This window comes from Sinohyriopsis cumingii, chromosome 15 (assembly GCF_028554795.1).
Source record: "Sinohyriopsis cumingii isolate HCF-2022 chromosome 15, ASM2855479v2, whole genome shotgun sequence".
NCBI classification, from domain to species: Eukaryota; Metazoa; Mollusca; class Bivalvia; order Unionida; family Unionidae; genus Sinohyriopsis; species Sinohyriopsis cumingii.
In genome coordinates, this window is record NC_142975.1 from 77,248,318 (window position 1) to 77,381,129 (window position 132,812).

The window sequence follows — 132,812 nt, forward strand, 5'->3', positions numbered from 1 at the left end:
GAAGTACTTGGTGATAAATGTGTGATATACGGCAGCGATTGCACAATACCTGGTCGCAAATGCATAGTGTCTGGCGACAAATGCATAATATCTGGCAATGGATGTGTAATTTACGGTCATGAGTGTGAAATATTCGGAAATAAATGCATAGTGTTTGGTAACAAATGCAAAATATTTGGTGATAAATGCAAAATATCTGGCCGTGAATGTGTAGTGTCGGGGAGTGAATGCACAATATCTGGACGCGAATGCACAATACATGGAGACAAATGCGCAATATTTGGCAGTAAATGCATAGTGTCTAGGAGTGAATGTACCGTGCATGGCAGTGAATGCAATGTATACGGGGAAAAATGTACAATATCTGGAAATTTCTGCGCAATATCTGGCAATAAATGCATAGTGTCCGGCAACAGTTGCTCAGTATCTGGTGACGGATGCAAAATATCTGGAAATTTCTGCACAATATCCGGTAATGAAGGTGAAATATCCGCAGATAACTGCACAATAACCGATAATAACTGTATTGTGTCCGGAAATAACTGTGCAATAACCGGCAATAACTGCTTTGTGTCTGGTGATCATTGCGTAATATCTGGAAATTCCTGCAAAGTAAACGGTAGAAAATGCACAATAACTGGTCATCTCTGCACAAGTTATCGAACTCTAGTGGACGTTCCGTATGAATCGCCTTGAATGATATTTGAACTATTTTTTATTCTAAAATCATGTATGCAAAGATACCAGTGAGATACACCGATGATCATTGCACAATATCCAGTGATTACTGTGTGATATCCGGAAATTTCTGCACGATATCTGGAAATTTCTGCACGATATCTGGAAATTTCTGCACGATATCTGGTAACAAATGTGTAATAACCGGCCATAGATGCAAAATATCCGGCGCGAACTGCATAATATCTGGGAATGAATGCACAATATCTGGAGATGAATGCATGGTATCCGGTGACAACTGCACAATATCTGGAAATAAATGCACAATATCTAGCGACGAATGCACAATATATGGCAATGAATGCACAATATACGGCAACAAATGCTCAGTATCCGGTGATACATGTGTAATACTTGGCGATGAATGCACAATATCTGGACGTGAATGCACACTAACCAGCGATGAATGCACAATAACCGGCGATGAATGCACAATAACCGGCGATAACTGCATAGTATATGGACATGAATGTGTAATATCTGGAGAATTTTGCATAGTCTCTGGAAAAAAATGTACAATATCTGGAAGTGAATGCACAATAACCGGTGACGAATGTAAAATACACAGTCATGGATGCAAAATATACGGCCTCAAATGCATGGTATCCGGCGAGTGCTGCAAAATATACGGCCGCGGATGCACAATATACAGCTTCGGATGCGCAATATATGGCAATGAATGCATAATATACGGCTTCGGATGCATTGTAACTGGAAATTACTGCACAGTATCTGGAGATTCCTGCACAGTATCTGGAAATTCCTGCAAAGTAAACGGTAGAAAATGCACAATAACTGGTCATCTCTGCACAAGTTATGGAACTCTAGTGGACGTTCCGTATGAATCGCCTTGAATGATATTTGAATTATTTTTTATTCTAAAATCATGTACGCAAAGTTACCAGTCAGATACACCAATGATCATTGCACAATATCCAGTGATTACTGTGTGATATCCGGCAACTTCTGCACGATATCTGGAAATTTCTGCATGATATCTGGAGATAAATGCACAATATCTGGTAACAAATGTGTAATAACCGGCCACAGATGCAAAATATCCGGCGCGAACTGCATAATATCTGGGAATGAATGCACAATATCTGGAGATGAATGCATGGTATCCGGTGACAACTGCACAATATCTGGAAATAAATGCACAATATCTAGTGACGAATGCACAATATATGGCAATGAATGCACAATATACGGCAACAAATGCTCAGTATCCGGTGATACATGTGTAATACTTGGCGATGAATGCACAATATCTGGACGTGAATGCACAATAACCGGCGATAACTGCATAGTATATGGACATGAATGTGTAATATCTGGAGAATTTTGCATAGTCTCTGGAAAAAAATGTACAATATCTGGACGTGAATGCACAATAACCGGTGACGAATGTAAAATACACAGTCATGGATGCAAAATATACGGCCTCAAATGCATGGTATCCGGCGAGTGCTGCAAAATATACGGCCGCGGATGCACAATATACGGCTTCGGATGTGCAATATCTGGCAATGAATGCATAATATACGGCTTCGGATGCATTGTAACTGGAAATTACTGCACAGTATCTGGAGATTCCTGCACAGTATCTGGAAATTCCTGCAAAGTAAACGGTAGAAAATGCACAATAACTGGTCATCTCTGCACAAGTTATGGAACTCTAGTGGACGTTCCGTATGAATCGCCTTGAATGATATTTGAATTATTTTTTATTCTAAAATCATGTATGCAAAGTTACCAGTGAGATACACCAATGATCATTGCACAATATCCAGTGATTACTGTGTGATATCCGGCAACTTCTGCACAATATCTGGAAATTTCTGCACGATATCTGGAGATCAATGCACAATATCTGGTAACAAATGTGTAATAACAGGCCATAGATGCAAAATATCCGGCGCGAACTGCATAATATCTGGGAATGAATGCACAATATCTGGAGATGAATGCATGGTATCCGGTGACAACTGCACAATATCTGGAAATAAATGCACAATATCTAGCGACGAATGCACAATATATGGCAATGAATGCACAATATACGACAACAAATGCTCAGTATCCGGTGATACATGTGTAATACTTGGCGATCAATGCACAATAACCGGCGATGAATGCACAATAACCGGCGATAACTGCATAGTATATGGTCATGAATGTGTAATATCTGGAGAATTTTGCATAGTGTCTGGAAAAAAATGTACAATATCTGGACGTGAATGCACAATAACCGGTGACGAATGTAAAATACAGTCATGGATGCAAAATATACGGCCTCAAATGCATGGTATCCGGCGAGTGCTGCAAAATATACGGCCGCGGATGCACAATATACGGCTTCGGATGCGCAATATATGGCAATGAATGCATAATATACGGCTTCGGATGCATTGTAACTGGAAATTACTGCACAGTATCTGGAGATTCCTGCACAGTATCTGGAAATTTCTGCAAAGTAAACGGTAGAAAATGCACAATAACTGGTCATCTCTGCACAAGTTATGGAACTCTAGTGGACGTTCCGTATGAATCGCCTTGAATGATATTTGAATTATTTTTTATTCTAAAATCATGTACGCAAAGTTACCAGTGAGATACACCAATGAGCATTGCACAATATCCAGTGATTACTGTGTGATATCCGGCAACTTCTGCACGATATCTGGAAATTTCTGCACGATATCTGGAGATAAATGCACAATATCTGGTAACAAATGTGTAATAACCGGCCATAGATGCAAAATATCCGGCACGAACTGCATAATATCTGGGAATGAATGCACAATATCTGGAGATGAATGCATGGTATCCGGTGACAACTGCACAATATCTGGAAATAAATGCACAATATCTAGTGACGAATGCACAATATATGGCAATGAACGCACAATATACGGCAACAAATGCTCAGTATCCGGTGATACATGTGTAATACTTGGCGATGAATGCACAATATCTGGACGTGAATGCACAATAACCGGCGATGAATGCACAATAACCGGCGATAACTGCATAGTATATGGACATGAATGTGTAATATCTGGAGAATTTTGCATAGTCTCTGGAAAAAAATGTACAATATCTGGACGTGAATGCACAATAACCGGTGACGAATGTAAAATACACAGTCATGGATGCAAAATATACGGCCTCAAATGCATGGTATCCGGCGAGTGCTGCAAAATATACGGCCGCGGATGCACAATATACGGCTTCGGATGCGCAATATATGGCAATGAATGCATAATATACGGCTTCGGATACATTGTAACTGGAAATTACTGCACAGTATCTGGAGATTCCTGCACAGTATCTGGAAATTCCTGCAAAGTAAACGGTAGAAAATGCACAATAACTGGTCATCTCTGCACAAGTTATGGAACTCTAGTGGACGTTCCGTATGAATCGCCTTGAATGATATTTGAATTATTTTTTATTCTAAAATCATGTACGCAAAGTTACCAGTGAGATACACCAATGACAGTTGCACAATATCCAGTGATTACTGTGTGATATCCGGCAACTTCTGCACGATATCTGGAAATTTCTGCACGATATCTGGAGATAAATGCACAATATCTGGTAACAAATGTGTAATAACCGGCCATAGATGCAAAATATCCAGCGCGAACTGCATAATATCTGGGAATAAATGCACAATATCTGGAGATGAATGCATGGTATCCGGTGACAACTGCACAATATCTGGAAATAAATGCACAATATCCAGCAACGAATGCACAATATATGGCAATGAATGCACAATATACGGCAACAAATGCTCAGTATCCGGTGATACATGTGTAATACTTGGCGATGAATGCACAATATCTGGACGTGAATGCACAATAACCGGCAATGAATGCACAATAACCGGCGATAACTGCATAGTATATGGACATGAATGTGTAATATCTGGAGAATTTTGCATAGTCTCTGGAAAAAAATGTACAATATCTGGACGTGAATGCACAATAACCGGTGACGAATGTAAAATACACAGTCATGGATGCAAAATATACGGCCTCAAATGCATGGTATCCGGCGAGTGCTGCAAAATATACGGCCGCGGATGCACAATATACGGCTTCGGATGCGCAATATATGGCAATGAATGCATAATATACGGCTTCGGATGCATTGTAACTGGAAATTACTGCACAGTATCTGGAGATTCCTGCACAGTATCTGGAAATTCCTGCAAAGTAAACGGTAGAAAATGCACAATAACTGGTCATCTCTGCACAAGTTATGGACTCTAGTGGACGTTCCGTATGAATCGCCTTGAATGATATTTGAATTATTTTTTATTCTAAAATCATGTACGCAAAGTTACCAGTGAGATACACCAATGATCATTGCACAATATCCAGTGATTACTGTGTGATATCCGGCAACTTCTGCACGATATCTGGAAATTTCTGCACGATATCTGGAGATAAATACACAATATCTGGTAACAAATGTGTAATAACCGGCCATAGATGCAAAATATCCGGCGCGAACTGCATAATATCTGGGAATAAATGCACAATATCTGGAGATGAATGCATGGTATCCGGTGACAACTGCACAATATCTGGAAATAAATGCACAATATCTAGCAACGAATGCACAATATATGGCAATGAATGCACAATATACGGCAACAAATGCTCAGTATCCGGTGATACATGTGTAATACTTGGCGATGAATGCACAATATCTGGACGTGAATGCACAATAACCGGCGATGAATGCACAATAACCGGCGATAACTGCATAGTATATGGACATGAATGTGTAATATCTGGAGAATTTTGCATAGTCTCTGGAAAAAAATGTACAATATCTGGACGTGAATGCACAATAACCGGTGACGAATGTAAAATACACAGTCATGGATGCAAAATATACGGCCTCAAATGCATGGTATCCGGCGAGTGCTGCAAAATATACGGCCGCGGATGCACAATATACAGCTTCGGATGCGCAATATATGGCAATGAATGCATAATATACGGCTTCGGATGCATTGTAACTGGAAATTACTGCACAGTATCTGGAGATTCCTGCACAGTATCTGGAAATTCCTGCAAAGTAAACGGTAGAAAATGCACAATAACTGGTCATCTCTGCACAAGTTATGGACTCTAGTGGACGTTCCGTATGAATCGCCTTGAATGATATTTGAATTATTTTTTATTCTAAAATCATGTACGCAAAGTTACCAGTGAGATACACCAATGAGCATTGCACAATATCCAGTGATTACTGTGTGATATCCGGCAACTTCTGCACGATATCTGGAAATTTCTGCACGATATCTGGAGATAAATGCACAATATCTGGTAACAAATGTGTAATAACCGGCCATAGATGCAAAATATCCGGCGCGAACTGCATAATATCTGGGAATGAATGCACAATATCTGGAGATGAATGCATGGTATCCGGTGACAACTGCACAATATCTGGAAATAAATGCACAATATCTAGTGACGAATGCACAATATATGGCAATGAATGCACAATATACGGCAACAAATGCTCAGTATCCGGTGATACATGTGTAATACTTGGCGATGAATGCACAATATCTGGACGTGAATGCACAATAACCGGCGATGAATGCACAATAACCGGCGATAACTGCATAGTATATGGACATGAATGTGTAATATCTGGAGAATTTTACATAGTGTCTGGAAAAAAATGTACAATATCTGGACGTGAATGCACAATAACCGGTGACGAATGTAAAATACACAGTCATGGATGCAAAATATACGGCCTCAAATGCATGGTATCCGGCGAGTGCTGCAAAATATACGGCCGCGGATGCACAATATACGGCTTCGGATGCGCAATATATGGCAATGAATGCATAATATACGGCTTCGGATGCATTGTAACTGGAAATTACTGCACAGTATCTGGAGATTCCTGCACAGTATCTGGAAATTCCTGCAAAGTAAACGGTAGAAAATGCACAATAACTGGTCATCTCTGCACAAGTTATGGAACTCTAGTGGACGTTCCGTATGAATCGCCTTGAATGATATTTGAATTATTTTTTATTCTAAAATCATGTATGCAAAGTTACCAGTGAGATACACCAATGATCATTGCACAATATCCAGTGATTACTGTGTGATATCCGGCAACTTCTGCACGATATCTGGAAATTTCTGCACGATATCTGGAGATAAATGCACAATATCTGGTAACAAATGTGTAATAACAGGCCATAGATGCAAAATATCCGGCGCGAACTGCATAATATCTGGGAATGAATGCACAATATCTGGAGATGAATGCATGGTATCCGGTGACAACTGCACAATATCTGGAAATAAATGCACAATATCTAGCGACGAATGCACAATATATGGCAATGAATGCACAATATACGACAACAAATGCTCAGTATCCGGTGATACATGTGTAATACTTGGCGATCAATGCACAATAACCGGCGATGAATGCACAATAAACGGCGATAACTGCATAGTATATGGTCATGAATGTGTAATATCTGGAGAATTTTGCATAGTGTCTGGAAAAAAATGTACAATATCTGGACGTGAATGCACAATAACCGGTGACGAATGTAAAATACAGTCATGGATGCAAAATATACGGCCTCAAATGCATGGTATCCGGCGAGTGCTGCAAAATATACGGCCGCGGATGCACAATATACGGCTTCGGATGCGCAATATATGGCAATGAATGCATAATATACGGCTTCGGATGCATTGTAACTGGAAATTACTGCACAGTATCTGGAGATTCCTGCACAGTATCTGGAAATTTCTGCAAAGTAAACGGTAGAAAATGCACAATAACTGGTCATCTCTGCACAAGTTATGGAACTCTAGTGGACGTTCCGTATGAATCGCCTTGAATGATATTTGAATTATTTTTTATTCTAAAATCATGTACGCAAAGTTACCAGTGAGATACACCAATGAGCATTGCACAATATCCAGTGATTACTGTGTGATATCCGGCAACTTCTGCACGATATCTGGAGATAAATGCACAATATCTGGTAACAAATGTGTAATAACCGGCCATAGATGCAAAATATCCGGCACGAACTGCATAATATCTGGGAATGAATGCACAATATCTGGAGATGAATGCATGGTATCCGGTGACAACTGCACAATATCTGGAAATAAATGCACAATATCTAGCGACGAATGCACAATATATGGCAATGAACGCACAATATACGGCAACAAATGCTCAGTATCCGGTGATACATGTGTAATACTTGGCGATGAATGCACAATATCTGGACGTGAATGCACAATAACCGGCGATGAATGCACAATAACCGGCGATAACTGCATAGTATATGGACATGAATGTGTAATATCTGGAGAATTTTGCATAGTCTCTGGAAAAAAATGTACAATATCTGGACGTGAATGCACAATAACCGGTGACGAATGTAAAATACACAGTCATGGATGCAAAATATACGGCCTCAAATGCATGGTATCCGGCGAGTGCTGCAAAATATACGGCCGCGGATGCACAATATACGGCTTCGGATGCGCAATATATGGCAATGAATGCATAATATACGGCTTCGGATGCATTGTAACTGGAAATTACTGCACAGTATCTGGAGATTCCTGCACAGTATCTGGAAATTCCTGCAAAGTAAACGGTAGAAAATGCACAATAACTGGTCATCTCTGCACAAGTTATGGACTCTAGTGGACGTTCCGTATGAATCGCCTTGAATGATATTTGAATTATTTTTTATTCTAAAATCATGTACGCAAAGTTACCAGTGAGATACACCAATGATCATTGCACAATATCCAGTGATTACTGTGTGATATCCGGCAACTTCTGCACGATATCTGGAAATTTCTGCACGATATCTGGAGATAAATACACAATATCTGGTAACAAATGTGTAATAACCGGCCATAGATGCAAAATATCCGGCGCGAACTGCATAATATCTGGGAATAAATGCACAATATCTGGAGATTAATGCATGGTATCCGGTGACAACTGCACAATATCTGGAAATAAATGCACAATATCTAGCAACGAATGCACAATATATGGCAATGAATGCACAATATACGGCAACAAATGCTCAGTATCCGGTGATACATGTGTAATACTTGGCGATGAATGCACAATATCTGGACGTGAATGCACAATAACCGGCGATGAATGCACAATAACCGGCAATAACTGCATAGTATATGGACATGAATGTGTAATATCTGGAGAATTTTGCATAGTCTCTGGAAAAAAATGTACAATATCTGGACGTGAATGCACAATAACCGGTGACGAATGTAAAATACACAGTCATGGATGCAAAATATACGGCCTCAAATGCATGGTATCCGGCGAGTGCTGCAAAATATACGGCCGCGGATGCACAATATACGGCTTCGGATGCGCAATATATGGCAATGAATGCATAATATACGGCTTCGGATGCATTGTAACTGGAAATTACTGCACAGTATCTGGAGATTCCTGCACAGTATCTGGAAATTCCTGCAAAGTAAACGGTAGAAAATGCACAATAACTGGTCATCTCTGCACAAGTTATGGACTCTAGTGGACGTTCCGTATGAATCGCCTTGAATGATATTTGAATTATTTTTTATTCTAAAATCATGTACGCAAAGTTACCAGTGAGATACACCAATGAGCATTGCACAATATCCAGTGATTACTGTGTGATACCCGGCAACTTCTGCACGATATCTGGAAATTTCTGCACGATATCTGGAGATAAATGCACAATATCTGGTAACAAATGTGTAATAACCGGCCATAGATGCAAAATATCCGGCGCGAACTGCATAATATCTGGGAATGAATGCACAATATCTGGAGATGAATGCATGGTATCCGGTGACAACTGCACAATATCTGGAAATAAATGCACAATATCTAGTGATGAATGCACAATATATGGCAATGAATGCACAATATACGGCAACAAATGCTCAGTATCCGGTGATACATGTGTAATACTTGGCGATGAATGCACAATATCTGGACGTGAATGCACAATAACCGGCGATAACTGCATAGTATATGGACATGAATGTGTAATATCTGGAGAATTTTGCATAGTGTCTGGAAAAAAATGTACAATATCTGGACGTGAATGCACAATAACCGGTGACGAATGTAAAATACACAGTCATGGATGCAAAATATACGGCCTCAAATGCATGGTATCCGGCGAGTGCTGCAAAATATACGGCCGCGGATGCACAATATACGGCTTCGGATGCGCAATATATGGCAATGAATGCATAATATACGGCTTCGGATGCATTGTAACTGGAAATTACTGCACAGTATCTGGAGATTCCTGCACAGTATCTGGAAATTCCTGCAAAGTAAACGGTAGAAAATGCACAATAACTGGTCATCTCTGCACAAGTTATGGAACTCTAGTGGACGTTCCGTATGAATCGCCTTGAATGATATTTGAATTATTTTTTATTCTAAAATCATGTACGCAAAGTTACCAGTGAGATACACCAATGATCATTGCACAATATCCAGTGATTACTGTGTGATATCCGGCAACTTCTGCACGATATCTGGAAATTTCTGCACGATATCTGGAGATAAATGCACAATATCTGGTAACAAATGTGTAATAACCGGCCATAGATGCAAAATATCCGGCGCGAACTGCATAATATCTGGGAATGAATGCACAATATCTGGAGATGAATGCATGGTATCCGGTGACAACTGCACAATATCTGGAAATAAATGCACAATATCCAGCAACGAATGCACAATATATGGCAATGAATGCACAATATACGGCAACAAATGCTCAGTATCCGGTGATACATGTGTAATACTTGGCGATGAATGCACAATATCTGGACGTGAATGCACAATAACCGGCGATGAATGCACAATAACCGGCGATAACTGCATAGTATATGGACATGAATGTGTAATATCTGGAGAATTTTGCATAGTCTCTGGAAAAAAATGTACAATATCTGGACGTGAATGCACAATAACCGGTGACGAATGTAAAATACACAGTCATGGATGCAAAATATACGGCCTCAAATGCATGGTATCCGGCTAGTGCTGCAAAATATACGGCCGCGGATGCACAATATACGGCTTCGGATGCGCAATATATGGCAATGAATGCATAATATACGGCTTCGGATGCGTTGTAACTGGAAATTACTGCACAGTATCTGGAGATTCCTGCACAGTATCTGGAAATTCCTGCAAAGTAAACGGTAGAAAATGCACAATAACTGGTCATCTCTGCACAAGTTATGGAACTCTAGTGGACGTTCCGTACGAATAGCCTTGAATGATATTTGAATTATTTTTTATTCTAAAATCATGTACGCAAAGTTACCAGTGAGATACACCGATGATCATTGCACAATATCCAGTGATTACTGTGTGATATCCGGCAACTTCTGCACGATATCTGGAAATTTCTGCACGATATCTGGAGATAAATGCACAATATCTGGTAACAAATGTGTAATAACCGGCCATAGATGCAAAATATCCGGCGCGAACTGCATAATATCTGGGAATGAATGCACAATATCTGGAGATTAATGCATGGTATCCGGTGACAACTGCACAATATCTGGAAAAAAATGCACAATATCTAGCGACGAATGCACAATATATGGCAATGAATGCACAATATACGGCAACAAATGCTCAGTATCCGGTGATACATGTGTAATACTTGGCGATGAATGCACAATATCTGGACGTGAATGCACAATAACCGGCGATGAATGCACAATAACTGGCGATGAATGCACAATAACCGGCGATAACTGCATAGTATATGGACATGAATGTGTAATATCTGGAGAATTTTGCATAGTCTCTGGAAAAAAATGTACAATATCTGGACGTGAATGCACAATAACCGGTGACGAATGTAAAATACACAGTCATGGATGCAAAATATACGGCCTCAAATGCATGGTATCCGGCAAGTGCTGCAAAATATACGGCCGTGGATGCACAATATACGGCTTCGGATGCGCAATATATGGCAATGAATGCATAATATACGGCTTCGGATGCATTGTAACTGGAAATTACTGCACAGTATCTGGAGATTCCTGCACAGTATCTGGAAATTCCTGCAAAGTAAACGGTAGAAAATGCACAATAACTGGCCATCTCTGCACAAGTTATGGAACTCTAGTGGATGTTCCGTATGAATCGCCTTGAATGATATTTGAATTATTTTTTATTCTAAAATCATGTACGCAAAGTTACCAGTGAGATACACCGATGATCATTGCACAATATCCAGTGATTACTGTGTGATATCCGGCAACTTCTGCACGATATCTGGAAATTTCTGCACGATATCTGGAGATAAATGCACAATATCTGGTAACAAATGTGTAATAACCGGCCATAGATGCATAGATATTTTTTTTCATCACGAAGATGTTGAACTCGAAAATATCGCTGGTCGACAAATGTGAAATATTCACCGATGGATCTAAAACATTCGGTGATAAATGCAAAATATACGACAAATATTGTCAGGTATTCGGTGACAAATGCACAGTATTTGGCAAATATTGCAAAGTGTTCGGTGATAAATGTGAAATATTCGGATTTGGGTGCGAAATATTCGGTGACAAATGCACAATACCCGGCAATGTTTGTTCGATATTCGGTGATAAATGCAAAATACTCGGTTATGACTGTGAAATATTCGGCGATAAATGCAAAACATCCGGTAATGAGTGTGTGATATCCGGCGACAAATGCAAAATATCCGGCGATGACTGCACGATATCCGGGGATACATGCATGATATCCGGCGTGAACTGCACAATATCTGGATATGTCTGCACAATATCTGGACATAAATGCACAATATTCGGTGGTAATTGCGCAATATCCGGTGATTTGTGCGAAATATCTGGTAATGAATGCATAGTATCCGGACATGGATGTACAATATCCGGTGATGAATGCACGGTATCCGGTGATAATTGCACAATATCTGGATATAAATGCACAATATCTGGAAATTTCTGCACAATATCCAGTGATGAATGTGAAATATCTGGACATAAATGCACAATACTCGGCGATGAATGCACGGTATCCGGTAACAACTGCATGGTATCTGGATGATAAATGTGAAATATCCGGCGATGAATGCGCAACACTTGGTAATAACTCATAATATTCAGTAATGTCTGGCAATGATGCACCGGTGAATGAAATTTTGAAAATAAACTGTCGCGATGAAATTTTTTAAATAAATTGCCGCGATAAAATGAAATTTTTTAAATAAATTGCCACGATAAAATGAAATTTTTGAAATAAATTGTCGTGATAAAATGAAATTTGAAAATATTAATCGGTATTATAGCGACGGACACATAAATTTGTCGTTTCTGCATCATGGATACAAAAGTATCTTTCGCTGATAACTGTACAATATCTTATAGTGAATACAAGGTATTCGGTGATAAATGCACAATATCCGGTGATAAATGCACAATATACGGTGACAATTGCAAAATACTTGGAAATGAATGCATAATATTCGGTCGTAGATGCGAAGTATCTGGAAGTGCATGCAAAATATCCGGTGATGGATGCGCAGTATCCGGCGATGATTGTGGAATAACCGGTGATAAATGCATAATATCCGGCCACACATGCACAGTATTTGGTGACAAATGCATAGTATCCGGACGTGGATGCACAATATATGGTGACAAATGCATGATATCTGGCGGTGAATGTACAGTGTCTGGCTGTAACTGTCTAATATCCGGCGATACATGCATGATATCCCGGGATACATGCATGATATCCGGTGAAAACTGCACAATATCTGGACATAGATGTGAAATAACCGGCGATAGATGCACAATATATGACAAAGACTGCATAGTATCCGGTAATCACTGTGATATATCCAGTGATGTTTGCACAATATCCAGTGACCACTGTGAAGTAACCTGCAACGGATGTGCAATATCCGGCAATGAATGCAAAGTACATGGTGATGAATGTACAGTATCTGGTAATGCGTGTGTAGTGTATGGTGACAAATGTTCAATATCCAGACATGGATGTGCAATAACCGGCAAAAAATGCACAATATCCGGTCATGAATGCACAATATCTGGTCGTGAATGTGTAATATCTGGCACGGATTGTGAAATAATCGGCAATGCATGCACGATATCCGGTGACAAATGCATAATAATCGGCAACGAATGTGCAGTATCTGGTAGCTTCTGTTCAGTATTTGGCAGCGACTGCACAATATCCGGCAGCGAATGCATAGTTTCTGGTATCAACTGCACAATATCTGGCAATGAATGCGCAATATCCAGTGATAAATGCACAATATTAGGCAAGACATGCGTGGTAACCGGCAGCGAATGCATAATATGCAGTGATACATGCATGTCACGTGGCAATAACTGCTCAATATCTGGCCGTGGATGCAAAGTATTCGGTAGTGAATGCAAAATACTCGGCGAAGGATGCACAATATATGGTGACAATTGCACATTTTCCAGCAATAAATGCACAATATCCGGTGATGATTGTGAAGTATTTGGATCTGAATGCGTGGTATCTGGAAACAACTGTTTGGTGACCGGCCATAGATGCATGGTATCCGGGGATGACTGCACAGTGTCAGGAAATGACTGTGTTGTGTCCGGAGGCAAATGTGTATTATCCGGCAATTGCCCCGGCGCAGATGTTTTTATGTATACACGATATGCAGTGGTCTGAAAAAACACAAAAATACACCTCCGTAGAATTTCTTAAAAGTGAAAATAAAAGCTTCTACGAAATTATTTCTCGTAGAAGGGTTTATTTCGGCGGAAAATTAAGGTCTGTGACTCCTCCCTGCTTGACATAATATTTCTAAAAATGTTGCACATAATTTCGTAAATAGTGTATAAATAAGTTGTGAAAGACTTGGACAAATAGGAAGAAAAAATACATCTCTGTGTAGACAAATTCATTTGGAATAATTGGTGAAAATTTTGTGGATTTTTATTGGATATAGGAAGAGAAATTAAGGTAAGAATGAATGCATGTGCATGATGTTTACAAAATTTTCCAAACAGATAAATGCTCTCTGGGGCACAAGCAGCAGTGATACTGATAATAGTGCTTAGTTAAGACAAGAACAATATGACCAGACTGCTGAAAAAGTGAATGTGGATGTCATCTAACAGTTCTGGAATGGATATGCAAATACCAGACCTGCCAGCATTGAAAATATCAAAATCAGTAATTCGCCCCCAAATCACCATTACAAATCAGGAGGCAGGGAAAAAATCGGGAGGTACAAGAGTAAGGTGTATATATCATGATGTTTAACTCTTTCACTTCGACCGACGTGTATATCCGCTGCATAAATGTGCCTAGCCTCACCAGTGACTGATAAATCTGCTTGTAAACAGAGCACTATTACTACCAGTGACTGACATATCTGCTTGCCTTTTATGCTTCCTATACCCTAGTGATGGATAGATCCGCTCTGTTATGTTCATGTTACAATTGGTCTTATTGGTCAATATATTTAAGTAAAAGGATATTCAACCAATCAAAATAGGGTTAACAAATGATTGTTCTTACTAAATCCGGGTTTTTTTTTCTTCAAATTTGTATAATGTTTTTGTTAATACATGCATTTGTAATTGACAGTGGAAACAATGGCATTTGCTTACGATAATGATTCTGATTCAGAATTTTCAGGTTTTTCTGAGGACGAATTTGACCACACTGAATTAAGGAGCATTGGTAGTGACATTGATCTATCTTCTTTGTCAAGTCTGCCAGAAATTAAGACAGAATCCGATGATGAAGACGGCGATGTGTGGACAAGAGAGCCACGTGCTCCGCAAGTCACTGAGTTTACGGAAAGTGTTGGTCCAACTTTCCTTTTGGATGAGGGAAAAAAATTGATTTTTTTCTTTAAATTTTTTCCCCTGGCATTGATCGAAAGCATTGTTGCACAAATGAATGGATATGCGGCAAGATGTATTGAAGAAAAGCGCGATTCACTCTGGCAACCCACGACAATGGACGAAATGCTAGCCTTTCTTGGAATACATTTTGTCAATCCTGGCAATTCCAGAATATAACCTAGCTTGGTGTTCAACATGGCCCTTCCAGATAATAAGTATTCCCATAATGACCAGAGTATGCTTTGAAAAGTTGTCAAAGTATTTTCATGTAAATGACACCAGGCAGAATCCTCCAAGACGCCAGCCCAGACATGAAAAGTTGTATCATGAAAGACCAGTTTTGGACAAAATTCCCAAAAAGTGTCTAAAAAATTACACTAGTCATAAAGAGCAAAGTGTGGATGAAGGGATGACAGCATATAAAGGTAGATTATCCTTCAAGCAATATTTGCCTGCAAAGCCAACCAAGTTTGGAATAAACTTTTGGGAATGGACAGACCCACACAATGGTTATGTGCACGAGTTTCAGGTGTATACAGGAGGGCCAGGCTGGACGCACAAAAGAAGAGGGCCTTGGTGTACATGTGGTAACTGATCTGACAGCAAAAATACGTGGGAAATCTCATGTAGTATACATGGACAATTTTTCTCCAGTCCAGTACTCTTTGAATCACTCAGGAAAGAAAAAATGAATTACTTCGGTACAGTGCGAGCGAATAGAAAGGGAATGCCAGAGGAAATAAAAAAATAAAATCTGCCAAATTAAAGAACAGAGGCAACAGTGTCCTGATGACAAAAGGAAGCCTATAAGCTATAGCTTGGAAAGACAAAATAAATTGTCCATTATCTCTCAATATGTTGCATCCAAGCCAGAGCAAGATGATGCGGAGACGCACAAAAAAATGGAACCTACCAGAAGTGCCAGCTCCGACTGTCTCAGAACTCTATAACAAATACATGTTTGGGGTTGATCTGGCAGACCAGAAAAGGATACAGTACTCTACCAGCCGCAAAGCTACCAAATGGTGGAAATATCTGTTTTGGTTCTGCTTTGATGTTGCTTTAGTAAATGCATTAATAACTATGCAGGAGTCGCCCAACGACAAACTTGGCACCAAAAAGAATAAAGAAATCCGACGAAGACAATGTGATTTTAGCATTGCACTTGCGCAGCAGATGATAGGGACATTTCGAGGATCAAGAAAGAGAAAGGTTGTATCTGCAATTGGTAACTGGAAATGCACAATGGCCCATACAAGCAGAGAAACCAGGGCGATACAAAATGTGTACCAAAGAAAAAAGGTTGCATGTGGTGTCCATCATGTGCAAACAGTGTGATATCCGTCTATGCATAAAACATTAACTGTTTCTCTAGATACCATGAGGAACTACTTAAGAAATAGTAGAACACAGTGACTAGGCAACATTTTTAGTAATTACATGTATATCTTTGATAAATAACTTTGTATAAAAGACTCACAGATAAATTTTAGTGTTTACAGTGTTTTGTGTTATATTCCTGGATTTTATATCATTCATGTGGATGTCAGCAGGATAAAATAATCAAACAGATATAAGGTAGTTATAGCTTTTATATATGCATGGTTTTAGTCTATAAATCACTTTATTATACAGAAAATAACTAACACAATTAGCCCATATCCCCACATCATCAGCTAAATAGTTATGATTTGGCTGCAGCAGCATTAGGCTCTAGTAGTCAGCCCACAAATCAGCTGCAGTAGTGACCACAGCAGCTAGCCCACAAATCAGCTGCAACAGTGACCACAGCAGCTAGGCATAGCAGTGAGCACTAGAAGTTAAAGAGTTAATTTATTTCAGTCCACTGTATGTTGCAGATTTGAATTTCTGCAACAGTTCACCATTTATTTGTCCTTGGGTGTCAAACTGGCTAACAAGAATAGCATCCAGGGTTGATGCTGACAGGCTGGCTCTTTGGCTGTTCTGTTTGTTCTGACCACTGCGAATGCTCTCTTAGCATTGCTGTTGCTGTGCAGTATTGAATGTACTGATAGCCTTACTCTCCCAAGGATGACTTATTTATGCAAGAGTTGCAGATATGTCTAAACAATCTGTAGTATCATATAAGGACTTGGCCTTTTTGCCTTTTTCTCCAACCGAATGGAAGGAATCAACACTGATGATCTACACAGAGTTTCAGCTTTACCAAATCTACAATTTTAACACATAACTCAATGTGGAAAGAGCCAAACATCAGTGGCAGAATGCATGATAGACCCAGCGAGTCCATGGACAAATGAAAGCAAACGGCTCCTCCCAATCACTCCTATATTTTTTATCCCAATTTTCGTTTTCTTTGCTGGTGAAAAGTCATCAGTTAACTACTTCTTTTTCTTCTATTTTTCCTTCTTGCTGAGAAATTTATCCATTATGATGCTAAGATTTGCAGTCATATACCTCCACAACAGTAATGTTGGCCACGGAATCCAGGTCTGGTATCACTTCAGCTGTCACTGATTTTCTTGATCACGACGTGCCCATCTCTACCCTACCAGATATTGACCCCATCAGCTCACAACTGCGGAAAGAGATTATTGCAGGTAAATACATAAATTCATCTTTACTTCTAATGCCACATGAATCTGAAGATCATACATCCATTCAGTAAGGTTGGTGGGGCATGAAGTTGGTGGGAAAGCTTCTGGGTCAAATTTCAAATGTTACTCAAGTCTGCGATCATAGGCTTTCCAAGAACTTGACTATATGTGAGTTCATACTGGCGTTTAGTTGGTACAAAGCGATTATGTGCGATGCCTTCGCTTCCAGAACACAAGAATTGGATCTATATAAAAAAGAAATGATTAAAATGCATGCCCTAACGAAAGGAAGCCCAGCTTTTTACGAGTACCACAAATCTGCATGAAAAGCAGCCAATGCACTGCAGCTCTATGAACATTAAAGTAGATTGGAGTAGAATCGATCCAAAGCTACAAACGTACACAAGTTTACAAGGTTGTTCATTGCCAGTGTTTTGCTAGGCATGTATTGTTTTTTTGTTTATATCATTTTATTTCCTCAGCTGACCATCTTCCCTGGTACAATGGTATAAGTATACATGTTAATAGTTTGTGAAGATAGGTGGTTTTTGTTTATATCACTTTATTTCTACAGCTGACAATCTCCCCATGTATTGCAATTATGCAAAGATATGGTAATTTACACATTTCAAGACAGGAAGTTACTGTAGAGATGATGCTAGCATGTTATATAAAGTGGGGAGCTCCCCTCTTGACAGAAAAATGAGTAGAACATAAAGGTGGAAGCAGAACAAATGCCCATAGATCAATATTTACCTAACAATTTAATATCCATCTATTTCTTCCTGCTTCACACCATTCGACCCTTATTAATCAAATTTAGTTTAACAACCATTCATGTCAAGCCAAAGAAAGCAATGTGTAAACAGTTACAAAAAATTATATGTTGTGACGAATGCTTCAATAGTTCTACAAGCATGATGTGTCATGACCAACACTTTAATGGTGAACAGCTTAATAAAAATTGTACAACTGCACAGAGTACATTTTCATATGCTCAACTATTCTGCGAGTGTTCCTGCACATTACTGGTCTCTTAAGTGTTTGAATTTTTGCATGATTCACAAAATCACTCATCCGAACAGCATCTCTTTTACTGGCCACACACAAACTGGATTTGATGCCTTTTGGTACAAAGGTTTAGGAGGGGAGTAGTTTCTAGGCTTCTCTGTAAAAGTCCAAAAGAAATTGTGACAGTACATTTGCCCGAGACAAGTATTTTAACAAAGACAAGGACTTGCATGTCATTCAATGGTAATCTTTATGTCCAAGTAAAAAACACCCCAAAATATCACATGCTGGTGCACTGTATCACTTGATGAGAGCCAAGCCATGTTGTAGAACAGGCTATGGTATGTTAGCGCATTGATTGTTTTGATAATGGGAATGTTGACATGATTCAACAGATTTGTAAAGGGAACAAATATGAGTTTCCTTACCAGGAAAATATGATTTACACATCACACCATGCTTACACTGATTGATGTTGAATATAAATTGAGATTAACTACATCCTTCATGTGTCCAACAAAAAAATTGTTTCAATGGAAATTTTGAGGTCAACGAACATGGGGTCCTTTGTCTGCTTTCAATATAGCTTTAAAACATTCTGAAAAAAGACAATTTGCATCGATGTTATACTTGCAAGGAAGGCAAGAATGAGGAGAAAATAATGAAAAAGACTGGACACAGATCCATTTTAGAAATAAAATAAGAAATTATTTTCTGCTATGTTATGCAACATTTGAAATAAATTTACAGTACAGGGTTTGAAACTAACGTACGTCCATTAGTCCACGACTAATAGTTTTCCTCACCGACTAATAAATATTTTCCAATACAAGTTCGCCTGACTAATAAAAAATGAATGCATGTAATTATTTTAAAGTTTGCTTTCCTGATACTTTTAATGAATTTCATAACAGAAATGCGGGCAAATAACTTTTAAATATTATTATTTATTGAATTTGTTGTAACTCCCGTATGTAAATCCACATCACCTAGGTGCTTTATATTAAGCATTACAAATGGTGTACAAAGCGTTATTGTCGCACTGACCAGGATCACAGTTTAACAAAGAAAGCAAAGAGAACAATGTGGCGATTTGTACAAGGTGTGGAAAATCCGGCCAAATGGTTGAAGACTGACAATAACGAGGACAAAAGGGAACACAACAAACAGTATGATAAAGAAAGTAGGAACCGAATATTTCTAAAAAAGTGGAAATGCAGTCGGCCGTGGCTTAACTTTAACCCCGAAGTAAATACCATGTTTTTCAGCGTCTGCAGAGAGCATTCAAAAATGGAGGATGAAGAAAGAAAGCTCATTTGTAGTTGGATGTTCCAATTTACGGTTGGAAACAATAGTGTATAATATCATGAAACCAAATCGCAAATCCGTCAGAAATGCTTGATCATGAGTCGAGAGTTATTGAAACCAAAAGGACAGTCATCTGCAAGTAAAATCATCATGACGCTAAACCAAAAAGTTATTGGAAGAATGTCAGTTTTGTTTTGGGATCTGCATCTCGTTAATTATGCCCACTTCTTGACAGATGTCATAAATTTACTGTCCAAGTTGTCATTGTTTCTTCAAAATGAGTCTTGTTTGGTGTCTGAAGTGTACCTGAGAGTTCTTGCAACTATTGGTATCTTGGAACAGTTGAAATTAAGAGACGTACCTAGGTCAAAAAAGTTTCTGCAAGATATTGGTAATGGACCTATGAAAGAATTTCATGGTTTTGTACTACAAGAACAATGTTCCCCAACATTAGTGCAGTTATAACTTCATGCTAGAGAAGGCATGATCGACAGTTTAGTAGAACACTTGGATGCCCGATTTGACAAACAGCAGTGTGATATATTGAAAGCCACACATTTTGCAGATTTTCTTTCATGGCCAAGAGACTCAAATCATATTGGAGTTGGTGATGAGGATGTTACTACTCTGCTGGAACATTTTTCCCCAGTCATGACAATGGCAGGCTTCTATCCAGACAAGGTTAAAGACGAGTGGCAACTCTTAAAAAGTTTAATTTATGCCTGTGGATGTCAGGTAGAGAACTTACAATGGTGTGATGTTAACATGAGATTTCAAGAAGGTCACAATAACATCCTTGCACTGCTGGATACTGTGTTGACCCTTCCAGCTTCGTATGCAGATGCAGAGCAGGGATTCAGTGAATTGAAAATGACAAAATCTGATTGGAGATGCAGATTGCGCAGCAGTGTATTAAATGACTTGTTAACTATTCACTTCTTAAGTGAAGACATTGCTGATTATGATCCACTGCCATATGATCCACTGTATATGGAGGACTATTCAGAATCGGATGGAGAAGATTTTGATTTGGTACAAACTGATGGCAAATCAATATAAATTATGTGTATAATATAAATCTTTATTGTTGTGTTACGTACATGTATTTTGAGGACTAATGGATTTTGCTGCAGACTAGTATGTCTTTTGTCCTGTTAGTCCGCTTGACTAGTTAATAAAAAAGTTAGTTTCGAACCCTGCAGTACCTTTCCAGGACCCAATGTGCCAATCAAATTTAGTTTAACAACCATTCATGTCAAGCCAAAGAAACCAATGTGTAAACAGTTACAAAAAAGAAGTTGCAACAAGCGCTTTGATAGTTCTACATGCATGACTTGTGTCATGACAAACACTTTAATGGTGAATGGCTTAATAGAAATTATACAACTGTGGGGGGGGGGGCTCACTTATTAATGATCTCTAAGTGTGTGACTTTCTAGAAATCTTCCGCGATTCCCAAAAAATGCATCCTAGCAGCATCTCTTTTACTGACCACACACAAACTGGAGTCAACGCCATTTGGTACATCTTTTAAGGGAGGGAAATTTATGGGATTCTTTGGAAAAGTAACATAGAAATTCTGACAGCATGTTCGCCTGAGACACGTACTTTAATAAAGACAAGGACTTGCATGTCATTCAATGGTAATCTTTATGTCCAAGTAAAAAAAAACACCCCAAAAAATCACATGTTGGTGTATTGTATCACTTGATGACAGGCATGTTGTGTTGTAAAACTGAATGCAACATATTGCTGTGTTGCATCCCTTGATGAAAGCCAAGCCATGTTGCAGAACAGGCTATGGTATGTTAGTGTATTGATTCTCTTGATAACGGGAATGTTGACACGATTCAACAGATTTGTAATGGGAACAAAGATGAGTTTCCTTACCAGGAAAATAAGATTTATATATAATACCATGCTTACATTGATTAATGTTGAATATAAATTACAATTAACTACATCCTTCCTGTGTCCTCCAAAACATTCATTGTTTAAATGGAAATTTTGAGGTCAACAAATGTGGGGGTCTTTTGTCTTTTTTGTTTTCAATGTAACTTTAAAACATTCTGAAAAAAGACATTTGCATCAATGTTATACTTGCAAGCAAGGCAAGAATAAGGAGAAAATAATGAAAAGGACTGGTCACAGATCCATTTTAGAAATAAAGAAAATTAACGTATGCTATATTATGAAACAACTAAATTAAATTTACAGTACTTTTGCTGGTTCCAGGAAAATGTGCCATTCAAATTTTGTTTAACAACCATTCATGACAAGCCGAAGAAACCATATGTGTAAACAGTTACAAAAAGCTGTTGCAACAAGCGCTTTGATAGTTCTACAAGCATGACTTGTGTCATGACAAACACTTTAATGGTGAATGGCTTAATAAAAATTATACAACTGCACAGAGTACATTTTCACACACATAATTAACTTGGGGGTGTTCCGGCACATTACTGGTCTCTAAGTGTGTGAATTTGTAGAAATTTTGCGTGATTAAAACAATCACTCATCCAAGCAGCACCTCTTTTACCGGCCACACACAAACTAGAGTGAATGCCTTTTGGTACAAAGGTTTAAGGGGAGACCTTTGTAGGCTTCTTTGGAAAAGTTCAATAGAAATTGTGACAGTCCGTTCGCCTGAGACATGTTATTTTTAACAAAGACAAGGACATACATGTCCTTCAATGGTAATCATGATTGACGTGTAAAAAACACTCCAAAAAATCACATGGTGGTCCACTGTATCAATTGATGACAGGCATGTTGTTTTATAAAACTAAATGCAACATATTGCTGTGTTGCATCCCCTGATGAAAGCCAAGCCATGTTGTAGAACAGGCTATGGTATGTTAGTGTATTGATTCTCTTGATAACGGGAATGTTGACACGATTCAACAGATTTGTAAAGGGTACAAATATGAGTTTTCTTACCAGGAAAACATGATTTACATATCACACCAAGCATACACTGATTGATGTTGAATATAAATTGAGATTAACTAGATCCTTCATGTGTCCTCCAAAAACATTCAGTTTAAATGGAAATTTTGAGGTCAATGAATATGGGGTCCTTTGTCTTCTTTGCTTTCAATATAGCTTTAAAACACTCTGAAAAAAGACATTTGCATCAATGTTATACTTGCAAGCAAGGCAAGAATGAGGAGAAAATAATGGAAAGGACTGGTCACGGATCCATTTTAGAAATAAAATAAGAAAATTACTGTCTGCTATCTTACGCAATATTTAAAATAAATGCACAGTATCTTTGTTGGTTCCAGGACCCAATGTGCCAATCAAATTTAGTTTAACAACCATTCATGTCAAGCCAAAGAAACCAATGTGTAAACGGTTACAAAAATTGATGTGACAAGCACGTCGATAGTTCTACAAGCATGACAAACACTTTAATGGTAACAGTGAACGGCTTGATAAAATTTGTACAACTGCACAGAGTACATTTTCACATGCATAATTTGGTGGTGTTCCCGCACATTACTGGTCTCTAAGTGTGTGAATTTGTAGAACTTTTGCGTGATTCACAAAACCACTCATCCAAGTAGCACCACTTTTACCAGCCACACACAAACTAGAGTCAATGCCTTTTAGTACAAAGGTTTAAGGAGAGAAATTTCTAGGCTTCTCTGGAAGTTCAATAGAAATTGTGACAGTCCGTTCGCCTGAGACACGTATTTTAACAAAGACAAGGACTTACATGTCCTTCAATGGTAACTGTGATGGACGCATTAAAAACACCCCAAAAATCACATGCTGGTGTACTGTATCACTTGATGACAGGCATGTTGTGTTATAAAACTAAATGCAACATATTGCTGTTTTGCATCCCTTGATGAAAGCCAAGCAATGTTGTAGAACAGGCTATGGTATGTTAGTATATTGATTCTCTTGATAACGGGAATGTTGACACGATTCAACAGATTTGTAAAGGGAACAAATATGAATTTCCTTACCAGGAATATATGATTTACATATTATACCATGCTTACACTGATTGATGTTGAATATAAATTAAGATTAACTACACCCATCCTATGTCCTCCAAAAACACCATCCTTCCTTTGCCCTCCAAAAACATTCCTTGTTAAAATGTAAATTTTCAGGTCAACCATTGTGGAGACATTTGTCTTTTTTATTGTCAATGTAGCTTTAAAACATTCTGAAAAAGACGTTTGCATTGATGTTCTACTTGCAAGCAAGGCAACCCTGAGGAGAAAATAATGAAAAGGATGGGTCACGGATCCATTTTAGAAATTAAATAAGAAAATTACTGTCTGCCATGTTAGGCAATATTTGAAATAAATTTACAGTACCTATGCTGGTTCCAGGACCCAATGTGACAATCAAATTTAGGTTAACAACCATTCATGTCAAGCCGAAGAAACCAGATGTGTAAACAGTTACTAAAAATGAGATATGTTGTGACAAGTGCTTCAATAGTTCTACAAGCATGACTTGTGTCATGACAAAGACATTAAAGGTGAATAGCTTGATAAAATTGTACAACTGCACAGAGTACATTTCCATATGCACAACTAATTTGGGAGTGTTCCTGAACATTACTGACTCGAAGTGTGTGAATTTGCAGAAATTTTGCATGATTCACAAAATCACTCGTCTTCAGCAGCATCTTATTTTTACTGGCCACACACAAGCGAAAGTCAATGCCTTTTGGTACAAAGGTTTAAGGGGGGAGACATTTCTAGGCTTCTTTGGAAAAGTCCCGTAGAAATTGAGACAGTACATTTGTGTGACAAGTATTTTAACAAAGACAAGGACTCTACATGTAACGGAGGTCTGGGTTACCATGATGGAGTGTGTCATTCAATGGAAATCTTTATGTCTGAGTAAAAAAAACACCAAAAGATATCACATGCTGGTGCATTGTATCACTTGATGACAGGCATGTTGTGCTGTAAAACTAAATGCAACATGTTGATGTGTTGCATCACCTGATGAAAGCCAAGCCATGTTGTAAAACAGGCTATGGTATGTTAGTGTATTGATTCTATTGATAACGGGAATGTTGACACAATTCAACAGATTTGTAATGGGAACAAAGATGAGTTTCCTTACCAGGAAAATAAGATTTACATATCATACCATGCTTACATTGATTGATGTTGAATATAAATTACAATTAACTACATCCTTCACGTGTCCTCCAAAAACATTCGAGGTTTAAATGAAAATTTTGAGGTCAATGAATGTGGAGTATTCTGTCTTTTCAATATAGCTTTAAAACATTCTGAAAAAGACATTTGTTTCGATGTTATACTTGCAAGCAAGGCAAGAATAAGGAGAAAATAATGAAAAGGACTGGTCACAGATCCATTTTAGAAATAAAGAAAATTAACGTCTGCTATATTATGCAACAACTAAAATAAATTTACAGTACTTTTGCTGGTTCCAGGAAAATGTGCGAATCAAATTTTGTTTAACAACCATTCATGACAAGCCGAAGAAACCACATGTGTAAACAGTTACAAAAAAGAAGTTGCAACAAGCGCTTTGATAGTTCTACAAGCATGACTTGTGTCATGACAAACACGTTAATGGTGAATGGCTTAATAGAAATTTTACAACTGATGGGGGGGGGTCTCACATATTAATGATCTGTAAGTGTGTGACTTTCTAGAACTCTTCTGCGATTCACAAAATCACGCATCCTAGCAGCATCTCTTTTACTGACCACACACAAACTGGAGTCAACGCCATTTGGTACATCTTTTAAGGGAGGGAAATTTATGGGATTCTTTGGAAAAGTAAAATAGAAATTCTGACAGCATGTTCGCCTGAGACACGTACCTTAATAAAGACAAGGACTTGCATGTCATTCAATGGTAATCTTTATGTCCAAGTAAAAAAAACACCCCAAAAAATCACATACTGGTGTACTGTATCACTTGATGACAGGCATGTTGTGTTACAAAACTAAATGCAACATATTGCTGTGTTGCATCCCTTGATGAAAGCCAAGCCATGTTGTAGAACAGGCTATGGTATGTTAGTGTATTGATTCTCTTGATAACGGGAATGTTGACACGATTCAACAGATTTGTAATGGGAACAAAGATGAGTTTCCTTACCAGGAAAATAAGATTTATATATCATACCAGGCTTACATTGATTAATGTTGAATATAAATTACAATTAACTACATCCTTCCTGTGTCCTCCAAAAACATTGTTTAAATGGAAATTTTGAGGTCAACAAATGTGGGGGTCTTTTGTCTTTTTTGTTCTCAATGTAACTTTAAAACATTCTGAAAAAAGACATTTGCATCGATGTTATACTTGCAAGCAAGGCAAGAATAAGGAGAAAATAATGAAAAGGACTGGTCACAGATCCATTTTAGAAATAAAGAAAATTAACGTATGCTATATTATGAAACAACTAAATTAAATTTACAGTACTTGTTCCAGGAAAATGTGCCAATCAAATTTTGTTTAACAACCAATCATGACAAGCCGAAGAAAACACATGTGTAAACAGTTACAAAAAAGATGTTGCAACAAACGCTTTGATAGTTCTACAAGCATAACTTGTGTCATGACAAACACTTTAATGGTGAATGGCTTAATAGAAATTATACAACTGATGGGGGGGTCTCACTTATTAATGATCTCTAAGTGTGTGACTTTCTAGAAATCTTCCGCGATTCCCAAAATCACGCATCCTAGCAGCATCTCTTTTACTGACCACACACAAACTGGAGTCAACGCCTTTTGGTACATCTTTTAAGGGAGAGAAATTTATGGGATTCTTTGGAAAAGTAAAATAGAAATTCTGACAGCATGTTCGCCTGAGACACGTACCTTAATAAAGACAAGGACTTGCATGTCATTCAATGGTAATCTTTATGTCCAAGTAAAAAAAAAACACCCCAAAAAATCACATACTGGTGTACTGTATCACTTGATGACTGGCATGTTGTGTTGTAAAACTAAATGCAACATATTGCTGTGTTGCATCCACTGATGAAAGCCAAACCATGTTGTAGAACAGGCTAAGATATGTCAGTATATTGATTCTATTGATAACAGGAATGTTGACACGATTCAACAGATTTGTAATGGGAACAAAGATGAGTTTCCTTACCAGGAAAATAATATTTATATACCATACCATGCTTACATTGATTAATGTTGAATATAAATTACAATTAACTACATCCTTCCTGTGTCCTCCAAAAACATTCATTGTTTAAATGGAAATTTTGAGGTCAACAAATGTGGGGGTCTTTTGTCTTTTTTGTTTTCAATGTAACTTTAAAACATTCTGGAAAAAAAGACATTTGCATCGATGTTATATTTGCAAGCAAGGCAAGAATGAGGAGAAAATAATGAAAAGCATGGGTCACAGATCCATTTTAGAAATACAAAAAGAAAATTACTGTCTGCTATGTTACGCAACATTTGAAATAAATTTACAGTACCTGAATCAACTTGCAACTCTAAATGAAGACTGAATGTGGGAAAGACTTTAAAATGTGAAAACAATGATTCATTCTCTGAAAAGAGTAATGTGTGTTTGTAACCAAGGAAAAATTGAGAGATTTTCTCTCTAGCTTATCTGGTAATATTTACTTTTAACAATTTCCTTTGTAGGTTAACTGAGGATTCAAGACTGGATAAAATGTTTTCATTAACCTTTAGTAATTTACTTTTGTTTGACATATACTCTCCTTACCAGCAACAACGTTAGCGATGTGATAGTACACATATCAGCCATACTGACAATCTGCTAATATCAGCCACACTAAATGTAAGCCAATATTTCAGACATCAGCATGTTAGCGGTGCTGTGTCAATAGTTAGCAAACTTGAAACAGCAAATAAAAAGTGCCTCTTACATTGCCAACAACGCAACTATATACCATTCAAAGTTGTTGGCTTGATGATTTAAACAAGTACTAATTTTAGGTAACAAATATGTTCAAAACATTACAAGTAATTAATAATCTCTGCCAGTAAAAAAAAAAAAAAAAACTGAAACAATGTCAACAAACCTAGTCAAAATAATGAATTAAGATCATCCCCATTTCATTATTTTTCCACAAATGATCTAATGCTTGGAACTAGACAAAATGTCACAACCGATTATCCATTTCTCCTAAGCAATCAATGATCAATTGAAAATAATCTGTCTGCATAATTTTTTGAAAAACCTGAACTACCATATTTTTTCAATCAACCTAAGTATATATACAACAGCAGGAATGGAACACGTGTTAATTTTATACATACATTTACCAAAGAAATTATAATAAATCAGGCATTTAATTTAAATTCTTAACCAACCGGATAAACTTTGAGTTGCACTAGGATGCACATGGTCCCAAAGTAATTTGGTTTCATTTATCAGTTTTCTTTTGCTTACAACAGCATAGGTGTTAAAAATACAAGTGTGAAAAACAATCACAACAGATATTCACGCTTGCTAGAATATAATTTATCAGGAGATAAATATTTCCTGCAAAAGATATAATTATCATGGAAAAATTATATCAACAATGAGAGCCAAAATAATATTTAAAAATAAAATTAGCAAAATTACTATTAAAAAAAACTTCTAGTAAGCAATGAATTAGAAAATAGACACTTGTTCCTCTTTAGCCCTGTTACAGATCCTCCCTGTGGTATATGGCTGCTGTGTAAGATTTTGCTGTCAAAAACCATTTAAGGATGGCATGGGCAAAGCTCCTACACGATCCAGTCTCGAGTCTGAAAGAAGTTTAAGCAAATGATCAAAAATAATGCTTTCAACAGCAGTGAATACACATGGAGATATCCAAGCAGAATGCTGTACATTTGTTGGGAATTAAAATCTCTGAGCATGGGCATCTAAGATTTGAAAATTTTCTGCCCTACTATTAATTTCAACAATACAATGAGGTTCAATTAATTAGGAACAATTACCAAACTTACGACTTATGATACCGTAATTGGAGCTGTTAAATACAATGCGCCGAGTATCAGATGGCTTTATTTGATGGAAACACACCTTTTCCAAGCTGAAACTAACACTATCTGCTGATGCTAATATTTTCAAACAGTGTTTACAATAGCCACTGCTTTGATCATGCAGAACATCCGCTGAAGTTAAGTCTTTATTAGGGATAGGCCATTTAATTGTGGGAGGGGGCAAAGACACGTGTTTCTTGCTCTGACTTTCTTATGTAAAGGACACTGTGCCATTCCTTTCCTTGCTTTAATTAATTCGCGTCAGCTATACTATAATATCTAGTCTTTCAAAACAAGGCACAATTCCCTCCTTATAAGACACGTGGCATTTGATAGAAGGTGTTCAGCCACTGGAAAAAAGCAAAAGTTGAATGAGAATGATGAGGAATAATTCTTATAATAGGGAAAAGCACAATGGAAAATTTCAGAAGAAATGGACAAAAGACAGGGAATGGCTGAATTATGACGAAGAAAGGAACGTTATGTGGTGTATGCAATTCGCAAAAAACAGACACACAGAAAACATAGTTTTGTTGCAGGTTCGAACTTTAAAATTGAATTAGTAAACGTACATGAAACCTGTGTGACACTTTTGTGAACAGGACTAGTAAAGATCTGGCAGGACTAGTAAATTTCTCTGTGTTAAATTCAAGCCCTGTAATTGTACAGAACTTGTCAAATAATGAATAAAAAGTTTATGAAGTATAGGTTTTAAGTCTGCAAAATTATATATGCATGAAGGTACAGAGAAACGCATGAGAAAATTTTTGCAGTATGAAATTTGTGCAGACACCGTTCATAGACCCTGGAACGTAATGAACCTGCTTCGTCTTTCTTAACCTACTTTTGCTGTTAATTTTTCCCCATCGAATTCAGACACATAATGATCTGTGACAAAATTACTGAATAGTTTAAATATGTATGCAATTTTTGCAATGGAATTGCATGTATTATTGATTAACTGCATGCCATAATGGTACGATAGCAGATGATAAGTAAACGGTGTTAATACCCTGTTCATGTTATATATTAGACAGTGAATTCAGACACAAAGACCTATGACAAAATTATTGAATATATTAAACCTGTTTGCAATTTTTCAATGGAATTACATGCATTATGGATGAACTGCATGCCATGACAGCATGATAGTAAACGGTGTTGATACCCTATTCATGATACACATTAGACATGAATACATGTAAATGTGCCAAAGCATTGTTCTCTGAAAAAAGGAAAATACTGTAAAACCCTGCATTAAAGCGACTCTGTTAATGTGATCCAATCTTTTGGACCCCTATTATTGCGTTATAGCTAGATTTCACTGTACTGGACAAATTATGTCTTTGATTTTTTAATTAATGCGTTCTTTAATACAAGACAAAAATATATAGTTTCGGAATAACTTTCTTTACAATTTGCGTAATAATGCTACTATGTTCTCAAACATTTCAGAAGAGAAAAAAAAATAACAAGGTCTGTGTAAAAATGAAATGAAAAGAAACTGACAAGGAAAAAATGAAGAATTTCCAACAGGTCTAAAGTTCAGCTATTGAACAGTCTTAATTTTATTCCCAAATCACATACAGTTCACACTGCTGTCATAAGAATGGTTTCATTAACAAGTGGATCTCTCTCTCTTGTCCATTTTCCTTTTCAACTTGATTATTGAGAGAGAGAGAGAGAGAGAAGCAGAGCAAAGGGAACTTTATAGCACAAGAGTTTCATGGTTTTCCTTTATCTTTTCTTCCAAAAATCTTTTGGATAGGCAAGGAAAACAATACACAGGTGTCAACACCTGACAAACCTGAAAATGAATGGCTGGTCCCTTTCAAGCTTTGTACAGATCTCACTCATGAGTTTCAGCTCGATTTAGTGGAACAAGTTGTTACTGAATGAGTTGGCCATGTCATAACACTTGTATAACAACATTTGATAACATCAGAGCACTTTCATATCAACACCTGCAGACAATTATCAAATTTGGATAATTCAGAATATTATTTATACCTCTACACTTCCACATAAAGCCCTAACAATCTTATTTCTAATTAACAGTAACCCATACACACATGCATCTATCTATATATATATATATATATATATATATATATATATATATATATATATATATATATATATATGGTATTCAGCGGGCAACTATATATTAGGTGCAAGACTGCAACTACTTAAAAGTCACCACATTGTTTACATCAACATTCAATGACATTCTGTTACCTGACTATTACATGTGCTAACTGCCTGATTAATAGCACATGATTAATGATTGGCCTAGATTGGACATCCACAGAGGTCACTGTCCCTTGCCATAAAAATATGGAATCTGAACAGAGCTAGGTGACTTTTGACAATAAATACATGGTTCCCACATAGAGAGAGCTAGGTTACTTTTGACCATAAATATATGTACATGGTTCCCACAACTGGAATTAACCAACAGCTGGATAATGCTGTTGAACAATACCACACAATGAATCAAACTTCTGCAAACACCATGCAATATAAAGCTACTCTTAATTACACCCCCAAGTCTGATATTGTTGTAGGGTTTAACACTATTTTTCAGCACAAGATAGGCTATACCCTCCCCCCCAAGTCTGAAGACTATTTTTAACTAAGTTCATTTGTATGATAGTACACATTCAAACAGTTAAAATAACAAAATCAAAATTTATTTTCTTCTTCTAATTGTGTGTGTAATTAAAGAGACAAACATATATCTAAAAAAGAGGTAAATGTTACTTACTATCCATTACCCTCTACAATGGCCATCACTAAGGTTTTCGCTAATGACCACTACTTTAACATCAGTCTGATGCCTTTCCAAATCATCAGACACATCCTGCTGGTCAACAATATTGTCACAGCCGTGAAACAAACTGCTGCTCAAGGGGGGACAATTTAAAGACATATTCATCTGGAGCTCTGCAATAAAAATTGTAATAATTATTTACATGATATGGTAAATCATTCCTAACAAATCCAAATGTTTGATATTACAGTTATGTATATTTGATGTACTTGTATCTGATCTAATATATATTTATTTCAATTTAATTGTCAGTTTAAATTTTTTTATTAGTTTTTATCACATGATATTGTAATGTAAATTTATTCTCTGAAAATGATATTTTTTTCAGAAAATAGTTTGACCGTGACTGTTTGTTTTATAAATACCAGGTGTTGAGCTGGATCCTGACATTGTTTCAAAATTTGTAGCAATCACGTAAACAAGTTCTATCTTTATTTTAAAATGATTGGTTGTTGTTGAGGTCATGATGGGACTGTGTTTAAGATGTACACATTTTTATTTTATTTTTTCTGAGAGTAAAATGATTGGTTTTCGTCAAGGTCACACTGGGTAGACATGATCTTTAACAATTACTTAGTTTCTAACAGTTTCCAGAAAATGATCATGTGACCCCCCCTTGCTTACATTTAGAAGACATATAACCTATGTTTTAGAGAATTATTCTCAGTAGAAGCTGGGCTGTTAAACATTCTGTTGTGCTGTTTGGAGTTATTTCAAATTACTTGGTTTGGAGTTATTTCAAATTACTTGGATTCAAAAAGATTAATCCTGTTATTTTAATGAAAAATACGTGCGCACATGTAAAATTGTTGAACAAGGACAGCTTTTTTTTATAACAATGTATTCAGCTATCAGAAACCAGAGTGATAACTTTTGTTTCTACAAGGAACTGTAGAATTCAACATTACAGATTTCACCATAAATCACTGTCTTCCATCTTGGATTCTTCATCAGGATTTGAACTTGAAATCAGTACATTTTGTTATTAGGACTTCCAAAACTGTATTCTTCGATTATTTTTGTATTTGATTCTATTAAACAGTTCATATTTTTTTATTTTTACAGAATTTTTCCAAGGAAATTGTATTTTTTCAAAGCTTGCTGTTTTGACTCTTTCTTGTTTTTACCGTTTGTTTGAGCCTAAACATGTGACATAGAACAGTAAAATCTCTTAAGTGAAGACAATCCATTCTGAAGGTCAGGAACAACAAAGAGTATACCTGCATGGGTAACAGTTATAATTTCATGTATTTTTAAAAACTTTTTACCCATTCTGCTAATGTGATTACAAGGAGTACATATCAACATCCAAATTTGTAAAAGTAGTTTTCACATTGTGTGCCATGTATTATTTACAACGATCTCTTAATCCTTGCCTAATTTTGCAACCAGAGGTGGCTACAATTAACATGATATTTACCAGTTTAAGCTGTGCAATACATCAAAGCAAATATGGCCAAGTCCACACATGAAGGTTAAACCACTCTCTTAACATGAAAGCTGCACAAATGACAATCATTTAGCACATGACATCGACACATAGATAAGAAATTAACGATATGTCTTATAGAAAAAAAATTCAGGTGAATCCAGCCAAATTGCTAGATCCACGTCCACGAGGTTGTACTAATGTATGTTGGGTCTAGTGGGTGTCTGGGCTGCAGCCATTGGTTCCACCAGGTTGTTCAATTCTCATCTCTGTGATGCTAGATCTTGGAGATAGAAACTCACCCATTTTTTAAGCCCCATTAAACCAATGAATCATACCTTTTCCAACAAGTTCTGCACTTTTTTGATGATGCACAATACATAAATAAGTCTATCTCTTACCACATGCAAATCAGCTAGCATTTTTGCTATCAGGAAACATAAGCTTTGTGTTATTTCTATCTATAAGTTTTCAGTACATCATTTTTTCCCCCAACAAATCCAGCATTACTTTGTATGCCACTGATACTAAGGCTGGCCGGTGGAGGGGTGGGGTTAAATTTACATAGAGCGAATCACGTAAAAGTGCTGCTGTATTTTTCCCATTTTACACTCCCTCGCAGCCATATTTGAACTTACTGTTCCACCAATGAACAATTTCCAAAGATTTATGATTCCAAAGATTTTTTAGTGTTTTGTGCTTCTCATTTCTTGAGTGCAATTTTAGCACTTGCACAGCACCCATTTCCCTAAGATCTACAATCTTACAACAACATGTAAAATATGTCTTGTACCTATCATCCTTTACTTCTCAGACAGCTACTTCTTGCTGAAAACAATTTCCAGGCATGACAAAGCAGAATAATTTTCATTCATGCACACTGGACATTTGTGATGTTAATCTGGAAATAACTTTGCCTTTTCAGAATTTTTAAAAATATTTCCTAAACAAATTGGAATATTTATTGGAAAATCGTTCTGCCTTTTCCATCAAATCACAATGTCCCCCCACCCCACCTAAAGTGCTGCTTAGAAAAAGTAATGGTGGCAGCAATTGGATCCAATTAAGTGTGGATATAATGGTAACCATGAAATGGTAATACTTTGCTGACAACTTGTGTACGTTCTTTTTTCGTTTCAGACCAAAACTGCAAACATTTATAAGAAACAAAACAAACTTCTTCATATATAATTCTTTTTGTGGAAGTCATTATGATCACATGAAATTCATGGGATTTTTAGGACTGTAAGAACCATGCAGATGGATGGTTTAAACGATTATCTTCATCTCCCACTTGCTACTGTCCATAGTTAGGTTTCCCAATCATATAAATTGGCATCAATGCAACAGTCATTTCCAGCTGGTGCTTTTCCACCCATAAGCCAATGTTTGCCTCACAATGATGCATAAAATATCTTGTCTTAGTAGTAATCATAACTGAATTATCAAGTCAACCAGAAAAGGGTGAAATTGGCCAATAATGTCCTCTGCAAAAGGTATATGATAAAGAATCAAGTTGGCTGCTGCAACAAGTAAACTGTAGATTTGTAGAAATGCACCCAGGTGGGAAATTCTGACCCCAAGCTTCTTAATCCACAAAATCAAGGCCTGTGTTGTGAGGAGCATGATCATTCTCTTGTACAGGTATATTCCTTAGATTGCTTACAGGACAGCTACCCATTGTTCTTCCCATGATTATTGTTCAAAACAAAGATTTCCAGATGTTTTCTGAGCAAACTTCTTAATATTTGTCACAGATACTTATATGATGACAGGTTCCTCCATTTTTGTTATAAGACGTAATGTGCTATAAATGATGATATGCCATAAATGATGTCATAAACATCTGAAGAGAATAAATAACTCAACACTACTATGATTCACTGTTTGCTAATGCATTTTACAAAACACAAGCCACGCAAAATGTGCATGAGAAAGAGATGAACAAGGATGATAATAGTGAAAACTTTCAAACTGAGCTGGATATAATGCTGGGAGAGTACAAGATCTGACTTCTCCAGTTGGCTATTAAATACTGCTGAAAGAGATGGATGAGAAGGTTGTTCCTGCCCTTCACCAATGATGAAATCCCTATTTGCTTTTGACCAATGTTTTCCAAATACATTGCAATTGCTATCAAAGAAGCAGTTGTGCTTGTAAATGTACAGGGCTGATATTGTGACTGATATGAAGTACACAGAATTAACATTCAACTCAGTTTGGAGCCAGGTGGAAAGGATAATGAAAATATGATGGTTAGATCTTGAAAGTTATTAAATTTTTCTTGTGCTGGTTGAGATCCAGGACTGGCCTGAGGTTTCACTGGCTTCAGGAACAAGAACAATTTTTTATATAAATAGAACATATCTAGCTTTTAAACTTAATTCACCCTTATTAAGAAGTTTGTCTTTTCGCTTAAAGGTCAAGACAGAGCAGCATACTGTGCTCTAAGCAAGATAACTCACCCAACTTACACTAGGCAAATATTACATGTCTGAACTGAATGCAGACCTCTAATATAGTTCACATGATGTTCATAATTCTTTCCCCTAATTGTTTTTGTTGTAAGCTTTAAAAGGTTCAAATATGTAAATGTTCTATGGTACATGTCCATTGATACACAGCAAAGACTTAAAAATAGGTAAAATTATATAATTCTTACCTCCTGATAGAAATGACCGTGTCTCCACTTCATGTCCAGCAGGTTCACCTTGGCCATTCACTATAGAGTTTAAAGACTGACAAATTGTTTTAACGAAATCATTTGGAATTCACTGTTTAATTACTGATGTTACATTTTATAAATTTAAACCAATTTTATAAATTTCATATATTACAGGCTCAAAAGCTGTAATCTCAAAGGGACTCAATAAACGAGTTCTAATGATTCTTAGAGTAATTGAGTAAAAAGGACTTGGTCCTCTTGCATGTATGCCAACCCCATATGAGGTATAAGCATAAGTATTACTACTAACAAGTGGTAAAAAAGTCTAATTTGGGCATAAAAAGTATAATCTATATATTATATGCCATAATTACAGGACACAATAAGAAAAATGTAATTTAATCTGAACCTGCAGCTGGGTAAAATTCTCATTGATAATTTGCAAAATCCATGTGTATTAGTATTAGAATAAGAACACAAAACACAAATTATTTATATATAAAACTCACTTGAACTAGTCTACATGTCTAGCTTTCGCTGAATGATTAGGGTCTGGATTTAGATTTTTTAAAACAGCTTTAAAAATTTTCAACATAAAGCTCCAATGTATGCAGTATGACAGTTTCAAGTGATGTCTAGCACTTGGGCATCATGCCACAGACATGTAGCATCATGTCCCACACAGACACATTATCCTGACACCAGGCCAACCACTCCTAACACTAATCTCTTAATGCTGAGTGCAGAGCGAGGCAGCTGTTTGTACCATTTTATAAGTCTATGGTATGACTTGGCTGGTGTTCAATCCTCCGACCTCCTACATCCAAGGCGAACACTCTAATCATTTAGGCCATTGCATGTGTCCTGAATGATTTGGGAGTAAATTCCATAAATTCTGCAATGAGCATGAAGATGAGCTAAATCTGAAGGCTGTAGTCACTCTCATTCTTCCATTTAAAAATCCCTCCAATCTAACATTTTCCAGTCATATCGATAAAGCCTATTTTGCTTAGGCCAGTGCATGTGTCCTGAATGATTTGGGAGTAAATTAAATAAATTCTGCAATAAGTAATAAGATGAGCTAAATCTGAAGGCTGTAGTCACTCTCATTCTTCCATTTAAATATCCCTCTAATCTAACATTTTCCAGTCATACAACAGACAAGTCATATCGATAAAGCCTATTTTGCTTGACACCTGGCACCATTTTTTTTGTAAAGTACAGACTGGTCCGCTATGTAAACATTTTATCAAAATATAATGAATCAGCAAGTAAAGAATTTATGAAAACTGTTTGTTTTCTTGGAAATGAGTCATAAGCAACTTCTATAAATAGAAAATCAAAAGTGAGTAGTTATAAACAACAATTACAAAAAACAGGTTTTCCATATGGTTGCTTATGAAACCACTTTTGGTATGGTAGCCACCCAAAGAATTAATTTTAATGTCAGCATGAGTTATAAATTTTTTTTTTTTTTAAAATGTATTATTAAGTTTGATAAAGATAGCTAAGCTGTTCTGGAGAAGAAGCTTACAACAGGTTTTCCAAATGTCTGATAAGGAAGTCACAACATTACCAAAAAAGCCACCCTGTCCATGATTTTGCAAAATCAATTCCTAGGAAACATTTGCACCAAGTTTTGTCAAAATTGGTTCAGCTTTTCATGGGAAAAAATAAAAGGAATCTCCAGCTGGTAAAGAAATTATCACTGCTGAAGGAACCAACCAGGACACAATTGTGACACAGCTTTTGCTAAGAAACTTCTGCAATTTAAACATACCTGGTAACAAGGGAAGGCAGTTTCCAAAATGCCAGGGTACTCTAATAATTCATCAAGTTCATATGAAAATGATCCAAAATTCTATATTGCATACATGGGTGACTACTCCACACTGTTTTTGTGAAGTCCAAAATAGAATTGCCACAATGGATGCAGGACCATACTATAAGCTCACCTGACATTATGCCCAGTTAAGCATAAATTCAATAATAAACAAGCCCTGTTTGATCTTCACTTAGTTTCATTCAAAATTTCATTAATGAGTTGTATATCATAATGAAAAATGTTGTAGGACATCAAAATGTGAAGTACACCATACCTGCCCGATGAAGATGCATACAGGAAAATAAGGTGAAATTGCCATATATTGTAAGTATATGGAACTTAAAACAGGTGTCAGCATATATGAATTGCTTGCTTTCATGCAGCAAGTCAACTTGTCTGCACTGAAATTAACACATGGATATTGCTTTGCTGAAACTTCCCTGACTGTTCTTACTTTTGGGGACTTCACAATTTAGAAAAAAGTACTTCATCTTACCATGCCTTTGCAAAGACTGGGCTTCTTCATCATGGTCTTGTAATGGATTCTGATGAAACGCTGAAATTTTGAAGAAAAAATGAATTAGAACTCAATTTTTTTAAACTACAATATATACTCACAAGTTGGGTCCAGTTGCAAACAAACGGCCTTGATATGCCATTGCATGAGAGCAAGTATGTGTTTCTGCAGTTTCTTAGGAGTAATCAATAGAACAAAGAGACCCTGACCTGCCAGTACATTATGTGATGGGAGATCAGAGTCTATGATGTTTGCAGCTGAACTAGACTTTTAAGCAAGTATAAAAGGTAATAACAATTTCACAGGTAATGTTAATTTATCAGAACAAATGTAGTCATTGTATTACTTTTGATAATAATTATCATCATCAATATAAAATTTGTTAGACAATGTCTTGGCTCTTAGTATACACACACACACAGTGCAAACAGCTTAAAATGGAAGCTGCATTAGCAGGTAGCTTTGTAATATGCAACACCAGGAAGTCAGAGTCCATGCTGTTCAGTTAAAAGTCAATTACAACTGGGTCTATAATAGTCTTACAATTCCCGTTTTCTGGAAAAATACATAAACAAATTTAATAGGATAACTACAATACTGAGAACACAAGTCATCATATGACTTTTTCTGTTGCAGTAAAACCCATCTTGAGAGAATGCAGATTTATTTATCATATAGTGTTAACACCCGTCTTGAGAGGCCATTATTTTCTCACAAAAGGGATATTCTTTCTTTCAATACAGGTTCAACTGTACCAACGTTTGCCGAATCCATTCGGTGCATTAAAATTGGAACACATAAATGAACACTATAAATACACATGCAGAAATGTCTAAAGCTGTACCGATTAATCTGCCATACTCACACTCAGACTGATAATTGGAACAATCAGTATAATCGGTATTGGCAGAAATAATCAGTGCCGATGTAAACAAATTTCCAAAATATAAGTTTAATCATAACATTCATCTTGACGTGGCCTGAATTTTAAATCAGAATTAAATAGTGGAAACTAAGGAATAAACATTCGATTTGGGGGTTAAATGAAAGACAGTATATTCTTAAAAGTAAATACTTTTTAACACGCTTGCTGTAAACTACCGCTGATTGTCTCCACACAACAAATTATCAATACCATGCATGCACTCATCCCAAATCACAGCAGCAAATGAAGCATTGTGTGGCTGTCGAACTTCCAGCATGCACATTACAGGGATAGTCCTGGCTTTTAAAAAGTTATCGCCAAAAAATCACCAATCTCAATATTTTGTTGCCAATTTTCAAAAAATGTCACCAGAATAAGTAGTGAATATTTTTCCAAGACTATTAATGTAATAGGCTATGAAAACTGAAAAAGATGGGATAGTTATTACTTTATTGACAACAAGCAATACAGCCATAATATTACAAAATCATTAAATGACTGTTTTGCACTACTTCATGGTCTTTGCATTGCGCATCACCATTAGTGCATAGGTCTAACTGTTGCCACCTGAAATAAATGCACTATCGAATATAAAATATCTAATTTCCTACAGTCTCTCTTCTTTTAATAGAAACATCATGTATTAAGTAAATCTATATTATGTATATTATTTTCCAAATAATAGTTTTGTAAAAAACTTTATTTAGATACTGACATTTTAATACTAAAACCCTATGATCATACTTTGCAACGTATAATTCAAGCGTCGATTTCACGCATTCAGTCATTAAATCCCCCCACTTTTTTTAATGGCTAGCTTCACAAAGTACATCTCCGTTAACCTGGAGTTCAGAAATTTATTTTTGCTGCACTGTACATGCTTTGCTTGTTTGTGAGTGAATTGCTTTCTAAATCCCAGGAATGATCACTGAATGCTGTAGAGTTGTTCTCGACAAGCAAATTATGATCTACATTCCCACCAACGAAACTTACACAAGTCAACTTGACCAGGCATAAGTGTACCGTATATATAAGCATTGATTACCATCATTAAATTAAAAGAACAGAGCTTATGTGCCCCCCCCCAAAAAAAAAAATTAATTCGGAATAAATATGTTATTTAGTAAAGAGTTTTATTTGCATATATGAGTTAACAATAGTAAATAAGGTGGGATATAAAATGTGGGAAATAGTTATCGCGTGCATGGTAGCTCGAGACCACATTTGAACTGTTACCATAAATCAGCACCCATTTTAGGCATTGTTAGTTATATAAAAAAACAGGGCATGGTTTACTTGTCAACCAAATGCTAGTGCTTTCACTAACTGTACAACAGGCGGTTTCTTGAAATAATCGGTCTCATAATCGGTATCGTCAATTTTAATAATTGCCTACATGCGGTATCAGTATAATCAGCAAAAAGTGACATCGGTACAGCTTTAGAAGTGACTAGGAATTGCTTTAGCAATTAAGGAAACAAACGGGATAAACTGGGACATTGTTAAAGTGATCCCATTTGGCAAATGTTTTAAGCAGAACATAAAAGATCCAGAAATGTTTAAAATCATTATTTTAAAAAACTTCAAGAATAACATGGACAATTTGACCATATGTAAACTGCCATCTCATTTTGCAAGCTGGCTGGAATTAATATACCCACGGATGTTTTTATATTCTGTAATCTTCATATAGGATTCTAGTAAAATTCTGTTAGCAAAATAAAAGGAAACTTACGTTTTACTTTCCCAACTGGCTTCTGCCCTGAAAACAAGCAACAATTCATTTAGAACTAATGTCACAATGTCTATGAAAATATATCAAGTCTTACTCTGCTATTGAAAAAAACAAAGGTTCAATTGGCACGGAGAATGATCACCTGGATGACATGTCAGACAAATGCAAGAGTAGCTGGTTAATAATTCTGGCTTAGATGGATGCCCACTGTCATGTTTTTCACTTAAAATATATTTTAAAGTTTCTTCATATTTTTTGCATCTTCATCCATATCTGACAAATTATCAACATCAATTGTACAAAGGCATTCATTCCATCACTTCTGCCAAACTGGGTTAAATTCTGTTTTAAACCGAGTTTCAATACAAAATCTTTTAAAGGTTTGTAAACTTTAGTTAAGTTAGCCATACCAGAAAAATGACTAGCAATGTTTTAAATGTTTTCATGCTGGAATGCTATCAAATCTGAAGACCAGCATTCTGTTAGTAAAGATGAATATTTTCTTTTCTGTTGGAATTGACTTTTAACTGATCAATTCCAGAAATCTACACCTTCAATTACAATTACAATAAGCTGGTGATGTTCAATTATAATTTACAATTAAAGAATAATTGTAACTGATCAGTAAATTACACCACGTTGTAACTGAACCCAAGTCCAACCATCAGTTATAATGGCCACCATGTATAGCCTATCTTGTGCTGAAAAATGGCGATATAACCCACTACAACAACTTTCAGACATTTGTTTTTCACCGTATAAATTGACCCCATTTTTAAAAAAATTCTGGAATAGCATAAGATAAATAAAATTGCAATCCTTAACCCTTTACCTCATACAAGCGTCTTTGGACGCCTCTACTCCATTCGCATGGAAGCGCCTTTTGACGCCTCTGCAAGATTCGCATAGAAGCGCCTTTTGACGCCTGCTGTAAACATCAGCCATTTTGAGATAGTTTTCGTAGCGCCACCTTCGGGGAAAACCCCCCTATTACATACTACATTCATTTCTGCGAATGACAATTACGTCAGATCACGTGGTCGCTATTCATGCACTGGTCGATATCTGCTATTTAAAGTAACTGGGTCGTAATCTCCACTCTCCAAAATGGCAGCTGCGGATTTCATTCAGTACGTACGAAGTTTTCACGATTAGAATAACAACCACGAAAGAGTCAATACATTAGGTAAAGGCTCTGATATTAATGAATGCAGCAATTAGTTTTTATAAATTATCAAATTCAGATGACTTAGTGATATAGACGCACACGAAAACCTTGTAAATTTCGAGAATCGGAAATGGCAGCTACGGTTAGTCACGCGGCCTCACTGACATGACGGTGAACGAGTTCTCTCAAGATTTCGAAGCACATAAAAAAATTCTTCTGTGGAAAATAATTACACAGCTATAACAATCGGACATTACTCTTAAATTTTTCCACATATAATATATGTGTACCAAAAATGTAAAATGGTTAAAATTGTTGTTAAACGTAACATACACTAAATTGCTTTACAGTTCACAGGCAGGATTTCATTCAGTACTTACGAAGTTTTCACGAGTAGAATCTCAACCACAAAAGATTCAATAACTTTGGTAAAGGCTATGATATTTATGTAAGCAGCAATTAGTTTTTATTGATTATAAAATTCAGATGACTTAGTGATGTAGACGCAGACGAAAAACGTGTAAATTTCGGGTATGGGAAATGGCAGCTACGGTCGGTCACGCGGCCTCACTGACATGACGGTGAATGAGTTCTCTCTCGATTTTAAAGCACATTAAATATTCTTCTGTGAAAAATAATTACACAGCTATAACAATTGGACTTTACTCTTCAATTTTTCCATATATAATAGATGTCTACCTTAAACGTAAAATGGTTAAAACTGCTGTCAAACGTAACACCACTACATTGCTTAACAATTCACAGGCATGCCTATGCGGATGCGGTCTGCTAGGTAACAGGTGTTCTATTTATAGCGTGCTGCACTTTGTCACTATGCTCTATGAGGTAAAGGGTTAAAAAAACAAAACAGAAGCACTTTTGTGTTTGATACAAGTCATATAACCTTTTCAATCCAATATAATATGCGACTTTTGCACCATGGCTGGGTAGTCCTACATGTAAGACCCTGACAATGATATTTATGTTTTGGGTGTAGGGTCTTACTGCCTAACAGCGCTGTGTAGTGTGTTTTGATGTCAACTAACATCGTAACGAAAGTCAAATTTTTAGGAATATCTCACACAATTGGCAACTAAAATAATGGCGCTTTTCTACAACATAAAGTCATAATCTTTTAATCAGACTTTACTTACTCTGATGTGTTTTCTCTAATAAATTCAAAATCTCACAAAAGAAATGGACCTGTGTTCAAGTTTCATTGGCCTACATTTCAGTTGACCGGAAAGCGATGAGAGCCAGGAATGCCAAAATTGGGTTAAGTTGAAACATTATTCTTTAATGAAACAAATAAAAATATTTTATGCCTATTGGAACTGTAAAGCAATGTTTCATTTCGTTCAAGAAACACATCCGCCACATGAACCTACTTAAACATACCTCGACTGCCGTTGCATTGCAACAAATTCAAATGTATGTCAATGGAACATGAAAATGTGTCCATTTGCTAGTGTCATATTTTCATTCTGCCAGGATAAAGACAGCACAGTAAGTATATTTATTACAAATAAATTAGTGGAAGAGTGTCGATATATGCTGCCAAATGTGTGAGATATTCCTGAAACTTTGATATACTCGTTCAGATGTCAATGATATCAGAACACGCTATACAAGGCCGTTATTTGGATAGTAAGACATAGCACTAAAATAAAACCAACATGTGCTATGTCTTGCATTGTAGGACTATATGGCTGAGATTTAAATACAAGAATGCAGCACATACTTTTGGGGTTCTCCGTGTTCTACAATAGAAAAGAACATGGCCCACAATTCAGTTGGCTGGAATGTGATGCAAGTCGGGAATACCGAAATCGGATTAAACTGAAGTATGTTTCTTTAACAACACAAATAAAAATATACTATAGTCTGAGTCTACATCCCTGTTTGTAACCCCCACCAATTTCAAAAACGAGAATTTTTAATGCGATAAAAAGCACAGGTGCTCAATGCGAGCTTGATGTTGAGAAAAAAAAAATCATCTAAAAGAAAAATCACACAGTGACAAAAATACCTTAGATTACCCACATGACCCGTTCTGACATGGGACCCTCTCTATCATAATATGTAAGACACAAGGTACAGAACTTCCAAATACTTCATTCCACCCATGACCCTCGATTTCCTTCTGCTATTTCCTTTTTTTGAGGCACACAACCATACTACAGTATATGGCTTGTTTTACTCCTGAGATATTTTTCTATCCTACAAGCCATACTGACGTTTCTGTGTTGTACCAAACTGAAGTTACGGGCTGTGAAACGTGCGATTTTTGCGTTTTGGACAACTGCGTGCACATGTGAAAACCAATACATGTACCATGTTTTCAACTCTATGGTGCATCCCTTCTTGAATTACAGAACAGTGGTAGATGCAAAAGTAAGTTTTTACTTACCATTAACTCTATTTAACTTCAGGAATCCTGTTCTATGCAAGAATTAGACATTGTCTTCTTCACTGCACATACATTGTATACATGTGACTCTATTTTCAAAAAAGGTAAACTATACGGCACACACGTCAACGCCGAAATATGATTGGCTCAAAAGGTTATACTTATCACATGAGCTCAATCTTGTCTCAGAGTAAAACAACAAACACGTTTCTGAGCCCGTAATTTCAGTTTGGTACATCGCAGAAAGGTCAATGATGGCTTGATGGATAGTAAAATATCTCAGGAGTAAAACAAGCCATATAGTATGGTCATGTACCTTAAAAAACAGAAACAACAGAAGGAAATCGAGGGTCATGGGTGGAATGACATATTTGGAAGTTCTGTACCTTCTATCTTATATATTATGACAGAGAGGGTCCTATGTCAGAACGGGTCATGGGGGTAATCTAAGGTATTTTTGTCACTCTGTATGATTGTTTTCCTTTAGATGATTGTTTTTTTTTAAAGTCAATTAAATCATTGATTTATAATTTCTAACCTGACTGTGGCCAGAATGGCACTAATGCTGGCATCCCTTGCACCATTTCATGCTTAACGGACTTTCCATACTAACACGGCACCAAATTGCGTACACTAAAGGCTAGTTTATTTCCATCAGACAACATAATGATGTAGTTCATCCTGTTCGGCAACTGTTGAATAAATGCGTAAATTACATAACGTTGAGAGTTTGGAATTAAACCCCTCTGCATACATGAACATAGAAATTAAACCACTTATTAAATCCACATGAAAAGTAAATTTGTAGTTGTCATTATTTTCCTTTGCTTGATTCGTCATTGTAAATATCGGAAGCAGATGATTTATGTATGACGGTGTTAGGGCCACTCTACTCATAGTCAGGTTAGAAACTACAAATCAATAAATGAACTGACTAAGTTCCTTGCACTTTTTATCACATTAAAGGTTTCCATTATTTAAATCGGTGGGGTTGGGGGATACAAACAAACGGGTTTGTATTATCAGACTTTAATACGGAATCAAGTGTTTAGATACCTTCGTTTCGTTCAAGATGGTCATCTTTTTAAACGATTTTAGCATTCCCCGCTTCCATAACATTTCAGCTAACTGAATTATAGGTCAGGATTTGAATTTATTAGAAAAAGACATCAAAGAAAGTTAAGTCCGATTAAAGCAATACGACTTTAGTTTGTAGAAAATCGTCGATATGCGCTGCCAGCGTGAAATATTCCTAAAGGTTAGACTTTTCGTTTCGACGTTAGTCGACCTCGAAACACGCTACACAATGCCGTTATTTAGGCAATAAGACGTCGACCTGAAAATAGCAAGTATGAAGGGCGGCGTCTTACATTGTTGGATTACGATTACCATAATTTTTCTCCGCGTACCACCCACCCACCTAAACATGGCTGTGCATTACCAATAACCCTTCAAATAACTGGTTGTGTATCGTGTTGAGTATTGATTTCGCACTAAAAATGTACTTACTGCTACATAATGGAAACGTGAAAAAATGAAGATTCGCTGAACTTCTCGGTACTAGTAATAAAGACCTAAAGCCAACAAACCCCGCCTTTTACGCCGACCTTGATTAAACACGACACGGTAAGTAAGTCATACGGACCATCTCAGTTATTTCTACTAAATACACAGTCACGATCTAGGTGGCGCTCTAAAGTTTCGTATTTTGCATGTTAGAATTTTAAAGAAAATGAATTTCCCCGGGTTTCCTCACTGGTTATACTGGATATTTCCAAAAGACCATGTATATACTAGGTATTGTTCAAAAAATCTTTAATTCCCTTTATTTTGGTGCATGATTGATGGGTGTCATTTGAGTTACAGAGCATACAACTTGGCCTTGTTTCAGATGTGCTCTCTCAAAAAACTGCTAGCTCCGCTTGGTCAATTTCACTTCCTGGACTTAACATTGTAAAAAAAAAAAAAAAAATTGAGCTGATATATATTTGATACATTTGGTAATTCATTCATTGCACTTTCAGAAGCAGGTATTGTCTAGTCCAGTAAAATTCATTTTCCCTATTTTAATAGCCACTAAAGATAGTGTACTTTGGTTAATCAGACTAATTTTTTTAGCACAAAAGTGAGCAGTAATTTTAGTTAGCTTTGTGTCTAGATCAGGTACAATTTCCACAAGTACAATATCTAAGAAAATTTCAGCCACAGTACATGAAAGTAACACAGATGTATACCAACATTCTCTCCAATGTGTCTATTGCAAATGTAAACAACTTCACCTTACACTCTCAGAAGGTCATAATATCTGAAGAGCGCCCCCCACCCCTTGGATTGACCTTGAAAGTAGTCTGGTTCCTGGCCCCTGTAAAGACACACCCCCATGTAAGTATATACATAACTGCCCAACGACCAGTCAAACTTTGAAGTTTTTATGGGGAATAACTCTTGTGAAACTTTTCTTGAAATTCATGAGCCTGATGTACAGGCACTTGGAAAGAAAGGGGGAAACTTATGATAACACTGTCCCCTCTTTCCAATTAACTCAAGGTAACCAACTCCCTAACTCTTGCAGTTCACAATCTGACCCCTTGATGACTGAGTTCTCATTTTACTATAGATGCTTCCAGAGAAGGTCAGTAGTAGAAGATCCTTGCCCATTTTACCTGAATGATGGGCAACCTGGCAGTTTCTCCTGTATGATACCACATTAATAATTAGCACACTGAGGCAAAATCAACTTACAACTTACAAATATAGATACTAACAGAAAGCCCCATTTGCGTTCTGATTATGTGTATGTTTTGTAATGGTTTCTTGAGATTCCATGAATTTATTTCAACTTCCAAACACCATATCAAATCAACAGTAAATCTGCCAGCATACAACAAATATGGCTGCTGATGACATCATTCAGGATCTATCTATACTATATGTATATTTAGCCACTATTGACTTACATCGCAAGTTTTGTCCATTCATCGACATTTGCTTTTTTCAACATCTTCTAAACTCTGCTACACCAATTATCACCAAATTTGGTATGCAGAATCCAGGCATGAAGTTCCTTCAAATGACCTGACTAGCCATCCAGTATGGCCACTATTACTAGGAGTAGAAAAATCTTTGGATGCCATCTCATGAGCCAATGAAAACAAAATTAACAAAGCTTGGCAGAAAGTGTCCTGGCAATAGGCTTTTTCAGATTTGTTTATATAAGTCACCCACTGTGGCCACCATTACTAACATAAAAACCATTTAATGACAGCATATGAAGCAATGAACTGAAGGTGAGTTGTTATAATAATGCACTAATGTAAAGCTAGTACTAATATTAGTACCCTTACTCGTACCTCGTGGACAACAAAATCAAGTTGAGGCTACGACATCGTAGCTAATGTAAAGCATACTATTAATTTTCCTCACATAAGGAAAATGCACAAGAACTAGATTCCACGTGAAGAGTCCAGTCATGAAGTTCAAACCAGTAGTGCATTGTGGTTGAAGAACAGTGTCTTGGAACACATGATGCTCAAGAGTTATCTGACTTGACAAATCAACCTGTGATTCAGCAAAAACAAATCAGTATGATGGTACCAAACTCATGAAAAGAATCTCAGCATTGCTAGTCAACAGGTCAACAACACACATTGCTGCCCTTCCTGAAATCCATTTGAAGTCATGCTTCTAAATACAGTATGATAGCTGATTAATATGCACAGTTACAACCACCTATGGTCCATGTTTATTCTGATAATGAGATAATTGATGCTGCACCTCTGTGATCTGTGTGAAGTATCTGCAAGTGGAGAATATGATCTCAGTTTGTTTAGAGAAATTAAGCACTGTGCTGCCAAGGATGCCAAAAACTGAATAAAGGAAACATCATTGCTGTCATCAATTCCAAACTTTTCTAGCCATGCCTGAAACATACTGGGTGTTTGCTGAAGTGAAAAACAAAGATATGCTTAAGAGAAGTAAAAGCTGAGATCTCCTGAAGTGAAATGAAAAGCCGAGATCTGATTAAGTGAAACCCATGGGAATACTTTTCTCAATACTATATATACCTGATAATAAGGCGAGTCCAACTGCAAACTGCACAGACCCAGTTTGTTTGGAGTAATCAGTAGAACACACAGCAGAGATCCTGATCTGCATGCGCATTATGCTATGGCAGATCAGGATCTTTTGTTTGCAGTTTGACTCAACTTCAAAGCGAGTACATATGGTACATTTGTGTGATTAGTCACCAAATGGAAAATACAGGAACAACTTTTTAACATGTATGATCTCAGTCATGATCAGATTCTTAATGCCATGACAGCTCTTTATCATCAATCTGTGAACCCATACGGCCAGAATAAGATGCCTTCATTTGTTATCATTGGCCTGAACAAGATGCCTTTATCTGTTATTATCTTGATCAATCTTTATGTGCTGAATCCCTCCTATGATTTGAAATGCACGTTAGATTTTCAAAATTACCAAAGCATAACTACCTGACGCAAAGGCATTAGTGTAATGATTTGAGAAATATGGTATTGCTCTTCCAAAGTGTCTGTTCCTGACTTAATTTTCCACCTATAATATCTCAATATATTCAGTTCGTTAAAATCCTGATTTTTGTCAAGGAAAGGTTAAATATTCTTTTTAAGAGACATGGTTACTGTATCTGTCGGAGAAATTTTAGCCATTTCATTAGGAGGAAAAGGAATCAGTTAAATGTGATGAGGACATCATAGCTTTTCATCTAGAATTTGCCAGTTCACTGTAGCGTAAATTAGGAATGCTCTGAACAACTTCTTGTAAAATGTACTCAGGATCAGAACAACAAAGCAGATCTGTTGTCATCCAGCTACCACTCTGAAAGACAATAATGTTAAGGAAAAAACATTTGTTGGGTATTTTAGTTATAAATATTTTTAGACTTTATTTTATTGTTCTAGGTTACATATATATGTATGAAATCAACACTGGTCCATAATTGTACAATTGAAAATATACTGTATTATAATACTGTCAAAAACAGATGCAAGTGCTAAAACATATATATTTATGCCAATATAAGTTTTGATGGTTTGAAGCTGAAACAACGAAAACAATGACTGTTTTATGTACACATGTAGTAAGCATTATGTAAAAATGAGAAATTCTATTTCATCGTAGTCATTTGTGTACCAGTACACTGATAACATAACATGTGGATACAGAGATCTCGGAAATACTTAATTACGCATATTTGGATGCCAATTTTTTTTCTGGGACGCAGAAAATCACTGAGGCGGGAGTCCTTTGTACGCATGTAATTGGTGTGTGGCAAAATTCAAAGACTTGCCAGTCCTGCTTCAGCCACCTGCTTGGTGGGAAAATATATTGATAATTAACTGTGCTGATATTTACAATGACAGAATTCAGTGACTGAAAGACCCCTTGATCCACACATGTTGAAATTTTATAAGAGTACATAAAAAAGAATATGATGCAATAGCTGGGTGGCAAGTTCAAAGACTCTGACTGGTGGCTGGATGGTAAAATGTACTGATATTTACATTGATTGAATTCAGAGGCAGAAAGACCCAGAGATCTACATTTGGTCATTTATAAAAGTACATCAAATAAACAAGTTTAGCTTTCGCTATTGTGTTCATTTCCAAATGTAGCAGAATAAGCTGTGCACGTGACTTCAGAATCAAGATATGTTGAGACATAGACAAAATGCCATTCGTAAGTTGGTGACAAGTTGCCTAAAAATGTAAACTTCGCCGTCTTCTGTTAGGAAAGAGAAAACGACTTTGCCCTGTGATTATTTAAGCGGTACATTGACTGACCATACCATATTTTTTTACATGTCCCTCACCTTAGCCTGGTTAGTTCTAGTGTTGTAGCGAAATGTATTCATCAAAAAAGGCATCAGTAGCTAGGCCTAGTTTTTATATCAATTACGTTGACAAACAAACTGTTGCCCATTCACAAGCATTATGTTTTGATAGCTGATTGACCAGTAACCCTTTTCTGAGTAAGGCAGCGACTATCAATTTCCTGCATGCTACCCTTCGATGATAAAACATACAAACTTGTATTTTAAGATCAGAATTGGTGATCTGGATATATATTAACTGCCTCTTATATACTATTTCATCATAAAATTAGTTTGAAACTATAAGTGAACCAGTAGGCCTAACGGAAAATAATGGCGGACTTTGCTAAGTCTGGGATGTACCAGTTTATTAGACTGTCTGTTTTCTTAAATCATCAGGCAAATATATTCAGAACAAATATACAAATCATTGAAACCAAAGCCTACATATTATTTTATTAAAGATTTAACTTTAAAATGCAAATTATGTATGTCAGAAACGTATGGGACAATGCTATGTTGTGGAATTCGCGAGATGCGCTTTAAGGTCTAAGCTGTTTTCTGACTTGACACGTATTTGCAAAAATATGGGAAAAAGAGCAAATCAGATACTATTTATTTGCCTAAAATTACTACAAGTACGTATACAAATCAATAAACCATAAATTTGCGATCCTGTCAATGGACTGTTGTAATGAAGCTATATTATAGTGAGTGATTACATTACGAAAACCTCTCCATCTAAAAATAGATGCACTCATGTCTGTGTTGATTCTGTAGGAAAGAAGGGACTGCAACTTTTGATGGTGGGACTCTTATTTTTACCAAAATGGGAGTCCTGGACTCCTAGCTTTAAAATCCTAGCGAGACCTCCGGGATAGTCCTTATTTCGTCATGAAAAGGCACAGCTTAGGGAAACAAATTGACATGACCAGGTAAAAATGGACTCTGCAGAGGAAAACTTTGGTACATTCATCGCTGTGCCAAGAAGATGCAGATTCACACCACGAGAATAAATCTCAACATTGCTTAAGACAGCATGTGTCAATAATCAATTGCTTTTACATAATATTGCCTACTTGTTTCAGTGAAAAACATGCTGCAATGGCATCACACATATACTTGACTAATAATTTACACTAAATGGGGTCCATATTGTGAATACTTAATGTTGGCGTGAAGGCATTGTTTTAAAAACCTTTTTAAATAAGCAATACAGTTGTGACAAGTTACGTGCCAGAAAATATCAAAATGTTATCATTTTGCTTCTGTTACACTCACCCCAGGTCAGATGTATTTTCAAACCTTATTAAGACTCTTTCACGCCAAATCAGACACCAGCAGATATTTCTACAGAAATTTACCAGTAATTAATTTCACGAGAAAAAGTCTTTTAGCTGATTCCCATCCCCTATCATTCAATGCAGGCCATTGTAATCTAGGCATCAAACACAGAAATTGCTGAGACACAAGATTGGTCATAGTTTAATTTCACAAGCTGGTAGAGAAATGTATTATCCACTGGGTGTGTTTCATCCAGTGAAAATTAAAGGCCTGTATTGTTTGCAAAGGACTTGTCAAAGACGTATTAGAAACCACAGACAATAATTTGAAATGACAACAGAGGTATTAGTAAAACAAAAGCTAAATGCAAAAATGTTGAAAGAAAACAATTTAGAAAAGAAACAATAACATTAACGTTACTAAATTAAACAAGTACAAACCCATTTAATGCTACAGTTGTGAGTGAAGAAAAATATAAAATTAAAATTGCTTTGCAAAAGTAATGTTGTCACACTCTGAATATCTATATATAATCTTGATCCAACGTTGTCCATTATTTTGACACATTAACTGATATTTGTGGTTTTTATTATTTTTAAGTTCTATTATGGTGGTGGTGGGTGTAATCAAAATTTTGGTTTTTGTAATGGTGCAACAAGATTAATTAAACTGTTGGTGGTACCATCACAAAAGGTTGCTGTTTCTGCCATCCACCCCCACCCCCTGTGTTTTCTGCTGGAATAGCCTAATGCAAAGAACTATCCTATTCAAAATAATTTTTGAAGTTTGATACTAGGTGGAATGATGCGCAGAAAAAAGACGTAGGGATAAACAGAAATTCTAACCCCATCCCCACCAATGCTTTCTCCTGGAATAGCCATAATGCAAACAACTCAACAGAACTTCTATCCCTTACACCCGAAATAATCAGAGTAGATATGAAGAATATATCATACAAAACTTTCAGATGTAAATATGGACAAAAAATGAATCCAAGTTTCCCTGATAAGAAGTAAGTAAGTTTTCATGGCTAAATGTCACTCACAATTTAAAATACATTTCTACATGCACTTCACCATTCACCGCTGGTATATATATTAAACTATACTTAAGGATCAAACACCATATTTTACACGATTCATGAAATCATGAAGATTGACATTCAATTACACACTGAGTGTGTGTGATTAGGATTTTTAAAGTAGCTTTAACAATTTTTCAGTCATATCGCTATGATGTCTGCAGTGTGGCAGTTTACAGTGATGTCCAGCACTGGGGCATCATGCCACAGACATGTAGCATGATTATGCCACCCAGTCACATTATCCAAACACCGGGCCGACCAGTCCTAACACTAACCTCTTAATGCTGAGCTCCAAGCAAGGCTGCTGTTAGTACCATTTTTTTAAAGACTTTGGTATGACTTGGTCGCGGATCGAACCCACACCCTCCCACTTCCGAGACGGACGCTCTAACCAATAGGCCACAGGAGCGATCGATTACACACTGAATGAATGGCCTTAGCAAAATTCACTTCCTATGATTACAGATAATTAAAAAAGTGTAATAAAACTGATGTAAACTTTATCATAGCCACAGTTCACAGATATTGTGAAGCATAGAAGAAGGGTGCATAAACACACATCATTACATCGTCGAGGAATCGAGAAAGTGCACAGTTATAAGTGCACACTAATATATCAGAGGTCTTGAAACATGAATCAGTTTTGGTTGAGACAGTTTTTTTTTACATAAGGACAATAATTTCATGAAAATTTTCACCCTAACAATTAGTTCATTTGCAAACGTTCTTGAGCTAAAAACTTACACTACCTCTGATGAGAGAATGAAGAGATTAAAAATGGCACAAAAATCTCCACAACCATTTTTGTGAGGAGATAATTTAATTTTTGCTTTAGAATATCAGCTTTATTGTCAGAGGATGCATGAAATAAAGGGAGCCTCTACAACAGAGAAGGGTTAAGAAACAAAAACCTGGATACCCACCAAGACAATTTGCAAGGTTATTACTGACGAAACTCTATTATCTTACATGCCAACACCATGAGAGGTATAAGTGTAATTATTGCTAATAAAATGGCAAATAGGCATAATTTGGGCATTAAAAATGTAATCTCTACATTACATGCCTGAATTACAGCACATATGAATAAGAATTTTTGTTACTACTAACCTTTATCTGCAGCTGGTCAATATTCTTGTCACAAATAGCAAAATCCATATGGATTTGAACCAGGATACAAGCACAAAATATACTGAAAAAATATTTTTATTCAGCACTCATTAACTATTCTGCATGTGTAAATTTCGCTGAATGATGATGAATTGGAAATCAGCAATGAGGTCAGGTGTCAGACTGCTGTATTACATTACTCACGTATACTTCTTTTAAAGTTTGTAAACTGGTGTGGATTTGTCGTTTTTTCTGATCTGGCATGTTTTGAAGTTTGAAAAGATCCTTCTGCTCTAACATTTTCTGTCATAAAAATCCACAACTCACACCATAAAGTGTTTCACTTAACATCTGGTGCCCTTTTCTTTAAAAGTACAGACTTGTTTACATCTTACCTAGCTTATCAATAAAATGAATCTGTGAGGCAAAGTTCCCATTTGAAGAGACCCTTCTGTTTTCCTGGAAATGTGTCACATACAGTTGCTACAAACAGCAAATAAGGAAAGCAATTTTATGCAATTGTCGAGTCATCTCCTTAAGATTATTCTCAAATTTATATCAGTGGAATTAAAGAAATGATCATAAAAATGACAAACACGACTTTTTTTTAATAGTTTTTTTTTCTTTAATGTACCAAAAAGGCATAATCCATAAACAGTCTAGCATTATATGTAATATGGTGAAAATAAGCATAATGATTATGCTAAAAGTGTAATGGTTGGCATGTATGTATTGCCATGGTAACGTATTCAAGTGTTCCCCATACATTATGTTGGAAATGAGCAGCAAGAGCCAAACATTTTCTGCTCTGGGAAACTGAGACCTAACCAATGAGAAAGGCTTACAGAAGTGTTCCTCATCTGGTGTGACTTAGAAGTCCTTCCTACATCTCTGGTCTAGACCCTCTAAGGGAACAACGCTTGGCCTGTGAGTTTGTCCTTCTGGTGGACTCTTTTGCTGACCACTGAATAAGGGGGTCAGAATGAAGAGATTGGGATCTGAGGATGGTCTTGTGATGGTCTTTTAGCAGTGTGAATGTTGGTAGAAATGCATATCTTTCAGCAAACAGGTGAATGCTGAGCAGCCCTGTTGAGTACATGCACCTTGTGCAATGCAGGGAAACATTTAATATATGGTGAAAATTAGCCAGAGTTCAGGCTAAGTATGGAGACAATCACTATGATGTTGCAAACCAATGTCAAGAAACGATTACAACCCCATGCATAAAGGCAGAGGTTTAATTACCAAAATAATCCTTGAACTGGGAATAAACGATCATTTACAAGTTATCAGCTACAGCTATAACTGTATTTTAAGATACAAACTATAAGCCACCCCACCTCCCGAGACTGGCTGTTATATCAAAGGACATAACCACTTTACCCTAATTAGGGACACGGCCCAAGAGCATACATGTCACAGGAATTAAGGTATGATGTTATACTGTATACTGAAAATGGAATGTAAATAAAATGTAAAAAAAAGCCTGACTCAATATCCCAATAATACAAGAACAGGAGAATACTGGATAAATTTTTAGAGGGCGTTTATTCAAATATCCAATCCATTCAACAAATGAAACACATCTGGACTAGCCAACAACCTACAGATTGGAATAGAACTACCAGCCACTCATGCCTAAAACTTCGCCAGTGATCTATTGTCAGTATGGAAGAGTTATCAATTTTTATGAGTGCAAGTTAATATTCCAATACTAGCTGAAAATACAATATCCCGTCCCAAATTTGTTGGCAATGGGATACTTGACCAAGGAACTGGGGAAGTAAAATCTATAAGATTCCAAACATGAAATGATATGGTAGTAAAAATATAAGTGAAGAAAACGAACTGAACCAAAATGTGTCTCCCATCTGAATTTTTCACCCCATCACTTTAAACTGGGCCAAAATCCTGGGGAAGTAGTAGCACTGGAAGAGGAGGAGAATTATATCATATTATATGCCAGATATGATGTGAATTGCATAAGGGACTAATGAGCTACAAGTGCTTGAAAAAATCCAAAGCTATCTAAAGCTATGTACCCCACTCACAAATGCACCACTCAAATGCTACACACCCCTGTTCCAGTAATGACATGAATCGTAAGTACTATGAGTCACAGGAAGGTAATGATGGATGGTGCTCATTAGCTTATAATACAACAGCAGGTAATATACGGATGGTGCCAATTACCTAATAATACAAAAACAAGTGCAAAACATTTGTCAATGATGATGACTTAGAAAGATTCAATAAGAAATAGCAGATGAGTATACTTCGTGTGATGATAAAGTTCTGAAGGATTATTAAATGGGTAAAAATGGTAGGTATTTGCAGGACCTTTTTTAAGAGTGTGCTGACCAGGCAGGAGCAGACACAGTAACTGACAAATTTCAGGAATGTCACAGATTCCTATATTACATGGAGCGACTAATCTTGTCCAATTTCCATCTTGGGAAGCAGATACATTTTTAGCAATTTTTATGTTCATGCAACAAGTCAAAAGATGTAGCTAAGATCTTTTTAGCTTGGGACAGCTGGATTCACAAGGTCACTGATAGATGGACAGACTTGGGTGGATCCCATTTCTATAATTGCTGCCAACTTCGCTGAGTGGGAGATCATAATAAGAAATTAAAATATAATGTTGTAGTCACCTGCATCATGGTTAGTTAATCTTTTGTTGCATTTTCCCCTCAGTAACTTCTTGCCCAGGTCCTTGCGAAAAACACATACCAAAATAAACGCAACTGCTCCAACAACAGTCACGACAATGGCAGCACTTACTTTAGCAATGTGACTACCTGATAGACTGCTGGAATAATAAAAACAATTTTATTACAAAATGGTGCAAGATGTTATTCTCATGATAAAAAATTACATCAAATTTATCTGGCTCTTAGGTATTGTTCCAAGAAACCTTTAATTCCATTTATTTTGGTGTATGATTGATGGGTGTAATATGGGTTATAGAGGATAGAGCTTTGCCTTACTTCAGATGGTGCACCTTTCAAAAAACTGCAAGCTCCACTAGGTCATTTTCACTTCCTGGACTTCAGAGGTAAATTGTACAAAAAAGCGCTGATAACTTTTATTTACATTTTATATATTTGGTAATTCATCCATTGCACTTTCAGAAGCTGATATTGTCTAGTTCAGCAAAATTCATCTTCTCTATTTTAATAGCTGCTGTGTATAGTGTACTTTAGACTAATTGAGGGTGATTTTTTTAACACATGGGAGCAGTCATTTCAGTTAGCAGTGTACTTAGATCATGTACAATTTCCATTAAGTACAACATCCAAAGAAATGTCATCCACATTACATGAATGTAGCATAGAGATATGGCAACATTCTCTCCACTGTGCATGTTTCAAATGATAACAACTTCACCTTACATACGTCACTCTCTCAAAAAGACATAATAACTGGTGAGCACCTCCAAAATACGGTCAAAATCTTTGACTAAAACTGATTTCGTATACAATGTTTAACTGCAAATGTGACTAAAATCAAACAAAACAAGAGTACAATGAATGCCCCTTGCCTAATACTCTTCAGTCAATAGCATGGAATGGTTAACTGGCTTGGAATCTCAAAAACCTTGAACTTTGGCTAAAATAAAAGTTATTCTGCAAAACCCATTATTTTTTTAGGTATAATAACCCTGACTTTTCATCACGGACTCCAAAATCAGCAGAACTCTTACATAATTTAAATGCAAGCCCTCCACAAACTTTTATCAAGATATGCAATCTAGAACAAAAGCAATTATGCAAAAACCATTTGTATTCTTTCAAAGATCTTGACCTCTCACCCCAAACAAAAGACTTTATAGTCCAATGTGCAATTCATCTACCATCTTTAGTGAGGGTTCATAGTTAAGAACTTAAATTTCTGTGCATCAGCCATTTTTCTTCCTTCAGTCATATACATATCTGACCTTTGACTTTTTGACACCAAAATCAATAGACTTTCTTTATTCCAAGTGCAAACCATCCACAAAGTTTGGTCCAGGTTTGTAATGCAGCACTATGAGTATTGCACAGAAACTCTTCAATTTTTCCTTTCAGTTACAGTAACCTTGACCTTTGACCTTAAATTGGATTGGCTTCTTCTATACCATAAGTGCAAGCCATCTACAATTTGGTAGCTGCAGAAAGTGGAGAACCCAAGTTTTTTTTTGCAGAAATGATATTTATAAACAGACAAAGTGGATCAATGGACAAAGTGATATTGGCTGAAATCAAACAAACCTATGTCATGCTCAAGTGTTCTCAAACAAATTTAATAGCTATTCAAGTTAACAAAAGGACTTTGCTGTGTAAAAGATCTAAATCTGATTATCATCTCAGATCTTGTGAAGATTAAGCTTTACAGAAAATACGGTTCATACAAAAATAATCAGACTGCCAGAGTGTACATGTGCCATGGTGATGTCCATTTCAAGTCAATCATGAGCCAGAACTTGGCATAATATGATCAATGTCTTCTCTACACCGATCTTACATGAGACCTCATCATGGTTAGCATCAGAGCAAATATAGTTAAAAACAAAAAAAGTGTGAACGCTACAGAGCTTGGATGTGTAAGCTAAATATATCAAGGACAACAACTCATACAATGCTATCATCCATCTCAAACAAACCCTTCTGATGGGAAGCATCAGCAGCAGATATTGTTGAAATAAAGCATATAGAAGGTAAAGTTCACAAGCTTGCATAAATGGATGAACTGATGGAAGCTAACTGCATGTCCCTTCACTCACTTTAGTGGTTAAGGGCAAACCAATTCTTTTTATATATAAAAAAAAGATTTCCACAATCTTGTCATTTGTGGCTAAAATGAAACAATGAGAAAAATTACATCAAAAACACAACATCAATTTTTGTAAATTTTGCAGTAGGATTGCATCTGTCAGCAACCATTATTTTTAAAGAATAAAAAACAACAAAGGAAAGGAATAGCAAAGTACAAGACAAAAGATACAAAATGTGCCCACATTCCTAGATAATACAATTAGGGAAACACTGATGTATATGCAAATATAAAATTCCATAATCAAACAGGGGATATAATTCACTCAAATGTTAATAGAACAACATGAAAATCAATCTTGAATTAGATCTAAACCTTGTAAACAAAATTTGCTTTCAATTCATTAAGTTCTTCAAAAATTGTGAACAAAGACCAAATTTGTGATGGAATGGCAACTTCTAAATTTAAACCAGGACCAGAGCTCAGTCTAGGGACATTCAGCATCACAACAAAGCTTAACAATGTCCCATGCAATAAATAGAAACAAATACCAGTCTGCATACATAAAAGAACATAATTAACAAAGAATGAGTCTTATCTTCTTAAAATAGTGCTGAAAAATTAAATAACAATTTAACCTCATTACCTTAAACTTTCCTCTCCTTCTGCTTCCAATATTGTTGCAGTTTTATTCTGGTTACTTTCACTTTCTTCTTCTTTCATTACCCCACCTGAAAAAACACCAAATATTTAAAAAAAAATATATTTCCTTCACTGAGTCATAGTTCATCATACGGTATATGTAAATTAGAAAGTGTGACACTAACAGAAATATGTCACTTATTCACAAATGCATGAGAATCTTGTCCACTTCAAAACCCAACATCCTTAATGCAAAAAAGGGACCTCAGGTGGGCCCAATATATTTCTCACCTTGGCAAATGACAGCTATTAGGCTGTGAAAGCAAATTTTGTAATTTTGTACACTTTACAAAAGAAAACTTTTCCCAAAGTTTCTGCAGATTAATTTACACAACGTTAACAGCATCACAATAGTTAAAAATTATGATACAAGATCTGTATTATAAATTCCTTCATATCATGATCATTTTCTATGATGACATATTGTCCAAAGGGGACATTTTTGTGTCGATGTTCATTTTCAGAATGATCCCATTCAAATGTATTTCAATACTATGTATGATTTTACTTTGTTGATGTTTGCTGGAGAACTAAAAAACAACAACTCTTCTCTTGTGCAAACTCTGATAATGTGAATGTTGCTTTAATCAAATGGAACAGTAAGAGAACTTACCATCTGGAGTTTGATCACCCTCTATTTTCTTGTGAGTTGTTGAGGGAAGCTTGCTGCCTGATGTATCTGGATTCATCGAATTCAGTACATCAAGGACAGGCTTTCTACTCGTAGATTCTGATCCAGGTAATGGGATCGACCTCCTATAAATCAATTTACCATACAAAATTATTACATTATTTACTAATCACTTAAAATGACTGAATAGCTTTGGAAAATATTTCAATCAAAATAGGATTTACTTTTGTCATTAAGAGCGGTATTTATTTTATGCTGTGTCAACAACTATTTTTTTTGTTGTTGTCATGCAATGTTGTCTTTATGGTGTCCCAGAGTACGGTACACTAAATATACAGATCAAACAAGATAGAGATAAAAGATTCTTCTGGCTGACATTAGACTGAATCAAATGCACCCCAAACTGGCTTACTAAGCTGAGTGTGTTCACTGCCAGAAATGCATAAAATGATCAATTTCATTTAGAGAAATGTTTAACTGTTTCTAATTAGCTTGGGCATAGTTTGAGATTATATGATTGCTGAATATCTGACATGCAGTTGTCATGCGTACATCATAGTGCTATTGTCATAATACATAATTATTGTCATTGTGAGGATATGCAGTTGTAATGCATACATCATAGTGTTATTGTCATAATACATAATTATTGTCATTGTGAGGATATGCAGTTGTAATGCATACATCATAGTGTTATTGTCATAATACATAATTATTGTCATTGTGTGGATATGCAGTTGTAATGTATACATCATAGTGTTTTGTCATAATACATTATCACTGTCATTGTGAGGATATGCAGTTATAATGTGTACATCATAGTGTTATTGTCATAATACATAATTATTGTCATTGTGAGGATATGCAGTTGTAATGCATACATCAATGTGTTATTGTCATAATACATAATTATTGTCATTGTAAGGATATGCAGCTGTAATGCATACATGATAGTGTAATTGCCATAATACATTATCACTGTTATTGTGGAAATATTCAATTGTAATGCATACATCATAGTGTTTTATTATAATACATATCACTGTCATAGCGTGGATATGCATTTGTAATGCATACATCATAGTGTAATTGCCATAATACAAATCACTGTTATTGTGTGGATATCCAATTGTAATGCATACATCATAGTGTTATTGTTATACATATTCACTCTCATTGTATGGATATGCAATTGTAATGCATACATCATAGTGTAATTGCCATAATACAAATCACTCTTATTGTGTGGATATGCAATTGTAATGCATACATCATAGTGTTTTGTCATAATACATTATCACTGTCATTGTGTGGATATGCAGTTGTACTGCATACATCATAGTGTTATTGTTATACATAATCACTGTCATTGTGAGGATATGCAGTTGTAATGCATAGATCATAGTGATTTGTCATAATACATAATTATTGTCATTGTGTCGATATGCAGTTGTAATGTATACATCATAGTGTTTTGTCATAATATTTATCACTCATTGTGTGGATATGCAGTTGTACTGCATACGTCATAGTGTTATTGTTATACATAATCACTGTCATTGTGAGGATATGCAGCTGTAATACATACATCAGTGTTTTGTCATAATACATTATCACTGTCATTGTGTGGATATGCAGTTGTAATGCATACATCATAGTGTTTTGTCATAATACATATCACTGTCATAGTGTGGATATGCAGTTGTAATGCATACATCATAGTGTTATTGTTATACATAATCACTCTCACTGTGTGGATATGCAATTGTAATGCATACATCATAGTGTAATTGCCATAATACATATCACTGTTATTGTGTGGATATGCAACTGAATGCATACATCATAGTGTTTTGTCGTAATACATTATCACTGTCATTGTGTGGATATGCAGTTGTACTGCATACATCATATTGTTTTGTCATAATACATTATCACTGTTATTGTGTGGATATGCAATTGTAATGCATACATCATAGTGTTTTGTCATAATACATTATCACTGTCATTGTGTGGATATGCAGTTGTACTGCATACATCATAGTGTTATTGTTATACATAATCACTGTCATTGTGAGGATATGCAGTTGTAATGCATAGATCATAGTGATTTGTCATAATACATAATTATTGTCATTGTGTCGATATGCAGTTGTAATGTATACATCATAGTGTTTTGTCATAATATTTATCACTCATTGTGTGGATATGCAGTTGTACTGCATACGTCATAGTGTTATTGTTATACATAATCACTGTCATTGTGAGGATATGCAGTTGTAATGCATACATCATAGTGTTTTGTCATAATACATTATCACTGTCATTGTGTGGGTATGCAGTTGTAATGCATACATCATAGTGTTTTGTCATAATACATTATCACTGTCATTGTGTGGATATCCAGTTGTAATGCATACATCAGTGTAACTGTCATAATATTTATCACTCATTTTGAGGATATGCAGTTGTAATGCATACATCATAGTGTAATTGTCATAATATTTATCACTCATTGTGTGGATATGCAATTGTAATGCATACATCATAGTGTAATTGTCATAATTCATTATCACTCATTGTGAGGATATGCAATTGTAATGCATATGTCAAAGGTTATTGTTGTAATACATAATCACTCTTATTTTTAGGATATATGTTTATAATTGTGAAGTATAGTCCATAATGTGTTATGTACCATATATGTGTATGAAAAATCCATGAATCTAAGTATAAATCATGTTATAAAATTCTTGTACCAGTCACATCTCGTTTAAAACACAAATAAGACATATAAAGAATGGTAGTCTTTGTTTGACCTATATCCCATTGTCAACAAACACATCACTGAACAATTCACTACGATATTGCTGCTAGTAGCACATGGCTATAGTTGTTTACATACTACATGCACATGTACTTAAACTGGTGTAGAATTTGGTCAGCTGGAGACGGCTATCATCTGGCTGAGGTTACCCAGGGGTTGAGGAGGATCATAGAGAAGTGGAAACAAGTGAACAAATTAAAAAAGTAATTTGATGGCCAGATATTTACGGTTTCAAAAGACTGTAAATTTAATTTGCATTTTATGTTGCCATTAGTCTTGATTGTAAGCATAAATGTTTTTCCTGCAAAAAGGAAACTTTCATGGCAAAATAAATGTCTTCCAGACACTTTAAAAAATGCAATAATCAATCAGGTTCTATTGCAATTAATTAAGTTAGGTGCTAACTTCCTCTGATAAAAGGTGCTTGTTTTTATTGAAGACTGTAGTCAGCTTGCTTCAATGGAGGGTGCATGTGTTACTGAAGTCACTGCTAAAGAATAAATTTTGTGGACAAAACAAACATAGTTTCTTATTCTGGCAGTAACATCAAATAATTGTAGAACATTGAATGGGACTGGAAATGTTTGTATCATTTGCTTAGAATTTATACAGAAAGATTGGTGCTCAAAGGTAATCAGTTTCAGCAAAAAATCTTTGGGGTGCATACAAAAATTCAGCCGTCGATTGTAGTTCTTTTTGTTCCTGCCTTTAAAGGGTTGGTTGATTGTAGCTAATTCAACAGCATGACAGTTTGAGTGGATTACATCATACAGTACTTAGGCCAGATGTAAACATATGAGGATTGTGACGTAACAATGTACTGTTAAGATGGTTTGTCAACATGAACAAAGGATTTGTTTATGTAACAATATAGATAGATTACAGTGCATTTTATATTCCAGTTAGCGGCTTCCTTTCATGGTGCATTTTGAATCTCTCCACTCCAAACCCAAGTTTGTATAAACAAGTTTAAACAGCTAACAACGTTGTCGCAAACAAAATCACAAGATGGTATTGTAGCATCATCAATTTTCATGGGGGACCAATTTTCATAGTTTTTGTTCTTGCCCCAAACCACGAATTTAAATCATCAATGAAAAATGAGCATTGTGGGATGATGCCCCCCCCCATTTTCTTACAATGTTTCATTCCTAGAGATTAACACAGCTACTAGGATTTGATAAATCAAGGTCAGTAATGTAATCTGGTAATTATTATTGATCACTCCTCCATTAATTCTAACTTTCTTGATCCAATCTTGTATCTCCGCATCAAGGATTGCCCCTGGATGATTTGGGTAAATTATAAAGTTCTTGACCATGTTGCTTTTTTAACTTTATGGATTGGTCCTGCATACTCTGTACAGTGGTCTCACCGATTGTACCACTCAGATTGCTACTGAATTTGTGGGCTTCCTTGGCATCACCATTATCAATAGAGTATCTGGCTATCTTTGCCCAGATTTCCTTGATATAACTGTTATACTCTCCTCGCTTTCTTTTCCAGGACAGTGACTGAAGCAGGGCTTCTAATGCATCATTAGCTGCCTGGTAAGCAAGCGTGCTGCACCGTGTTTGCAGCTTCTGATGGGTTAGGAAGTCCAGGAACCACGGGCGTTCTAAGTTGAATTTTACCACTATTAAGCCACCGTGTTAATGCCATGATCGGCAGAAAGTACTTAAGGTGTAACTTGATGGACAGTGGTTTAAGTAAGAGATCATTCATTTGTACTTAATAACCAACTGGCCTAGTGTTGTTGGCTGTGTCATCTTCCTTTGATGATGAGCACTCAAACAAAAACATGGCGAAAATGATTTATCTTGACAGGTGTTTTAGGATGTACTGTTTTAGTGTTGTTGGCTGTGTCGGCTTCAACTGATGTTATTCACTTGATCAAAAACAGTGTGTAAGTATTGAACTTGCCAGGTCTCTGATTTGTGCTCATGCAGGTGGTAGTATTGTTTTAAACATTCAAGTGAAGGCTTTTTGCATCGGCATAGTTTTATTCTTTTGTATTCTTTATTTTGGGTATTTGTAAAGGTTAAACTATGAAATTAAATACCTACTAATATGCAAACTTTGACAGGAAAAACCATGAATTTAAGTACACAAGAAAATGCCTTTTTTTAAACATGAAAATTGATCCCAACGAAAATAAATAATACTACAATATATTTTGTCAACAATAAGAAAAAATTAGCAATTTTGTGATATTAACAAAGCCCAATACAATCCCTGAACAAAAGTGAGCCACACCACTACTGTATCTGATTTAAAAAGGAACATGCTATAGCTGGGTCAAACTGTATAAAACTATGATCGTTTCCTCCTCCCCATCGGTTTTGTTCTACTCCCCACTTATTGTTGTGATAAGGGGAGAAAATCCTCGCTTATGATAAAATCCTGTAGCATATCTGAATCCTTATTATATTAGGTTTTCACAGAATATTGCATTTATGATGATTACAATGAGCTAAAATAAAAGACTTATTAAATTGGTATTTATTTCTTAATCAAGACATTGCCACAAGCAGACATTACTAATATTTGAAGTGATCGATATTTCACACTATATTGTTATCTACAGAACTGTGACATGCTCTCTGAAGGTCTTTTTTAAAATTACAATTTTAAGTGAAAAAGAACATTTCTGGGCACAAGTCACTTTTCTAGTGATAAAATGAATATTACAGCAAAATTTGATTTACCAATTTTGATTACGATTTTATTCACAGTCGTCAAACAGGGGCCTATTCTGGTGGTATGCTTTATAAGAAAAGAGGAGATCCTCACCAAACCCTGCATTATAAGCAGTTTCCCCCGAGTTATGCTAGTGAAGTGTGTCTACTTGTCATTGATTTATTTATCCAGTATACTGCCAGTCAAACACCTCAAAGGAAAAATAGTAAATGGTCACTAGATCTCATTTACAGCCTGATCTTTGCTAGACAATTTATGAAGATGTTGCTGAACTCAACTCAAAGGTGACTTGGTCTAGTTTACAAAACTGTTTTTTTTGTTGTTGTCAGAAAATCAATAAGGGTGACCAAATAAGCTTTCCTGGTCATTGTATTTTCCCAATGGTTTAAAACATTCTAATCAAAACTTTATAACTGAACAATTGCTACAGAGTTTGTACTATAAACATTACATCAATCCCTCAGACCACATTGTTCATGTCATGGTGTGTAAGCACATAATACTTTTAGAACAAAATATGTGAAACTATAACCTATATTAGGATAAATATTTTATAAGCAACATGAAATAACCTTTATTATCATCCTCCAAGGTTGTTTGGGGACCTGATTAAATAAAACTTCACCATCTGACTTTACTGGAAATGCTTGTTAATTAGATGTTACACATTTTTAAGGTAGTAATCTTGCTACCAATTAGGAATTAATTTTAAAAGCAATAATATGGAATAAAACGTTGTTGCTGTATAAAACTCTATAGCATAGCTTTCTGAAAGAATTTTTTTCATGTAAATTCTGTTCTATACTCTTATTATTTTTTTAATTAGTTTCACAGAAAACCAGTTAATCCTGGAAGATAATAATTACACTAAAGCAGCAGCATATTTGAGACCAAAAATAACACATTATTCGCTATATTTAATATTTAGGTAAATCCATATAATTAGGTAAATTCATATAATCTCTTTTGTTACAATTTATTATATCACCTTTCAATGTTTTTACATTCAACTTAACAAATACATGGCTGCAATATTAACTTTCTGGGGAAAATAAAGGTTTGTCAAGAGTCTTATGAATTTCAGGTTGGTCTGCATGTAGAATTCAAATTACTGTGAACCATTTATCTTCCATCAATCACAGCAGCTTTGGCCATTTGCCATTCTACCCCCTAATTACCTGGGTTCTTTCTTACCCATAACTGCAAACCATCCACAAAAGTTTGGTAACCAGATGGGGAAGTTCTTGAGGTCATGTTATTTTTTGTGCACCCAACACATACAAACCAAACACCCAAGAGATTCTTAATATTTTACATACCAACAAGTTAAGTGGATTTTAAAGATGAGATATTGCAAAAGATAAATAAAGGGTATCAAAATATAAGCAATGCTAAAGGGTAGGCTATCATGTTTTTTGCAAGGATTGAGTAAATGATCTATTGCAAAATGAATCTGATTATTCTGAGGAGTTTGTTTTTTAAAAAAATTACTTCTCTTCAGAAAGCTGAAATCTGTTGTACCCCATTTTTCACAGTTATTCATTTTTTCTGTTTTACTGATACTGAACTTTTAATCATTTTAATTGTTCAAACATTTTGTGACTGTTAACGATGTCTATATGCCATACATAGTCCAAAGCCTGTGACATAAAATTACACAGACAAGTAGTCTTTTATCAAAATGGAAGGAAACAAAAATGGCCAAAAAAAATAATACTTACCGACATGAACAGTCTTTCTGTACATCATCCTTGGGGCAGTCAACTGGAAAGCGATTACAATTGAAATATTCAGTACCACAATATCCCCCTTGAAAATTACAGACACATTCATTGTGGCAGTTCTGTCCAGACTCGTCACATATTTCTATCTTGATATTATCTGAAAAATATTTCAATTCAATGAAAATTAATAAGAAATTTTACATTCTGCTGAAATATATATATTAAGAATTAATTTAAATTTACATCCAGCTGTCAGGACATTCTCTACATGAAAAAGCTTTTTGGATTACTTCCTTCCAATATTCAACCGCAAGAGGGCCATGTGGACCTCCAATTGCTTACGTGGCAGAAATAAACAACAAATCCAAGAGAAGTTGTCAAGAATTTTTTGGCTAGAATGATACTTTCTGACATTTAAAGTTCTGTATTTTTAGTAATGGCGGCCATATCGGATAACAAATTGGCATCATTTGTGCAAACATGAAAGGCTGTCAGACCAGTTTTTATGAAGTATTCAAAATTTTATATTTTCAATCACAATAACCATACTGAACAGCAAACCAATGTTTGTCCATTTGAAAATGCTTCAGGTTACTTTCTGTCTAATTTGGTCAACTTATGTTGAGAAGTTTGTTAGAAGTCATTTTAAGATGATTTTTTTCTTCTATTTTAGTAATAATATTTAATCAACATCATTGCATACATGCCAACCCAGAGAGAGGTATATGTGTAAGTTTTGCTAATGTAAGTGGCAAAAAGTGTAATCTAAGCATAACAAGTGTAATCTTTATAATATAGGCCATAATTACAGCACATAGTATGAAAAATGTACATTTATTTTTGCTACAACCTGGATCTGCGACAGGTCAAAATACTTGGCAATAATGGGCAAAATCCATGTGGATTAGAACCAGGATACAGACATAAAACATACTGCCAATTTAAATATTATGTATATTTAATTAATATTGTTTGTTAGTTGACTTTTTTGTTTATTATTTTATTTATATTTTGTTATATGCTACTAATAATGTGATATTTTATGTTGGACTTGACCTTGTCCAAAACTCAGTTCATCTTCTACCTGGCCTGAATTATTGATTTTGGTTTGTAGTAAACATGTTTATCTAAATATGTGTCTTGAAGCTTGGAAATTTCTGGTGAGTCTACCTGTTGTTTACTACACATTTATTATTGTAATTTTAGTAACAGACTTCTATTAATAACCAAGGTTTTATTTTGTAAACATTATGAACCTTCCAGAAAGTTATTATTCCATTAGGTAAGGGTTTTTTCTTAGAAAATGTTAATTGTTATCTGAAGTCAGGCAGAAGACTATATAATCTTGCAACTGGAAAAATTATTCATTTGTTCTTAAGAGCTAGCAGAATCAATTTGTAATACTGTTCTTTTCAGTAGTTCATTTGGGTTGGAATGTATTTCTTTAAATCGCTGAAGTGCATTTTCTCTAGAAATACAGACTGCTCATTAAAAAGTAATATTTTTGGACTGAGACATTCACTGAGATTTATAGTGAATTCAAACCAGGAATTATATTACTGTTTCAACAAAAGAATTTTGGCAAAACAACACAATACAGGCCACCAAAGGCACATCAACACCTTCATCATTGGACTTAATTTGGATTATTGTTATAGTTTATTCAGAACTTTAAATTATGAGGACAAGGGAAATAAATTATTTGTTAAATTTTTTACAAAGCATGTTGCTTTTCACTCTTTTCTGTTACTTATTCTAAGAGCATAGACTTGTAACATAATATTTTACACTAACTTTAACTAGTCTACATACTTGACTTGAGCCAAATGATTGTGCAGTCCACAAATTCTACCATGAGCATGACAATGTCCTCAATCTCATGTTCTTCTTTTCAAATTTGTAAAGCAGTTTTGATTTGTTCTTTTTCTGATCGAAGATGTTTTCAAGTTTAAAACGACCTATCTGTTCTAAGAATTTTCATCCACAAGTCAAACCGTAAAAAGTCCATTTTGCTTAACATCCGGTGCCATTTTCTTCAAAAGTACAGTCTGGACTGCTAATTGATTTGATTATCAATATAATGAATCTGCACAGAAAGTTTCAAATTCAAGAAACTAATCTGTTTTCTTTGAAATGGGTTACATAAAGCTGCTATCAATGGGAAAATAGAAAATATGCATGTAGATCTATGATGGACAACATTTACTTCATTGTTATGCGGCAGCCTTTCTTTCCAAAATATTCTCACATTTATGTCACGAGTGGGATTAAAGAGATAACAAAAAAAGGACAAAAACAACTTTATATACAGATGAGTGTAAGATTTAATTATGTGAAACAAGCATGATGATTATGCCAAAAGTGAAATGATTGACATGAATGTCATTGTATAAAACTGAAAGGTCTTTTTGTCATATTTGCTTGAATTCTGTAAAGCCTTTTGTCATTTCTTCACTCAAGTTTTTTTTTTTAAATTTATGCAACAGTTGCCATATAAGATGCCAGAATGACATCACTTGTACAAAATGTGCACAAAGTACATCATTTCTAAACATTTTCTGCTAGACTGTATTTAAATCCAATATCTTATTTCATGCCAATACACTCACGCACGCTTGTGAAACACTGTATTTTCTAAAACATTCATATTAGCTGGACATCTTTAGAGGGGTACGTCTCTTTAAGTATCTGAGGTAATGAAAATCTGAGCTCAAATTCTGATTCCCCAGGTCACACATTTATAGTGTAGTAAATTTCAGCCTGATATCTCTATAATAAAAAATTAAAAGTCTGTGAAAACCCTCTGTTGTAAACTGATGACATTGTGAATGAAAAACTATGCAACCACATCCATGCTTCAATCAGCTGCAATTTCATAAGTAATTGGAATTTGTTACTGAAATTTGGAATGCAGCCTTCATTTACAAAGATATACACCTGGAATTTTTTCTCTCATGGCAATCAGAGATGGTCACCCGGGGATCTCTGGTTGGCATAGAATGACACAACTGATAAATCATCAATTATATTTCCTTACCCTCACTTAAGCACTGCATTTCAGGTGAACATGTAGCTTCTGACGATGTACTTGTATCATCCCACTGATATAGCCGCACTGGCTCGGTGCGACATACCTCAATGGTATCATTCTTGCTATCTTCTGTGCAGCTTTTATACCCATAACCTGTAGAGAAATTACAAGACATTACATTATCTCATTCAGCAATTGTTCTTTAATAAATTTTTAATTGGACATGCTCTTTGATAATGATGACACTGATTTAGCAAAATGTATATTTATTTTTTACAACTCGTAAATATCAGACACAATGATCGAGAGACAAGTTACTGACGTATACTGCCTTCATTTCCTGCAGATAATGGTTCCACTCTACAATTTTACACCTTGCTGAGGGTTTGATTTTTTAAAAGAGAGAATTTACCAGGTCTTTCTAACTGGTTTTCCTGGTTCTAAAAAGACCTTGTATGTATCAGGTACATATATTATTAAAATAACTTTTAATTCCCTTTATATTGGTGTATGATTGATGGGTGTAATTTGAGTTATCAAGTATACAACTTGGCTTTACTTCAGATGTGCACATCTCAAAAGATTGCTAGCTCCACTTGGTCATTTTCACTTGCTGGATTACAAAGGTACATCAAGAAAATAAAACAGCAGATAATTTCATTTAGTTACTATGCATGTGGTAAATTAACTTACTGCACTTCTGAAGTGGGTATTGTCTACTCTGGCCAAATTCATTTTCTCTATTTTAATAAATTAGTGTACTCTAGATTAGTCAAGGCTCATTTTTTCACAGTGTAATTTGTCACTATCTGCATCTTTAAATGGTGAGCATAATGTGTCAAGTTTCATAAAAAGTGTAAGACTATTTGTGTACACAAGATTCTGTCATATACTCTATCTGAATCAAAGTGAAAAAAATGAATAATAACTCTAACATAAATCAGTGATTTGTCAATATACTATAACTAAAATATAAATTTACACAGTGATTTGTCAATATGCAATAAATATAACAAACTGCATAGTGATTTGTCAACATGCAATAAATTTAACATAAATTGCATAGTGATTTGTCACTATGCAATAAATTTAACATAAACTACATAGTGATTAGTCCATAAGCACATCTTCAGATGGTTATCCAAACACTTTCCAAGTTTCATGACAATCTAATCTGATTTCTAAACTGAAATCTCTAATATGACTAGTTGCATTCAGAAAATCCCATCATATAATGCTTTCAGCTGCAATTAAAATTTACAATAACTCTTGTAAAAACTGCAGGAACATGATTTCATAATCTGCACATCTTCCGATGCTCATCATAATATTTAAAAGTTTCAAGGCAATCCAACAAAATTTGTGGGACTAGTGGTGCTAATGAGACAGTGTTGTTCACTGCATTAAACTGTGAGATGAAAAGGACAATAACTCTTAAAAAAATTGATGGAGCTGTGACTTGTTGATGTGCACTGATGACCGACATAAGATTGGGGCAATTTTGAAAAATCTTTAAAACTGAAAGGGGAGTGTGTGGGTTCTTCCCCAGCTGGGGGTGTGCAGAAAAAATGCTCCCCTTATGGAGTTGGGGGGGGAGGCACATATCCCTCACTAAAAATTTCATCCATCTAAACTGGTTCTCCTGGTACCTATTACATTTTTCTTACTATTAATTTGTTAATACTTTGTTTGTTATTTTTCTCTAATGCCAACATGGTTAGGAAGAGAAACTTAAAAATAAATGCATTTTAACTAAAGTATTATCAGCATTATTAGCATTTTCTCTTGTTTCCTGCAACTTTATATTCAACCAGTTCAGTTGCTAATCTCAGCCATTTCCTCTTTACCTTGGTCCTTTTGCTTAAAAAATGACAATGTCAAAAATATTGAAAAGTCTCATGTCCATTTTATCAAGTTGTCTGGCAATCATTTAAAAAAAACAGTGGGACTACTGGTGCTAATAAGATTCTGTGTTGGACAGAAGGATTGATAGACAGATGGAATAATACCAAATGCGCCTGCCTCCATACAGGTGGTAGTATGTGTATGTATACACTTCTTCCATAAATTTTTAACGATTCACATAATTTGGTCACTATAATTTTGTCTAAATTTCATTTTACAGGTAATGCTCATAAAACACCAATCTGATCTATGCACTATCACTATAACGCCATTTATAATGATGAATATGCAATTCGTGCGATTGTACAGGTCTTTAAGCTTCCACTGGTGCCATGTGCTGTGACTCATGCTCAGTTCACATCCATATTATATGTATTAATTAGTTTGAAAATTATACATAAATAATCATTACTTGAAAACTGTGAGGTATAATTTGCCTAAGAACTTCTTTAATTTACAAGCATCCAAAGGGAAAATAACTTTTAATTAGAGCCAATTTTTTATTTATGCCATAACCCCAGGAACACATCTATGGCATAAATCGACTGTCACACGTAATTCTAGCTATTATAGCAACTGATATCTTGTATGTTGCATACAATATATATATATATATATATATATATATATATATATATATATATATATATATATATATATATATATATATATATTGTCTATATGCAAGTACTGGTACTGAATTTTTCTAAAAAGGGCAGGAGGCCACATCAGGCTAATACATACTATGCTCATTAGGCAACTCCTGGTCCCACAAATAGCATGAATTTATGATTGCAATCATTGCTGACAAATAGCATGAATTTATGATTGCAATCATTGCTGACAAATAGCATGAATTTATGATTGTAATCATTGCTGACAAATAGCATGAATTTATGATTGCAATCATTGCTGACAAATAGCACGAATTTATGATTGCAATCATTGCTGACACTTAAATTTTCCAGATAGAAGAAGTTTACCAGGATGGAGGAAGGTATGGTTTGAAATCTGTATTGACTAAAGACATTAAAAAATTGTGAGCTAAATTTAAATTGTGCTCTGGGTTCTCAACAGATGTGCAACCTCGGGATTTGATGAATGGAATCTAAATGTGACGTATTTCTTATAATGGACATTAAAACTGGTGTTTTTTTATGATGTACAGTGATATGGGACAGAGCGTCAGCCAAAATTACCCTCGATTCACCAATGGCATAATTTCCTACTGAATGCGTACTATCCATAACAAAATTACCAGTATGCACAAGTGATCAACCTTTGTTAGACCACTGCTTACACTTTACCAGCCAATAAAACTGCACCTACAATATGAAAAATCATTATGAACTGGGTAGAGCTAACAGCTCACTGATGCCATGGTTTGGCATGCTTAACTCAATCAGTGTTACAATATTTTATGATTATGTTTGATGTTTACGATAGTTAGAGGAAGAAGGAATCAATTATGACTTGACTGGATTAACTTTTGATGCAATAGCAGCATTTGATTGCCCCTCAAATTATAATCAATTAGACAAAACTGTAGAAGACATGGTGGCTCAGTTGTCCAAGTGGAAGAATTTTATCTGTGCTTTATTGGCTATTAATTTGCTTCAATCTGCAAAATAATTTAAAGCAGCTATTTTAATTAATGTGTGTGTGTGTGATTTGGATTTTTAACGTAGCTTTAAAAAAAAATTCAGTCATATCGCTACGATGTTTGCAGTGTGGCAGCTTATAGTGATTATCACTGGGGCATCATGCCACAGACATGTAGCATGATGTCCCACCCAGTCATATTATCCTGACACCAGGCCAACCAGTCCTAACACTAACCTCTTAATGCTGAGCACCAAGCGAAGCAGCTGTTTGTACCATTTTTACAAGCCTTTGGTATGACTCGGCAGGGATCGAACCCACGATCTCCCACATCCGAGCTGATGCTCTAACCACTAGGCCACCAAAGCGGTTTTTAATTAATGTATTATTCATGAAGAAATTACCCCCACTGGTTATACTCAGTGATTTATTTTTTGTTTTAGAATTATTCAAGATTAAATAACAAGATGAAATAATTTTCTTATATTAGATGTATTTGTGAACTGTTAAATCACAATAGCTCCAAGAAGTATATGCTCTTTTCTTTCTCAGTCTCAGAAACGACTTGCCGGTGACTATGAATCCAACCCACAGACTCAAAAAGAAACAGCAAATTAGTAACAATTCTTGTTGAGAAGAAGAATAAATCTCCCAGGCCTAAAGCTGTAAGAAAATTTAAGGATGAGTGGAAAAGTGAATTTTCATAGGTCAAAAATGTTGTGAAAGATGGAAATACAGTGTTAGTGTGACTGGTGTAGTGACCCATTAGTCACTGAAGGCAAGTCCAGCCTTCAAAATGAAAGCATTACATTATCCTTTTTCTGTTTAATATATCAAATATATACAGTCATACATAATTTGAAACCTAAACAATTACTCAAATATCACAAATGGCCATGTCTGTCTCACAATCTGCTCGTCTGTTTCTTACAAAATACTGTACAAGTGTTTCTCTGTATTCAACAAGAAACAATACATCTTAAACATCAGTTTGCTCCATGAATAACTAACAATCCTAGCTGGAAGCTCACGACTGCCAAATACTAATGACTACTGAGATTTTATTTTAATTCTTGAGATTTTGGGGTCAAGGGTCAAGGTACTCTTTAGTTTTTAAATCTAATGAAAACTGGGTATTTACTTTCCAAGATAAAAGATAGGGTATGATTCATATCGATAAATAGAAAAAAATTATTATATTCCACATCTGAAATAGGATTTTACAATTTGAATACCCATACATGAAAATGTGTTATGCACTAATAGCATTCAACTCGCATAGCAAATAAAATGCCTGATGCACTTCATAAAACTTGCAGGAATGTTTGTCATGCAATAGTTGATTCACAAATATTACACAAAGAAAGGTAAAAATAGATGAAGTCAATTTTCCCAAACTTTTTGATCTAGCATTGATCTCATAAAGACCTACTATATATTAAGCTTTGTTGAAGATAATGGACACTTTACCCTTTGGTAATGGTTACAGGTTTACCTTAAGCTGTGTTGAAGATAATGGATATTTTACCATTTGATAATGATACAGATATATTACATTAAGCTGTGTTGAATGAATACTTTACTCATTGGTAATGATACACATATATTATACTAAGCTGTGTTGAAGGCAATGAATACTTTACTCGTTTGTAATGATACACATATATTATATTGAGCTGTGTTGAAGATAATGAATACTTCACCATTTGGTAATGACAGAGGTATACCTCAAGCTGTGTTGAAGGCAATGGATACTTTACCCTTTGGTAATGATACAGGTATACATTAAGCTGTGTTGAAGACAGCAGATACTTTACTGTTTGGTAATGATACAGGTATACATTAAGCTGTGTTGAAGACAACGGATACTTTACTGTTTGGTAATGATACAGGCATATATTAAGTTGTTTTGGAGATATTGGATACTTACCCTTTGGCAATGATACAGGTACACAACAAAACTCTTTATCGATTGTGAGATTAAAATGGGGTACTTGTCCAAGTGGACAATTTCCTGCTGCAGATAGATCAAATGAACCAAAATGGGAAAGGACCTGATAAAAGAACAAAAAAAAAGCTTTTAAAGTAATGAATGCATGTCATTCACAGACAAGTACAATTCAACCAATGCAATAGTTAAATATCACCAAATAATGACTATATGCAATAACTACATATCCATAAATAATGACTGAATGTAATAACCAAATATCACCAATAGTGACTTTTTATCCAATAACTAAATATCACCAAATAATGACTGAATGCAATAACCAAATATCACCAAATAATGACTATATGCAATAATTAAATATCACCAAATGACTATATGCAATAATTAAATATCACCAAATAATGACTATATGCAATAACTACATATCAATAAATAATGACTGACTGTAATGAATGTAATAACCAAATATTACCAATAGTGACTTTTTATGCAATAACTAAATATCACCAAATAATGACTGAATGCAATAACCAAATAATGACTATATGCAATAATTAAATATCACCAAATAATGACTATATGCAATAATTAAACATCACCAAATAATGACTATACGCAATAACTAAATATCACCAAATAATGACTATATGCAATAATTAAATATCACCAAATAATGACTGAATGCAATAACTAAATATCACCAAATATGACTATATGCAATAATTAAATATCACCAAATAATGATTATATCCAATAATTAAACATCACCAAATAATGATTATATGCAATAATTAAACATCACCAAATAATGACTGAATGCAATAACTAAATATCACCAAATAATGACTAGATACAGTAACTAAAAATCACCAAAAGTGACTAGATGCAATAAATGAATATCAGTAAATAATGACTAGATACAAGAAGAAATATGTCCTCAGAAGCAAATTCTGTATGACTTGTCAGGTATTTAAATTAACTATGTAAATGTCTTTAAATTTAATTATAGTTTCTGATAAAATTGTCAGGTTTTATTTAGGCAAGACAGTTCACATCATGAGATTGCTATCATGGTTCTTTTCAACCTAATGTGTTTCCAAATGTTGATCTAAGGCTTTTCTTTAATCAATTTAGATTATGGTGATAAACAAGGCTGTCAAACTATTCCAGACAACTACCACTTTTCATTATATATCACGATATTTATTTCTGATTTATTATGTAAACTTAATTTTTTTTAAAATCAAGATGTAGTGAGATACTGCTAAGATGTATATTATTAATATGAAATTAAATTATATTAAAATTATCTCTAAACTTACTAAATTCTACACAAAATTATTTTTAAAAATATCTCTAAACTTACTAAATACAACCCAAACTTTGCATCACTTTCAACCATTTGACAACTTGTCACCTGACTAGAATGGAGCAGGACAACATCACAATATGGACTATTACTGCTTTCACAAAAGAAGAGCTTACAAATGCCATGGCATCCTCTGCTAATCTGAGCCTGTCCTTCCAATAAATGGGTTATAAACATTCTATACATTTATATTCTTTACTTACAAGTAACAGCACCAGTTCTGCCCTGTGTTTCTGCATTATATGTGTCACTGTACAGAATTTTCATCAAAAATCTTAAATTTTCAACATTTTTGTTCTTCTGGCAGCTGTTAATGTCAGGAGATTTGTATTTCCGCTGAAATATACAGTTTTTTTGTAAAAGTATGCATGCATATATATATATATATATATATATATATATATATATATATATATATATATATATATATATATATATTTTTATTTAAGGATTTACAGAATTTCCTAAGTAATCTTTAATTTAAACCTTTAATCACATGTTTGACATGTGTCATGTATTCCAATATGATGGCCAGATGAACCAAAATTTGAAAGAACCTTGACAAAATATGTAGGATTATTTAAAAAAAGCAAGTTCAAAATGTAATTATCAAGTGTATGTTAATGTGTTAAGCATGTGTATTACTTTTTCAGTCTGAGAATCAGCAGCAGATATTAGAACTGCACTTGTTTTCTGTTTAAATTTATAGTTTCTCATTTGTTAGTCAGTGTGTTTTATGTTTACTGGACCTCTCTACTAAATATCTTGCCTGGGTGTTGGCATCCCACTCAAAATTTTCCTGCCTATTACTTTATATCAATAGCACAGCTAGTAAATTATAGACTTCAGTAAAAACACTTCTTATATTTATCAAAAAGCTTTCCATATTCAGCAGTCTTTTAAAGAGTGTCAATTATAGTACTTGTTTAATCATCCTTACTTCTGTTACAGTGTTTAAGTGACAACGTACACAGAATTAACATGCACAAAAACAATCATAAAAACTATGATACTTCAAATTTAATTTATGAAGGGGAGGGGACTGAGATTATCTTTTGAGCTCAGATTTTATTTTCTTCTACCTCAAGAAATTAATTTTGTTTCTTGAAATGATATAATGGATACAATATGGTGCGAACTGGCTATAAATCTGATCAAAAGAGGTACTAAAGCTATCTGAGAGCATAAATTTATCCATAGCAATTCCAGGCTCCTGCCACAGAATATTAAATTGAGGCCCACAATAATAATTGTGTTATGTATTGCTGTATATTCAGTAATATGGTGGTACAAAATATTTTGTGGTGTCAGCTCTATTTTATATATATATATATATATATATATATATATATATATATATATATATATATACATACTGTTACGTGTTTTTTGTTTCAAATAAACAGTAACACAGAAAGAGTGAAAACAACAAACTTTCTCAAATTTAACAAATAATTTATTTTCCTGGAAACTTTCATAAAAATGAAAAAACGAGAAGAACTTGAAGTTTCAAGAATCAAATCCAAAAATAATTGAAGAATAATCCACGAATTAAATTACAAAAGTCCTAGTAATAAATGTTCTAATAATTTCAAATTCAAATCCTGATGTAAAATCCTAGATGGATGATTATGACATATGCTGTAGTCAGTACTGTGCTTATCTACAGCTCCTTGTAGAAATACAAATAATGGCACTCCAGTGTCGGAAGTCCAAATTAAATTTGTAAGCAATGTCTTTCCAAAATTTCTGTGTAAGCAGTCCTCAAAATATTTCCAGAGAAAAAAGAATTAATCCTTTTGAAATCCAACTGATCTGAAGAAAATTATAGCTCAAAATCTGGCTACAACAAATTAACTTGACATCAGTGTGAAAAGCCCAAAAACTGAGAAATCTCTCTCTACACATCTCTATTAAAACTAACAAATGTGTAGTAATGGAAAAAGCAGAACTGTGAAATCGAAGTGGGGGGTCATGTGATCATGTTTATGTCACATACACCAAAATTGACCGTAACGAAAACCAATCATTTTCTCTAAGAAATAAAAAAAAAGTTGTTTACATCTTAAACCCAAAGCCCCATCATGACCTTGACAACAACCAATCATTTTAAAATAAAACAGAACTTTGTTTACTAATTTTGAATCAAGGTCAGCATCCAGGCCAACACCTGGTGTTTATGAAAGAATGATTAAGGTCAACCAATTTTCTGGAAAAACATCATCTACAGTGAATAAATTTATTTTAAAATAGTATGTAAAAATTAATAAAATTTAAACTGACAAACAAACAATTAAATTAAAATAAATATATATTAAATCAGATATACGTAACAATATATAAAATAAACAAATTACATAAACAGAACAAACAATAAACATTAAAGCTAAGACAAATTCTTAATTCCGATATGTCTGAATGACAGGTAAATCTATAAATACAAGGATGAAAATCAGAAGAAAGAAGAAAAATTGAAAAGTGATCTTAAAACAGTCAAACGACATGCCTAATTTGTCCTGTCATCAGCCCAATAAAGTTGTGTGACAAAAATCAAAAAAGGGATTATCATGCCATTCACATAGAGAACCAAAATGCTATGACTTAATTCCAGGCTGGGGGCAACTGAAAATAACCATGCACTGTAATGGGAATATGTCAAGAGATTGATCTAGCGGGTAAATGGATATTTTTCATCAAGATTACCCTTCTTTACTTTATTTCAAGAAAAATCTCAAGATGTATGTAATGACTCCTTCTTCATTTGAACAGTAAATAAAAATACCTTTCTTGTGAAAGGCTTGCATTCATATGTAAAGAAATTTTTGTGTAAAAAGTGAACCTCTTTCAGAATGTGTGTTCCCCCATCAATAAAAACTTTATATCAAAAGGAAACTAACTTCACAAGAATGTTACTTATTTCAAATACAATTTTTATGAAGAAAAACTCTTTCTTCAAAATGTGCATGTAAACACATGAGAAAGGTTCAATCTGCAAGAAGAATGTAACTTTTCTTTTTCACAAAAACATGCCCTTACATACAGATACAAAATTTTCACCTGAAATTCACTGTGAAAGAGGTGCCATCTTGAAAATTTAAATTGTCATTTAATAAAAATAACAATATTGTGAAGACTGGACGGTTGGTTGATTGCGTTTTAACTGTACTTTCAACACATCAATGGCTATATAGTTCCAAGGAAATGGGAACCAAATGCCTTTCCTAATAACATAGCCAAAGCTGCTTACCCTGGTACTGAACCCTCCAAACCTTGGCATACAACAGAGCAACCACGACTCCCATGCAAAAAGGACTAGCGACAGCTGCTTACCTTTAAATCACAGTCAAAGCAACAAAAAAATTGCCATCTTCAAAAATTCCATTCATTAATGACATAAACGGTCATTGATACAACACCTGCTGCTTAAGCCTCACTTATGCCAAAATATCACCAAGAACTGTATGTTATGTTGCCAAATTAAGGTACAACTATTTTCAAGTTGTTTTTCTATACTCAATCATTTAGATAAGAAGAAAAAAAATACAGTCCAATAATGGATCAAACCAACAAGTAGATCTCGGCTCTTAACCCGACACGTCTTGTATCTATCTATCACTAAATACGTTGACGCAGTCACACTTGACTATTAAGCAACGGGTGGTACGTGGTCAAAGACAAAGTAAAGATGGAAGTGATAGGACAGTCAGAAGAGTAATGATAGGAAAGACAGAAATAAGTAAAAGTGTGTCAGTGTACGTTTTCGTCCCTTCATACTCAGACCAATCCGGCTACCGTAGCGGCAATGAGATATGGAACCTCAACCGGCATAGCCCTGAGAATCACTAGGTCTTACCTGTAGCTGACTAGTTCATTAGAATGTGATTTTGGAAAGCTCCTGCTTGTGAGATACCAAAGTCAGGAGCTTCTGCAATTATTGATGATAATTTGTTCCAAGTCCCTATTGTACATGGGAAGAAGCTGAACTTGAAACAATTTGTCGATGCTGACTTTAACTGGAACTTTTTCCTGTGGGTTTGCCCTAGTTTGGCTATATACCAGGGTTGTAGCTACCAGAAATGTCAGGAAAAGATAGAGAGATTTACTTCTTGGTCTAATAAATATCCATACTGTGCTGAAACAAACCGCGATTTTAGTCCTACAACGTAAGCCCTCAACCCTGCTATTTATGTTTTGGGCCCTCGACCCTGATACTTATCTTTTGCAGATTGTTTCGGATATGACACGAGTGTCATTTTTGAAAAATCTGATTACACGTACCTTTACATGACAATTATTCACTTTATTTTCGCTCCTTGTCCATCAAAATTGCTTGGAAGATCAATATACAAATGCCCTAAGAAATATATACGACAAAGACAGTGTTAACTTAGGTCGACATTTTTAAAAGAGGTCAATCATAGCCAGCAAACTGGAATTTCCTTGACCTTTCCGATATTAAGAAATGATTGGACAGCATAGTCTCGGTCTTAGACGGCCACCCGAACTTGGCAGAAATGTTCCGATTCTCGTATTAATCATATAATAGCCTGGTTACCGGTCCGCTGTAGCTGCTGGCCGGTACGAGTAAATCCGCTAAAATGGTGGCGGATATGGTTAATGTTCCTTATTTACTAAATCAATACATAGATATTCCTAAATCGTCCGCCTATTGGCCATTTGGTTTACATTAGATACAATATATGTGTGCCTTTTGTTTTAGGAAAGGTCAAGGTTGGCAAATGCTCACTACTATGGTAGTTTTATTGAAAGTAAGATAGGGAATCTGTCCACTCATACAGGAGCAATTGCATAGGAACAACGCTCGGGCATTTCCGCGAGGTCGTGAAATAAACCTCGGATGTAATTGGTCGCCATTGACAACTACAGTGGCTCACGTGATAAATCATGGGCGGCCAGGGTACCAGGCTATATTCTTAACTATTTTCGTTCACGCGTTAGAGTTCAAGGGACAGTTTTGTCAGGCACAAATTTAATGCCGCTTTCACTGACATAGTAATAAGAAAAATCATAAAAAATAAAATACACTAGTGAGGTCAAAAAGGTCCATAATTTTGTAATGCAATATTTAATATTTAAAAAAAACATAAGAATATTATTCACTAGACCAATGTCAGTTCATAGCAAAAGAAACAAACAGGGGATGATCTTTTCTCATAATTTTAGAATAAATAAAATGGAATGTTTTCTGCATAATTCAAGTGTGCTGAATTCAGAAATGAACTCATCTTCATTATATCTTTTCAGATAAATTTACAGGAAGCATTCAAACACAGACACCGTCCACCATTCTTAATATTGGTCATGGTCACTTTTTGCAAAATCTTGACCTCATGTTATTTCAAGCTGACATTTGCATATTACTTCATATGGTTATACAAAAATGTTGGGTAAACATTTATATAGAAAAATAAATATACTTTTCCTATGTTCCAGGTACTTGTGAGGCCTTTCTTTGCCTTTTTATTAACTACCCCCTCCCAACATGTTTGAATGAAATACTACTTTCTCGAGTCATACACATGTTGAAATTATATGTTGTTCTTACAATTTAATGTTTTGTGCATAATTTGTGTGTGAAGAATTCAAAATTGAACTAATCTTTATAATATTTTTTTAATAAGTTAAAAGCATGCATTCAAACACATTCGCCTTCCAATATTTTAATATTGGTTTTTGGTCACTTTGCAAAATCTTAACCCCATGGTTATTTCATGCTGAAATTTGCATGTTTCTTACACTTGGTAATACGTAAATGTTTTGTGAACATTCAACTCTAATAATAAAGTCACCTTTTCACTGTTTTGTTCTTAAGCGTTTGTTTTGTGCCTTTTTTAAGCGCCTCCTCCCCATAATTTTTTCATAAAATACCACAATGCTGAGTCATACATAAGTTGAAATTATATCTCACTCTTAAAGCTAATAGTGTATAATCAGTATAATGTACATGTATGTGCTGATCTGAAATCACAATTTAGTAAGCAACATCTGCCACTTTACAATTTAATTATAAGATAGTTTGGGTAAATTTTCATCTCTTTAAAATCAATGACAAAAATAAACAAACAGAAAAATAACTTACACTGAATACTCCACAATTCTACAAAGGATGCCAGTCATATGGACACAATTATTGACACAATTATTGACAAAATCCTCATTCACTTTTTCATATTGAACAGGTTTTCCACTAATTTATTATTACAGTAAATATGCATTTCTATGGTACAAATTGTCTATGTTGCAGCATTACATTTTGGATGACAAAATTGTTTGATGTTTTTAAAATATTATGACCAAGTTTGAGTTTATTATACATTTCACGAAGTATTATAAAACTGATATCAGTGAGAGAGAGAGAGAGAGAGAGAGGGAGGGAGAGAGAACTGGCATTGAGTTCTCACGAAATAAGTACATTGTATGATTAATTTATTTTATTAATAACGTGATATTATACAGATCGATTGTTTGTTCTGTATAATGTCAGTATTCAGAATATATTGATTTTCACAACAATTGCAATGAATTTATTTCCTTTCTTCAAAATAATTTAAAATTTACCTCTTTTCGCCTATACTAAACATAAAATTTTTAAATTAAATAGGTCTATCAATGTTTTTTGATATCACCTGTTATGTACGTAAAGACTAAGTCTAACCTCGAAAATTCATTACATAACAAACATTGTTCCCATATTTTAATTCATTTGGTATAATGAATGAAAACAAGTTGTATAATCTGCTTCCTTGGTATAAATGTCCGCTTGATCATAAAATGAAGTTTTTGTGTGTTTTTTTTTATCTCAGTTTATACCGTATTGTTGCCGATGTTTACATTTTTGCTTAACCACGTGGGGGGAAGAGTTCTTGCGAACGTGGGTGCTCTATTAAAAATCGTACTTGGAGTATTCTCCGGAAATATTCTTATACATTGTAGCATTATTTTTTTTAAATGATCTCCAAATTATTTAAAAAGTAATTGTAGGTCATCGTATGTATTCGTTTTGCTGCATTTTGAAAAATGATGTTGTCGTTTATTTCCGCCGAATAAATTGTACAGAATGCCCAATGTCATTTACGCTAAATACAGAAAGTTGACTTTTCAACCATGAACACATTCAGATAAAATAATGTATTTTAGTTTTCTATCTGGAATAAATGTCTAAAATACGTATACAAAGGTTGACTCTGTCGTCATACTTTGATCAGTTTATTGCATTAGGTGCCTTTAATAAATAAAGTGTCAGTAGAGCCTGGGACAGTTGTATGCTTTTTACATACAAAAGCGGAGAAAGTACCAGGGGTTGCCATTTTGAGAAAATCTAAATATTGATCGCAAACGCAATTAGCATAGCCGTCTTTTCCACTGATCACTATTAAAAATCATTCAAATGCAAAACCCCAACTTTTTACACTCCATTGAATGGTCATGAAATTATCAGTGGGTGTTATGCTGTTTGAAAGTTACATCAATATTCACGATACTCGAACCTTATTTTTCGTTCAGGAATGTGATTAAAATTAATTCTTCATTACGTATCAGTGTTGGATAAGAAAACAAAGCCAGTCTGCAAAATACATTGTTTAATTTTCCTTTGCATAATGATAGATCTAGTGAATCTTCTGCGTTATTCTATTTGCTCAGCGCCATCCCACCAATATCTAAAAAGTATGGTTGTATAATATTTTTTTTTGTGTATTTGCAACTTGTTTGATTTCGATTTTCAGGAGGAATACATTACTTACGTGATTCATCGCATATATGATTTGGTTCTAATTGTATGGTTTTGATTATTGATTATTAAATTTGATTTGCATGAGTAACTTTAAACACGTATTCTCTGTATATGAAAATGAGGTTAATTCATCTTTTATAAAATTGGGGGAATAATTCCCTACATCGTGATTAACTCCATTAATGAAATAAAAAGAATGTCTATACTTCCAATAAGACCACAATATGTTCTTACTGGAACGACAACCTGATAATGCAGTCTTTCTTGCAAAATGGTATATCATTGTTGTGTTTTATGCAGAGATGCAATGAATGTTTGAAACAACTTTTATTACAACGGAATATTCGCGTTCGGTCTGAAACGGATGAGAACAGAAACACGCTCGATGGCAACTTTTATCTTTCTTACGGAATATTCAGGTTCCGACTCCGACGACAATTTCCCCGTAACAAACATGTTTATTTCATTATATATTGTGTTTGCAACGACATTGTTGCTGTGTTCATTGTGATTTTACTTTAACATGGAATATGTTGGAGAACAACATATAAACATGTCAGTGTCATTGTTAGTAAATATTTTAATTGAAAATGTGTACAAAATTTAATATATATATATATATATATATATATATATATATATATATATATATATATATATATATATATATATATATATATAGTAATGTATATTCATAATATGTGTGTTAATTTTCATAATTAAGGAATGTAAGGGTCATTTTTAAACACATTATATAGCTTCAAGATGTTATAGTTTTAATTGGAGTAAATATGTTTTTGTGGCTTTTTTACCCTTGCACGGTTTAGAAGAAATTTTATTGACGAATTTTATGGGATTTTAGTTCAGGTCATTAGTTTCCACATAGTAAAACCGGGTGACCTAATTTCTGATTGGTGAGCTCCCGCAGGAACTACCCTTGTTGACAAGTAATCTGGAATGATTATTCAACCCTCGTTCTGGTTCTGAAATTGCGTCTTAGTTTTCTTATATAAGGGATGTTTACCTGAGAATTCCTATCTTAATCATCAGTTTTAGTAGATTCAGCTTTGGTTGTGTTTAGTTGAGAGAATTTAATTGGTTCATTTCATTTATTCATTGCAAGTAGCTTCCATTGGGTCCGTGGTTCTTACTGGGTTTTTTCCCCGGTTCTTCCCGCGCCAGTTATACTGGCCGCTATGTACTATCTTGCGCTTCATACCTCAGCACAACAACAAGAGCAACAACAAGTATTCATTGGAATTACAAGGTTCTCAAACACTTCAGGATTGTTTAACTCTTTTTTAATTACTCTGAATTCATTTAAATACATTTTTGGATTATATGATAGTGATACATCAAGACTGTTAGCACATCATACTATTTGAAACTTTTGGCACATCAGCACAATAAATTGAACTTCATTCGGAACACCACTTGAACTCATTTGGAATACTCGTAACTTTTGGACTTTTGATAAAACTTTTAGGACTATTTAGGATTTCATTCACCATACTGTAAATTATTTTTAATTTTTCACTTTGCATTCTAGGAAAATAAATTATTTGTTGAACTTTACCAAATTTGTTGTTTTTCACTCTTTTTATTGCTTAGTTTAAGACCATAGAGTCGTAAGAATAGATAATAGACTTGTAACGATTTTTGACCGTTTGGTATTTTATTTCTCTTTCACCTTTTAATACAACTGTCCCAGGCTCTACTGACACTTTATTTATTAAAGGCACCTAATGCAATAAACTGATCAAAGTATGACGACAGAGTCAACCTTTGTATACGTATTTTAGACATTTATTCCAGATAGAAAACTAAAATAAAATATACATATCAATAAATTGAATAATCAGCGATACCTATATTCACGGATATACTTGGGGGGGTGGGGTGATGTGCACTTCGACTTCAGGTCTGACATTTGTGTATTTTCTTGTTATAACGACTCCACGTTCTTAAACTAAATAATTGAGAAGAGCGAAAACGAACAATTTTTTTAAAATTCGACAAATAGTTTATTTCCATAGCATACAAAGTGAAAATTTAAAAAGAACTTACAGTTTTACTAATTAACTCACAAATAATCCAAAATGTTGTATCACCAGTCCTAATGAATACAGTTCAAATTAATTCCAATGGTGTTCGAAATAAGATCCAGCGCTGAAGGCGTTGCTGTTCCTCTAATATTGAATGTACTAATGTACCAGTGGCCTAAAGAGCGACGGTGTGCCGAGTCTTTTGGTGATTCACAAAAATAAAATACATTACATCCTTGTTTGAATTCACTATAATTCCAAGTTAATATCTCTGTCCAAGAGTATTATTGAGCATATTTTAATTCCAGAGAATAATAAATTTAATAAATAACTATAGCCCTAAATCAAATACTGAACACAATAATAAGACTGATTGTACCTAAAGTTATTAAAGCAAGAATGAATAATTTTTAGATAAACAAGATTATATATTTAAAAAAATTTAGGGCAAAAGTTCAACCTGTGGCTAAAATTAAACTTACGAATGTGGTAAGCATCGGGTAGGATAAGCATTTGTAGGGGGGAATTCCAATGTCCTAGACCCAGACCCAGGTAAATATGTTTGCCTGTATTGATAATGGCCTGAATATTTAATACACACTCATAGGGATAATATTAGCTATGTATTATTTTTAACAAAATAATGACATCAGTGTCTTTAATCAGGAAGTGATCTTGATTTGGACACGCTCAAGTATTTAATAAAATTAAACATACCACATCATGATGAAACATACCACATCATGTAGTCAGATTTTCCTTTGAACCCTTGCTACCCCATTTTTGATATTTGGACATTGATGTTGGGGTGAGGGTTAGAATCCACTGCTTATCGAAAAGTTGGAATTCGCCGACACCCCAATATAAATGTCCAGATATCAAAAATGGGGTGGCAAAAGTCAGATGAATCTCGGACTACATATCGTGATGAAAAATCCTAACAAACAAATTAAATATACTTAACACTTGTACGGTCGATTTTTATTCTTGCTGGCAGTCTCTGAAGTCCAGTATCAGACTGACTTGAGCTCTACTCAGTTTATCATTCCTTAATGACGTGTGGTGGTAGTGTAGTTACTACTGAGGATATTTTCTTTATTCGTATAGCTGACAATATTGGGCATTATTAGGCAGGAAACGACTTGATAACTTTAAATTCTTGCAGCCAATAGGAGTTAGTAAGACTACTTTAGACCAGGGGAGGCAACTTGTCCGATGACAGTTTCTAATATGTAAAAGAGCCGTGTCCCTTGAACGGCGTGCTAAACATATACAACTTCTGGTTGGGTGTGATATCTAGAGGAAAATTATGTCCGCCCGACTAACGCACGTAAGTTTATCAAATTGATAGTTTTACTCTAAGAAAGTGTGACGCACACGCACACACACGCACACACACACACACACACACACACACACATATAGTTTAAATGGTGTGAAATTGAAGAAAATTAATTTCATCCAATGAACACACAGTCTATACAAGTGAAAGCGTGGTATGTGAAGAGAAAACAGACTCATTTAATGACGACACACAAATTAATTATCACCCAAACGAATGTGTATAACTGCAATATAGCCCGACGTCAAGACGAACTCCTTTACATTCATACACTTGTAAACAAATCTTCTCGGGGGACAGGAACTAAATGTTGAACATATAAATATTTCAAACTCATGAAAATGGATCCTAGATCAAATACAGAAGTAAAGACTTTACTAATGTTAGAATAATTCGAGAAACTGATGTTCTACTTTTCAGTTTTGAAACTATTTTTAGCTATATCTTAAAATTCGTTAACTAGCGAAATTATTAATGCGAGAAGAATAACATTGGTACTCTAGAAAAGCTATTATAGTGGGCGCAAAAGCAGTTGCATGGAAAAATGAAAGAAAGTTAAGAAGGATAAAATGTAATTACAGAAGGGTCAATCAACCATTACGACCATTACCTTGTGAATAACTCCACAAGGAAGACGGTAAGAAATTGACATATGTACACAAACATAAGTAATAATAGAAAGTGAGAATGAAATATAAAATTTAATTAACAATGAAAATTATAACAATATATGAAAGTTAAGTTGTAAATCGTCAGCAAACCTGTGTTGGAAAGAAAAGTTGGTGGTTGAAAAATAACAAAGCTGAAATGTGACAAATTTGTATGTAAGGTGTTCAGGAAACACTAAAACGCAATGTAAGTCTTATAAAGAAAAGTTAAAAACGAAACATTGGTTTAAAAAGTTATAAATATATATATCACCTACAATGAAATATGAAGACGAGGAAAGAATAATAAATACACCAAATGACATAAAAAACTGAAATGATTAGGCAAAATCTAAATATGTTTGCAAAAAATTCAGAAGTATTCAACATCCAACAAATGTGTGAGAAATCAAAGTCATGTAATATTTAGGGTGAAAGCTAGGAAATAATGCAACATTTTGGTAAGCGAAACTGTAATATTATGTTCTGGAACTGGAATTCAGACATCGTTGTTTAACAACGTCATTACAGTCATTTTTGTATCAGGCCAGAAGGCATCAGACGATAAGAAATCTATTCATTTGCAAGAAATGCAACTAGTTATCAGTCACTATTAGACTGAACAGCACTGAGAAAAACCAAAGAAAAATATAATAAAAATAAAAATATAATTCGTGTTGCAATATAAAAATTTCTACATTCTAAGATGAAACATAAACACTGAAAAAAGAAAATACACGACATGTCAGAAAGACGTTGGGCGAAGAACTGTCAAAACGTTAGACAAAATAATATAATTTCTGCAAATATGTCTGCAATACCGTATGAATGAAATATACAACGTAGAATGGTAAAAGTCAAACTATTCTTGAAATGTCACCAAAGAAAGGAAATGTGGCATTTCAATTTGACTTTGGGGTGGGGGTAAATTATGCAACAAATATGAACTGTTTGTGAGGGTCTAACAGCCTCTTCTCTTCATAAGTTTTTGTGAAACTCTAACATCAAGTCTTAACTTTGAATGCCAACGTCTTTGCAATAAAAAGAACACAATCTATATTTTCTGACGTGGATGTTATTTCGGGAAGTCAGCAAATAACAGTTGTAATTCTGATCGATAAAGAAGTACAGTGTTCTCGTTCTTAGTTGCAAGTTCGACTTGAATATTATTAGTAGTAAATGGGGACGATTCAGCGACAATGGGACTTATCATTAAAAACACCCCTGGGACTGTTTAGCGACAAGGGAAATTAACATGGGAAATAGATTTTGGGACTGTTGCGCGACAAGGGGAATTGAACATGGGAATATGGAACTGTATAGCGTCAAGGGAATTTAAACAGGGTGGGACTGTATAGCGTCAAGGGAAATTTAACATGGGATTTTTTTTCAAAAAATAAAAAAATAAAAAAAGGTAGGCAATGGAAAGTCAATCTCTTTTCGAGAAATGTGGGTGGCCCTGAAAAGGACCTTTGGGTTTCTTCTGCTTCTAATTTCTTCTATTTCTCCACCAACTTCTTATTTTCTGTCCTACACTCTTTCTCTTCTTTTCTTCCTTTTTTTCTCTTCTTTCTTCTTCTCCTCCTCTTCTTTCGTCCTCTTCTCATTTTATTCTTCTTTTTCAATTTTTTCATTCCATGCTCTTATCCTTATCCTTTCCTCTTCATCCTCCTTCTCCTCCTTTATTTCCTTCATCACAGCACTTATCATTTCCTTTACTTTTCTTAAGTTGTTAATCTCCATCTTCACTCGATGGGGACTATAAGAATAGTGATCCTCATTTAACCTCACTAACATTTGCTCCATCATACCCAAATTGTCCAGGACGTCTTGCAATGTTTTCATTTTATTAAGCTGGTTCGAAGCCATCTTCTTTTTTATTCTTTGTAGAATGGTTTGAACGACGAATACTGTGGGTTCTTATAGTGAAAGCGCGGACGCGATGGAAAACATCCCCCTAAGACATAAAATTTAGTTAGTTAGTTGGATTATAGTGGTTTTCGTTCTTTTGAACATGTACCACTTTTTTATTCACGCACTGCGTGATTTTTAATTACTCCTGGGGGAAGGAAAAGGAGCCTCATCCCCCAGGCTTTTATGTACTCAAAGAGTACTTTTTAATTTAGCCACTCAGGTGTAGGACTAACTAGTCCTTAACAACCTGACTGAAAGGCTAATAGACATGAGTGGGAATAGTCACACCACACACTCGTGTTTCTTAGTTGGATTGAAATGCCCCAGGTGTCAAACCAAGCAGTATGTGACTCCCGCCACGATTGGTCGGCAGCGATGACGTCACATTAGGACACCCGGTCTTGTGGCATTGACGAAGTGGCCCGCTTTTTTGATATCATCAATTGCCTTTCCCAGTCCGATATTCCGGTAGACAGAGCCTTCCTCTTTTCCACTCTGTTTAGGTGGTGCAGGTTCATCAGCTTCATCGCCGCTGGATGATGATACTTCCAGGGCCGCTGCCAGCGTGGAAGTTTCAAATTCTTCAGTGTCGTCTGCCAACATTGCCTGGATTTGGCTGAGTATGTTAGTAGAAATAGCTGTGGAAGCTTGATTTAAAAGTTCAGCCAGATGTTGTTTAAGAGACAAGGAGACGGTTAGGAGTATTTTTTTTTTTTTATTTCTTTTTATTTTTTTTTTTTTTATTTTTTTTTTTTTTTCGTTTTCTTTTTTTTTTATATTCATCAATACCTTATTTATTTTGATTCCCTATCTTATTGGTTTGGAATGAAAACTTGTTTTTATGGTTGTTTGTATGTTATTATGGAGTCCTGTTTTAATTAATTCCTATTTTCCTATTTTAATTTTTTGTGGCCTTAATTGGTTTTTATTATTCGGGGTATGAACGGCTGTGTCAGTTTGTGAACCTACGAGACCTAGCAGGCCGTCATAATTCCCAAACAGTGATTTTGTAATAAATTGATATTACCTAAATCATAACCAAACAACGCACGGACCTGAAGGAAAACATCCCTACTTTTTTCTCATTTCATATCATCTACTATCCACATACGTGAAGCATCAATAAACTAACCCCTAATCTACTATTTACACATGCAAAGCAATAAAATGAAACCCAAATCTACTATCCTCACAAGCCTACGTCAGCTCTTACAAACACAAACACTATTAAAAAAAAGAGTCAGTGTTTATATTCACACTACTCTACCTACTCACATTGGCAAATCGATTCTTATTTCTTTTCTAGAGATTGGGGTAGCCCTGAAAAGGGCTGTTTGTTTGTTTTTTTGAACTCCATGACACCTGGTTAATGATGGCACCTTCCAGGCCTGGCACCACACACACATCATCTTCCCCAGTCTCTTTTCACTTTTTGGGGGGGAAGAGCAGAGGCGGGATAAGTGGCTTCAGAATCCCAATTTTCTGTCTCTGGGATTCTGAAATTTCCTCTCTCCTCTTCTTTGTTTCTTCTCTCCTCCTCTTCTTTGTTTCTTCTCTCCTCCTCTTTCATCCTTCCCTCTTCTACTAGGGCCTCTGCAGCCAGCTCATTCACTATACGCCTGGCATATTCCAGGTGTACATGAAGTTCAAGCAGTTTTGCTAGTCTGGTGTTCATTCTCTTGATCAATCAACAAGGGTAGCTAGACTGCCGAACGGGTTTCAATTTATACTAAAAGCGCGGACGTGATGGAAAACATCCCCCTAAAACACAATTGATCTTACCTAGATCATAACCGAACAAACGCGCGGACCTAAAAGAAACACTCACTCACTTTTTTTATACTGCCCATCACTATTCTAAAAATATTTATTAAACGAATAATATACTATTCACATACGCAAAGCAAACCAATCAAACCAAAAATCTACTCTCCCCACACCTCAAACAGCAAATAACATGATCTTAATCTACTATCCACACAAACATACGTGAGCACTTACAAACAAACACAATCATATACACAAACACATACCCTCACACTATAAAAAAGAGTCAGTGTTTATATTCACACTACTCTACCTACACACATTGGCAAATCGATTGTTATTTCTTTTCTAGAGTATTGGGTAGCCCTGAAAAGGGCTGTTTTTTGTTTGCTATGGCAATCTTTTAGTTTCTAAGAATGCGACGTCCTTTGAGGATAGACTTTCTGACGATAAGTCTGCTTCTCCGGAAAGAGAAGAAGAACTCTTTGGTGTCGATACGACAATCGACAAAGCCTCTGTCAGGTTCAGGTTGCTGCTGCTGCTGCTGCTGCTGCTGCTGTTGTTGCTGTTGCTGCTGTCTCTGAAGTCTGTACTTCTCTGTCCATTCTTCTTTCTCCCTGTTCACTTCTTCTCTGAAGAGCTCTTCTATCAGGTCTTCAGTGACTTTTAGCATTCTCACATTCTCTATCTCTTCTGGCTTCGGTATCAGACTGTGTCTGACCCTATGCAAATTCACGTAGGCTTCGTTTAGCTTAGCTAGTTTGGAGCACATCTTCGTAGGAGGATGAGTCGACAATGGATGGTTAGACTGGAAACTTCCCCGGTTCTTAAAGTCAAAGCGCGGACGTGAAGGAAAACACCCCTCTACGGTTTTCGAGCCGGAACGTTCAATGAGTGTCATGAGAGGGATAGTAAGAAGTCAAAGAGCATGAATCAACATTCTTATAGCCAAACAAAAGACAAAGGCATTTTTTTCAAAACACAACATTTTTTATTCAAAATCACTTAACACTAACCAACAACTCTAACATTTTTAACAATATTCCAACAATATAACAGCAAACATTTTTTTTCAAATCACAAACATTTTTTTCAATTAACACTCTACTTTAAGCAGGGCTGACAACGTTGTGAATGAAATTGTGATTTCCATTGTTGGAAGTCATTAGGCCATTGATGGACACTACGTTTCCTAGCTTGAGACAAAAGATAAGCATAATGGTCACAAAACCATCGATCTACTTTCACATCGTTTCTTGAAGAAGAACGAGGATCAAAATGAGTCACTAAATGTTCTAAGGAATAGCCCAGGCTGCGATGATGCAGAAAATACACACAGCACTGTCCACACACCAAGGAATCTGTGCCTTGTAATTTCACATTATTGAATCGGGTAGTCTGAGCATTTCTTCTCATAAAGTCAATGATATCGTCTTCCAAAGGGGGCAATCCGTACGAATCAAAATATTCCACACATCCTTCTTGAGGAAAGTAGACGGCTACTCAGTGGGTTCCTGGGAGATGACTGTCGTCCGTGTTGATCACATAAGCTTGATGGTCTTGAGGTTTGCGATGAGGGAGTTCATCTTTAGCACAGACGACAGGATTCCAAGAAGCCGTGTACGAACTGTGGTTCAAAAGGTAATAAAGTTCCCAGGTATCCATTGATTTGTGTGTTTTCTTCTTCACAGGTAATAATAAGTCATCAATTCGATCCTGACTTTTTGCTTGAAAATGTCTGACAAATAACCGTTTCTTCGCTTCGTCTCCTCACTCTGATTCAGGAGAGCTTCGATACGATGGATTTCTTGAGTGGTTAATGGTGGACAAGAATGTTCACGCAAGTCTTTATACCACTGATGCAACACGACTTCGTCCGAGATGAGACTCCAAGCTTCGTCCAGATACTCATCCAATTTTTCTTCTTGACTCAACATCAGGCATTTATCGTGTTGAATTTGACTTGGATGATCGTTTTGACATCCATAGCAACTTTTCTTGATCAATTCCGTCATTTTTTCGACCAAGTGTTTGGCAAAACAGGAGACTAAATGGGCTTCTTGTTCTGGCCATCTTGACTTCATCATAACTTCATCGTCTTTGTCTAGGGATTCTCCTTCCACGGTCTCCTTACATTCCATCTCCAAAGTTTCTCCACTAGGTAAAGAGGGATAACAGTCTTCCATGGCTTCTAATAGTCTAGAATGACTTCTCTCAAACTGTTGTTTTCTATCGTATTATCAAATTCTGCATACAGGATGACGTTCAGTGTGTTCCCTGCATCCAGTGGACTCGCAAACTGAATTTCCACACGAATTTGGCCGGATTTTATAGGGTGGAAATGTCCCTCGTCGCTGCCTTGGTCTGGAGTGAAATCGAAAGCCCACAAAGCATAGCCTAATGCATAATCCTCGTACGTAATACCGTGACTGGTGTTGGTTCCTAACTGTCCGGTGGCTTCGTACAGCGACAAGTACGATCTCAAATAATTCCTGTCACCAAAGTTAGGCTCAAAGGGTCGGGTACACAAGGTCTTGCCATCGCGACTGACTTCAATCCTTGACACATTGTAATGATGAAAGTTGAAAGGATTTTTATGGTAGGCTCCGTTGAAGGCTGAATTCTTGACGATACCAACAATCAAACGCTTGGGTAACTGTCCTTGGAACAGATGATCTTCGATCATGGATCGCTGTCCAGCAGGAATAGTGAAGGTTTTCACTTCCACGCGACGTATCGGATACTTGGCGGTCATTCTGCTCAACGTCTGAATGATGTCGTTTCCCACTTTAGGTAACAATTCCACACGACGCACGTAGAGCCTGGCTTCTTGGATGATGGTTTTGTAAGTGGAACCATCAGCAGCCATCAAATGGAAAGCGGCACTGCTGCGATTCAGTCTCAAGCGGATATCCACCCCGTTCAACAAATACTTTTCTTGTAACCACATGTCCAAATGCAAGCGATCCATCAGTTCTAAACTACGACTTAGATGAATTTTCGTTCGTCGTTCTACAAATCCCGTTGTATTTGAAGCATCCCCGGCAAGTGTAAGGCCGTTGAACTTAGTCGCTTTGTCAGGTTTCCATACCACGCTAGCATCCAGATGAGTGTTCTTGGCTTCTTTTCCGTACGTCAAGAGATTTTCCAGGTACGCTCGATAAGGGTAAGTATCCATGCTGCTGCTGACCAGTTTGTTATTCAAGTACAAGTCCACTTCGCTAAACAAGGAATGCATGAAATTGTTGACGGGAGCTACTGCATCATCATTGTCTAGGTTAGCGTTGGGTGGTTCGATCACTTTCACTTTCAAGTATAGGTAACTGCTATTCAGGTCGATGTAATCTTCGGGCTGTCCTTTGATTTCAAACTCGATGGGAGCGGAATCGGTCAATGAGGAGACGGGATGAAATTCCACCCACTGGGATTCTTGCATCGTCATCATGGTGGGGGGCATGGCAAACAGATCCAGTTCCGACTTGGAACAAGCGCAAGATTCTCGGTGCATCATTTTGTTCTGTGTCTCAATAATCGAAAACGTCTAAGTCTCGAACGGTTCTTCTTTTCTTTGCCTTTCTCGCTTTAGAAGTGTGAAGTCTGGTGAAAGGGTATTTTCTTCGTCGTCTCTTTCTGCCTTGTCCTTGCTGAATGCCTGACTCGGTAGCGTGCAGGGCATTTATAGGTGTTTCTCGGCGGCCCAAAAGGTCTTTACCCGTTTGCAGCAAGACATTTTTGCCTGCCCTCATGAAGGCTTCTTTAGGGTTTTGTTTGTCGATGATGCAATTTGGAGAAATTCTTTGCCTTGCGTCAGTGCTGCATCTTTCAAGGAGTGCAATCCGCGTGTCACCATCGGTTTCAACACAGGGGCCACCGAACGAAAGGCCGATTTTAACATATCTCCTAAACCGTGTCCTCGCTGTCGAGCAACCCCTCGGTACACTGGATACATGACTTACGAGTCGTGAGAGAACCGTTTTCGAAAATGGAGTTTCACCGTGACTTTTCCTTTGGTGAATGGAATATTTTGTCCCAGATCTCCTTTTATAGCAATATTGACCGTGTCCAAATATGACTTGCTGACAGGCAAATAGTGAGGATGTACAAATTCGCGGTGGACGTGATAAATGTTTCCACCTTCCTCGTCAGCGTTCGTGGCATAATCCACTTTGAAAGGAATGACACGCAGTAACGGCACGGAGGTGTGTCCCACCACGTTATACTCCACCACATCGGAATACACGAACATCAAATTCAGTCCTTGGTTCAGTTCTACCGGGGCACGAAATAACTTGCTAAAAGACTCGTTGTCGTAAATGATTGGTAATTCCTTTTTCTTGATCATGGCCATTCTCATGTCCATGTCTCCGCCCAACATGTCAAACAATTCAGGACAAAATAAAATGGACAGGATTTTACTCCCGTCAAATTTCATCAAGAAGGGACGAGCTGCTTTGTGGTATTCCATGGTGACACTTTTTTTGACACTTTCCAAAGCTTTCAGAAACACGACATTAAACCTGGAGGCTATGGTGCTGACCAAATGTTGACCACTAAAATAATAGCCTGGAGGAATGAACAAGTGATAGGTGGTGTACTTTTGATTTTTTGTGCCAGGGGTTTTCTTGTCATATTTGCCATAGGTATCCAAGTACTGTTGCAATGGTTCGTCATGAACTTCCACATCAAAAAAATTTTCATTGGGAAGGACATTGAGGACTTGGGTCGGGTGAATGATTTCTACTAAAGCCACTTCCCAATGGGCTTCGTGATCTAATGGGATGGCCTGAGGTAATTTGGCCGTGTAATAGCACAACGTGTTGTGGGGAAACATCTCCATGGAACTGTCACTGGGTAAGGTTAAGTAAAACTGGTTTTGGTGACTCATAATTCCAGAGTTCTGTGGCTGTCCGAGGGGTTAGTGGACGTCAGAGGCGTGTCTCCGCCTAAAATGGGGTCGTTGTTGTTGTTATTGGAGTGGTGACTGGCACTGGCACTGGACACAAGGTTCCCGTGGTTCCCGTTCGAGGAGAATTTCAGGGAGGGATTGGGAAGCAGGTAACCGATGCAACTGCTCAATAAAATGGTCCACAATTGTTTGTCTCCTTGTTGCAAACTCAAATTGGCAATGGCTGCCCCGATGACACAATACACCACGAAGATTTGGCAGAAAAAGACGATTTGCGTTTTAGGCATACGTTCTCCGCACCACACCCACAAGGGTTGTTTTTGCAAATCTTGTAGAGAAGAACTGGGTGAAGGATTGGTAGCCGTAGTAGCTGCGTCTGTGTGAAACAACATGATGGTCACTTCTTTTTATAGTCGATGACTTGCGAAGCGTCGATCCAAGAATCAAAACTGGGTGGATATCCTTTCCAACGTACTTTGACTTCTTTGACACGTCGTTTGCCTACTTTACGGGTTCTGCGTTCGAGAATGCTTTCGATGTCGTACACGTCGTCTTCTTTTTTGGTGACACGTTGTAACTCGGGCAAATAAAACGTTCCTTTGAGCACTTCTCCGTTCATGTCTTCCAATTTATAGACGGCAGGATGACGGCCATGCACTCGTCCAGTGACACGAAACAATTCGGTCGTCCAGTTAGGTAAGTAACCTTTGTCGAAAGTGCGTTTGGTGTTGCCAATGCGCACCCAATCTCCTACGGCCAACACTCCACTTTTCTTGGGGACAGCCCTCGTCGGGGACGTACCAAACAGGCGCTCAAACACCAGCACTTCGTTGTCGGGAGTCACTTCTTGCGGGGCACGTCCGATGCTTCGATGGTAAGATTGGTTGTACGCTTGCACCAGGTGCGGTAAGATGTCGATGTACTTCAGAGTGTGGTGATGCGTAAAATATTTCCACATGCGTTCTTTCAAAGTGCGTTGAAAACGTTCCACGATGCTGGCTTTGGTTTCGGGATTCTCGGTGGTAAAAAAATGAATGTCACGTTTCTTTCATTCTTTTTGGAAAGCTTGGTTCAGAAATTCGGTGCCTTTGTCCGTTTGCCATCGAAGAGGGTGACGACCGCTTTGTTTCAACACCCGTTGCAGGGCTCGCACTAACTCGCTGCTCGATTTGGAAGTCAAGGGCACGACCCAGGCAAATTTCGAAAAGACGTCGATGACACAAAACAAATATTTGTAGCCACGATTGTAGTTGCCCAAATGAGAGACATCGGCTAAATCGGCTTGCCATTGATGATCGATGAATTCCACTCCGGTGCGACTTCTGGCAAACTTGCGTCGAATGGGTTTGTGTAAAGTGTAGGTAGCTTGTTCTTCTAACCATCGTTGCACTTGAGGTAAACGGAGACTTTTCAGTCGCATTTTGGCAGCACGATACAATTTTTGAACTCCTGCGTAACCTGCAGGATGCGAGGGATCGTAGTAAATGCTGGCTAAGCATTTTTTTGTGCTTGTGTGTTAATAAGACACCCACTCTTGGAGGATGCTGCTCTTTTTCTCTTGGGGTATTTTCTTGGATTGCAATGCTTTGCGTGTGCGACCGGCAATAGGTGTCGCAGAGGAGGATGTCTGAGCGGGGGATATCGGTTCTTGTTTCACTTCTGTCTTCACTTCTGTCTTCACTTTCTTTTTCTCTTGTGATGAAGAAGGGGTGGCCATCATCTTTTTAATCCATCCAATTCTGGAGGTAGGTGGTGTTGTTAACTTGCGTACTTTTTCTGGTGGAGTTTGAAACCCTTCTTCTTCTTCTCCTTTTTCTGTCTTGGTCACTGGTAGTGGTGGTACTGGTACTGGTGATGGTGCTGGACTTTTCATCAAGGTCTTAAAATCTTTCAGAGTGGGTAGAGCTGTTTCGTCTAAAGCTTTCTGGTGAAAGAGTTGCAGTCGTTGCAAGAGTTGACCGTACTTTTGCGATTTTTCTGTTTCGGACAAATCTTGGCGATTCATCAAGGACTGCAATTCGTTTTGTAACTGGGACATCTCGCTCAAATTGGGATTGGGAGGTAAATGCGGGGTGCGTTATTCTTGCCAACGATGGTATTCCATCCATCGTTTGTATGGCACTAAAGCTAGTTTTCGTCCTTCCATGGGGTTGTCAGGGGTCGATTCTGAGATCTTGGAACTTCAGAGGGCCTTTTTATCTTGCTCCCACCAGTCCTTCCAACATGGTTCCCAAGACTCCTTTCAGGAAGGGACCTAACAAGAGGGGTAAAATGCCTCCACGTTGGACCAACATCTTCTTCTTTTGACGAATGGGAATTTTCTTTTGAACCATTTGGCGAAGAACGTGACGATGTTTGCCTAAGCATTGTTTCTGGTGTTTGGACAAAGGGATCGTGCCTTTCAAGACGTTCGAACAGCATTCGCACACGGTATCGATGACCTCTTTGGAGGCTGATTGAATGAGTTTTTTTCGTAGAGGTGGAGAAGCTTTGGACAGGACAGATAACATGTCCCCATGTTTGACTAAACGAGGAGGCAGTCCTTTTCTTTTCTTTCCTTGGGGCTGTTTAGAAGAGGGATGTTTTCTGGAGGGTGACATCTTTGAGTCTTCAGCACCAAAAACACTGATACCCCGACTTGGTCACAGTCCTTTTTTATACTGGAACGCGTCGCCACTGATTGTCTTTACGTCGTATCAATCTGAGGACAGGCATGACACGTCGTGCAGGGGTACGCAACGGACTAAATCGAGCCAGTTCTTGCTTGGACAAATCCAGTAAACTTTGTAACATGCCCGATCTTTCTTGGACTTTGATTTTGGCAGCAGCCACTGCCACTAAATTGGAGGGTCCTGCCACTGGGGAAGTTCTTCTTGGGGTCATCAACGGAGAAGTTCTTGGTGTGATCAACGTCTCCAAGTACTCTTCAGTTCTTGGTGTCATCAACAGAGAAGTGGATGAACGTGAGGCTGCCGGAGACGCAGTCACCGTCGTGGCAGGTCGTGGTTTGCGAGTGTAAGGTTGCGTCCTGGCCGAAGTGCCTCTCTTGCTACTAGTTTTCTTCTGTGGACTTTTCTTTTTCTGGGGACTTTTTCTCTGTTTCTTTTTCTGGGGGCTTCTTTTCTTTTTCCGGGGTGGTGTCTGGTAAGAGGAGGGTCCCGCCACTGGAGAAGTTCTCCTTGGGGACCTGGTCTTTTTCATCTTCTTGGAGCTTCGTTGGACTTTTTTCTTGGGGAGAAGTTTGGGGGCATTAGGATCCCATCTTAAGAGAGAGCGAATGATGATCCCTCCTAGAGTACCGCTCCCTCCAGGTTTCAAAATGATTTGTTTTTTTGGTTTGAGTGTCGATGCGGGGATCGGCCAGTTGGGTCAAAGCGACTTTGTTTCGATCCAAAAAGTGTTTGGTTTGATGAGGAATCTGAATGATCCCTTGGAGTAATTGACGTGCCGTCACCGTGAACCATCGTAAGACTTCTTTGAGACTAGCTTCTAAGACACGAGCTCCTATTTGTGGATTTTTTTCTCGACTGATGCCATACAAGGCACGAATCAATTTGACGGGAAGATGCGACTGAAGGGACGTCATGTTGACTTTGTGTGAGACAGACGAAAAGGGTCTGAGGTTTTTATAGATTTTTTTTTGTGGAGTGAAATTAAGTCGAGAACGGAGACGTGTACAGGACAGGCCCTCCGTCTTGGCACCAGTGGTGAAACAAGTGGGTACGAAATCGCAAATCATCGGGGGTCGTAGGTTTCAAATCGACGAGTAAATAGGCGTGTGGAGTTTGAGTGGCATCGTCGTACGCCTGAGTCAGCCAAGGCGTTCCTAACTGTTTGGCTAAGACTTGCACTTGCGATTTATCTCGACGGCTTTTAAACAAGACCACGTAATGCGCATTGAGACTGATGGTGCGATGGGCTTTACTTTGTTGAAACAAATTTTGGGTGATGTAAACGACACTGGCATTACGGTGATGCCCTTTGCGCGTGAACCACAGTTTAATTTCTTCTTCGTCTTCTCCTAACATGTCGTCAAAAATGACCAAATGGGTTTGACGGAAGTCAGAGACGATGTCGTCGTCTTCTTTAGGAATGCCTTCCACAAACACAATGGAATCGCCTTGACTTTCTCGCAAGAGGCTGTACGCCGATTGCCACTCTTTGTAACACCACACGATTCGTTGAGGTGGCCGATCGATCAAATGATGTTTATGTTCGATCAAACGTTTGACGAATTCGGTTTTGCCTGAACCGCTAGGTCCAGCAATGAGCATGTTAAAGGGATGGCGAAGATACAAAGCCTCCCAACTGGCACGATCTAAGTGTTCGTCGATGACTTTGACAGTAGAGGAAGAGGGAGCAGAGACAGCAGAGGTAGCCATAGTGTTAGGAATGTCACTTGTGACACGAAAACAAACAAGACAAGAGTTTATATACTTTTTTTCAGAAAAAGTTTATTGAATGTTTTAAACATGAATACGAAAGACAAAAATACATAAAAGCCAAAGGCTTAAGTACAAGGATAAAAGGCACATGATAACCATTAACGTGGAATAAAAACAAGTGTCTGTACAACATGTTTTGGGTAAAGTTCTGACCAGTTCTATAGGGGGTAAGGTCACACAAGTGTCCTCCCGAAAGGGTCTTTCAGGCCTGTCCACGACAGTCCTGTTCTGGGTGACGGGTTTTTCTGGCACCGTCACTAACACAGGTTGAAAAGTAACTTTTTTCCTTGAACAACTCTCATGCATACTGGGCTACTTCTTGGGTCCAAACCTCAAAATCCCATTCTTTCCAGGCACGGACATCTGTCCAATGGGGGTGTAAGTCACAAGCTACACACACATCGTCATACACGTCTTGGGTAGCTAAAAGTTGACGAATCTTTCTTTCCCGTAGACGTCGAGAAGTATCCAGATGAAACCGCAATGCTTTGAGCAAAAGGAGTCTTTCGTGACCATTTAAGGCCATGGGGGTGTGGTAAGTACTGATCGTAAGGAGTCCACAAGGAATCGGCTGGTAAACGAAATCCCAGAAAACAAGTCACTAAGACACACACCACTTGTCGACCCAAATTGAAAGGATACAGTTCTTGTAATAATCGATGGTAATGATCCACGGTTTGAATATGGTCATTGAGTTCCTTCCACGGAATCTGTTGGATTACATGCGATGAAAGTCGTGGCATGGCAGCCTGTTTTTATAGTCTCTTTGTTTCCGAAAGAATACACGTACTTTCTAGCCAGAGATCTTCGTTCTCCAGTGGGGAATTTAAATGTTGCATACTGTAACCGAAACGTCAGACTTCGTTTAGAAGTTTCCTCTTCCGCTAAGTAGATTCCACGTAAAATATGTCGGTAATCCTTTACCTTGTCTTCCTCAATGTGTTGTACTAGGTAAATCTCGAAGTAACCAAAATGATCAACACGTGGATCATCGGGGGCTTGGAAGTATTGAACAAGGTCTGACCACTGAAACAATTTCTGACGAATCAGTTCTCTTATACCATTCAGGTACCAGTGGTTAAAGATCTGGTGACGTAACGGATGCAACTGTTCTTTACGTTTGACTTGTATTTTGACCAGCTCTCGGTAAATGCGTTCTCTCAACTCCACAGGCAAGGCACGAATGTTCTCTTGTAAAGTATCCATAAACAGGTCATACTAAATCCTCTTTTGTCTGACAGAAGAAATGTACCGTTTGCACAGACATGGTTTTACTTCAGTGCCAAATTTGAATCGTTTAGTCACTAATTTACACATTACAGTTCGTTCAGAAGTTTCCTCTTTCACTAAGTTGACATTGTGTAAAAGATGTCGGTAATTCGTTAACTCTTCCTCTGGAATTCGATGCAGTACGTTTACATTGTAGTAGATAGAATCGTCAATAACAAACCAATCCTTTTTAAAACCAGGGGGTTGTTGATCAATGTCTGTCCAATGGAACACTTTCAACTGAATCAGTCCTTTTATAGCATTCAGGTACCAGTGATTAAACATCTGGTGACGTAACGGATGCAATTGTTCTTTACGTTTGACTTGTATTTTGACCAGCTCTCGGTAAATGCGTTCTCTCAACTCCACAGGCAAAGCACGAATGTTCTCGTGTAAAGTATCCATGAACAGATTATGGTAAGTTACTTCAATGTCTCGGTCCCACTAAGGGTAAGTAATGACAATTCGGTGACCATCGAGCATGTTCTACGTAGGCCGAATCTTGCGGTTCCCAGTGGTGAAGTGACACACCGCAACTGAAGCACTTGACTTTATCTCCTTCGCCCAAGTAGAAAAATCCGGCTCTGGCTAATTCTTCGGGGGTCGGGCCTCCCAGATACTTAGGCCATTTTCCTTTGAACGATTGAAGACGATTTTCAAAGTCGCAGTATTCCGACAAACGCACAGGAAACGTATATTCGTCTTTCACAGGTTCGTTTCGATGAGGGTTGAGTGACATGGGCAGGAGTTTGCTCAGGGCTGGATGACATCCGTAGGGGGGTAGACGTGAAGGTGAACATTCCCCTTTAAAACGAAACCCAGTAAAATGTCCAAGAGGACGAGTGGCATCGCTTTCGCATCCCTCAGGTTTGACACGCACAGCATCACTTTCCATAATAGGGGTAGTGAGAACAAAGTTCCCATGATGCTTTACGGCATCGCTAAGGTCACAACGTACAGCATCGTACCCATCGCAAGGCTCACAATCGCATTCCACTTCCGAAGCCCCACACTTGAATTGTGCCTGTCTAAACTTGTTTTGTGTTTCTCTGAAAGTATTCATCTTGTTCGCTCGGTCTTGGTAGTCCCAATGAACTATTGATCTTGACCATAGCCCCTTTTTATACTAGTCGCAATGCAGTCTCAAGCTTGTACATCGTTCCTTTTTTATGTTTTTTATGTCTTGTTTTGGAAGGTACCGTCTCTAAGGTACCGTCATCATTGTACCATAATGTCATGGGTGGAAAGGCCATAGAAAGGTAAGGGCAGTGCGGAGACCATCGAGTATGTTCCAGAATAGCTGAATCTTTATAGATACATAGATCCATTCGTAACTTCAGGCCACAAGCGAAACACTGTACTTCATATCCCAATCCTGACTCAGGTCACAAGTAGACAAATCCTGTTCTAGCTAAAATATGCGAAGAAGGTAATCCTTTCCTATCCGTAGGCCATGCTTGAAACGTGTCCAATCGACGGGCACAATCACAATAGTCAGGCAAGAAAACCGGAAAATGGTAGGGTTTGAACTTGGAGTTCTCATCGGGTTTCTCACTCGATTCTTGCTGTGGCGAAGTCATCCTTCTGGTGGGTGGCTATCCGCTTACAACCAATGTTTTATACCAACATGTCCATACGGCAAAGTAAAGTGGTTGGGTAGTCGCACTCGCTTCTGGTACACGATTTGATAGACTTTTTCCAAGGGTCGACTGACGATGTGGTGAGTGGGTAAACGTACAATTTTGTTGGGTTGATAGGTGGTCACTTTAAAGTGTTCATCCTCTCCAGATTGCAAGGCTTCTTTCAATACCCCAAAGTTGACCACTCGACTGGTACGATAATTCAGAGTCAATCCTTTCACTTTGCACGTCGTGTGCACTTCTCCTTGTGGGTCCCGGTATTCGTAGCCGTAAGTTTTGGGACCGCCACTGACGAAACTTGTCGTCCGGATGCTCGTCTGTCCAGTCTCCTAAACGGTCTCCTTCGATGTCAGGGTGTTGTTGACTCGGGTGATGGATGTAAATGCAACTGTCCGTGTCAAAGTACAGGACGCGTTCCCCTAACAGTTCTAAAGCTTCGTACAATTTTAAGCGAGCATGGGCTGTCACGTAAGCCGCAATGATGACATTTCCAAAAGGGTCGTCTTGTACAAAGTCCAGATCTTCTTCGTAATTGACCAAGATTAAATCCTCGCGAACGACGTCCACGTGTTTCATGTATTTGGTTTTGTCGTGAATCATCTGGAAGTAGCGGGAAGGTTCGGTCAAATATTCCGTCTTGGGTAAACACGGACGTTGTGCCATTTTTCTCCACAAGCAATTTAACATCACTTTGGCAAACGATCGCCTGCCTTCGTTTTTCTCGATGTGGTCTAAAGGAATGCCTTCTTGTTCATTGTACTTCTCTTTGAATGTCTTTTCGTCTTCGGGAGTGTGACACCAGGAAGGATAGCCGCTGGCTTCTTGTTTCAGTTTCAAAAAGGCATCCACGTAGTCGGCGAAAATGCCTTTCTGACTGGGGTCACCCTTGTGGTATTGTTCTGTCTTGGGAAAGTGACAAATTTCGTACACTTCTAACAGTTGGTATCCCATGTCCAGAGCTTTGAACAATTCTACGCTAACCCAGGTTCCCGTCAAAGCCCGTTCTTCCTGGGTGTGCTGACAAGGCTGGTCTTGGTTGCACGTCTCGGCACAAGTACGGCACAATGGAAACATCAGTTTGCCTTGGCAATGGTGAGGTAAGACGGGATGGTACAAGTCCGTGGGAGGCAAAACTTTACACTTGATCAAGCCTTCGTATTGTCGAATGTTTTTCAGGTCGATGTGTTCCGTTAGCAATTGCGGGTGTCCTGCAGGAAAGCGACAATATTTGCACACGTAGGGATACAGCGAACACACGTCCAAGTATTTGATTTCTTCTCCTTTCTCTTCGTCGGCTTGGTACAGCAAACAGGTGGCATTGGTCCTTCCTCCGTACAAACTATCCCTCGGGTTCAGGGGGTCCATGAACTGATAACTTTCCACGAGGCGTTTAAACTCGGGATCGGTTTTCAAACGGTGATCGTACTCGTGTTCCCACATTTCCACCACTTGGTATCCTTCCTGTTCTAACTTCAAGCGTCGCTGACAAGTGTCCTGGTACAAGTCTTCCATGGTTCGTTGTAAAAACTGATTTTTAGTGTCGCGGTCAGGGTAACAGACGGGACATCCGTGAAATAAGCAACCGTTAAACTCGTACACGATCTTGGGGTTTTCTAAGTCCCAGCCATCCACCGAATGCGTTCCGATGGTCTTTTCGCCTCCTCCGTTGCGGGCATGCTGAATCCATTTGTCTTCCTTGTCGCACAAGTAATGTAACCAGCGTAGGGCTTTGACCGAGTATTGACGTTTGACATAGTTGGTCGTTTGAGGACTGATGACAGCCACGGTGTTTTCAGGCATGAATCGTTGCCGGTACACTAAGGAAAACGCTTTGGCAATGGTGCAAGCTTCTTTCAAAGGATCGACCCCTCCGTGTTCCATGAACAGTTCTCGAAATTTTCCACAGCAACGCCGTAAAATGTCCACGTCGGAACGACAATATTTTAGCATTTCTTCCTGAAAGTCGAAAGGGTCCGAGGCATGAGCCTGGTACCAAGAGTAGAAAGCTTCTCGTTGTTCGGTACGCATGTTGTCGGGGTCGTAATAGTGAGCCTCAGGTAAATGGGGTAGAACGGCGTGTTGATTGGCTTCCGTATTGAAAAAGTGTGGAAAGTACCCTTTAGCCATTTCTGTCATTCCAAACGTTTTAGTCATTCGACTCAAAGGCATGGCCAAATAGCTCATCGAATCTTTAAACTGTACTTGTCCCACTTGCATGAAAATGATTTTGGCTCCGTTCAAAGTCACTTTAGGACGTTCGGTGCCATGTTCCGTATAGTACCTCAAAAGAAACTGTCCATCGTATCCGGAGAAATAGTGAGCCATCACTGTGGCATGACGATGACAATCTCCGTAACGTTCGATGTCCTCTTGACTCCACGTCTTGTCGATGGGGTCTAAGACCCATCGAGCGAAATCGGCTAGCGTGTTCGGTCCTCGAAAGATTTTTTCACGTCCTCCAGGAATCTTGCTGCAGTGAGGGCAATGACTGAAAATAGGTTCTTGAATGCACTTCTCGCACGCTCGATGAGCCACGCAGAAATTAGGAATGTGAATACCGGTCTCTTGCATGCATTCGAAATCGAAAAAGATGAAATTGCCTTTCTTCTTCTTGTGACCATCCTCTTTCTCTGATGGGGGTTGGTATTTTTGCACGTAGCACTGGTGTTCCAAGTCCACGATGTAATGACAAATGTGACATTTTTTCTTTCCTCGACATACGTGTGCCTTGGTACTATTGGTACGTATGCCTTGTCCACACGTAGGGCACAATCCCAGGAGTTGACAAGCACATTTCTGCTGTGAACCTTGCGTCTTCAGATGTTGTTGGTAACAGGCAGGGCTGACAAAGGTGCGCAGACAAGCAGGACAATGTACTCTTTCTTGTCCTTCGCTCAGACAGGGTGGAGAGGTCAAACATCCTGAGCATTTCAATCCGCAATATTTGTGTTGCTCTCGATTATTATAACCATGGTCACATTTCTCACAGTAATAACCGTATCCCAGGAATGCAGTGATACTGGTAATGGTATCGAAATGGTCATCGTGATAATAGACATGAATGTATTTTCCGTCCTTAAAATCTTGGCCTCGAAACAACAGAGGCCCACGCACTTCTTGAGGGTGCACTTTCAAGGTGTAGCGTGGATCTAGGGCATCTTGCAATTTTTGCATCTCAGGAATGCCACAGGGTGTGTCTTTGGACAGTCCGGCTTGTTGTAACAGGAGTTCTGCTTCATTTCGTTGTTTGGCTCGGTCCGATCGTTGAATAGTTTTCCAGGTTCTTTTCCATTCTACCGTGTCCTTCTTGTTGGCATAGGTTCGTCCCACCACGATGGCTCGGGCTAAACACATCTGGTCTTGAGAATTGTGAATTTGGACGAGACTCTTTTTGGTGCTGCGAAGGTCGTTCACCAGTAACACCTTATTGCGTTGTCCGGTCCCTTGAGGAGGAGAGACGTGGGTCATGTCCAGTGTGGCTTTTCCATCGGTGATGTCAAACTTGTCATTGGATTGTTGCACGTGTTGAATCTTGTCCATGACTTTGGAAGCAGTTAGTTCTGCGGGCCTGCTAAACTCGATCCAAACAGGGGATTTCAATCCGTCGTGTTGTATGGAAAGTCTCAAGCGATCGTCTTCTTTGGGTTGACATTGTCGCTTGAGTAAGGTGAGCAAAGAATCCCACACCCCGGTGATGAACCCTTCTGCTTTCTCTAACGGTACTTCGGACTTGAAATCTTTAAACTTCACTGTGTATTTGTTAGCCGTGGTTCTAAATTTTCTAGAGGAGCGCTTTTCCGTCTCTCGAATGGAATAGTACTTTTCAGGGTTGACTAAGGGTGGTGAACTTTGTTTAGAGGGTTCGGATTCTGGTTCACTCATGTCCTCTTCAAAATCACTGGCATGAATTTGCGCCAAGACTTCAGCCCTGGTACGAGGCGATAGATCACGTTTCTGCCTCTTACTTTCTTCTTCTTTCTTCTCGAATGAATAGGATCGTTTCATCTTGAGTGAAAAACGTCAAATGACTCAAGTTTAAACACCATGGGCTAATTTATAGTCATGGCAGACCAACGTATATAAAAGGGTGTGTGTCTTGTCTTTTCACTATTCATTTCACTCTCTAACCGAGCACAACGATGGAAGAGACTAGCCAAATCGAACGTTTCATCAGAGCTTTGCGAGGGGTCATTAGAAAATTCTCTTCAGACCAGCCCACGGACTACTCTCCTTCCTTTCGAGATAAAAGTCAAGATACTTGCTATATCTGTCAGAATAAAGGGCATTGGTCTTCAGAGTGTTCAGACCATCAAAAAAGAAAAAAAGGGGCTAGAAAAGACAAAAGTCAAGATACCTGTTATTATTGTCAAGAAAAAGGACATTGGTCTCCAGATTGGCCAAAAAAGAAACAAAAGGAGTCAGAAGAAGAGAGGGATTCTTCAGAGGAAGAAGAGGAAGAAAGAAGACAATTCTATTTACAAGAGGCAAAGAAAAAGAAACAGGAGAAGAAAAGAAGAAGGGAAGAAAGTGAGGAGGAAGAAGAGGAAAAGCCTGTGACGGTGAAGAAATTGAAAAAACAGAGAGACTAAACAATGAGACGGAAGAAGTGTATGAACTTTTTAAAGTGCTCTGTTGTGAATTGTAAATTGGATTGTTAATATTTATAAAACAATAAATTAAGTATTAAAAGGTAAGTGTCTTTGGGTTATGATTTTAAAATAAGAACGTACACTCACACACTCATACACAGACACGTACTATAGGGGTAAAATGTTTTTTTTTTTTTTTTTTTTTTGAGCTTTTGGCAATTGAAAGTCTATCTCTTTTCGAGAGACGTGGGTGGCCCTAAAAAGGGCCTTTATTTGGTGTAGGGGTGAGTTTAAGCAATCAACTTTAACTGTCTTAAGCCTTTGCCACGGCCGAGGCCTACTTCTGGACTGCGTACTGTTGATGATGATGATTTGGTTGAAATCACTAAGGGTGGTACGGTAGGCTTAGTCACAGGGTTGACGTGTTTAGCTCGGGAAGGTCGTATTCTCTTCGGTCGTAATAAAGAAGTCTGATACATTTGTTTCAGACTTCTTAACTCCGCTAAAATGTCCAACAGTACCGTGACCGTTTGATTTTCACTCTCTTGTTTCTTTGCTGCTACTTCTTCTTCTTGTTGTTTTTTTCTTACCTCTTCTTCTTGCTGCTGTTGCTGTAGAAGAAAAGCTTGTTCCGTTTCCTTTTGTCGTTGTATAAATTTCTCCAATTCTTCTTTCTGTCTCTGTCTAAAATTCTTCAATTGCGGTAATGAAGAAGGTGACGAAAGTTCCGGAACAAATTCTTGCGAGGTAAGAAAATCCACAAAATCCCAATTTACCTCTTCTGAAAGTAAGTCCGGGTTCCCTTGGGCGGTCTCCACTGCTGGTGCACCCCATTGGATCGTTTTCTGAGTTTCCGTCATGTTGAATCACTGTCGCATAGATTGACTGCACACAGGCGCTAGCGAATCTATATAGACCACGTGACGTCACAGACTGCTCTCTTCGGATTGGATGCGGGCTGACTGAGTTTTGTAACGCGTGTTTGGATTGGTCAATGAACTCAATCCGTTTCAATACTTCCTCTACCTATAAATAAGCGCAGTTCACTGCATTGATTCACCTGTTCTCGGCGCCTCAAGATGTGGACCGATGTGCAATCTTCTACGCTTGTGTCTTCAATGATGTTCCGGACGGACATACCCATGTATGTCCGATCCAAGTGGACAGTTGTCCACAGGACAGACACCAGTCTGTGGATACGTAGGATCTACGTAGAAAGACAAGGATGCCTCAAAAGAGTCCTGATTTACGTTCCTACAGTGAGAAGTAGCCTAAGGACAAGAAGAAGACCAATGCGGTGCCCTTTATGTTAATAGATACATTAACACAAACCCAAAGGGCCCTTTTCAGGGCCACTCATAGGTCTCGAAAAGAGATTGACTTTCCATTGCCTACCCTTTTTTCATTTTTTTATTTTTTTTAAAAAAATCCCATGTTAAATTTCCCTTGACGCTATACAGTCCCACCCTGTTTAAATTCCCTTGACGTTATACAGTTCCATATTCCCATGTTCAATTCCCCTTATCGCTCAACAGTCCCAAAATCTATTTCCCATGTTAATTTCCCTTGTCGCTAAACAGTCCCACGATTTTTCTCCATGTTAAATTTACATAGTCGCTAAACAGTCCCAGGGGTGTTTTTAATGATAAGTCCCATTGTCGCTGAATCGTCCCCATTTACTACTATTATTTAACATTTTGGTTTGGGTCTACAAACATTCCAGTTGTCATCTTTCATGACTTTTCTGTAACCTGACATAGAAACTGTTTGTGATGCAATTGAAACCAATTTGTATTTTCATGGTGTAATTTTCAGTTGAGAATGTATATGATTGTGGCTCAAACTTTCTCTTTGCCTTTTTCTCTGTCTCTGAAAGGTTTAATTGGAAAGAAAATGATCAGTTGGACTAGTTGGCAGTCATTTTTGTGCTCATGAAGAAGGTATTAGGAGGCAGACCTACCTGATTTTTGTTTTATGAGGACTTTTAAAAGAACCGTTGGAGTATTAATACATTTTACAATCGACCGATCAGGAGGCCTAGTGGTTAGCGTGTCCGCTTCGGATGCGGGAGGTCGTGGGTTTGAACCCCGGCCGAGTCATACCAAAGATTTAGAAAAATGGTACTAACAGCTGTCTTGCTAGGTGCTCAGCATTAAGAAGTTTGTATTAGGACTGGTCGACGCGGTGTCAGGATAACGTGACTGGGTGTGAGATGATGCTACATGCCTGCGGCATGATGCCCCAGTGCTAGACATCACTATAAACTGGCACACTGCAGACATCATAGCGATATGGCTGAAAAGTTGTTAAAGCTACTTTAAAAATTCAAATCACACACACACACACACACACACACACACACACACACACACACACACACTTTACAATCATATGCAGTGCTGCTTTCATAGATAAATTTGATGACACCTTACATACCTATATCTAAGTAAGCCGCTATTGGTTACTTTGGCAAGCGACGTTTATTCAAACTGTTAATATTATCTATCTAACAAACGAGTAGGGGACCATCCATTTAGTACGTACGCACAAATCTGGCAAAGCTTGACCCCTCACCCTCCCTGTACACATACGTACTTTTTTTTACACACACACCCCACCAACGTACGTACGCTTGACGCACCGCCCCCCCCCCCCCACACACGCAATTCTATAGAACGGCCTATATTTAATCCACGCAGAAACGATCAAGGATTAATAATATTAACGTGTTTAATAAAACAGATAGTCTACCGAAGCTGAATGTCTGGCTGCATCAAAGAAATAAGCTGCGTAACTTTAAAAAGTTTGTCTAGTGTCCGCTAAAATTCAAACGCCAACTGAACCTAATCGAACAGGTTACGAATTAGACAAATTATTATCAAGGTTTCATCCCACCCCCACCCATATCCCCGGCTTTCTGTGCGTACCTAATTATCAGTAGATCTCCCCTCCCCCATACGCAAGTGTATGCATTTAGGTGAACCCCCTCCCCCTCCATGCGTACTTATTAAATGGACGGCCCCTAGTATGAACATGCAGTTTTTCTAAAGATGCAGGTGCATTTGTTTACGTTTATATTGTCACACATTTTACAATTATATACAGTGCTCTTTCTCTTTCTCTTTGTCTTTTTATCTAACGAAGCTTTAACAATAGCATAATTAATGTTTGAACGGTAAATGTATTGGGGTTTATAAGTTACGTTAGCACGAAGTCGAGATCATCATCATCATCATCATCATCATCATCATTATCATCATCATCATCAGTCCCGTAGTCTGGTAGACCGTTGGGGCACCGTACTAGACCGAACAACCAGCTTCCTCCATTCCTCTCGATTTTCCGTCTTTCTCAATGAGTCGCTCAGTGTCATGCCTGTCCACTCTCGAATGTTATCTTCCCACCTCTTTCTTGGCTTACCTCTCTTTCCTCTTCCTTGTACAGTGCCATGTAGGATTCTCTTTGCAAGTCCTGATGATCGTGAGACATGCCCATACCACTGCAGTTTACGTTTTTTCACACTGATCAGGAGGTCATCGTGAGGCCCAATGGCTGGTCTTATCTTTTGCCGTATTTCTTCTTTGGTGACATGGTCTTTGTATGTGACGCCGATGATCTTTCGGGAACATCTCATCTCTGTGGCCCTGTACCATATTCTCTAAATCAGCTGTTATGGTCCATGATTCAAATACATAGAGAAATATGGAGATCACCAGTGAGTGCATCAGTCTGACCTTTGAACTGAGTGCGATGTTCTTGTCCTTCCAGATGGGCTTCAGTTTTGTCATCGCTACTGTTGTCTGTGCATTCATGGAGAGTACTTCAGGCTCCGATCCATCATCTGTTACAGTTGGCCACAAATACTTGAAGCTGTGGACTGTTTTTAGCTTCGTACCTTGGACCCTGATGTCAGTGCTGGTGCCCTTGGTGTTGTTGGTTATCATTTTGGTCTTCTCTGCACTAATGTCCATGCCGTTTGCTGCAGAGGTTTTGTCGTGGCTCTCTACTAAGCAAACTAATTCTTGCCCATTTCCTGCTAGTCCATCAAATGTTGTACCAACTGCTGAGAACTGACTGACTTGTGTCCCAGCCAGGTGTTACAGGTCATATGGCTGGACGGACTGATGGACGGACAGGCAGGGGTAATTACTAAAGATGAAAAAATGTGCATTCGTGATGGAAGGAAGCAACAAAAAAACACTATGCACTGGAAGCAAGAAACATTGGTTTTTGATGAGGAAGCTAACAACTTCCTGAAAATACGCACATTCATAGAAAATATAAGGAAATAAATTAGTCCATATTACCAATAAAGTTGATGCCTGCGAATGCAATCGATTGTACAGTCAAGATTTTTCAAGTTGCATTTAAAAAAATATATTTATGGTGAAATGAGTTTTGAAGATAAAATAAAAATAAAGATCGGGCCATACAGACATTTGTTCCTAAGAAAATGATTGCTTCGACAGCTTGTTGTTTATTATTCCGTCTCTTTCTAATGTCGCCCCTACTTTTAGCATACGTACATTTACCGGGGGAATTCGTCATCGATATTTGCATCTTTTTCTCAAACAAGTTAAATAATGTCATCAATTCAATACCTATTTATATATTTTTAAAAAATTTAAAAGTTCTTTTTATTTATATTTTAAATGTAACTTCAATAATACAGTCTTGTTCAATATGTACTATTTACTGTTTAGGAGTAAATTTTTGCGTCATTCCATTTGCACCATTCTAGCAACCGGACCAGAGATAGGTAACAATGAAGCTCACGCAAAACTTCGGAATTCAAAATTATATATGATCTTAAAAGGATAAACCATTAAATTTACACACCCAGAATTTCCGAAAATCAGCCAAATGCGGAATTTGGCTACAGAACTTTTTCACCGGATATAGTAGCATTTTCTTAAATCTGAATCTGTTACAGAAATGTCAGAAACACATGCACTGTCCAGCCTATATTTTAATCGGATGTACTTGTTGTTTTTTTTTAATTCTCAGGTATATTTAACATTTGTAGTAAATATGAAGAAAGAAATTATACGATCCATATTGTTACAAATCTAAGTCATAAAATACATAACAGAAAGAAGTGAAACAATTTAAATAAAATCAACAAGTTATTTATTCCTCAACAATTCAAAGTGAAACATTCAAGAGACAGCTACAATATTGTGAATTAAATCCCAAATAATCCTAAATGTCATATCACAAGTCCCCAAAATACAGAATGTTCCAAATTATGTCCAATGGTTTTGAATGTCTTTATATAATACAATGGTGCAATCAAGCATGTATTTGAATGAGTTCACAAAAATCCAAATTAATGTATTAATTTAAAGGTTAATAAGCACCTTTGTAATTCCAATGAATATTTTAAATAAATAATTCCTCTCGAATTATATCTGATGTCAACAGCAGAACTGCAAACTCTGATCATGGACTCACAAAGACTGATATAGAACAGGAATGACTTATTTGTTTACCAAATTTCTATCCATACACATTTTCCTTGACCTAGATGTAAACCTTACCAACGGAAAATTCTAGCCTAATTGTAAACAAGACTAGACCTAGAATATTTCGAACTAAAATGTTATGTAAACATTCCATTTACGCCTTACAATCATGGACAAAAGTTAGCTATGTAAATTTTCTGCTTACATAATATATCAAAATGCAACTCGCAATCACGGATAAAAGTTAAGCACACAATTAAATATACATGATAGAATAAAAGCAGTAACGATAGAAAAAAAAAATCAGCTAATGATTTTATGAATGATGTAATGGTTTCAGATTATAAGGTTGAGATAGGTATCACGTAGAAACTTTGCTGATAATGAAAATCACGTAAAACATTAGTATCACAGCAGATGTTTTGATACGGGATATTATTCGTGCACACTATCATGTACATCTGACCAAATGTATGTAGTCACTAGACTGTCACATTGCTGCCTGAAGTAACGATTGGCAATTCATTTATTACCTTGACGATGGATAATCGTAATGACGTCGTCCTTTGATTCTATGAAAGGTTAATGATCGCTCCGATAATAAAGGAGCACTCCTACATAAAGTTTCAAATTTTTTAATTTCCTTTCGTTTTTTTCTTTTTCTTCTATTAGATTCAAAATGTCGAAAACTGTAGAAATTAACCTTGTGTTTGATCTTAAAAAGCTGAAAATCACGTTTATAGACGGTCCAACTTCGACGCACGTAGGGCTTTCCTGTCTGAAAATAGAGCCTGTCGACGCGTAATATGGTCACGTGACAAATAAAACCGGTATATCTAAAGCACAAACGGTGTGAGTGGATGTTTATGCTTTCTCATTAATGTATGTGATGATAAAATAGTATATACTGCTGTCTCCCATGGGATGAAAGAGTTTAAATACACAGTAATGTATTCTTGTGGATCTAATGCACTTCTTAAAGCAGTGGATAAGAAAGTAAATTTCTCGTTTGATTGGATCTTGAGGATAATCTCAAAGTGGTATTGATTGAAAGTTTACGTTATCACATCACATCTCTCTCTCTCTCTCTCTCTCTCTCTCTCTCTCTCTCTCTCTCTCTCTCGTAAGATAAAATAATAAAAGGACTAGCCCTCTAACTACTAATATACACGGTAGTGAAAGTTTAGTGTTAATAAGTGACGTTGTACGAGAGTTTCAACATGGACATCGAAAACAGATTAACCAGAAACATAGATGGACAAAGTAAACCCCATATACCGCCAGCTTATTGACATTAAAGTATGAACGGAAATAGTTTAAACAGCCGTAACTCATGACTACTCATGACTACCTTTTAAGATTTTTTTTTAAAATTAATGTTATTGGGTTTAATGAAACATACGTTGAAAGAATCACATATGGCCTTGAAGATGACACAAACCAACTTCAGATCTCTACCTACAAGACTTTAAACCTTTAGATTTTAGCAAATAGTAACTATTCCCAGAAACTGGTCCAGCCCCAAGAGTTGTAATGAAACTTCTAAAACCACTGTGTACATCTAAAGACTACCAGGGTTCTTATCCCAAAATTTCAAGATTGTTTTCTTCGTGTTGTAGGATATAAATTGCGTTACTGATGTAGGAACAGACAGACAGACACGAAAACATAATCCCCACCTTTTTAAAAGTTGCATGGGGATAACAGTCGCGTTAATTTTTGTTTTAATTATTTAAAAATTATGACTGTCAAAACACAAAACAAATTTGCATATCTCTGAATTTAAACATATAATTAATGACTGCACACGTTAACTATACTGACAAGACTTCTATTTTAATGTTAAATACTAATTATACTTTTTTACAACTATAAACTACAGAAACTCTTGTTGAATTATTATTTTCCATCTAACCTAATACAGTACACAACTAGACTTTAATAGGGACTATGGAACTCCAGGGACACTTATGCGGCTCTGACCTGAATTCACCAAAAGTAAACCATGGCATCATGGAAACTCAATGACACTTTACTCCGTGACGTTTGCTCCTAGTAATTGGCTAATTATTTTTGGCTGAGGAACATTTCCACAGGACTGAGTTTCCATAACCAAAGAAGTGATCACAAAAATCTAAGAATTCCTTAAAACGGGGCACTATAACCAAATGCGCATACTCAGAATTTATTACAATACAAAAGCAGACAATATATTTATTCTACAACCAATTGTACAATAGTATTTGCCACAGAAGGACTGTTGATTATGGTGGGAGGTTAAAAGCTTTAAATGCCATATTACATATATAAATTTTGGTCTCGTTATGAAATGTATTCATGGTAAATTCATATATATATATATATATATATATATATATATATATATATATATATATATATATATATATATGTACTTAAATTAAAGTATGCTAGTTTGTAATCATGAGTTAAAACCAACTATCCGTTACCTGTTATACATGATGTGTTAAATTTTGGATACGATCACTTCACGTGGATTAAAACAGGTATTCCTATAATTTTATGAAGAAATTACTGTCTTCATGTGGCGTGATTTCGTATGGATTTAGCAAAGTGTTGGAACATATTAATTTGTTCACAAAGATATTTCAGCGAAGAGTTAACAATTGTATGATACAAACATGGCATAGTGAAGTAATGAGATTAACGCCAGGAATTTTTAAATCTTTGTTAAATCCTCCCATTTAAATTTAGAAATGCAATTGATAGATTTATATGTTCTAGTCATAATTTAGTGAAAGAGACAGGTCGACTTCGTGGTTTGGATATATCTGCACTGCCTCATATTTGTTACCTTTAGTTTAATTTTACAAGTCCACTTAGCCCATAATATACCACTGTCCACAGTCTCCGTTTTTTTTTTTTTTTTTTTAGAGTAATAGTTATGTACGTCTTGGTTTGTAATGACTGCCCATACGTAAAGATGTTCTCATTATCCATTAGGTACCAATGTCACATTCTCCATGACTTTGTCAAAACTTGTGTGTGTCCATTTATGTAGATAGTTAATTCTATCTGCGTAGGCATGTATTCTGTGCCCATTATATCATTGTCCACAGTTTCCGTGGTTTTTTTTATCAATATTTACGTGCGTTCCTGGTTTGTATTGACAGTTCGTTCAGTCTGTGCAAACATATCATCGGTATCCATAATGTACCATTGTCCACAGTTTCCGTGTTTTTATCAATATTTACGTGCGTTCCTGGTTTGTATTATTAGTTCATTCTGTGTAAAGATTTCCTCGTTGTCCATGACGTACCATTGTCCACAGCCTCCGTGGTTTTGAAAATTATTATGTGCGTTTTTCGTTTTATGTATAGTACAGACCAATACAGTAAAAGTGTATGTCAAATACTAAAGTCGAATTTAAGAAACAAACTTTATATGCAATAAACACTATGAAACAAGTAATGCAGTTAAAAAAGGAACAAACAGTGAAGTCAGAAACCCCACAAAAAACCCAAATAAACAAAAAGAAATAAACTTGAGATTTAAAAAATTATATGGTTTCAGATTTGGTGGAATAGGCTGGCGCCATGTATAAGCCGTTCATGTAAGGCACTTGTTATCATTTCCATTGTGCAAGATTATGGGAACTCCAACCGTCAATGATGTCCATTGTCTACAGTTTCCATGTTTTGGTCAATAGTTACGTGTCCTTAGAACTGAAAGTACATGCTATCTGTATAAACGTGTGCGTCCTCGCTTGCAATGCTAAATTTCGTATTTCATTGGAATAATTAAACAATACACTCCTCAATACTTCACCGTTTGCTATAAATATAATGCCAGAAGCTGTATCTTTTTCACTATAAATAGAACAAACTTCCTCTTTACGGGGTTCCATACCCGAATCATCGATATGCACCTAATACAAGTGTGTGTGTGTGTGTGTGTGTGTGTGTGTGTGTGTGTGTTTAGCGTTACTCCTTTAGTGCTAAGAATGTTGAATATGCATTAAATGCAATTGTAAAATAATGCAATTGGTGTCAATGATTAGTTTTGTCATGCAGTGTTTACTATTTGAAATGGAAATGTGGGCGTCAATGACTAGTTTTGTCATGCAGTGTCTACTATTTGAATTGGAAATGTGGGTGTCAGACTGAACCACATGAACATCATATAGATAAGCCACTGAAATCTTGTATTTTTTTAAAAATATAATTATGTGCACATCTTTTTATATATGCCGAGTACATGCCACTGAACATTGACTTACAGTGATATCAAACAAACCAGAACTAAATCTGAAAAAAAAAATGGGAAAAAGTAAAACATAGTAGCTTTGGTCGTTGAGAAATTAATATTAAAGGATATAAACTGAATCATTTTGTTTAACGTTCAGTCAAATAAGAAAAGATATCTTACCACAGCAGTTATACAGTAATATTCCTTACTTCTTTATAAGAATATCCAAGGGGAGTAAATCTTGTTGGAATAAATGCATACGGAGTACTCATTAAAGTTCTATATGACGCAAAGGCCGTAATAGTCTCGTTTTGTCTGCAAGAAACACACACACACACACACACACACACACACACACACACACATATATATATATATATATATATATATATATATATATATATATATATATATATATATATATATATATATATATATATATATATATATATATATATATATATATATATATAATAATAATGAGGACTTTGTATAGCAATTCCACCTCCGCGAGAATTACGGGCCAACGGCTTGATGGAGTAACCAGTGGGTGTTAGATCAGCATACTTTGGCTCATCGCCTGATGTTTTCAGCCATGTTTCTGTCAAGAAAAATATGTCAACATTCTGGTCGTTGATAAAATTAACTATTTCTGTGCGCTTTTCCGGTGGTCCTACTGACTAGGCATTGAATAATGCAATGCACAGAGGTATTTCTTGGATAGTTAACACAATGGTTGACGAATTAATTGGGATTTGAATTAGGTTATCTAAATTAACGGTCGAAATTTTTTTAAATGGTTGTGCCGAAATAAGGGAGATAACTGGAATTCTTCTTCCTGTTCTACGCCGGCCAGCTTTTAAACAACGTTTCTTTTTTCGCTTCTGTTTACATTTAGGTAATGATGAATGTAGTCCCAGTTCATTTAGTCTAGAGCACAATGTAGTGTGGAGAGCCAAGGAGTGATCATTTAAAGCAATTAATGAGGGTCCATCGTAGCATAAACGGGTTGACTGGCGAGTATCACGTGATGGCGGTTTGTTCAAAAACAGTGGAGCAAGACAGCCGAGAAAAAGTCTAATTATTCTCGTTTCCAAAACAAGGAGATGAAGAAACACATATGAATTTAACAGCCAATACATTATGAACACAGTAACGAAGATGAAAACTGGCAACAAGCACAAATATCATGAAAACGGCATTAAAAAACGGAACAGCTACTTCAAGCCGGTTAAGCGATAGCGGCCATCTTGTTTTTGTTCAAAAAAACAAGATATAGATATATAGTGCAGTGTAGTAAACAAATTTCTCAAAAACCTTTATGACATTTACAAAATTGCAATACGTCATAATTAATTCTCTGGCGTCTTTGTGACAATCAAGATGGAATTTGATGATAGGAGCATTTAAAATATGGAATTCTATGTTAGGAGCATTTGTTTAAAAACAAATATTTGCGAAACATAGATGCTTTAACTTTAAAATTAATTAATTGGAAATGTCAATACACTGATACATATCACCATAACCCTCACTTTAAGTTGACAAATGGCAAAAGCATTGCAAAAGTATTTTCTTTTTCTTTTCTCTTTGCGTAGGAAAATAGACGATAAAACTATAAAGCGTAACAATAGCGTAACCATACGAAGAACACACTCCCGCAAGCGACTGTTCCGGATATAGTTGCTAAATTAGTTGTATGTCAGGTTAGATTCTTTTAGGAGTCAAAGGACCTCGCTGACCACTAAACGAAACAAAGAAAGGCAGTACAAGACATAAAACATTTGCTTTATAAACTGAAAGAAATTTCACGACCAAAAATATATATGATTCACTAGTAGAATGTAATATCTCTATTTTCCAGCGTGTAACCCATCAAATCTTCCTAATGCAAACTTTGCCTGTTGTGGTGCTGAAAAATACAACATCAACACTCACCTATGTTGCCAAGGGACAGTTAATAGCAGGAATGAAAATCACGCGTGCTGTTCACAAACAACTTATAATATTCAATCGCACTTATGCTGCATGGGTGAAGTCATACAAAAACAAACCACTGATGCACAATGTTGTGTTGGATCATACCAATGTACAAAGTTGTTGCGGTGACAAAATTTATGATATCTCAACACACATTTGCTGCCAAAGTGAAGTCAACCAAAACTTAGCTGCCGATGCAACACAAGGCTGTGGTAGGAACGAATTGGACCCAACTACACATCTCTGCTGTAATAAAACAATACTTCCAACAAACTCATTGATTCACTGCTGCAACGAAGAACCATACAATACCACCACAAACATCTGCTGGAACAACACAAGCGTACAAAAGATAGATGGTGATAACACAGAACGCTGTAACCAATCAGTGTACGACCCAATCAAACAACTTTGCTTCAAATCCACATTAATTCTCCGAAACAAAACATTAGACTGCAGCAGCGACCAAACGTATAACACCTCGACACACATTTGCTGCAACAATCAAGTCCAACAAAAGATAGCTGCTGATGATGCCAAATGTTGCAATAACCTCGCAGTTAACCCAGCTACGCATTTCTGTTGCAAAGGCACAGTACTTATGAACACCTCAACTCTACATTGTGCAAACGACGAAAATTACCAAACCACAACACACATCTGCTGCAACAATCAAGTCCAGCCAAAGATAGCTGCCGATGATACCCAATGTTGTGACCAATCGGCCTATGACTTAACTACACGTTTCTGTTGCAATGGTACAACATCCCTGAGAAATTCAACTGTAGATTGCTGCGGTGACGAACCTTATAACACCCTACACACATTTGTTACAGCAATCAAGTCCTGCCAAAGATAGCTGCTGATGATACAGTGTTGTGACGAATTGGTCTATGACCTAACTACACATTTTTGTTGCAATGGCACAAAATTCCTGAGAAATTCAACTGTAGATTACTTCGGCGACGAACCTTATAGCACATCTACACACATTTTCTGCAACAATTAAGTCCAGCCAAAGATAGCTGCTGATGATACCCAATGTTGTGATGAAGGTTCGTGGCCGTGGTATTTGGTACATTGTTTAGTCATGATTTATAACTGGTTCAAGTTGGTATATATTAACTTTCGTGGGATAGTATCATAATAGGCGATTTAGCTTTCGGTCACTTATATATATCAACTGCATATACACCCCATGATTTCACTAATTTTTTTTCAAATCATCAAACGCTAGTGTGTACGATGTGGGATTGTAAAAGATAAGTCTATCGGTAGTGGGAACAATATCGCGAAGCAAAATCGAATAGCATGAAATATTCAGGCTGTTATTAATTTTGTTGAAATATTATTAATTTTTTGTAAATACTTTTACTACACCCGTTGGTGATAACTAAATGCTGCCACCATTGCAATTAAACCTTGACTGTAGAGTTTCAAGACTGTTGAACAAAGCATTTGCGATTATTCTGCAGGAATAGTTTTCTAAATGAAAACGAGCAACTCTAGTAAACGTAATTTTACAACAAACCTATCAATAATTTCTATTTGAAAGAAACATCCTCTTCTACTTTTCTTTTTTCATTCTTCTTCTTCTTCTTCTATTGTTATTATTATTATAGGGGTTCCGCGTGAAGCCTTTCCATGTAAGATTTTGTTATTGTGTCTACTTTATTCTCTCGCGATTGAAATATCATAAGGTATTACAGATGTAATGATGGTCTGAGAATAAAAATATCATCCTTGTATTATTTGTCTTTTTTTGTTAGGTGAAAATCGTATACATTGGCTATGAACAAAATAATGATATATAAATACTCATCATAAGGTTAATTGTTGTCACCCATGCCTGTAGTATGTCTTTGAGATCTAGAGTGAATATTTGCATCTATTATTTAATTTTAAAGACATGTTTATATTCATTTACACCTAGCATCACATATTCGAAGAATTTCAAAAGGTCAGTATTTGTTAATCTTCTTTTTTATTGGGTTCTTTGTGGATGTGGAAGCCAGCAATCCATTAATGATCGTTTGATTGATCGATTAATCAATATCATAGTTTCTGGTAAATTAGTTACCTAGCCAATTAGTTAGTTTTATTTAGTTCAACTAATTGGAAGATAAAGACTGATGGATACACTGATGGAAGTATCTGCAGTCACACATTGAACTAAACAATAAACAGGCAAGCAAACGGATAGATATAGCTACACATTTAGAGAGGAAAGGGTAGACAAGATGATGGATATAAGGAAAGAACGGATCGCTAGCTGGATGGGAGATAAATATATTAGGACATACACACAAATAAGATACAACTAGTATGTTATTTATATTTAGTTTACTGTGAAGGGATGCAGATTCATCACCATAGATTTATCTGCTGTGATAACACAACGCAGCATCGAATAGACTGCAACACTCGGTGCTGTGAAACGACAAGCTACAATCCAGACAAGTATATTTGTTGTGAAAGCAATCTCCAGGCTCTGGCGGGTGGGACCGATAAAAAAAAGTGTTGCAGGAGGGAAAGGTTCGACCCAAATATGAGCATTTGCTGCGACAGAAAGGTTGTGCCACTAGCAACCAATACCCAGATATGCTGCAGGAAAGAGATGATTGACTCAACAGAGATGACGTGCTGCGGTGATATTCCTCAGCCATTTCGAGGCATTAAAATGGACAATAGTACAAGCATATGTTGTGGACAAGAAATCTATGACAGTCGATACTATATATGTCACAATGATACTGCAACACCTCTTTTCAGCCCTGTTTTCCAGATTTGTTTCAGCGATGTCTTAAGTCCCAAGATAGCTGATGACGATATATTTTATTGTGCTACTGAGTCGTTTGATTAGTATTTGCTGTAATAACACTATTACTAATCGCACAGGTGGGACAGCAAGCGCCTGCTGTTGTACTTATTCATATGATCAAACAAGCCATATTTGTTGCAAAGGAACGGTGAAACCCAAATTGGTTTTCAATGCGTCGGCATGTTGTGGAAACTTAAGCTTCGATCAGGTTTGCTGCCATGGAATCAAAGTTGTGAGAAAGGTTAAAATGGACGATCTCCTCTGCTGTGGAGATATGACTTTTGACCCCGGTACACAGTTATGTTGTGAAGGAGAACCACGTAATTTTGTAAATGGAACCCCGGATTCTCGATGTTGTGGGACGATGTGCCTGTCTTTTGTGGATTGAAACAGAATAAACAATGATGTGGAGCAAGCTGTATTGATGATAAATACAAACTATGCTGTAATGGAAGGCCGACGACGAAAAGAGATGAAGCAGATGACACATGCTGTGGAATTACAACCATGAATTCAACAACTGAGATGTGCTGTCATGGTGTACCACAACTGCAAATTGTCTGTGATGAAAATACTTTTATCCGCGTGCTGTGGAAACCAAGCCTATAATATAAAAACAGAAATCTGAACTCTTAAAGAACTCTTCCAGTGATAAATTGCATTGTGGTGTGCATCCGATGAACATTGATCATGAAGTGTGTTGAGAAGGAAGGCCCGTCTATAACCAAGCCAGTTTGTGCTGCGACGATAAAAGCTACAATCTAATGAAATATTTATGTTGTGATGGAAAATTGGTACCGACAGCCAAAGCTTCTGATGATGCTTGCTGTGAGACAACCAGCATCGATTCGAACAGAGAGATTTGTTGCGACGTTGCCACGGATGTGTTAGACGGAGATATAGTGGTTACTTCACAGCTTGTTGTGGAGATGATGTATATCACTCCAAAAAGTTTATATGTTGTACAAACAACTTTTCAAACGTACCTCAGCTGGTAGCAATGAGGTGTGCTACAACGATAATGCGATAAATTTGAAGGGCAACGTATGCTGAAATGGAGTAGATCAGGAGCGATTAGGAGGAACATTTACTCTTTGCTGTGGTCACAATAGTTATGACGATAAAGAAAGCACATGCTGTTCTGAAGTTACGCAGAAGCAGAAGGCAAACGATTCTCTTTGCTGTGGTGATAAACCCTATGACCCAAAAGCACAAAATTGCTGCAATGGTCTCATCAGCTCTCGTATTGATTTATCAGGTAGATGATGTGGAACGGAAAGCTATGATCGTCGGTCAGAAGTCTGCTGTGAAGGAGTTGTCATCAAGAATGTTTCCTTCAATACATTGTGCTGCAGAAAAACTGCAATAAATCCTGAAACATATATTTGTTGTGGCAATAATTCTATGAGCCGGGTACCTTCAAACCATTTCTGACAATTTTGCCTAATACAAGAAAAATTAATACATCCAAAGAAATAAAAAAAGAAACAATGAATGAAAGAAGGGAAGGAAGGAAAGAAGGAAGGAATACAATACAAAGAGTAGCGGAGAACTCTCCCCATGGAGAACTCGCCCTGGGAGGCTTTACTTATTGTTGTTTTTCTTCAACTTAATAACTTATTAAATCTATAAAATTTGCAATTTTTCAACTTTTCCATTTGATCAACTCCGCTTCTGTACTTACCGAAAAATAAATGTTATCTGTCCCTTTTGCTCTGCTCTTTAAATCATTAGATGCGTTTTATTTGGAAAAATAGAGAGAGTGTAAGCATGATGTGATGTCTGCAGTTTTATATATGAAAGGGTTCCAACTTAATATAATCTAAGTCATCCTGAGATGACTGTATGGCATGGACCTCTATAACCCGAAATCGACTGAATTGGCGATGACCGTCAGTAAGCCAAAGGGTTATACTATCATCTCTCTAACTGAACAATTTAATCTGATTGTTCATTGAGATTTGCTAAGCATTGACGAATGATACTTGAACTCGATAAAAATCATCATTGACGCCTACTCAGGAAATGCGGTCGCTACCGAGTTCATCATCATGGTTAATGCGCAGAATTCGGACGGTTTCTGAAAGATCACTTATACTATGCCCATCATTTAGTTTATTTCTTCTTTTTTTTCTTCAGTGTTCCTAATTTTATTATTTCTCAATAATAACAAACTATTTCAAGTTGAACGAGAAGTTTAAAAAATATTTCACTACTAAATTACCGATGCAAAATAAACAAGATTAGGTTATTTTATTATATATAAAAACACCATGATCATGCGTACATATTGGTGGATATTATTTTCCTTGATATGAATATTTGTAGAGATAGTTTATCAATATTTTTTTTAACATTTACATCTAAAAATGAAACATGCGTACTAGATGCAGTATAAGTAAATTTAATCGTCGGACGAAAATGATTTATGCGATCAATACATTTTTTCAGTTCTTCAATTGAATGCTTCCAGATCATAAATATGTCATCTCAAAATCTGAACCAAAGAGATGGATTAAACTTTTCGTTTTGAAGAAAATTCCTTTCTAATTTACCCATGAAAGGGAAGAGTATGAAGGAGCCATATTAATACCCATTGACGTACCCATTATTCGTATTATTAAATTGAAAATAATTATTTTCCGAGATAAGTTTTATTATTTTACAAATATCTTCACTAGATAGAGTGCTATTATTTGGATTGTTATAAAGAAAATATTTACACGCTTCAATACCATCTGCATGCGGAATGTTGGTATATTGTGATGTTACATCTAATGATACCAGGATTGAATTTATCAGATAGATGTGGAATAGACTTCGACTTTTTAATGAATGTAGTTGTATCTTTAATGTATGAAGGAAGTGATTTCATTAAAGGTTGTAAAACACTATCAATAAATTTTGATAGGTTTTCAGTATATGAATTACAACCTGATATAATGGGTCATCCAAGATCATTTAAAGGTAAATTATGGTCAAGATTTTTATGAGTTTTGGGTAATATGTAGAACTGAGGTGTACGTATGATAAGAGGGAAAGTATCAAATTCCTCATATACGGAATTGTTATTTTTAGCGATCTCATTAATGCGTGTTGAAATTTTTTATTTAATTTCTAATTGACGTTCAACTTCTTTAACATCATCATCTTGAATCACGATAATAATAGTGTTTGACTTATCCTTTTTAATCACTATAGATTATATAAAGACTTAATTTCGTCCTTAGAAATTTTACTATGATATTGCTTTTTATGATTACCAGTTAATATATCTTTTGTGATCGCATATACATAAATCTAAATATGAATCACGTAACAGATGACTTAATTCTGTTATAAAAAGGTTATTTGGGTGACAAGTTTTGGGATGACTTCTCCGACCAATTGGGGCGACTTCTTCAACCACTCTGGGGCGACTTCTCAAGATACGTTGGGACGAATTCTCCCAGGGTGAGTTCTCCATGGAGCGAGTTCTCCCAGGGCGAGTTCTCTGCATACCCAGTACAAACACCTTATGATGGGCCTATAAAATTAGATAACAGTGACCAGCATTTAAATAATTTCATTTCTTCTTATTGGCATAGAGTCATGAATCTTTGTGGGTACATTTATGGGCGGCCGCAGAATAGGTCAAGCAGGGGAATGTCACGTAACCCCCTGGAAATCATACTGCATATAATAATAATAATAATAATAATAATAATAAACTTTCTTTAACGAGGATAACACATTTGGTCATGGCTGACCCATCTGCCATGTGGTCCTCAGTTTTTGTAATAAAATAATAAAAATAGAAGTTCATGCACATAACCATATATCGTCGCACACTCATTCGTACATATTTGACATCAATGACTATGTGTGACTATACTGGGAAACATACAAATATATATCAATTATGGATATGATTTTAAAATTTTCTATTCAGAGCTTTTAATATATCATTCCAGTTGGTCTAGAAAGAATTTCTTTAATGATAATTTAAAAGAAGCAAGGGATGTTGAATTACGTATCCTCATTGGTAAGGAATTCCATACAGTAGGTGCTGATACAGAAAATGAGCTTTTGTAATGATTGGTTTTCGACCAAGGAATCTGGAGATCGTTGTCTGTCGTCGATCGAGATTACGCTCAGTATTTGATTATCTTAGTTCAATTATGTTAGAGATATAATCTGGAGAAAGACCGTTTAAAGACTTGTATGTCACGATTCCTTTAAAATAGAGAATACGTTTTTGTATAGGTAGCCATTTCAGACGTGAAAACAAAACATTTGAGGGAGTCATAACAGGAAGTTTCAGTATTATTCGGGCTGCCCTTTCCTGTAGTCTATCAATTCTGGACGAGTTATAATTTGATGTGTTTCCCATATGGTACAGCCGTAATCTATCAGTGGTAGTATATAACCCGAAAAATAAATTTCGAGTGCTTGTGGAGGTAAACATTTTGAAAGCGATTTTAATAGAGTTATTCTTTTGACTACCATTGCACATAAGTGATCGATATGCGTATTCCAGCTGAGGTGTTGATCAATGTAGATACCAAGAAGTTTTTGATTTTTGACAATAGATACGTCTAAGCCATTTTGAGTTAGAAGTAAATCCATGTTAGTAGATAGACGCTGCCTTGTTCCAATTGTCATACATTTCGTTTTAGAGATGTTAATATGCATTTTGTTTTGATGACACCAAACTGATATATAGTTGAGGTCGGTTTGAAGTTTATTTTTAATGGAGTCTAGAGATTTATCAGATAAATGCAATATGTCTATATAACACAAGTTTAATCAAACAAATGAAGCTGAAAATATGTCACAAGATTCTGTTCAAAGCACTCAGTAAATGTTAGCTTAAGTTTCAGACTGCTTACTATACTAACTCTCCCGGACGTGACTGACTGACACCCTTACAAAAAATCCTGACACCCACCCACCCCCGCATAAAATCCTGCGGGCGCCCATGAGTTCATCTTGATGCATGACCTCCCGCCTTACCAACACAGGGGTTACTGTGACTTATATTTCACACCTCGGTGGCTCTGGTTATGTTTTTCTTATCAGCCAGTTTATCATGCCCCCCTTTAAAATCAATTCATGTCTCAATTTCGACACAAAATACCCACAAGAACGTATTTTCAAACATTTTTTTATATATGTCAAACAGTAAAGAATCTATTTGATTGTACCATTAGATAAATCTGTTACTTTCCAACAGAATGTGAATTATATAACAAATTTAGACCCTACATTTAGGTTATTCAACCTTTTTGACTGGTGCCTTTCATTTTAAATAACTTCTAAAGCATTCGTCTATCTTTGATCTTGGAGTTTATTCGCTAATTTGAAAGGGTTTATCGCCATAAAGATTTAATTTACTTTAACTTTTACATTTTTTTAATTAAACTTTTAATCAGCATTATATAGCCATGACAGTGCTGCTGGTTGGGTATTAATACGATGTGTAAATTTTACCAGATCACTTACAAAGTTAACATAAAGTCCTTCAGACTTTATTTATTTGTGATAAGGTAAAATTTAGACATCAATATATATCTCCAACCATGATCATTTAGTCCTATAATAAATAAAACTGTAACAAACGTTGATACAGCTTTAATCAATATATTTTGGCTGGTACAAAATCCCAACAAGAACTACTTATGACCTTTTAGGGCACAAGGGTTTTGTTACACGTTTGTAATTGTCTCATATACTCAGTGATGGCAACATTGGGGAGTCAGGAGGCATCATGTACAGGTTATACATAATTAATATTCAAACACATTTATGCATACTTTTCCTCAATATTTTCAATTATACATTTATAATAAAAAAAGTACTAATTTAGATAATATTAATCATTTAATCATTGTCATTATTAACTGGGACTTTAAAAAAAAAAACCTAGAAGAGAGAAAATTAAAAGGATAGACCCCCCCCCCTCGAAACCATGTCTCCATTTGTGGAAAACTTGTAAAGGGATCTGTGCCAGAAAATTACAGGTTTCCAAAACTTTTTATTTTTCTTTAGATCCCTTTCGATGGACTGTAAAAGTAATGTAACATTAAAGTATCTTGTTTCATTATTAGCATCAAAAATTTGCAAAAGGAGAAACTTTGCAAGATGTTGAAGAAAATTGTTCCCATTCACTGCTCCGTTTGCTCTGCCTTTAATCTTTTTGAACCTGTTCGAAAACTGGCCGAGTCATATCAAAGACTTATAAAAATGGTACAACCACTTGCCTCGTTAGAGTGTGATTTGTGTAATTTGGATTTTTAACATAGCTTTAACAATTTTTCAGTCATATTGCTACGATGTCTGCAGTGTGACAGTTTATAGTGATGCCTAGCACTGGTACATCATGTCGCAGACATGTAGAATGATGTCCCACCCAGTCACATTATCCAGACACTTGGTGTCAGGATAATGTGTCTGCGACATCATGCCCCCAGAGCTGCATTATCCTAGTAACAAAAGTAGCATATGCTACGGGGCCTGCACTTTCAAGGGCCCCGTGCTAAATGCTTTCAAGCTATCAATTATGGTTCACTGATTCTGTAATTGCTCTGTTACTTATAGTACTATACTGCCTTCAACTTTTATGAACAACTGGGTGTTTATCTGGCTGTATAGCAAATGAAAAAATACAATTACTTTACTATGCAAGTTAAAAATGTATGTTTTAATATGTGTGTGGGTGTTTTTCAATAATTCTTGAAGTCCATTTATAACATATGCTACAGGCCCTGCATTTGCTTTATCCGACACCGCATAAAGTGCTAGAAGTCACTATAAGCTGCCACACTGCAAACATCGTAGCAATATGACTGAAAATTGTTAAGGCAACGTTAAAAATCCAAATCACACATTTACAAAGTTTTCTTGAATTACAGACCGTCAAGCCTATTACACCAGCCGTCAGTGATGTTAGCTATAGTTAGGACTTAAGTTCGGTTAAATTAGATATGTTGTGTTTCTCTTTAAATATTTGTATATGTTTTTATAGTCTTACTTTTTGTGTCGAGAATGATATAAAACACTACAAAATGCGATGAATATAATGTTGTATGCCTCACCTATTTATTCAGCTAAAGCTGCCTCAAAAAGCCAGATCACGTGGTAAGCTAAATTCACTCCTATTTTCAATGTTTACTTTGAAAGAGGTTTCAAACATGTATTACACAACAAAGACATTACTCTTTTTGTCAATAAAAATAATCATCGACAGGAAAATGTCCTGCCATAAACGCAAATGCAGCTAACTGGTATGAACCCTAGACTTGCGCACTATTCCGAAACTCATCATATCGCACTAACGTCTAATTGCATGACAATCGGTTGATCAAACAACCAAGTACAATCACCCAAATATACTCAAATAATAATGTAATTTACATAATGAAATGAGAGTTGTAGATACAACCCTCGTGGAGGTTACAGTCACTTAGTGCTAGTAGGTAACATGGATCAGACATATCTAATAAGTGATTTGAATTAGTCCATTTTCATTGACAAAGTGTTAAAGTCATCAAGTAAATGTGTAAATGTTGTTTTGCTCCAGATCGAGTAGTTTTAGCAGGTCCAGCAAGTCAAGGTTTTCTGCTTCTTTTCGGACATGGCACTGAACTGTCATCGCATAATTCAATTTTGCAAGATTTTTTTTATGTTCTTGAAAGCAAATTGACCTTTTCCATTTTCAGAATTATCAATAAATGTGCATGGTACGTTCCTGACATTTGTGCACAATGTCGGTGTTTCAGATCTTGTCAATTATACCAATATGCGGAAAGCAAATTTTGGGTTTTCGTTAAGGAAAAGTATAAATCGACCAACTGTATAAAACAAACTCACAGAGAGACAATTCAGAACATGCAATACTACGACATTCCTAAATTCAAGGGATAATGTTATCTCATTATGTACACTGTTATTCTTTTGATTTCATATTTTCTTGACAGAATATATATATATATATATATATATATATATATATATATATATATATATATATATATATATATATATATATATATATATATATATTTGCAATAAACTGACAACGAACAGTGCGAAACTAGTATCTAGCTAGCCTGAGCGCTTTCTACTCTTTAACGAGTCTTTAGTCTTTTTCAAAGGCAAATACAAAACAGACAAGACAAACTAATAAAACAGAAAAACGGTCATGGTTGTGAAACTTTACATAGCTGTTTCTTCAGGATTTGAACCTTTTAACTTTATTATATTTCGACTTTTTTTTCCAGCTTGATGCTGATATGGAAAATATTTGTATTGACCTAGATAGTGATGACCCATAACGACATGTTATTTT

General features: G+C 36.5%; 2 protein-coding genes across 2 annotated transcripts; one reads left to right on the forward strand and one right to left on the reverse strand.

Annotated features, from left to right (window-relative positions):
* Nucleotides 1–18,297: 18,297 nt before the first annotated feature.
* On the forward strand, nt 18,298–24,369 carry LOC149782118 (uncharacterized). Its single transcript, XM_089933565.1, has one exon. The coding sequence runs from the start codon at nt 21,125–21,127 to the stop codon at nt 21,698–21,700; it is 576 nt and encodes a 191-aa protein (XP_089789691.1). The 5' UTR covers nt 18,298–21,124; the 3' UTR covers nt 21,701–24,369.
* Nucleotides 24,370–28,898: 4,529 nt separating this feature from the next.
* On the reverse strand, nt 28,899–82,132 carry LOC149782119 (uncharacterized). Its single transcript, XM_089933564.1, has 13 exons — nt 81,952–82,132; nt 77,877–78,009; nt 76,281–76,404; nt 70,850–70,996; nt 67,810–67,969; nt 60,544–60,686; nt 59,875–59,959; nt 57,128–57,285; nt 41,561–41,587; nt 38,880–38,939; nt 36,556–36,615; nt 32,399–32,577; nt 28,899–29,391 (listed from the first exon to the last, which is right to left on the reverse strand). Exons 2-12 carry the CDS (start codon nt 77,910–77,912, stop codon nt 32,405–32,407), a joined length of 1,173 nt encoding a protein of 390 aa, XP_089789690.1. The 5' UTR covers nt 77,913–78,009; nt 81,952–82,132; the 3' UTR covers nt 28,899–29,391; nt 32,399–32,404.
* Between the last annotated feature and the right edge of the window lie 50,680 nt (nt 82,133–132,812).

Excerpts from the sequence above, each read along its gene's own strand:
- LOC149782118 (XM_089933565.1), top strand. The coding sequence starts at position 21,125 with ATGATCGACAGTTTAGTAGAACACTTGGATGCCCGATTTGACAAACAG.
- LOC149782119 (XM_089933564.1), bottom strand. The coding sequence starts at position 77,912 with ATGCAGAAACACAGGGCAGAACTGGTGCTGTTACTT. Across the intron at positions 70,997-76,280 it reads ACCTGTATCATTGCCAAAGG|GTTATGGGTATAAAAGCTGC; the intron begins GTAAGTATCCAA and ends ATTTCTCTACAG. Across the intron at positions 32,578-36,555 it reads ACGGTCATTTCTATCAGGAG|AGCTCCAGATGAATATGTCT; the intron begins GTAAGAATTATA and ends TTTTTATTGCAG.